General features: G+C 38.5%; 6 protein-coding genes across 8 annotated transcripts; 3 read left to right on the top strand and 3 right to left on the bottom strand.

Moving 5' to 3' along the window:
- Positions 1-907: 907 nt before the first annotated feature.
- On the top strand, positions 908-7,301 carry fbxo9 (F-box protein 9). Of its 2 annotated transcripts, none has more exons than XM_052572607.1 (13): positions 908-1,076; positions 1,596-1,661; positions 2,035-2,157; positions 2,311-2,368; positions 2,448-2,544; positions 4,689-4,819; positions 4,901-5,015; positions 5,124-5,242; positions 5,314-5,404; positions 6,079-6,174; positions 6,259-6,352; positions 6,453-6,607; positions 6,844-7,301. In XM_052572607.1, exons 1-13 carry the CDS (start codon positions 1,074-1,076, stop codon positions 6,950-6,952), a joined length of 1,257 nt encoding a protein of 418 aa, XP_052428567.1. In that variant the 5' UTR covers positions 908-1,073; the 3' UTR covers positions 6,953-7,301. The 2 variants fall into 2 exon arrangements, with proteins under 2 accessions (XP_052428567.1, XP_052428566.1); XM_052572606.1 differs by having other exon boundaries at positions 6,450-6,607.
- Positions 7,302-7,841: 540 nt separating this feature from the next.
- Positions 7,842-16,719, bottom strand: elovl5 (ELOVL fatty acid elongase 5). The gene is made up of 8 exons (XM_052572608.1): positions 16,341-16,719; positions 15,004-15,068; positions 14,351-14,538; positions 12,433-12,510; positions 11,847-12,018; positions 11,371-11,495; positions 9,478-9,612; positions 7,842-9,396 (listed from the first exon to the last, which is right to left on the bottom strand). Exons 2-8 carry the CDS (start codon positions 15,059-15,061, stop codon positions 9,277-9,279), a joined length of 876 nt encoding a protein of 291 aa, XP_052428568.1. The 5' UTR covers positions 15,062-15,068; positions 16,341-16,719; the 3' UTR covers positions 7,842-9,276.
- Positions 16,720-17,887: 1,168 nt separating this feature from the next.
- gclc (glutamate-cysteine ligase, catalytic subunit) lies at positions 17,888-29,674 on the bottom strand. The gene is made up of 16 exons (XM_052572832.1): positions 29,176-29,674; positions 27,909-28,021; positions 26,193-26,375; positions 25,776-25,889; positions 25,369-25,427; positions 24,854-24,990; positions 24,670-24,744; positions 24,138-24,254; positions 21,962-22,100; positions 21,610-21,722; positions 21,402-21,494; positions 20,669-20,773; positions 20,390-20,471; positions 20,108-20,220; positions 19,888-20,008; positions 17,888-18,803 (listed from the first exon to the last, which is right to left on the bottom strand). Exons 1-16 carry the CDS (start codon positions 29,323-29,325, stop codon positions 18,622-18,624), a joined length of 1,896 nt encoding a protein of 631 aa, XP_052428792.1. The 5' UTR covers positions 29,326-29,674; the 3' UTR covers positions 17,888-18,621.
- Positions 29,675-31,125: 1,451 nt separating this feature from the next.
- klhl31 (kelch-like family member 31) lies at positions 31,126-38,302 on the bottom strand. The gene is made up of 3 exons (XM_052571763.1): positions 38,155-38,302; positions 35,526-36,728; positions 31,126-34,177 (listed from the first exon to the last, which is right to left on the bottom strand). Exons 2-3 carry the CDS (start codon positions 36,698-36,700, stop codon positions 33,445-33,447), a joined length of 1,908 nt encoding a protein of 635 aa, XP_052427723.1. The 5' UTR covers positions 36,701-36,728; positions 38,155-38,302; the 3' UTR covers positions 31,126-33,444.
- A 756-nt stretch (positions 38,303-39,058) lies between these two features.
- eloal (elongin A, like) lies at positions 39,059-48,164 on the top strand. Of its 2 annotated transcripts, none has more exons than XM_052572008.1 (11): positions 39,059-39,186; positions 40,554-40,610; positions 40,692-40,804; positions 40,904-41,570; positions 41,952-42,054; positions 42,170-42,331; positions 42,425-42,522; positions 43,259-43,439; positions 46,896-47,019; positions 47,420-47,520; positions 47,851-48,164. In XM_052572008.1, exons 1-11 carry the CDS (start codon positions 39,115-39,117, stop codon positions 47,910-47,912), a joined length of 1,740 nt encoding a protein of 579 aa, XP_052427968.1. In that variant the 5' UTR covers positions 39,059-39,114; the 3' UTR covers positions 47,913-48,164. The 2 variants fall into 2 exon arrangements, with proteins under 2 accessions (XP_052427968.1, XP_052427967.1); XM_052572007.1 differs by having other exon boundaries at positions 47,417-47,520.
- Positions 48,165-50,508: 2,344 nt separating this feature from the next.
- Positions 50,509-90,965, top strand: lrrc1 (leucine rich repeat containing 1). Its single transcript, XM_052573005.1, has 14 exons — positions 50,509-51,039; positions 62,709-62,826; positions 67,680-67,758; positions 69,623-69,712; positions 71,506-71,562; positions 71,859-71,922; positions 73,488-73,562; positions 73,847-73,991; positions 74,306-74,424; positions 75,919-76,002; positions 80,720-80,835; positions 84,934-85,106; positions 88,188-88,330; positions 89,635-90,965. Exons 1-14 carry the CDS (start codon positions 50,881-50,883, stop codon positions 89,791-89,793), a joined length of 1,581 nt encoding a protein of 526 aa, XP_052428965.1. The 5' UTR covers positions 50,509-50,880; the 3' UTR covers positions 89,794-90,965.
- Positions 90,966-102,755: the final 11,790 nt, after the last annotated feature.

Here is a 102,755-nt window from a genome sequence, read left to right as displayed (position 1 = left end):
CAAATTGTTAAATAAATTATATATATATATATATATATATATATATATATATATATATATATATATATATGTGTGTGTGTGTGTGTGTGTGTGTGTATATGTATATATGTGTATATGTATATATGTGTATATGTGTATATGTATATATGTATATGTGTATGTATATATGTATGTATATATGTATGTATATACATGTATGTATATATATATATATATATATATATATATATATATATATATATATATATATATATATATATATATATATATATATATATATATATATACACACACACACGTGTGTGTGTGTGTGTGCGTGCGTGCGTGCAAGCGTGTATTTATGCAGTTATTTATGCATTACAAAAGTACATATTTAATGATTTGTTTATATTTCAACATTTATTTAATGCTTTAATTTTGAGTAATATGTCCGTCTATACGTTCAATTTTTTCATTTTTTCTTTGATCTTATTTAATCTAACCTTTTATTTTCTAATTTAATCAAAAGAGGGAGAGAATGAGAGAGAGAGAGAGAGAGAGAGAGAGAGAGAGAGAGAGAGAGAGAGAGAGAGAGAGAGAGAAAACACGCCAGCAAAGAAACACGCCAGAATATTGTGGTATGAACATGCCGTTTTTCCTGTTCAGACGATTCTTGACGCGTGTAAATTTTTACAGTAAAACAAAAAAGTCGTTTTAATAGTTTCTGTCTTCTTCTACTCACATTAAAATAAATTGATACTGGTGAAATAATGAATATTCGACCTTGACAAAAATAAAGAAAATACAAAGTGACGCATTTGAGACTGATTCTGATAACTAATTTTGATAACTAAGGTAACAGTGAGACAGACGTGAAGACTTTTATTTTGTAATCCCCGGCCCGTCACCGGATGTTGTTTTGTCGCAGCAGCAGCTCAAGAGTCTCGCGAAGCGCTACTGTCATACACACTCATGATGGCTGCCGTGTGGCGAGCGCGCAAATTTGTTCGCTCTGTCGTCCGCTTCTCTGATCGTGATCTGTAAAATACTCGCTGAAAGCACGACATTAAAAGAGTTCGCAAAAATAAGCTGTTATGGTCAGTGAAAGCTGTGTTTCTTAGATTAGCGAAGCTGCTAATTAGGTGCTAGTGTTAGCATGTTAGCAGTCATGACGTATATTAGTCCTGTCACACACACCCGAGTATTCTTTGACTCGATAACAGTTTTAAATAATTCCTTAAACATTTATCGTGCAATAATAACAAATATGCATAATTTCCTCTAGTATCTGTCGTAAACAGTTGTACATGTATGTTGTTTAAAAAGTTTGCAGTTCTGCAAATCACGCAACAACTGGACCTGTTTTCACATACACTAGATCAGAGTTTAACTTAATAGTCAATGGTTTGTTCTGAAAGTTTAGCGCGATGATTTTCTGTCGCTTTGGCCTCTGCTCTCTGCTTGTCTCTGATTGGTCGCTCTTATTTTCCACACCAAACATGGACGTGGTTATAGTTTCAGGGCTTTGTGATATCTTTTTAACTGTCTGTATGTATTTTCACCTACTTAATATACAAATATATCATTTGAAATGACTGGTTATGTGTTGTTTCTAGGCTGAAAGCAACCAAAACACTGTTGAAGAAGAGGAAGATGAAAATACAGAGGATTCTAATCTGCAAGTTTGTAAACCTGGTCTTATTATTTACATTAATGCATAGACTATTTAGAGTGCATTTAGGCTATACATTTTACATGTTCTATGGGAATTAATCCCACAACCTTTTTGCGCTGCTAACACAATGCTTTACCACTGAGCCACATATTTATTTTTCGTAAGACATGAAAGGAAGTTATAACCTATTTTCCTAACTATTTCCTGATAGTGCTTTTCTGGTGCTGTTGTGCATTATTCATTGTTGCACATTATTTGTAAGAAACTTTTTTTTTTGCTCTGCCACTGGAAGGACTTTCCTTGGTCCGAAGGTGTGGGAATACTGAATTTCTTACAGGATCTATCAATAGAGATCTGTAGTTGATTTTTTGATGTTTCAGTTGGAGCTCAGTGCTTTTCGAGCACAGTGGATGTCTGAGCTCCAGCCCAGCTCAGGTGGAAAGAAAAGCGTCTATAAAACTGCTGAACTGAGGAGGAGACAGGAAATCGCTAACGAGGAAAAGGTGTGAGCTCATGAATATTCATTCTGCACACATTAGCTGCTCTATGAGATGAGGAGCACGTTTCATGACCAGAATAACTCCCAGTGCTGATGTGTAATGTTATATCCTACACTTGACCCTGTCTAAGCCCTGATTGTGAATGTGTGCTCATAGGCCCGAGAGCTGTTCCTGAAGGCTGTCGAGGAAGAACAGAACGGAGCAGTTTATGAAGGTCTTTTTTTTATTATTTGACTTATAAAATGGATTCCATGAAGGCTGCAGGTATAAATTTCCCCATTTTGATTTTACAGCCATCAAGTACTATAAGAGTGCAATGCATCTGGTACCGGACATTGAGTTTAAGATCAACTACAGCAGAAGTCCTGATCCGGACCGTGCTGGGAGCTAGTAAGTGCTCGGGTGCAGAATGAACCGTCACAGAAATATTAGCATGGATATTATTTTTGTATAGACTCTTTGTATGCGACTTTGTATAACATTTGTGGTTTATGTATGTATATGTGTGTGTGTGTGTGTGTGTGTGTGTATTTGTAATTTTCATAAATAGAATTAAGGTTTAGTGATTTTTGTGTCCATTTTTTTTAAGCACGTTTTCTCATTACTATATATTATTTTATATATATCTCATTACTGTATATTATTTTATATTTCTCTCATTACTGTATATTATTATATATATATATATATATATCTCATTACTGTATATTATTTTATGTATTAATGTGTTTATATATTAATGTATTTCAAAGAAAAAACATCAAATTCAAACAAAAATTTAAATGTAAATTTTACAGGAAATTACTTGTCTCAGGTTTGTACGGTAGCATTTTCACAGTTTTTTTACCATTAACAGTAATTTTTTTTAAAGTGATATACAGGTGCTGGTCATATATTTAGAATATCAAAAAGTAGATTTATTTTCCTTATTCCATTCACAAAGTGAAACTTGTACATTATATTCGTTCATTACACACAGACTGATATATTTCAAATGTTTATTTTAATTTTGATGATTATAACTGACAACTAAGGAAAATCCCAAATTCAGTATCTCAGAAAATTAGAATATAACCTAAGACCAATATAAAGAAAGCATTTTTAGAAATCTTGGCCAACTGAAAAGTATGGAAATAAAAAGTATGAGCATGTACAGCACTCAATACTTAGTTGGGGCTTATTTTGCCTGAATTACTGCAGCAATGCAGCGTGGCATGGAGTCGATCAGTCTGTGGCACTGCTCAGGTGTTATGAGAGCCCAGATTGCTCTGATAGTGGCCTTTAGCTCTTCTGCATTGTTGAGTCTGGCATATCGCATCTTCCTCTTCACAATACCCCACAGATTTTCTTTGGGGTTAAGGTCAGGTGAGTTTGCTGGCCAATTAAGAACAGGGATACCATGGTCCTTAAACCAGCTACTGGTAGCTTTGGCACTGTGTGCAGGTCCTGTTGGAAAATGAAATCTGCATCTCCATAAAGTTGGTCAGCAGCAGGAAGCATGAGGTGCTCTAAAACTTCCTGGTATACAGCTGTGTTGACCTTGGACCTCAGAAAACACAGTGGACCAACACCAGATGATGACATGGCACCGCAAACCATCACTGACTGTGGAAACTTCACACTGAGATCAGCGTGGATTGTGTGCCTCTCCTCTATTCTGATATCTGAAGGAAATGCAAAATTTACTTTCATCAGGGAATGTAACTTTGGACTACTCAGCAGCAGTCCAGTCCTTTTTGAAGCGAGAAGCTTCTGATGCTGTCTGTTGTTCAAGAGTGGCTTGACTCAAGGAATGCGACAGCTGAAACCCATGTCTTGCATACGTCTGTGTGTAGTGGTTCTTGAAGCACTGACTCCAGCTGCAGTCCACTCTTTCCATCTCCCCCACATTTTTTAATGGGTTTCATATCACAATCCTCTCCAGGGTGCGATTATCCCTATTGCTTGTACACTTTTTCCCACCACATCTTTTCCTTCCCTTCACCTCTCTATTAATTTGCTTGGACACAGAGCTCTGTGAACAGCCAGCCTCTTTTGCAATGACCTTTTGTGTCTTGCCCTCCTTGTGCAAGGTGTCAATGGTCGTCTTTTGGACAACTCAGCTGGGAAGTCTTCCTCATGATTACAGAACTAGACTGAGAGACAATTTAAAGGCCTTTGCAAGTGCTTTGAGTTAATTAGCTGATTTAGGCACCAGGTGTCTTCAATAATTGAACCTTTTCACAATATTCAAATTTTCTGAGATAAATTAAAAGAAATAAACATTTGAAATATATCAGTCTCTGTGTAATGAATGAATATAATATACAAATTTCACTTTTTGAACAGAATTAGTGAAATCAACTTTTTGATATTCTAATTATATGACCAGCACCTAAATGAACGATAGAATCAGTAATAAGCTAAAACATCTTAATGAACCCTGAAAATAAGCTTTATTTTGCATACATGCAAAATACTTAGTTATTTTTTGGTTAGCCATTTGAAGTTTGATTGCATTGAGGATATGAATTTTTGATTGTCCCTCTCGTTAGCTTGGAGGACAATGAGAACGGTCGGGAGATTGACGATCTACTGACGTACTTCCAGCAGCAGCTGACGCTGGGGGACGGCAGCATGAAGCTGTGTGAGCCTGAGACCGACTCGACTCAGGTGCACATCTCAGGTAAATCTCACACTGGAGATAGTCTGTGTGGATTACTAGAGTTTACCCGTTGCCCTGAAAGTCCCCTTTTCACGTCCACAGCTTTGCCCTTCGAGGTGCTCATGTATATCTTCCGTTGGGTGGTGTCATGTGACCTGGACCTTCGAGCCTTAGAGCAGCTTTCCCTGGTTTGCAGGGGTTTCTATATCTGTGCCAGGTGGGCTCACACACTCTCCAAACATCAGAGTAAACCAGCTGCCCCACTAGCATTACAGCACTCAAGACTTTCTCCATTAAAGATGTGTTTGTGGGTGTCTTGTTTCAGGGACCCTGAGATTTGGCGCTCTGCCTGTTTGAGGGTGTGGGGGCGGAACTGCACCAAAATGCTGCCATTTTCATCCTGGAGAGAGATGTTTTTGGAAAGGCCACGTGTACGCTTTGATGGTAAGCACCTGTGTTTGTGTATGTCTTCTTGAACGTGTGCTACATATACTAAAGGTCCGTGGTGTGTGCAGGTGTTTACATCAGTAAAACATCATACATCCGTCAGGGGGAAGAGTCTCTCGATGGCTTCTACAGGGCTTGGCATCAGGTGGAGTACTACAGGTGAGCTTTGGGCTTTAAAAAGTAAATTCGGTCAGCATTTACAAACCTGGATGCATTTCCAGGACTGGAATGTCCTGAGTCACTTTGAAATCAAAATTAAGAGTCCCAGCCCATTTTCAGTGACCAAATTCAATAGAGTAAAAAAGTCTTAAAGTGAACTCAAACATCATTTAGTTTGTTCAATAGTAAAGTATGATAATTAGTATCCATAAGTATTATAAGTACTCTAAAATAAATGCAAATCTATTGGTTTTAATTTCTTCACTTGTAGTTTAACCATCAAGCCTTTATTTGACCAAAAATAATTCTGTGAAAACAGCATCTATTTAGATTGTAGTTTAATTAACAGAAGCAGTGGTGCAAAACAATGTTAAAGACCTTTTATATTATGGGAAGTATAATATTGTTTTCAGTTCATTCTGAAACTGGCTGGACAGAGGTGATTCATGGGAAAAATGCATTTCTCCATCAGACACACAAAAGAAAATTGGATCCCATTGATTTCCATTGTATCGGGGGAAAAACATCGAGACATTTCTCTGAAGTTTTCTAAACAGAGCAGTAAATGAGGACACAATTCTTTTCATTTCTGAGTGGAGTGTCCTTTTAATATCCTTGAAGAAAAGGCGTTTTGCTCCGTGTTTATCAGGCTTTGACGAGACCTGATTTTTTAGGTACTTGCGCTTCTTCCCTGACGGTCAGGTGATGATGTTGACCACACCTGAGGACCCTTTGGTCATCGTCCCAAGGCTGCGCAGCAGGAACTCCAGGTACGTCTCAAGTGAACTCGGCTGAAAGCACATTTCTAGGCCTTGTGCCGTCTTTAAATCATTCACAAGCTTCAATTTCCACAGAGTGGAGTCCATCATGTTTGGCCATTATCGGCTGTCCCAAGATACAGACAATCAAACCAAAGTTTACGTTGTTGTCTCCAAGAGGAAAGAAGAGGTGGGTTTGCCTGTGCAAGTTTATTTCCCTTTCCTCTTACAGTGCTCTTCTATTTCTTTGGTGTTTTACAAGCAATGAAGCAGTTGTCATCTTCCAGCAGAAGGTGTCCGAGTACCAGAGGAGCCGGTTCTGCAGGCGGAGCCCAGCCCCCGAAGCGGAGCGCTCCTTCCATGTAGGACTGCAGCTGTCCTCGGGGGGGCGACAGCGCTTCAACAAGCTGGTGTGGATCCACCATTCCTGCCACATCACCTACAGGTGTCTCACCAATCTGCCTTCTGCTACACATCTGACCAGTGCCACCTCTGTCTGTCCACACAGTCACCGAGAAGGAGACGCTCATGCTAAAAGATTTAGTCTATTCTGAAATTCCCAAAATAACTTACTCACCATCATTCCAGACCTTTAAGATTGACATTTTTCACTGAACTGTGACTAAATCTGGGAGATTTTGTACATTTCCAAACTCTTTTCTTCTCTTCTCTTCCCCACAGATCAACCGGAGAGACCGTTGTCACTGCATTTGATGTAGACAAAATGTACACGCCTCTGTTTTTTGCACGAGTGAAGAGCTACACAGCCTTTTCAGAGCGTCCGCTGTAGGACGACCCAAGCGATGCATGCAGTCACTCGACCCTTGACCCCTCAAGGTTTACACCTCACTGCCAACTCCATCTGCTGTCCCTACTGCTTCCAGCCCCAGGCTCGCTCTTATGAATGTACAAGAACGCCGTGACGTTTTTAGATGACTACAGTCTTAACTGCAGCTCAAAGCATTACGTTTAGTTTTCATGATCGTGTAAGGTCTGTCTCGCTCATATTGTAAAGATATTTAAGATTGTCTGTAAGACGTCTCAAGTCGACTGTGATGAAAGTTCACTTTGTTTTTGTCAATTTCAGTGAGGGAATATGCCTGACAACTGGAACACCCAAATAAATGAGCTATATTGTGTTTTGCTCCTTCTTTTGTGTTGCATAATACTTCAGAGGAAGAAATATTAGTCTTTGCAGTTTCAATGCGGTCAGCCCCTCTCTTCTCCACAGTGTTTCTTGTTAACCGTTTTGTTCTGTTCAGTAATTATAAGGGAAGGAAAGATTTTCCTGTTTTCTCAGCCGGACCCTGAATGTCTTTGAAACAAGCACCTTTCAGAAATCAGGTCTAGAGTTTGATAAAGAGGACAGATATAATCCAAGTATAACTTGCTCAGAGATTTGGGGACTGAAGGGGATTTAGTTCAAGGGGAATTGGATCTGTGACAATATCAAAGAGCATTTAAAGCTATGGTGATATTCTCTTTTAAATCCACTGATAAACCGTTTCTTTATGTTATTATGATTATCTGTCCTAGTTTGACATGGCCATGTTTAGAGAACTTGGAAATTTAATATGCGGAAACTCACTTTATTATAGTAGAGTTCAGTTAAAGCCAAAAAGAAAAACCTTTCGATATATAAAAGCTGAGTATACAATGAGTAAATAAACATGGACACATTTATTTCCAAATAAATTCACTTTATTGTGTCTGATGTTTACAGCCTACTTCTTGTATTAATAATTCCAGTATTAATTCTGGGATACTATTAGCAAATGCTATCTTGTACATGGCATGGGTGGTGGGTCTATATTTCTGCACTGGAAGCATGAATTAACAGCATTATATCATTTACCACGGAGGTGTTACAGTAATGCAGGATATCATCACTTATCCTAAACAGAAAACTAACAGAGAATGGCTCGATTATCATATTGTATTAAGAACTGGAATAGTTTCGTGTCACAGTAGTAATATTCTTTGCTTAATTATTTAACATGTAAATTACACTTTAACGCAGGATAGATTAAGGGAAACGTTTGTTCGAACACAGGCAAAATTAGTGACGCTTGACAAGATCTGGATGCTGGCACAAAGAATGAGTTTGTTAAGCTGTTGAAACACACTGGATACTGGTTTTATGTGTTAAGTGACTCTTTATGGGTCTAAAGAACTGTGCTACACATTTCCAGTGTGTCAGAAAGGAAAGGGAAGGTGTTAGAGGATTATTAAAGTGCTTTGTAGTTACAGTGTAAGCCATTGGTCATGGTTTTGTTAAAGTGAAAGGGATGTGCTGGATTTGTTGTGACATTTTTGACACTAAAAAAAACAAGCTATTCACTTTTTACAAGTTATCAATGCATGCACAGGGCTATTTGAGAAAATACTAAACCCTGGCTCATATCTCGCCACCAAAGCTTTTTTTAACTATTAAAGTTTGTAACATTACCATTAATGAAATCTTAGTACATTTGGGTGGAAAAGTAAAACCTTATTCTCATTGCCGTAATTCAAAAAGCAGTTATATATCACTTAAACTGTAGAGTATCTATGCACCATGATATTTCACTACAACAAATTATTCTAAATCAATGTTAACATGAAATAAACAGTCCGTTTTCTTTTGTAAACATTCATTAATTCACTAAACTCGCTCGATTGGTCCATAAAACTACATAGCTTCCATTTTTTCCGTATTTCTCTTATGACTTTGAAATACTATCTTCTATTGATTGCAAGATTATATGCCTGTGCTATAAATAAACACTGTATAAGCTACTACTGTGTTTAATTCAGCTCGTAAGTGTGACATTCTCCTGTATACTCGTCAGATTCTTCTAATAAATTCTTCTTCATGTCTACAAACAAGCTTAGTGTGCAACAGTGCAAATTAGTACATTATTAACGTTAGCCATCTTTGTATTTCATATGAAAAACAACAAATACTTAAGTACACTAACCGAAGCTCGCTTTTCTTCATTTCCGGATTCAATATGAATAACATGAGGTTGCAGTGCGCAAAAATGTCAGGAGTCTCTTAAAGATGAAATGGCTGTGGCGTGGTAAGTGGATAGACTGATATTAATAACAGGACTGTGAGTGGACCTAGTGTCGTCAATCTGTGCGCGGTTTCCTGTTTTTCACCTTCTCATTGGATGTCACCCCATTAGTGTGACCGTTTATTGATCCGTTCGAGCAATCGGTCTTACGAGATCCCGCATGTCTCTTATAGGTCTGTGGAGCAAAGAACAGCATCATTTTGAGCCATTTCTCAAGCCATACTTCGGTATAACAACATTCTTGATGCTTGTTTACCTTTATGTAGAAGTTTGTGAAGAGTAAGATGAGAGTGATCATGTAAGAGATCTGGAAATACAGCCAGCCCATTGGGAAACCACATGGCCAAACCACAGCACAAGACGTCTGGAACATGGTCAGGACAAACTGGACCTGCAACAGGAAACAGGAAACAGCCATCAGTGATCATTCCTCAACATGTTAGGTTAAAGAAGTTAACACAAGTTTGCTTGTGGTCAATTGACTTCTAAATGGAGTTAAAACGCCTAAATGCTGGCAAATGTTACCATCAGAATGTATATTTTCCAAGCATTTTGTCTTGAAAAAGCATTCTAGAGGAACAGAAAAGCTCCCCCAATTGGGAAATTACCCATGAGCAAAAGACTCTTGGTGAACAAGTATTTTTTTGCCATCCACACCAATCAGTAGAGCTGGGTAAAAATTACTTTTATTTTTGATATGAAACAAAGTCTCAGATTTCAAATTCTTTCCATTGTATTACAGAAATAAATGCTGTTTTGGAGCAGTTTAATTGTGTGCTCAACAGAAATAAACATCTGAAGGTATTACAGAGTACAGTATTCGCTCAATCAGTGTTTTAACAGTGTTTTTCGCTGCTTGGTTGGATCAGCTGTAATGCTATTTTAGTCTCTATCTGCTTCTGTTTCTGTGTTTCTTGCATCCCGAGGCAACTATGAATTACAGAAGCTTCAGTCTGGATCCAAGCCTTATGAAGATCTGAGAAGAGATGATGCTCACCCCCCTGAAGACCTCAGATGACGCTTACCCCAAACAACATATAAAACTACCAAATTTTGCTTAAGCACAACGTTAAACTGCAGTCGCGATGTTTATAATCATTGCAGTTAACGGAGTTCACGTTCTGTTTAATTGTGTAATTTGTAATTTAACTTCATGATTCTTACTGTACATTTCGGTCATTCTCACCACTAATAACCTACTCCTAAATATAACGCAGAAACGTAATATTTTCTGAACAGTTGCTTTGCAGAGATTGGTAATTGTGAAAAGCATTATACGAATAAACTTGAATTGAATAGAATTTTAACCGCGCAAAGAACTCATTGTAACAGCTTGTAAACAATTTCACGTCACATATACCATATACATATACAAACTCATTAGTCCGCTAGAAAAAAAAAAATTATATATATATATATATATATATATATATATATATATATATATATATATATATATATATATATTTATATATATATATATATATATATATTCACCATATAACATACTAATAGTAATTTTAAAAATAGTAATTTGTTTTAATAAATGTGTCAATTACTTTTAATAAAAGTTTTTATGACAGTCACCATTTAAAATTTTATTAAAAAAAACTAAGTGGGGGAGAAATAATATTTTGTAATTGTTATTTTATAATGATTCAAAAAAAAAAACTTCAGTTTAATTTACATTACATTTACATTTATTATTATTATTATTATTATTATTATTATTATTATTATTATTATTATATAATAGATTAAAAAAAGAATAGATATAACAGAAAAATTATAGAGAATCTAGTTTTCTTAAGTTTTAATTTAAGTGTTTGTATTCGAATCAGTTTTTTTTAATCTTCAATGTGCTATTATAGTAATGTCGTACCCACTGACTCATGTTTATTTAACAGCATTGAGAAAATTTGGCATGTACTGTACGTGATATACATCTGATATTGAATTAAATCTAATAGCGAATCAAATCACATTGCAAGATTGTGAATTCGAATCGAAAGGTCAAAGTTGAAACCCAGCCCTACCAAATAGACTTTTTTAAATTGAAAATAGCAATGAACACATATTTGTTCACATAGTACAGCAAAGCACTGTGTAAGTGTCCTTCTAGAAGTCTGGAGTGAAAGGGTGTACTTGCCAGCTGCCCTTGAGTGATGTACTTCTTCCACCACAGATACGGTCTGATGGCGGGGACAGCGGAGAGGCCATAGTACGAGTACATCAGCACATGGATGAAGCTGTTAAACGTGGCGCCGAAGTAGGCTGAAGAAGAGAGCAGTCATATCAGCTTCAGTCAATCAATCACAAATCAAATCACATTAGGTTCCCTATCACAAATTCATTGTGGTTATTTTCATAAGAAGTCAGCAGTATGCACCTCAATCAATGATCGCTAACCACAATCTATTCTAAGAAGTAAATGGATCCGTTCAAGCCAGAGATCGACTGAACAAACTCCTTTAAATATCACGCTGCATTATGCAAACGGTTATTTAAAGACCACCTGGACAAGCATTTTTTCCCTGTTTTGTTTGCTTTGTTTTTCTGCATCTGAATAATTCAGCATAAAAAAAATGCACCATAAGCGACTGTGAAAGTCTGCGAGGAGCTTACAGTGGCCACACGGCACCCAGTTCATGACGAACCACCAGATGTTGAGCATGCTGGCGTGATGGTACACGTGCAGGAAGCTGATCTGGTGGTTGTTCTTCCTCAGAATGAAGAAGAACGTGTCCATAAACTCAATGAGTTTGGAGAAGTAATACCACCAAAGTACGTTCATCATCTGAGGAGAGATTAAACATGCACTTCATTTCACAAATATGCAACATCGGTTAAATAAAAAAAGTCATGAAATCATTAGGGCTGCAATGATTCTCAGTCCACTTACATGGTTTCTGGTGTTAACTATACACTAAACAACAAATATAATACTGTGCTAACATCATGAAATGTCCTTGTGAACTTTAGTGTGTTGAATATTCACTGTGTGCTGCCAAGAGCTTCCCAGCTACAATTAGCTTCTATATAAAGAACTCTTTTAGAATCCTAGAGAACAATACGGAGACAAAGGCAGGAGAACCGATGTCTGAATATACCACCTAATGTGTGAAGCGGAGCACACCCACAGGGAATATGGTGTCTTTATTAAGAGTGTTCCCGAATCTCACAGAATGTAAAACGGAGTCTGTTGTGTTACCCTGTTGTCGGCCTCTCCTCCGCTGTGGGTGTTCTGGCAGAAGAAGTTGTATCCACCTTGATACGCTGACATTACCAGCTGCAGAGACAGAAACACTAGAGAATCAATCCTTCTACACAACACTGTTTTTACCGCTCTTTTCACATTAGGTGAATTAGTACTGATTTGTCTGATGCTTCATATGATATCTACCACAAGTTTTGAAGCTTCAACAAAACGGGTCATTAAATGGATAGAAATTCTCTTGCACACACATCCTTACTGTGAAGACAGCTTCAAGAGAGTGTGAGGAGCACAATATAATGAACAGCTGCAGAGGCTTGCAGGTGTACAGCTGATGCATGGAGGTATTTAACTGTCGACTCAGACACAAAAATTGACAAAAGTGCTTAAATTTCCACATTTTCAATTCTTGCATGATCTCGCTCGCACCTCTCTCTCAACACTGTGCTGAGCTCCTGGAAAATCTCCCATCAGTCTCTACGTTGTCACTGTTCATCGTCTCATTTTGAATAAAGCCCTTGCTCAAGATCTGCCTCTATATAAGATGATATGAAAGCTCATTATTGCCTGACCTTGTGTTAAGGTGACGAAGGTATTCAGAAGGGGACGTCTCCACTGAAATATCTTCTTTGAAAGGACATTCAGGGGACACAAAGTGCTGTTCGACGGTCTCAATATAGCTGTAATAGCTTTGGCCTGATGGAGCTTCTCGGGGTCAGAGGGTTGATTTTGTCCCAGCATTCTCTGTCTGACTCGGCTAATTTCTCTTTACACCAAATAACTCACAGCAAACAGCAGGGCAGGCGCTTTGGAAAATGCATACTTAATGCTTTAAGTGTCATGAACTACATTTTTAAGCATTCGTCAATGTTAATTTATAAACATATTAGTATTTATTGTTAGTGCATATTTGTGTTCATTATTTAACTTACATAATATTCAATTACTTTGATGTATGCTTGAAATATTGATGAATTGAGCCTGATTCTAAAACCAAATCACGAGTGATTGCCTAGGAACATTAATCTCACTATATAACCTGGACAATCATTTTAAAAGCACGGTTCACCCCAAAATTTAAATTCTGTCCATTTTCTGCCAAATGAGTTCCATATTAACGTTTGGGCTTTGAATGGCCATGTGTGTTTATTTGTGAACAATAGCCTCAAATAAATCTATTCATGTAAAGTGACTCTTCAGAGGAGCGTGTCTTCAGCTGCTTGATTGATTCATAAGGATTTCTTTACGATGTCTTTATTCACTTTTGGAGAATATTGTCACAGTTTGGTGTTTACATAGAAATACCTGTGCATTTATTTGATGACTGTGGTTGTACTATCTCTTTAACATTTGTAGCCAAGAGATTTCTTTCTCTAATGAGACTGCCATTGATGAGGCAATTGTGATTAAAGATAACTTGCAGCTAACATATCTGTGAGCTTGTCCTGAATTTAGCGTTCATTTGGAAGGCCAGCCAATTTTGCAATACAGATAGCATGGAGAGCACAAATTAGGCAAGAAAGGACTCTGAACTGTAAGGTGCACATGGACTGTGACTCATCAGTTGGTGTGTCCTGCTCGGTTTCCAAAAAGTCAAACCATCAGTCTCAAAGTGCATGGCATTTCAATACCGGTTTCAAAGGCCCGTCCCATTCAAATATCTAGATCAGAGGTCACCAGCCCCCCGGCTCCTGGAGAGCTGTACTTCCTGCAGTCTCCTGCACGCTTCCTGTCTTTATCAAGTAATCCTGAAGACCCTGATCGCTGGGACAGTCACGTTTTAATGAAGGCCTCTTTTTTGACTGGGTCAGGGAATATGAATTCTGAGTATGTTCACACAGTTGATTTTCTCAGTACATTTTGATTACAATTTGATTCCTACTGATATGAGCTCCTCAAATAAAGACCAGCTCACCTCATAGAACATGTAGAGAGACAGAAGCGTCAGGCCGAGGTTATACGGCACTAGCAGTGCTCTGCAGGAGTAGGGCTGTCTATTCTTCATGTATTTTGGTCCCATCCACACAATCAGGAGATACATGACGGTGAAGGCCACAGTAGGGATGTAGTTGTCCAGTAGAAGCCATCCTCTAACCCGAGGATCTGCAATCGATAGAGCACAACCATCCTCACGCATGCGCTACTGCTGAAGGATGTTTAATAAATAGTCACAGCTGATCCTCTGCATTAAAAATGGTTTTACATGAGATTTGTTCTATAATGCTGCTTTGCCTACTCAAATTGCAATTGCTTCTAATCTGATTACAAATTTGAGTAGTATTATTTTTGAATGAGCCTGGAAACCATGTTTCCAAGACACAGTGTTGATACCATGAACACTTTAAAGATCAAATTATCATTGGATTTGTCAAAGTTTGCATGACACGTGACGTGACCGATTCAAATCATCAGCATGCAGTAATAATATTGCTTTAACTATGGAAATAAAGTCTGAATATGTTCTATTCGCTAAATCGGCAAAGTTTGTTCAAAAGTTAGGAACACAACACAGAGAAAAGTTATGCTAAGGCTGCAAGGAAGACAAAGACAAAAAAAAGTTGGCTTTACCCCTGGGTCCCATCCAAGAGTCAATATAAGTGTTAACTCTGTGATTAAAGTCCTCCATCTCCAAGCTGAGAGAGAAATCATACGAAGGTTACTTCAGCTGGTTACACAAGAGTCAGAGCAAATATACATTCAGCCTGTCTGTGAAAGTCCTAGAAGATAATCAAACTGTTTAAAAAGGACAATAGAAGTTAAACTTATAAATCCTTGTTGGAACACTTATTGATTACAGCAATAAAAATGGCTGCCTACAGCGAAGACTAACATCCATCAGGTTGAATTCTCTTGAGTGCCCGTTCGTAGCTCAGTAAAGGTCAAGACCTAATGCTTATAATCCAGAAACCCACCTTTTTTTCGTTAGCAGTACTAAAGATGAGAATTCATAATGCTAGAGAAAATTTGATTATTATGAGACATTGTTTCCATCAGATATGCAAACGTGTACTTACAAGAAAAAGGTTTTCTATGAATAATACAACAGCTCTTGATAAAAATCAGTGGCTCAAACAAAGTGTATAATGGCTCAGACACACTTACAAATATATATATATATATATATATATATATATATACACACACACACACACACACATATAATATAATATAAATAAATAAATATATATATTTTTTTTACTATATTTACTGGAAAGAAATTATGTGGTGAAAGAGAAGATATACTTCATTGTCAGTAACAATAACAATAATAATAATAATAATAATAGCCAATAAATAGGCTTCATTTTGTTTACTTAGTTTTTGGGGTGAAATGTGCCATGCTCTTGACAAGTTTTCATCTACATATCATAGATTACATATACAGTATGAAAATGCTAGGATACATCTCATGACAACCAATATGGCAAACTAAAATGTATTTATGAACTCATAATTTGTAAATATGCATGATTATGATTGGAGATGTAATGATAGTAACTAACACACAAATAAAAATAAATAAAAAATCTGATAAGTCTTAAGGCATAACAATAAGTAATAAAATTAAATGATTAAATGACAGCTGAATATAAAGTGAAATAAAAATTAGATTGATCACAGCCTACTGCTGTAACTGATTTGCATGTCATGTCAAATAACGTTACTCGACAGGATCGCGCTGTCTTTAAACAACAGATGAAAGCTGCAAGAACACATTTCATGATGATTAGGAAACGTTTTGCGAAGACGACCTCGTCGGGAACAAATAAAGATCGGCTTCGGTTGACATAATCATAAACCTAACGCTTCTAATCTCTCATGAAGTCATATGATGCTAGAAGCGTTCGAGGTCACACACAGCGCAGCTTCCGATGACATTTTCAGGAGCACAAATCATCTCTTACCTTTAGTCTTCAGACAGATGTTTCCTTCAGTGCTCAGTCCTGTGCGGATGCTGTCGTCAGTGGGAAAAGCTCGTGAACTAATGAGTGTCTGTCCACCTTAAGCTGATGCGAATAACGGGCCGTGTTCCAATAACTCTCTTTATACTAACGCTCTAGGGCAAAGTCTGCGAGATGAGCACACTGCGTCCCCCACTGCACTTTTACTGCCACACAGATGTTAAAATCCACATACGTTTACAACAGAGCCGTGGATAGAGGTGTGGCTTTAAAACTAACTTTTTAAAGTGGTGATTTATTCGAATTTTGAGATGTCGTCATGACAGGATTTAGAACGTGAACGTATCTGTTTGACTTCCATTATGACGCGTCCTGGCGTTCTGTTTTAAGCTTTAACAAGGCGTGAACTATTTCGCGAACTTAAGTCAGTAGTCACCCCATTCATCTGGAATTAGAACAGACCAATCACAGCACTGCTATGATGTGGAGCCTAAACAGACCAATCACAGGGCTGCTCTGATGTGGAACCAGACCGGTCCAATCACAGGCCGAGCGCGCATCCAGGGGCCCGTGGTGAAGGGGACAATCACAGGAAAAGTGTCTCAAGAAGTGTCTCAAGTTCCACCAAACGTCCTCACGTAACACTTTCTTTGTGGAAAGCATTGGTTAATAGATAACCTTTTTATATAGATATTGTAGTTTTTAGATTCTAGTTGTTGTACATTGCATGGCATTTTGTAATTTAGCTACACACTAAAGAGAAGCATATTAGAATGACTTCAGTAAGCATAAAAAAGTCATAAAGATGAAAAAATAAAACTGATCTCTGGTTGTTCTGGTCATAGTTCAATGTGCTGATTCTATTTGATGAAGCGTAATACAAAGGCCTATTATTTTGCATTATGTGCCAACCACTGCACAATTAATTTGATCCACACACACACACACACTCCCTGGCATCATTAGATGAAGACGACTGGGAACAGTATTAAAAGCCCCAACAGTACAGGCTTCGTTTTCAGTCCTTCCATAAAAAATACCCTTGGATATGAGAATGAAAAGCAGTAAATTATCACACCAATAACTGCATTATAGATCTATTTTACTGAGGTGTTTGATCTTTCATTGAGGAACAACCTGAATTAGTTGAACTGAAGACTGAAAATAATATTATCTAAATACCTGTTTTATGTTTTATTCATGGCCTATGCATGTCAAAACTTGCATTTCAAGCCAATGTTTACTATACAAGTGCTATCTGCTTAATGCAAATTAGGTTAAATTAGTAAGTGTAATAGATTGGAAAACAAGTATTTTCACCAAGCACACTCAGTCTTCTGACCAGTAAAATAAAGCCTTCATTCTGAAATGCTGGGCTTGTTTAACAGCTTTCATTGCCTGATGCTGATTAAATGATTTAATGAATTGAAATTTAAAGTACAAACAGCATTTAAAGGATTGTTTCCACAAGGCTGCAATGAACACTAAAGAAAATTACAGTGGTCTGTAAAAGACATTGTTTGCCGATGTAGGTGTTTCACTCAATAAGCTGAATGTGTACAGGGATCACTTTATTTGAAGCCATATACAGATGTTGAAGCTAACAAACTATAGCTTAATCTAATTTTTTTAATAATAAAAAAGACAATCTGCACCCTCTAGTGGTGGAGCAGCTGAACAAATCTTAACAAAACAACCAAGAAACCTCAGGTAGTTTAAATTTAGCTGTCCTTCAAACACTAAAATGATATGAAACATAATGTGTTAGTTAAAAACAAAACTCACTGCACACCACCATGGTCTTCAACACCCCCCCCCCCCCCCCCCCCCCCCCCACAGATTTGCATCAAGACCAGTGTCTTTAAACCTTTGTCTTAAGTGGTACAATATTAAATGCCAAAAGAATAAGAATCTGCAAAGTTAACAGTTTCATCAATAAAAAAAAAAAGAGAAAGTACACTTGTTAATTGAAGTACTTGAAGTACAGTATTTACATCTCAACAATGAAAATTACTAATGTACAATCTAGTGTTTGCTTCATTTACATAATCTCTCACAAACTCAGACTGACGTGAAATATGTACACATCAGAGTACAATTACATCATGGATCCGTTTAAGCTATTAAAATAATTTGCGAATAATAAAAATCTGCTATTTACAAATTCGACAAACCTTTGGCTGACATCAGCAGTCAACACATGCCATTTTAAATATTTTCTAAAAGCGTTTGATTTCTAGACTGCTGTGGTCGTCTGTCTTCATGCTTGTGTGTCGAGCAGGCTTTATTTTCCTCTGTTAACCGGTTCTCCGATGAGCTCCGGACACTTCTCCTCTCCCCTTGCGATTCTGTCACACTTGTGCAGCAGGTCGTAGTTGATTTTGTCCGTGATGACGCTGTCCTGCTTGTACTGAGGATGTTTGGAGACAAACTCCCTCATCCACTTCGCCATCGTCATCAGCTCACCTGAGAACAACACAGCAGTCAAAACATTTGCATTTGCATGTGCGTATAATTCTTTGCGTAATTGTCACACTTAAAAGAGTCAGATCAAACAAATTTTAATATTACACAAAGATAATGCAAGTAAATACAAAATGCAGTTTTAAAATAATGATTTAATTTATTAAAGGGAAAAAAGCTGTCCTAACCTACCTGGCCCTACATGAAAGAATAACTGCCCCCGCTTGTTAAATCATGAAATAACAGTGATTAAACATTATTTTAGAAAGCAGAGTTAGATTTCACAAGCCACACCCCAAGCGCAAGGACGACTCATCCAGGAGGTCATAAAAGAATCCAGAACAATATCTAAAGAGCTGCTGCCCTCACTCGCCTCAATTTAGGTCAGTGTTCATGATTTAACAATGAGAAAGAGACTGGGCAAAAACAGCATCCATGGGAGAGTTCAAAGGCAAAAGCCAACTGCTTATCCCCAAGACTTTTGGACAAATATGGTGGCAAAAATATGGTGGACTGATGAGACAAAAGTGGAAAAAGCTCAAACCCTCCAATTCTGAGTGGGCCAAACTTCCTCCACAGCGATGTGAAAGACTCAATGCCAGTTATCACAATTGCTCGATTGCAGTCCTTGCTGCAAAGTGTGGCACAACCAGTAGATTTAAGGGGGAATTACATTTTTAGCTAGTGCCAGGTAAGTTTGGGCAGCTTTTCTTGCCTTAATACATGAAACCATTATTTTAAACCTGCATTCTGTGTTTACTCAGGCTTTCTTTGTGTAATATTAAATTAGTTTGATCTGAATCATTCAAGTGTGACACGCTAAATAAAAATAAAAAATACAGGAAGGGGGCAAAAACTTTCACACCACTGTATACAGTACATCTATTCGGTTTTCTTTTCATTTATTATATAATAACAGCTACATGTGCTGCATTATGCTAACTGAGACGGTTTCACTAGCATATCATTGCTCATTTGTTGATTTTGTTTGCTTCCACTGTCCTCACTTGTAAGTCGCTTGCTTATAGAATATTTAAGAACAAAAACCCAGCACTGCCACCGTAAATAACCTAAACCTCTCACATACCAGAAGCACGCTTCTTAATGAGTTTAAGGTAGTTGAGAATAGTGCACCGCGTGTCCACATCCACCTCCATGTTCTCGAGGTAGCTGTTCAACATCGGTATCAAGCCGTGAAACACCCCTTCCTAAAAAAAAAACCAGACACAAGAAGTATCATTCAACTCACAGAAGCTATTAGTTGAAGTTCTATGGGACAAACAGCTAAAGATCAGAGGAACACACACCTTCCCATTGATGATGGTGTCGATGCTCATCAGTGTGAACTCTTCACCGTCATTGGCTTCACTCTCCACTCCATTCTGAGCTGTGGACGGCGGGTCTAACACTGGGTTGCAGCCTTAAGATAGTAAGAAGAAAATCATTGAATTACAAATTTAACACAAGTTTGGAACCAGCATGCAGTGTTAATGTCCACCATATTTTAGTCGTGCTTTTATACAATTGTGTCACAGCTCACTGTTGATATGAATGACAATGACCTGCATTTAACTTTAATGTCAACTAACCTTTAAACACGTCCTTCCGGAAATAAAACATTCCTTCCTGCACCGCATTTCGCCTCTGGGCTACTTTCATATTTTCATCAACCTAAAACAAAACACACAGAAGTTGCCAAAAGTTGCATGCAGTGCTTTAATGAACAGAAACACATGTATTATGCACACATGTATAATTCTTGGTGGTTGTCTTAGTTTTAAGAAGGTCCAGTTTTCTGCCATTTAAAATCTTCCTGTTTTTACCTGTGTAACGAAGAGTTAAAATGCACACTCGAAGAGTAAACCAACCTTTGACAATGGAATGAGGAAATCCAACTTGTAGGATAAGATCACCCGGGTGAGGAGAACGATAAACACGACATAAGCTGCATTTTCAAAATCTGTCAGCTGAACCTGTTAAGAAGAAAAACAAAAACACAACAGCCATGAGAAACATGAAGCACAAGTCAAACAGCTGCATATGTGTGACCCTAGACCACTAAACCAGGCAAAAGGGTCAGTTTTTGTGATTTTTCTTTTAACATCATCTGAAAGCTACAGGACAATTTTTGGCAGAGATGCAACTTTTGGAATCCAAAAAAAAAAAAAAAGTTAATATTGAGAAAATCACCTTTAAAGTTGTCCAAATTACGTTTTTACCAATGCATATCACTAATCAAAAATGAAGTTTTGATATTTCAGTAGGAAATTTACAAAATATATTCATGGCACATGATTTTTGGCTATTTCTGGCTATTTACAGCCATGCTACTTATGACTGCTTCTGTGCTCCAGGCTCACATATGAAAATCAAATCAAACCTGTCCAGATGTCAACATTTAGTCCACGCTGTACTTTATAATTACGTGAGTTGCATTATATTAGATCAAATTTATAGAATAGTCTGCGTGTACTCTGTGAGTTTTGCGTGTTGTGCTTGAATAAACTGTAGGATGCTTTGCTAAGCACACAGCCAGTCCAGCCGCGTCTGCTTGCATCATTTGGCACACAGACAGAGCGCAGACGGCTGTTTGTTTAATACCTCCATTGGTCTGAACTCCACTCTCCATCCGATGTCAGAGTTTGGAGGGGGGGGCTTGAACCTCATTGTCTGCCAGTTGGTTGACTGAAGGTTCTGCAACACGCATGCAATTTGAACCAAAGTGAGTAAAACCTGGTCTAATGTTGGCATTTCTCTCTCTCTGATCAATTTTCTATTTTCTAGAATAAGAATCAGATGTTAACTCGACCTCAAAGTGGTCCGATTCGTTCTCATCATCTAAATGAATCTTCTCCTGGAAGAGCGACAGCGGGTCGCGGATGAAGAGATGTGCAATGTGCTGTGCCAGCAGTTTGTCAATTCCTGCAACAGAGCAGTACAGCGCTTGAAAACACTGCACACAGAGCTGCCAGGCGGCGTGCTTCAATGATTCGGACCCCACCTCCCCACCCCGTCTAAACCGGATGCTGTGTCGCATCAAAAGCAAACAGAACCCATTGTAAGCAATGATGTGGTCTACAGTGGGGTCACAGCATCTTTTGACAAGAGGACAAAGACAGCCTCAAGCCGCTTTAGACAGGGTGTCAGTGCGGGTTCTTTACCTGCATCTAGGAGCTGCTCGTTGACATCTTCATCTATGGTCAGCTCAATGTCATTGTATTTGTCACCACAGCAGGAGAGGTAGCTGTCAATCGAATCATACCGTGATTTATGGATCCGGTATTTGTTATTTTTCAGAGGCTGCAGAGACAGAAGCAACACAACATCATTCATTTTTAACCATGAGCAATCAGAGCAATCAGAAACACACAAAGACATGGGCGCTTGACATGATGTGACTTCAAAAACATGTTATAGATATGTTGGTCTATTCTGAGAGTACTGGCCTTGACTGATAACTCAAGTCAGATCTACTGACAGCCTTGTTAATTATTATACAAGTAGATTTTAATGTCATTTGACAGTAAACATTTGTTCTTAATTTTATTAATTCACAAATATTGCATGCAAATTGAGTGCAATGAGGTTTTTCTTTTTCCTTTTACATATTTATATAACATCAGACATTATATGCACCCTTTTCTGGCAAAATGAGTCACAATGAGCAAATGTAAAAAAAAAAAAAAAAAGTTTTTTATTTTTTACATTCTCAGTTAAAAAGACCATTAAAACGATATACGAGTCAAAAATGACCGAGCTACACAAGAAAATCACTTAGAAAATCTTAAATTATTATTATTAATAATAATAATAATAATAATAATAAGCCTACGTTTACACAACGATGTAGTCAAAAACGGAAAAGTTTTTCCCTTGCATTTTTAAAAAGTTTCACGTATACACGACAATGTTTTCAAAATATTATGATGCGTCTCCACTGTTGGTTGCAATATCAGTGAATTAAATCCACACTTTGCTGAAAAAGCATTAGCAAACTCTTGAGCTGCAACAACAGTACCATGTACTCCGCCATTGTTGTGTATGTTTGTTCGCGCTTGCCTGTAAAATCAACATGCATTGCACATCTACATAACGAACACGTACAAATAAAATAAAAATAAAAATAACCTAACCTAGCACGTGCATGACGTCACCGTTTTCAAAGATTCCCGTATTGGGTGTTTACACGGAAACGACGACTGTGGCATTTTCAAAAACTTGCACTTTGAAACCACTTTTCAAACATGTGCGTTTTCAGTCGCCAAAACGTCATTGTCATGTAAACGAACAGGCGAAACACATAAAAAATTTCTTGTTTTTGTGCTGAAAATGTGGTCATGCAAACGGCCCCCAAGAATGAAACGTGCATACTGTATTTTTTTCTTCTCATTTTATATCTTAACAAAAGCATTAAGTAAGAAAAAAAATAACCTTAAATCACTTGTGTTTTCGTTACAAATAAATTATTAAAACTACAAAAGAAGTTCAATAGAGAGCAACTGCACGAATCTAATATGTTACACTTCCAATGTTTTTTTTCTGAAAAAGTTTCTCAAATAATCACTTAAGACATAACAGATTGTGTTTGCATGAATACTTAAATACTGTAATTTTGTTTATATTTTTTGGGATCTCGCGCTTTATGCACGAATCAGTGCGAGAAGTGAGCGGAGAAAACATACTCCTCTCAGAAAATGTACACATGATCATTGTAGATGTTTAATTATTATTTGGAGCACTGGGATCACTAGACGAGGGCCTTAATGGAAAAATTTGTAAAAACCTCTTTTTTGCCTGTAGCTCAAAATTTGCCCCATGCACAATCAGAGTTATTTTGCCAGCACAGGTCACATATAGGGTGTGGTGGTATATAAAAAAGCACCAATTCTCAAAAGCACCAATTAGATGGGATTAGTTTTCCTTTCAAATGATTAACAGCGGCTGTCTGCTACTCCATGTATGATTCACAACAAGTCTGGGATGAGCGATGTCGGTAATCATTACTGAATTGGGAGGGTCTACTGTTTGGATGTGGGCGTTCATGCAGACTATAATTATACAATTATTGGAAGGAATTGGGATCAAAAAACACTGCATTATTTTTTTTCCATAATTTGCTCCGTACATTGCGCAGGGAACCCAGCCTAGGTAAATTTTCATTATGTCTGGTCTCCTTAAGGAAATGTAATAGTTAATTTATTTTGTTTGTGTGCAGGTTGTGTGGTAACATTGTGCTCTCCAGCCAGTGGAAACACAGGCCAGATCCGAGCATCAGCTCCAGCACGAGCCAAAGCACCATTTTAGTAGAGAAATGGGATGACAGGATCCCGTAGTCACCTCCAGGCCCCGCTCCTCTCGGGTTCGGTCATCCACAGACGCAGAGATCACACTCCAGCGGCAGTCAATGTCAGACACATAGCCCCGGTAGAACGGGGAGGCGGCGCTCAGAGCCATCTGCACAGACATAAACCGAAATAAAGACAACTTCTGAGTGCACCTACAAGCTCAAGAATGTGAAAAAGATGAGGGTGGGGTATATATTACTTCATACGTGTTAAAGATGGTCAATTGTCAACTAAGGTCAAAGTTAGAAGATGCCCTTCAAAAGCTAGAAAGTTTGGGACCTTAAAATCGTTTTTTTTTTTTCTTGAATGTGGTAAATGTACCACACATCTCCCTCTTACAAGCAATCACATCATGCATAAAACCTTTCCCCACATCTATAAACTATTTATTTAACCGTATAAACATACAGTGATTAATTGTCATTTGTTCTGTGAAGCAAAGTTGACTTTTTGTTTTTTTTGGACCCTTTTCACATGGACAGCATGTTCTGTTGTAAGACTTCCTCTAAGCCGTGTGCTCTTACCACTATGGGACAGAAAGTGGCCAGCTGGTCGTAAAGGTAGCGCGCCTCCTTGATGCTGCAGGCCTGGAAGGTCACCTGCAATGACAACATTCATCTGATGTCAACCAACAGCGTTTGACTTAAATATCCTCAAATCAGTGAGAGGCAACAAGGGTCAGGTTTCTGGGATGAAAAGACATTTCACCTGCAGGCAACAGTTTCCCATGCCAAAGCCCATGGCGTCCATGTAGATGTGATCAGGCAGGGCTCCTCGGGCAGCTTCGCCATCATCCTCCGGGAACGTCTCCACAAAAGGAGACGGGGTGTTTTTATCTTTAAAAACTGTTAAGGACATTTACGTCAAAAGAGAAGCAATTGGAAACATGCATTGATGATAACACCACAAGCTGGCTGTGGTTGCCAGATCCCCAATAACATTTCTGACTAAATATTGATTTCCATTTTTAACTGCACATGATGAATATAAGAGGTTTGCATTTATCCTGTACATGAAGAGTTACTGAACTGTATGTTGAGAAAATCTCCAGTGTATCTGCTGGGTAGTGCTCAGGTTTCTGGGTCATCATCGTATAAACTCATTCACTCACATTAGGAGTAGATCAAATGAAACCATACACTGTGCATTCGATTTCCAGTGAAAGATTGACTTTCAACGACAGAAACAGAAATCAGTCATCTACAAACACACAACACACTTACTTGGTACATTTATCACCACCTTCTCACCCCTCCGGTGACGTATGTTTCTGGTCAGAGTGCTGGAATACATCAACAAACGAGATCTGTTAGTGATGCATTACCTCAATCCAGAATATAGACGGGAGTTTCTGTACAGTTCATGTCTGCAGCACAAACTGTGCAGGTTTGCAGAAATCCTTCACTTCCTGTAAACACGAGTGAGCGTAATGAAACTGCCAGCAGTTTCCTACTGGTATGTGAATGATCACTGTCTGTTGAGCAGGGCTCCCCATGATCCCCTTGTAATGCATCAGAGCTCAAGTTTATGCAACAAAAATTCACATTACACTGTGTCACTTCAGACCCTTTCAGCTGGATTCAGGAACTGAAACGACTCTGGACAGGTCACCGGACACATGAGCTCTCACCTGAATCTAGGGTGACTGTTGATGGCCTCATCGGGGAAGAAGAGCGATTTGGACACCCCTTTTTCAACAGGTGTGGGTTTGTGTTCTGGCTGAGTGAAGCCCGGGCAGCCTAACCTAAAACACACAGAGAGAGAAATATAACTACCACGCACATTTGCATATTACACTGAAACCCTACAAATGATTAAATTGCATTGAAAGACAAGCATGCATCTTTTATAAGTTTCAATCAAGTGTTTGGGGTAAAGGATACTAAAAAGGTCACCCACTAAGACAATATCATCAGGAAAAACATCTCACGTCAAGAAAACTGTTACAATATGTTCTGTGCCCGATGCAAAACCCTGAACCTACATGCAAAGACACCCTTAACAAACATTTGGCAATGCCTGGATCACAGACTGGTGATGTAACTACCTGGGGAATGACGTAACGGTGAGGAGAGTCTCGTTCTTATTAAGCACAGATGCTGCTTCTCTCCTCCTCTTGCCCATGTTGTCTTCCACCGTGTTAAACTCTGACATGGTCCCTCCGTACGGCTGCCCGGGGGTCCCTTCGATCATGTAGCTGCCGTACTCCGGCCTCCACAGAGTGGGGTGGCTGCAATCAGGACGTACAAATGTAAATAAACTAGCATAAGCACAGACAAATGAGCATTTGTATCTTGGACACTGGAAACTAATGGTGAATAGATTGAGTTTTTTTTTTTTTATATATAATCAATAATGATAAACTGCTTAAACCACTTAAAACAAAGAGAAACCTCTGTTTTACAAATGTGTCTTAAGTGTCAATTTTCTAAATTTTGATTTATAAATCATAAAGCTAATAAATAAGCTTTCTATTGATGTACAAAAAAAAAAAGTGGAAAAAAAATTTGAATTCTTAGCAATGCATATTATTCATCAAAAATTAAGTTTTGATATATTTACGGTAGGAAATTTACAAAACATCTTCATGGAACATGATCTTTACTTAATATCCTAATGATTTTTGGCAAAAAATGTTTAACTTAAGAAACAAATTTCTCAATATTTAGATTCTGTGCCCTCAGATTGCATATTTTCAAATAGTAGTGTCTCAGTCTAATCCTATCTTAAACCATACATCAACAGAAAGCTCATCATGCTTATTCAGCCAGCTTTCAAATGATGAACAAGAAAAAGAAGAAGAAAAGACCCGTATGACTGGTTTTATGGTCATAAATTTGGAAATGACACAAGGGAAACAGATTCTGAAATCAAAAAAGCTCCTTTAAAAGAGGAAATATCAGTCTGGTCGATGTTTCGGTCTACTGCTGATGCAATCGTTTTAATAAGTGTCATCTCAGACGGTCCGTGTGGGGTTAAAAGTGCTGTGTTGGGACCGGTGTTACTAATTACTGAATTTAATTACCATTCCTTCAAAAAAAAACAAAGTAAGGGATTGCTGTTATTTTTTTCTGTAATTTAATTAGTAACTTCTTATGTAAATTGAACTTATACTGTGTATAGACTTCAGAACATTTATACAGTATACAATACAACAGTGGATTTAACATTTAAAATTTAAAGTCTAACCTTAAAATGCATGCTTTTTATGTACCCCTCTCACTTTACATACTTTGGTGATTTAATAAGAATATTGGTAACACTTTAGGGTCCAGTTCTCCTTATTAACTAGTTGGTTATTACCATGAATATTACTGGGATATTGGCTGTTATTACTTATGAAGCAAATATTATTGTCTTCTACAATCCCTTATTCTAAAACCACCTCCTTTCCAATTCTAAAACAGCTGTCAACAACTACTTAATGAGACCGTCATTTAAAAAACACAACAAGTACAGACACGAAAGATACGATCGATTAGATGCGTGTATAAAAGAGGGATTGGCTGAGGTTAAAGTGTACATAAGGACAAACCAGCTATGTTCAGGTCACCCAGTTTTCAAATTAATCATCAATGGGTGCAATAAATCCCAGAAGATTCTTTTATTATTACTCTTTTTAAAACACAGTCATTTTCAGTGACCCTGTAGCAAGACTCTGAATAAACTATGCATATTCTTACGCATAAATCTGACCTGGTTTTAAAGCTTTCAACATAATTTTCTGTGACACACAATAAATCCCACTAGAAAGGTTACTCACTTGGGGTCGATCTTTTCACCCTTTTCCTGAAGGGTTTCCAAAACATCCTTCCCGTTCAGAACTAGGCGGACTCTTTCACTTTTGTCATCCATTTCCACCAACATGTACTCCACCTGGAAGATGTTTCAAACACTTTCTACAACACAGTCCATCACGTTACTGACAAAGCCACAAAATATTACCCACAGGTAAAACTAGTTTCTGTGAGCACTGTTGCTTTTGCTGAGGTTTTATGCACATTATGTGTGAGTGGATTTGAATTGCAAATGTAACGATGACAAAGCACAATATTATATTTCTCCAAACATTCATAACGAAAGGACATTTCTAGGCCGATGCCATTCCATTCTCTTGGGCTTTTAAATCCACCAATGTGGAACAAAAGTCTGAACTAAACCAACAACATTCCAGCAGGTTTCAGCAGAAATCCATCGACATCTTCTGGCCGAACAAAAGGAGGTTTAGAAACTGACAGCCTGTTGATCCTATATGAACTGCAAGTTTGTACATGAACACACTTTTAGGTGCCCTTGATTGAAAAGTTTAGTTTAGTACACAGTTAAGAAGAGTTATATGAAAAAAAAGAGAGCAAGAACTCTCAAAATAAATGAAGAACCGTGCACCCGTCCCATCCAATGGTAATGGGATTTTGTAATTTTGAAACTAAAATAAAAATACTTTGGGCATATCTTTACATGACTGGGGTGCATTATATACATACTGTATATCAGAGGAAAGTGTGGACACACCCTTGCATACCTTATTACTGAGATTTTCCACATTTGAGAATAATAACCAACTCAACAATGGTAGAATAAGAGTGAAATCCAATCAAAACATCTTAAGATTGAGCTTCAGCTGTGCAGTGTCTCGAATAACTTCACTATGGGGTCATTGTTAAAAATCACCGAGGGAGGTCATTATGTTTTGCTATAATTCATTATCACTATCAAAAGTTAACAGCCAGATCGAAACGAGATGAAGTTTTGGTTTGGTCAATAAAATCACGCATACGCATGGATTGTATTTGCCTACAACGCTAAATTAGATTGTAAGCATTGACCTTCAGATCGCAAGGATTTTAAGAACCATGCATCCACAAGTAGAAAGCATGCATGACACAAAGCGAGCTGAACGGCGCACCTGCTCACAAGCTGAAGCTACATCTAAATCTGCTTCATTGCGCGCTACATCTAAACACGCGACCACGTGTTCTCCATCGCACACAGTTATACCGTGCACTTATGAAGACGAGAAAGAGCCTCACCTCGTCTCCCCATTTCAGCACATCCTTCTGTCGCTCTTTGACCTTGTTGTAGATGTTGAGGAACTGCAGGATGCCGTGCTTTCTAACGTGGTCCGCATGTTTCTTGGTCTCTTCCCAGTTGAGCGGTGACCCTTGTGACAGTAAGCCCATATCCCAAACCTACGATCCCTCACTCACTGCTCTGGACTCGGACTTCTGCGTGTCCTCCACCGCGCACCGCGATCTCCCTTTACTCGCAATACTCAACGACGATTAACCGCTCGCGAGCGCGCACTCACGCACGCTAGGCCTTATTTTATTTGTTTTAAACGCAGATGTATTCGCTTTTCTCGTGCTAGCGTTTCCGAGTCCAGCAGGGGCCACGGTCTCTCGCCACCTCGACTGTAACTGAATAAAACCGCGTCGAATTGCGAGCAGCTGATATTTGATCGCAGTGCGCGAGTTGTGTGAATCCCGTCCTCGCGCACAGACACTTTAGGTGAACTGCGAGCACGTGACTGTGTGGAGGCGGTGACGTCATGTAATGACTCAGCAGTCTGTCTGTGTTGTGTTGTTCGTTGTGGCGATGGTAAAAGAGCTGCTGTGAAACTGATCGGTGTGAATGCGCTTTTGTAATCATGACGATGCAAGAATGGGTGTTTGATATGAGGGCATTTATTAAGGGGTAGATTTTTATTAAACTTTTTTTTCTCTATTTTTATATGAATGTCACATATATGTTGTCGGTGTTTTTTTTTTTTTAGCGTAGTTTACTACTATTTATTTACGTGTACTTTGGATATGCTATTTAGAAACACATTTCTGTTAGGATTCGAAGCAACAGCACACAGAACGTTCCCTAATGGCTCTCTCTCTCTGTATATATATATATATATATATATATATATATATATATATATATATATATATATATATATATATATATATATATATATATAACCATTAAATAACTTACTCAGGACTTTTCCCTATTTATTTTTTTATAATCATTAAATACATTTTTCTGTTCATATTTATCTAACCTTCCATTTAAAACGCTGCAGACGTGCATCCATAAAATACTACACAGGACGTTCCCTGATAACTATTTTCAGTGTGTGTGTGTGTGTGTGTATATATATATATATATATATATATATATATATATATATATATATATATATATATATATATATAAAAACCCATTAAATACGTTTTTTCTTTCTTTACTATTATCAGTTTTTATAAAACCTTCCATTTAAAATGTTGAGTCACTCATAAACTTTATATCGGAGATGTCAATGAATTGGATATTGCTATTAGGTCAGAAGTCACTTCTTTCATATTTCTCTTGTCATCGTCATAATTATTATGCATTTTGCATTGTCATACTGTCTGTCAGCTTCCACTCCAACGCCCTTTATATTTACTTAGTGAAGTTGAAAGTCTAATGGTAAAGGGATCGTTCACAAAAAAAAAAAAGAAAAAAAAGAAAGACATTTTTCATCATTTACTCACCCTTGAGTTGATACCAACCCTGTATGAACTTCTTTCTTCTGCTGAACACAACAGAAGATATTCTGAATATAATGGGTAACCAAACAGTTGATTGACTTCCACAGTATGGTGAAGAAGAAAAAACCCTATGGAAATCATCTGAGACCATCAACTGTTTGGTTACCTATATTCTTCAAAATAACGTATTTTTTGTTCAGTAGAAAAAAGAAAAAAAAAAAACTTTACTGTAAACCGGTTTTGAACAAGTGGAGGGTGAGTAAATGATGACAGTTTTTTCATTATTAGGTGATCATGCCTGAAGCCTTTCGTGGTGATTTACACAGCTATTTGAAATGCAAAACAATGTCTTTAATTGGTTGACAAAACAGGTATGAATGAAGGAAATCTCTCTCTCTCTATCTCTATCTCTCTCTTTTATTGTTCAAAATAGATTCCAAGAAAAATGCCAACAACAACATTCTTAAGAAGCTTTAATAAGAATGCAGAGCTTTATTTGACAACATGTATTACAGTATGTATATTGTGGATACTATCAATTGATGTACCTTAAATAAGCAATACTTTATTAAAGTAATAAATGTTTCCAGTTGTCAAATCCCCCCCCCCCCCCCCTACATACATTGTTTTTTAACCAGAATATTACAAATCATGAACCATCAAAAAAACAAAGTGGATTTTTTTTACTTATCCTCTTGACGGTTCAGGCCAAAACTTTTTTTCACAATTATTTATTCTCTCAGATAACAAAACATTTCCACCACTGTATATACTTTAAAGTCCTATTCAGTGTTCTTCGTGTCATCACAGTGTCTGTTTCTGTATTTTTCAAACAGGGTCATGACTGAAATGCTACAGGGCTGAACAGGCCAGATTGTAGATTTCCACCCCCCACTAAAAAAATCTGAAAAAGCAGATTTTTCTAAACTTTACTATAATATAACATAACTTAAATAGTGAGTGAATCTGTTCCAATAGCCTGTTGAAGAGACCACGAGCTCCTCCCACAACGATGCCTACAGTGACAAGTACTTCTTACAACAAAGAGAAATAGAAGAAATATGAAATGCCTAAAATAGTCTAAGAGACAACAAAGGCAACCAAAAATAGGCTACATTTTGTATTTTAGTTGTACATGTTAGCCAGCTAGCTACCTTTCATTTCATTTGTGTGCATACATACAGTGGGGAATGACATACTTAAACTTAATTATTTCATATTATGAATGCTAGATATAGTCCTAGCCATGATCTTTTTCAAAAGACATTTAGACACTTTTTGGTGAATTAAAAGCAAGAAGTTATGTAACATTACAGAAGCTTGAATTTATTTCAAAGAAAATAATTAAATAAGAAGTTAACTCAAACAAAAACGTTCCATGGTGTCAGTGTTGCCAGTTTAAACTACATCTCGGGCTAATACACAGATTTGTATGTCTATATTGATATTGTTTCTGCTCCTCTTATTTGCGTTGCTTCCTGCCTTGTGCCCCTGATAATTTTCTTTTTTTCACTCATTTTTTTTTTTAGAAATGATACTTAAAGACCACATTAATGGCAAAACTATTTTAACTGGGTGTGCCATGCATAATTAATATATTATGATGATGTATTATAATTACGTCAGGATGCAGAAAGTGTTTAAATTAGTCCAACATGACATGTTATCAAAACTTATCAATTTTATTTTATTCTAAAATTATCAGTTTGATGATCTGCCCTTACTAAAATTATGTTAATTGTAAGAAATTATTTTGCTTAATCTATGGGTGTAGCGCAAGATGGTCGCAAGAGGGCACACCTCCAACAAAACAAAACAAAACATACTAACAAAAATTTCTAACAAAAAACAAAAGTTTCCTGCGGCGCCCCAGTCATTTTGCGCCCATTTTTGCACCTTTGCCTATGTTACCTATGCAACGGACCGGCCCTGGGCCTGAGGATATGTGTCCTCTCTGTGTCCTAATGAATCCCTCCTGCCAGGAACCCTGCTTATACTTCACCTGCTTGATTTCCCAAGAGCCAGCGGCACTTTGTCTGTGTATTACATGATCAAATAAACTGCCTGGTTGTGTGCACACCTACTCCTCATAGGTTGTAGGTGAAATGTTAAGACATGGCTTTCTCAAGCAATCTATGCAATCCATTGTGTACGATCCTAAATAAATATGTTCTACATGCTCACATGTGTAGAGGGCAAACAGAATGGCATCGCTGGAAAATAATGCAGTAATAAGTATCTGCCAGCATTTTTTAAAGGTTATTTAATTTGTTGATCAAAGGTGTCTAATATATCTGGGCAGTTTGCAGTGTTGCAATTATCTCATTTCGCACATTAAGGGACTAATCAAATCATAAACAGAGAATTGGCCCCACTTGGAAAATAATTTCCCAATAAAAAAATTATAACTTTTGATTTTACAAATATTTTGTTTGTATGCGTTTCCTATTTCCCATAAGTCTTATAAGCAATAAATCTACCTCCAAGACAAATCTCTCTGAATTTTCCTGTTCCCACAAAACCTATGAACCGTCTTCAAAATGCATCCATCTTTAGTTGTTTTCCAGTCGCTTCAATTTTAAACATAGTGATTTACATAAATAATCGCTCATTTGTATGCATATGCTGTGACTTGACATCTAACATTTCCAAGCTTGCCACGAACTGACAATTAACCTTGGCATCTGTGAGTAAAATTGGCTTTGAACAAACAGTAAGATAAAACTTTTATTACATTTAGCAACTCCCCAATACTCCCCACTACTCCCACGCTGCTTATATACTAACTGGTGCTGACGATACAGAGCTGGCCCTCGACTCTCGTGTTTTGCGCGTGGGGATGGTGACAACACAACATGAGATACCAACCGTTGCCTCTGGCAATTCGTCATCCTCAGTCCATTCGTTGATATCGGGGTTATACACCTGAATGCATTTTTTATACTTCTTCTCAATCTCATTCCAGCCACCCAGGAGGTAAATCTTGTTATTTAAGCTGACAGCACCAGCTGTGCTCACTCCTGTGTGCAAGGGGGCGACGTAGCTCCACTGGCCGGAGTGAGGGTTGTAACATTCAACCGGCAAGACGTCGACCCTCTCTCCACGTCCGCCCAGTTGGCTGCCACCAAGAACGTAGGCACGATCTCCAACGCTCACTGAACAGTGCCATCCTCTCGGGGTGCTCAGGCTGTTCTTGTCCTGCCAGCTATCGGTGGATGGGTCGTAAGAACATACAGCACGAGAGTAGGCGTTGTTAATATAACCACCGCTAATCAAGATCTTGCCATCAATAACTGTGCTAGCGTGACAACATCTAGGGACTTCCATTGCCGCTTTCATTTGCCATTGGTTAGAGGATGGGACGTAGCACTCGACAGATGCCTGGCAGCCGTCAGAATTACGCCCCCCTACAGCGAACAGGAGACCATTGAAGGTGTTGAGGCTGAAATGAGTGCGCTTTTGAATCATGTTTGCCAGGTGGATCCACGTGTTGAATCGGGGGTCATATCTGATGAGGGAAACACTCTTGAGTGATGCATCACTTTGAAAAAATACATGCCAATAGACTTAAGACACTTTAAGGGATAGTTCACCCAAAAATGAAAATTCTGTCACTAGTTGCTCACCCTCATGTTGTTCCAAACCTTTCGTTGATCTTCGGAACACAAATTAAGATATTTTTGATAAAATCCGAGAGCTCTTTGACCCTCCATAGACAGCAACACATCTGCAGTGTCCCAAGGTCCAGAAGGTATTAAGGACATCATTTAAATAGTCCATGTGACATCAGGGATTCAGCCGCAATTTTACGAAGGTATGAGAATACTCCTTGTGCACAAAGAAAACAAAAACAACAACTTTATTCAACAATTATTTTCTTACAAATCACATCTTCTGCCATTATTGAGAGTACCTCTGCACGTGAACAATGCACGCGCGCATGTACTGCGCCTTGTTTACGTGCTGAGGAAAGCACGGCATGCATCATGGTACTCAAAATAATGGTGGAAGGTGTGATTTGGAGGAGAAGAATTGTTGAATAAAGTCATTATTTTTGTTTTCTTTGCACACAAAATGTATTCTTGTAACTTTGTAAAATTGCGGCTGAACCACTGATGTCCTTACTACTTTTCTGGGTCTGGGAACATTTCAATTGCTTTGCTGTCTACAGAGGGTCGGAGACCTTTTAGATTTCATCTTAAATATTTTAAAGGGGCCATATAATGCTATTTGAAATTTTCCTTTCTCTTTGGATTGTTACAAGCTGTTCATGCATAATTTGAGATCTGTAACTCTGCAAAGACTAAAGTCTCAAACCTAAAGAGATATTCTTTATAAAAGTCAAGACTCGCCCCCACATGTCTACATCACTTTGTTGGACGATTTGCATAACACTGCTCAAATGTTTATGCAAAGAAAGAAGACGTAACTTGTATTCTTGTTATAGTATTGTTACCGCAGCCAACATGTCATGGAGATACTGTGTGTTTCCAAATATGGCAAGTGGAGTAACATTTTTTGTCACATGCTTGATGTATTTGGCTAATCACAATGCACTGGATAGCTGCCCAATCAGAACGCACCTCACTTTTCAGAACGGTGAGCTTTGTAAAATAATCTACGAGTTTCAAAAAGGCGAGAGGCAGAGAGGAGCAACAATAATGTATGGTATGCGGAAAATAATGTTGTTGTTTGTTTTTCGTTTTTTTTAACCTTAAACCATGTAAACACATTGCATTATACCAAATACACAAATGTATCATCATATGACCCCTTTATTTTTTGTTACAAAAAATGTACAAAGGTCTTACAGGTTTGGAACCACATTAGGGTTAGACATTAATGACAGATCTTACCTGATGAAATTGCTGACGGCATGCTTTGCTTGGTTCCTAGCATCATTCTGGTCTTCACCACCAGCCACGTAAAGGAAGCCGTCCAAAACAGCCACACACTGATTGAAGCTCTTCGCGGGCATCTCAGTCAGCTTGTTCCAGACACTGTCATCATCTCTGTAGAGAATGTCCTTGCTGAGAGATTTTTCGGTGAGGGCAGGTCGGCCTCCCACCGTGAGCAGCACTCGTTGGCCTCCACGGACCTTGGTTCTTCTGGATTGCAGGATGTTCTGCTGGAATGGCAGCAGGTGGTAGTTCATGGCATCGACCAACAGACGGTGGCACTCAGCATCTTGCATCATCCTGGGAACGATCTGCACATGACTAACAAGGTCCTGGGGTGAGATGGTTCCAAAGCGGATGCTGGACAGCAGATCAGGAGCATACTTCAGCCTCTTCTCATCGAAGTCTAACCACTTCATTGCGATCTGGAAAGCTGTGAGCTCAGAGGGCAACCGGAGCGAGTCGTCCATGAGGAATTCGCTGATCTGCTCATAGGTGAGCTTTAGGAACTGTTCCATTTCCGAGAACTCGATGAAGTTCTCCCGCATGAACTTCTGAGCAGCCTCTTTCGTCTCTTTCAGACTGTACGTGTCGGCGATGTTGACAACATACATGCAGTTCTCCACACTGATCTCCCGCATCAAGAACTCACTGCACATCTTCACCAGAGAATGGATCTGCAGTAGCATGGCTGCTGATATCGTGCTACCAATGGTGTACAAAGACAGGGTCAGTTTTCCAGAATAGGCGTAAGTGATGACTGTAGCCAGACCGACTGGGGACAACTCACTGAGCTCAATCTTCTTGAGGGCTGGATCCTTCCTGAGAATGTTTTGGATATACTCACTGCAGGAAACCATCACGACTTTGTGCACGTCAAAGGATTTGGACTTGGTTGCTACAATAAGATCACAGAGGAAGCTTTCTTGCCTCATGCGGCCAAGACCCTCCAAGAGGTTTGGTGCATAGACGGGGTCAGTGACGTCCGTTGAGATACAACTAAAGCCATTTCCACCTTCCAGGAGAGTGTTGAGACCATTGATTTTGTTGGTGGTACTGTCCTCTACCATAATTGTCATCTCATTGATGTCAGCTTTGTTCTTCTTGGCGGCCTTGTTCTTTTTGGGTGCCATGACTGTAGTGATGAGTCACAGCCAAGACCTTGAAAGAATTTCGACAAAATACAGACACACTATGAATCAAAGAACACATTTTAACACACGTTTACAGATAAATCTGAACAAATCTATTACTCTTGACCTGTTAGCATGCAGGAGGTGACCACTTTCTATATTTACAGCATAATATAACCAAATTATTAAAATATGACCAAATATACATCAACTGAAATATCTTAAACTTATACTTCAGCATTTGACTATCTATTATCAAGCATAATCTTGTATGAAAAGGAAGTTAACAAATATTCAAGACTGGTGAAGCCTACCAAAAGTTATAGCTCAAGAATAAATGTTTGAAAAAGCCATATACACTGATTATATGAAAATGTATATTTGGTTGCTCTCGAACAATGTATGGAACATTTTAATTTTGTGCAAGATATTTTTAATTTTACAATGCTCTATGTTTCATTAATTTGGCAATTTTGCACATTACATTATGGTTTCACAGACAGAGCTTAAACTAAACAAGGATCAAGCCATAGATCAATAAGGACACATAAGTAATTTTTATAACCGTGCCTCAGAAAAAACAGTACTGGTGTGCATCTTGACACAAAACAAGGGCACTGACATATTTTAAGATCAATCAGTGCAAGTTTCTTTCAGTTGAAACAACTCAAACTTTAATTTTAGTCTGGGACTAGGTTTAAGCCTGGTCTGTGAAACCAGGGGTATGTGTTTTCATCAAAAATACAACAACACATTCATAGTTACAGACTTTACTCATATTTCAAAACCACGTGCAGTGTTGCTTAACTTTTGGGTTCACTCTAACAAGAAGCAAAAAAACAACAACAGCAACATCTCAAAAACAAAAAGTCATCTCAGAAGTGTAAAGCTTTGTACTAATGCTCTTTAAAATACCTAAATTAACTCTTAAAAGTTGTTATCGCAGCATATCACCTCGGCATTCCTCTCTTTGCATCTGTCACAAGTTATCACAAGTATGGCCGAGAATAGAAAGGCACTGCACCATTGCTCTGAGGTTCTTTTTATAGACTCTAAGTCATTTAAACCCATCTGTCCTTCCATTACTATAACTTATAACTGGATCTGTGAGGAAATGTTAACTTGTTAAATTAAAATAATACTACTCCTGTGGTCTATGAGTATTGTATTTGTACACAATTCACACACGCACATAACATACATCCTGATGAAACAAGAAACTTTTCCCTTTAACAATAACTACATTAATCACATTTATGCTGTAAAACAAGCCCCATTACCCAATACAATGAGCTGAAGAACCTATACCAGGATTGATATAATCAACTCAAGAATTAATCAACATCAAGTGCCAAAATGGCAATTGATAAGAAGATCGTTGTTTGTTATAGTAAGGCGCTGTAATGAACCATTTAAATTATTTTTTTGTATAAAGACAAGTCTAACACACTTACCGATGTCGAGATGAAGCAGGTGGAAGAGAAGGACTGACTGCAGGAGAGAGAAGCGCTCCGTCAGAGCCGCTAAACTCCTCCCCTCTCCTGCTCACCGAGAGCGTTTGGTGCTCCGTTATTTCACCGAGAGGTCATAAAATAAGTATTGACGTCAAATGCTTGTGATGTAGTTTATGTCAGGTGGGTTTTACAAGAATAAAAAAAGTTGTAGGACGGAAACAGATAGAGCGCTACTGAACGGAACTGAACCTGGCTGTCTTCACGCTCTTAAAAATAAATGTTTCGTTTTTTATTAGAATTTATCCTTAAAGTAAAAAAAAGGTAAAAGTTTTCAAACTATCTAATCTTTGTTTTATGCAGCGGAAGAGTTCCATGTACTCCAATTATTAAAGTAAGACCAATTATTAAAGTAGCTGCATGCATATGTAAAGTAGTGCAGATTTATTTTGAAGAACTGGCAGCACTTGTGAAGTTTCCGTTACCTTTTATTTATCTATTCGTATCATTCAAAACTCAGCTAATTTCAAGATTAATATATATATATATATATATATATATATATATATATATATATATATATATATATATATATATATATAAATATATATATTCAACGGGGTAGCCATGAAAACTCACTCTCACTCTGCTCAACTTCCAAGCATATCCGGCGTTTATGTGGGCCACACACACACACACACACACACACATCAGACAATTAAATGAAGTAGGATATGCAGTAATCAGTGTTCAAAGGTGTGACTGCGTGCGTTTGTGGTGTGTTTGGCAGACACACGCCCTGAAGTGCGTCTTTATTTGTCCAATAGCTCGTGTGCAGTGATTCTGAGGGCCCTCTAGCCTTTCCAACAAGGTAAAGTACCTTATGTCGTCTCCGCCCATATAAAGGTGACGAAAAACCATGGCGAGACTTTAATACGCGTGAGGCGCACGTGAGGAGCTGACATGGCCGCAGCTGATGTGAAAAAGGTTTTGCAATTAAAGCATCAGCTGAAAGAATCATGTGAAGGACACACGGTAGGATGCTGGCTGTCTCTGTGCATCAGTCAACGAAAAGGTTTTGTATCGTTTGACAAAAATAATGTAAACAGACTGAACGATAAAGCCGCAGAGGCAAGACAACACCGGGATTAACGCAATAACATTCAACTTTCAGGCACCTTATTAAAATATGCCTTCTATGAATTGGGTCATCAAGACAAAACCTCTAATATCAGCATGATTTATCAATTTGGATAGGAGGCGAATACAATTGGGATAAATTTAAACAATAGTCAACTAAATAAACTGAAAGGTTGAAATGTGTAATCAGATTTATTTTATATAGCTTTTTCCTGTTTGCTGTTTTTTTTTCTTTCTTTTTTTTCTCTCTCTCTGTAATTATGTAGATGTTTAAATTTCACTGAAAACCTATGGTAAATCAATGGGGTGACATTTTATTGTATTTCATAGGTGTAGGCTATATATAATTATGTATATATAAAATATGCATGCATACTCTTTACACAGGAAATAAAGGTGACCTATGAATAGGAAATGTAGATGGCTATGTCAGCAGCTGTTGACATGAATGATTTGGGGGGGGGGGCACTTGAGAGGGGGTCTTTCTAAAAATAACCCTGCAGATGTCTTATGTTGGCTGTGTGAAGGTGCAATGTGGCAGTACTTATTGTGTTTAAATGTAACATTCAACATGTTGGAGACTTGAGCAGTGCCTTGTTAAAGTAGTGTTTTGTTTGATGTGAATGCACAGAAGCCTCTCTACTGCACACGCGCGCAGTATCTTGTGTCTTACAGCCGGTGGGTGGCTGTTATTTCATTGCCCATTTATAGTACCTTAGCTGAGGTTTCCCTATACATGGAGCCGGACCAGAGTGCTCGCTCAGCAAATTCAACTTTTTACACAGCCATGATTTCTAATTCTGTTCTGTATGTGATATCCACAACATATGAGTATTTTCAGTAACATTAGGTTGTATTAATTAGTGTTTGAAATGCAATCTACAGAAATTTCTATTTGATTCATATGTATTCCTTGAACTTATTTTCTGGACCGTGGTGAAATAACACTTAATTTCCCAGAGTGCTCTAATTTTCTGCATTTAAAATCAATGTAAAGCAGGTTTGCAAGAACTTAAAAACAAGAAATGTTCTTTCCTAGTTTGTTGAAACCTCTGCAACCACACTAACACTAATTAATGTTCGGATGATTGCGCTCTGACTACTGAATTCAGTAAAGCTCTCCTTGTATTGTATTGTTAGTTCAGCAGCTTGTCGGAGTTTAAATTCACATTAATTGAAACCGAGGCAGTTTTAAAATTCTCAAAACCTGGTAATAAGCAAATTATTGCTTCGGTTATTTAATTTAACCTGTTCTGTTTCAGCTGCTGAAAATCTTGAAGAAGCTTGAAGTATTGGACATTACAATTGAAATTCTCGCAGTAAGTCCTAATTTTTTTTTTTTTTTTTAAGTATTGAAATATTTTTCTCTCAGGCTTCCAATATTCATATTTTGTTTGTAGGAAACGGGAATTGGAAAAGTCGTCAACTCCTTTCGGAAGCATGATGAGGCAGGAAAGGTGGCAAAACTATTGGTTAATCGATGGAAAGCACTTGTTCCAAAGGGCTCTATAAGGTATCATCTGGTACATGTCTGTAATTGGAAAAAAGAGATTTTATATTTTTCTTGTGACGTAGTGTATCCTGGTCTGCACATTTTTGTTCTTTCTTGCAGTTCAAGCGGGGGAAAGCCTGATGACTGCCTAACCCAAAATGAACAGCTTAATGAAGACATTCCAGAAAGGAGTAAACATGAAAACAACCAGCTTTCAGAGACCGCCAATTATAGGAAGAAGCCAAAAATTGAGAAATCCAGTACTGAAAAGAAAATGTCACAGAATGTCGACATTAAATGCAAAATCATGCCCAGTAAATCCAAAATCTACTTTAATGGTGAAAAAAAGGGTGAGCCAAAAAAAGATTCAAGTGTAAATCAGGGCTCAGGACATGGCAAGGAAAAGACAAGTGTTGAGCACACAAAACACGAGAGCAAAAAGACTGACAAGGCTTCTTGTAAAAATCACGAAAATATGAAACGTGAAAAGTCTTTGAAAAGACCCGAAGCAACACAAAAGCAGAGAGAGAAGAGTGGAGATGCATGCAAGAAAGAGAAGCTGGAGAAGGCCACAGACAAAGCAGTAGCAATGGAGGCTGAGGATGGCTGTCAAACACCTTCCATGTCCTTTGAGGCTTACCTGAGCTATGACCTCGAGCCTCCCAAACGCAAAAAATCCTTCAGTGTCGCTAAGAACCCCAAGAGACTTAAAACTGACCACAAAGAGAAGAAGACGAGCAAAGCAGTAACCGACAGCCCAGTGAGAACGGCACACAAAAAAACCTGCGTATGTTGCTTGTGGTTGTTTTTCTCCGATCTTTAAAAAAATACTAGTTCTGCCACAATGAAAATGACGTGAGTCCAGAAAATCTCACAGCTGTGCTGTAGCTTTCATATCGAGCCACGTTGGATCAGTTTGCCAAACACAGATTAACAAATTATGCTTAATGTTATTGATCTCAAACCTGACGCATGCAGCTATTGTTGTTATTTGTGATTTGAGATTTTGGAGCTCTATACTGCAGTCGCTTTCCATTGATTTTCATCCCAAAAATCCACATGGTGTGTTTTATTGAAGACAAAGTCAAACCGGTTTAAAACGATGTGGAATTGTGTAAATGATAACAGACAGACAGACATGTGTTTTTTTTTTTTTTTTGTACTCCAGGTTCCTGAGCAGTCAGTGATGGACTTGCTAAACATTCCTTTGCCAACCAGTTTTCCTGATTGCGAGGATGTTTCTCAGTATCAGTACTTCAGTGAAAAGAAAGGTGGGTCGAAGCTTTGCATCTGCTGTTTTTTTTCCCCCTCTATGTTCTCAAACAATGCCAAAAGCTTGACACTGCTGCAGAAGAAGTTGTCTCAGCCATTCATTTATTTTCCTAGCGGATCGAAAGCTCAGTGATGTCTGTGAAGAGCCCCCGGTCTTCATTGGACAAAGGCTGAAGAATAAGATGCAAGTGTACTCTGGGAGTAAGATGGCGTACCTGCCCACCATGATGACGCTGTACCAGCAATGCATTCGAGCGCTGCAGAACAACATTGACTGTATGTGACTGGACACTGTGATTCTGCTCTCTATATTAGAATGGCGTGAGGTCAGGGGATCTGGTCTTAAAGAGTTTTTGACCCCTTTCGCAGCTCTCTATGAAATCGGAGGTGTGCCATTTGAGATTTTGGAGCCAGTGCTAGAGCGCTGCACGTCTGAACAGCTGCTCCGGATCGAGGAGTGTAATCCAGTAAGAAGCTAACGGTTGTATTTCATAGCGAGGAGTAGAGCTGGAAACTGTGTGCCATATAGATATAAATTGACTCAACCATGTGGATTATTTTTTTTTATTATTAACATTTTGAATAATAGTCATGAAAAGTATTAAATGGCATTGAAGTCTAGAATTTGCCTCTGACCAAGTCAAAGTTTTAAATTAAAGCAATAAGTCCCAAGAAGCTGGGGTTTACAGTCAATTTATAACTGAATCCCTAAAACCCACTTAGCTGTTATAAATTCACTGTAAACCACGGCTTTCTCAGGGCTTATTGTATACAAACCATTATTCAATGTATGTAGCAAGGTTTAAAAAAATAAAACCGAGCAAATAAGTGTAATGATATTAATAAAAAACATATTCTTCCACCAAACAATGTAGTTCCTCTGAAACCATTGTGGTTGCAACAAAGTGGTTGCCGAGCAACACCCAGAAGTAAACAAAGGTGTATGTTTGTAGTGTATTTTACAACAGCTTTGAAACCAATCCTCTCCAATCAGAATCAATGACCACAACTACCTGCTTTATAAGAACTATTTGATCTTTTGTCTAAATTCCAGTTCTTTACAATGTAATTGTTGTTGTTTTTTTGTTTTTTTCATTTGTCCAAGTCTACAAAACAAGTTGCAAGCTTTCAAACAAGCCTTATGTGTATAAAAAAATAGTCATTAAGTGACTTCCCAATATAGGTTTTGTCTTTCTGACACAGGTGTACATTGGGGTGACGGACCACCTGTGGGAGAGACACTGCCAGAAAGACTTCAGAAACGCCCAGCTGGAGGAGTATGAGTCCTGGAGAGAGATGTACCTCCGCATGTCCAAAGAGAGGGAGAGAAAACTCAAGCAAATCACAAAGAGCATCGTCTCCGCTCACTCCGGGAAGCCCAAAGGTAATTGGATTTGCACCGTGCTCTGCAGTTTCTCATTGCTCCTTGTTTCTTCTTTGCATTGTGTTACGGGAATCATTCACCCAAAAATTAAGAGTTGCTGAAAATGTACTTTAGGAGATTATGAGAAATGCATTGCATCACTTTCTCACAAGTGGAACCTCTGCAGTGAATGGGTGCCATCAGAATGACAGTCCAAACAGCTGATAAAAACATCACAATAATTCACAGCTCTCCAGTCCATCACTTAATGTTTTGTGAAGTGAAAAGAATACAATATTTAAACCATTTCAACTTTTAACCATTGCTTTTGGCCAAATACCAGTCCATAATTTTTAATCCAGTGAAAATGTCCATCCCTTTTTAACCTCTATTATGGATAAGAGGACTCCTGTTTAAGCTGGAAGCAATGGTTTGAAGTTTGAAAACATGCAGCTTTCCACTTCATAAGATGTTAACTGATGGAACAGAGTGGTGTGGATTATGATGATGTTTCTATGAGCTGTTTAGATGCTGAAGTTTCTGACTGCACCCATTCACTGTTGAGGATCCGTTGGTGATGTAATGATAAATCTGTTCTGATGAAGATATAAATACATCTAGATCTTGGATGTCAACCAATTTTCATTTTGGGGCAAACGGTTTCTTTAATGTCCCAAAGCAGCCCTGACCACTGATATTCTAATATGCACGGTATAAAATATATTAAAGTATCTACTCTTGCCCAGTGCTGTGATGTAGTACAGCTGATTTTGGTTGCTTCCTCCTCCTGTAGATTGTCAGCTAAGGTTAATTCTGCTGTCTAAGCTGGTACTTTAGAGACAGACGCTGACTGACTATTGGGAGATGATTTGTAAGTGTAATCTGTACGCCTCATCTTTAAGTGTTTCTCCAGAGCTGGAACAGTTGTTTGTTGGTGAGCTGAGCTTGAAGACTGATAAATGCAGTTGGCTTCTGTGGTAATATGGCTCGAACCATCTGTCTGCTCAGACTATGAATAGATTCAGAGCGCAACTGTGACTCTGGGGTTAATGGCAGTAGATGGAAACGGTTGAATTCTAATGCCTTCAAACTTTAGTTTCATCTTCATTTAGGCTCTTTTGATTTGTCCGTTTAATCTTCTAAATGATTTTGTAGCATAGATGGCATCACAGCAGATGTCTTGCAACTAGTCTTAGAATTTTGAAATATTAAAGGGGTCATATGATGCTTTTTAAAAAAAAAACATTATTTTTCAAATACTGTACATTATTGTCCTCTATGCCCCGTCTCTCTCAATCGCGTCGTTTCTACAAAGTCCCTCCTTCTGTCAAGCGAAGTCTGCTGTGATTGGCCAGCTGAAACAGTGAACTGTGATTGGCTGAACACTGCAAGCACTCGTCGGAAATGTAACGGCCCTTTCCATAATCATGAGCTTCATCTTCAAAACAAATGTAGACAGTAAATAATGTCCTTAGTTTTACCATCAGTTCAAACCCAAAAGAGGAACAGAGTGATGAAGCTCGTATGTGTTTGCAGTACACAAGACATGGACGGTTAACGCAGCTGACTCCACTGTGATGTGAGTGACCTGCTTTTGTTTTCTCAGATACACACAGCCATACATGCCAACCCTCCCGATTTTTTCGGGAGACTCACGAATTTCAAAGCCCCTCCCGAAAATCTCCCGGGCCAACCTTTCTCCCGAATTTCTCCCGATTTCCACCCGGACAACAAAATTTCTACACCATCCGTCACTTGGCGCCGTTTCAGACCGACAAATAGGGACTTAGCAACAGCCTCTGGTGGAACGGCAACGCCATTCTGTCGTTATATTGCACATGCGTGAATTTAACTGCTACTTTGTGACGTTCTACTTTAACGGTCTACTACGGGAGAACAGCTGATTTGCCGGAGTCGCTTCAACGTGAGAGATTAGGTAAATAAATGTTATGGCATATGACACTGTAATTTGCATCGGTTTATGATTGTCTGATCACAAACGATCTCATTGAGAATCCCGAGAACATCTATATAGGTAATAAAAAAATATTTTATTTTACCATGATAGGTAAAAAAAAAAAAGATAGCTTGAATGCACTGTAAGTCGCTTTGGATAAAAGCGTATGCTAAATGCATAAAAAAAAAATCTACCAGAATTGGTAGGTAATTTTCTGAAATTAAATTCATTTAAGCATTCGTCTTCCTCCATGTAATCAAGGTTAAAAGGTAAGTATTGCTTACATGGTAAATCTAGCTTTTTACTTATTTACATCATACAATATTAAAAACTCATTTTCTGACAAAAGATTGTCATTTAATGCCATCATCATAAAGCAATCATTCTCTTGCTTTTTTAAAGTCAAGCGCGGCAAATTCAGAACAGAAAAAGAAGGAGAAGAGGAAGAAAGAAGAGACATGGCGAATAAAATTAAAAAAATATGCCTGCAAATTCCTAACTGAATGGACTGGGTTGGGTGTGCATAAATGGGGTTGGGTTGTGATGGGTTGTTGTTACTGTACATAACATGTATGTATAAACTATGTAAAGATAAATGAATTATATTCTTCACGAATTATATTCCCCCCCGCCTTTTGAATATCTCCTGAATTCTGAGGTCTCAAGGTTGGCAAGTATGCACACAGCATCTCCCTGACATGACTGCTTCAACACTGTGTTACTGAAACCATGCCTTTTGCGTGAACATTTGGGCGGCATTATGCAAATATTTCCACATAGTGATGTAGACATGTGGGACGTGTTTGAACGAGCCGTTTTGTGGGGAGTGGCAGAGTCTTAACTTTGATAAAGAATATCTCTTTGGATTTAAAACTTTTAGTCTTTGCAACTTCAGGGATCTTATCTGTGCACAATCAGCTTGTAATGCTCCAAAGAGAAAGGAAAACTTGAAATCACATCATATAACCACTTTAAAAGATGCATAATGTAATGTTTACCAAATACCGTAAAAATAATGTTTATAAAAATGTGTTCCCTTTAAAGTTTCCTGCACATTTTAATGAAGTGAAAGGAAGTGGAATGTACTGTACTCAAGTTGTTGTTTTTCTCTTAGATATCTAATATGAACTGCTGGCCAAATGAATAGAAAAAGTGCCCAGAAAGTGTCTCTTTGCTCTTACTGTAGCTTCTCATAATGGATGACTTGTATTTCTTATTTAAAATGATGCGAAGAAAAAGATATTTAGAATATAACTATACAGCATCATCTAGAGCACAGTAAAACATATATGACCTACATTTAACAAGTACATATTACCCCGAATGATCTGTATGTAGCTCTGTTCGGACTGTAGTTGTTTCTCATGCAGATAGTTACAAGAGCTAGTCTATGATTTTATTGTCATCCAAATCCAGAATGTCAGTGTTTTTCCCCCACCACCTGCTTTAACTTTGCTTTGAAAGTCTGTTGACGCCTAATGTCACACTTACGGTTTTGTGCTTTTGTTTTTCTCTCTTAGGCAGGCAGGTGAAAATGGCGTTTATTCACTCAGCTGCTAAGCCACCTAGAAATGTGAGGATCCAGCAGGAGATTCACGGCACGGCCGGCCCCGTGACACTACCTCACCCAACAGACCGAGCCAGGTCAGTTCAGACCAGATGAGGCCAGCTGTGTGTACTCGCATCACACTGACAGAATTCATAAAACAACTGTGTAAACATCATCATGCAGTGTGAGGGAGTCCGTAGAAGATTTCTAAAGGTACTGGTCAATTTCTGTTGCTATAGTAGTAGTTAATCCAAAAGAAAAGAGAAAATTAACTGTGCCATTCAAGATGTAGAGGAGTTGGTTTCCTCATCAGAACAGATTTGGAGAGATGTAGCATTCCATCACTATTTTACACCAATGGAGTGAATGGGTGCCGTCTTTTAGAGAGTGGGAATTGACTTGAAAACCAAGGGTTTCTCCTTCTGTTAGTGTCACGCTAGTCACTGTGCAGATGGATATCATTCAGAGAAACTCTTTCACTCCTCTCCCCAGCAGTGTGAAGCCCAATGAGAACCGGGGAAGATCCGGCTTCAGTGAGCCTGCGAAACCCCCCACTAACAGCTCTGGCCAAGCCCAAGACCCCCGAAAGATTAAAAGTGAGTTTCCACATGCTCTCAACTGTGCCACACTTTATTTGGCAGGAGTCGATCTGTATTCCAATAGTTAGAATATGTGGAATTGCACTAAATTGGCATCTGGTAGTTTATCTGGTTTGAGCGCGAGACCTGTCACACATTACCAACACTCAAACCGCCGCAACGGTTAACATGACATCAGCTTTCATTTAAACCTAAAATAGTTTTGATTTTAATTAACATTCTCATTTAATCGAAATCATTTGATTAGATGGTTAATACTCAATGTTAATAAGCAAATGCTCATTGTTTTGCTGGTTTTAATGTGACGTGTGTCTCGTATGTTCACAGGAGTGGCACCCATGATGGCAAAGTCTCTAAAGGCCTTTAAAAAGCAGCTTAGTCGCAGATGAATGAAGCAGATGATACTGAAAGTATATCATTCCTTGCCCCCTCCATTGTCTAAACTGTTTGGAGTCCCTCCCCTCACAATGTTCCAAAAGATGCTTACAGTATTGATGAAATATGATCAACTTCATACTTATTTGTATGGACAAAAATTGCACTTTGAAATCAAGCTGCCTCTTTGTATTATTGTTGTTTTTTTTTTTCCAATCATGACAGACCCGGTTTGAATTCTGGAATTAAAACTATAAATAATCACAGACTCTGCTGTCTGCTGTGGTGCTTGCCTGCGGTGTGCTATCAAACCCAAGCCTGTTTGTCTCCATCTGCTGGATGTGGGGGCCACTTACATTCACTTCTCAGAGAGCTGGTATCCATTATTAAAGGGTGGATCACTGGTTGGAAAGTTGCAGACGACAGGGCGAAAAAACAGTACTAATTGCAAATAATAAAAAGGACTAGCCTAATAGTATATATTTTTTTTGGTCCTAGTTTTGTTAAATCTGGGCCCTGAGGCAAAAGCAGTTGAAGCAACCGTTTTGTTTAGAAAATCCTAAGGTTCAAGAGTCACTCTTAAATATTAACTGGGTAGTTAATTTAACATTGGTTTAAATATTAAAGAAACAATGGCTCCTTTTTATGGGTTTTTAAGCACCTGAGGAAAACAAGGTTTAATTTTAACCAGTTTTTTTTGCAGTGATGCTATTGAAGAACCACTTTGGGTTCCCTAAATAACCTTTCTGTGAACAGTTCTTAAAAGAACCATTTTCTTGTGCAGAATATTTTAATGATCTAAAAAAAGCATTTATAATTTTCCCCCCCTTTGCACAGGGTATAATGGATTTTCTTCATGAAACCATATATGCTAATTAAGAACCTTTTCTTCGGTGCAAACAAAAAATACTTAAAAAAAAACACTACTCCGTGCATATCTTCACCAGCTGAACAGAAATGTGAACATTAAAGAGAATTTTGACAAACACATGAGTGAATTAACTTTTTTTGAGGAAAGTGTTTAATAATGTTCATGTGCAAAAAAAAAAAAAAATGTGTGTATAAGCTGCAGGCAGGACATGTAGGATGTACCTCACAAACTTAATAAATCCAGTGGAAGTGCAAGTTTTTGGCAGGTGGGAAATAATGGCTCAGGGAGATATGCATGATGTTATCAGACCGTCTGTATTTCAAACTTCTAGTTCAAAAATGTATCAACTAACAATATTCTATTAGGATTTTAGAATGGCTGTTGGGTAAAAACAATAGATACAATTATTTGCCAATTTTGCCAATTGTTTTGAGGTTCATAACTGCTTTGCTGTTTAAATTGTGCTGAAAAGCCTGTTGTGCATGTTGTCAGAAAAGGGCTAAGTGTTCAGTTAACCGTATGATTGATTTTTCCTCAGCAGAAAAGCTTTTGTTTTCTTTTTAATAGTCGATGCTTGAAATGTTTATGAAAGTGTCTTTTAAAATAAGCGTTTCTCTAATCTTTCTGCATAAGCATGATGTGTTGATCCAGTCATAGCATGTCACTGAAAGAAAAAACACTGACCTGTGTGCAATATTATCTTTTAAACAACAGAAACACAAAATTAATTTGACTGTGACCTGATTGTGTTGTGAACACAGCAGCAGGTTTTGAGCCGTCAGCTGTCATCTTTTCATTTCTCAGCTCTGTTCTTCAAACTCTCATAGTAAGAAGTGTTTACTAAATGGCAAGCAAATTAGTAACAAACAGTTAGTGCTTCATGACGTTTTACAATAGCTGTTGTTGCTTATTTAGTTATGTTTACTCTCAATCTGTTCATTGAAGAGAATTAAAACAACATTGTGCATTTTCTTCTTCTTTACTATAGCAGTTTATAAGTTATTCTCTAAGGGAACAAAATTAATTTGTGCCATTTTTAATTCTGAGATGAAGATATTTTATGATTTTCTACGCTGTTGTAATTTATGGTATCAATAATGTTATAATTTTCAGGTCTCAATTGAACCTACTTATGTAATAACCTCACATGTGAAGGACAACCTTGTTGAATCATTGTCCAGATAACATAAAAAAGGGAGTGGTATAGTTAACACGTTTTTTTCCTGTAGGAATCCATTTAATTTATCATTTTGTTTTATTATAGGTCATGCATGTTCATGATTACATTACAAACTATTGTTATTTTTACTGTTATTATCAGCTTAATAATAATGACAAACTCTAATAAAATGTTTAAAAACTTGACAACATTTCAAAACGCGAAAAAAGTTCAACAATACAATTGTGAATCTGGCGGTTTTATTTTTTTAATTTAAAAATCAATGCCAGGCTCTCATTTAAACCTGATTTTTTTATTAAGTATTATTTTTTATTTTTAATGTAAAACAAATAAAAGCTATGATGTAATTAAGAAATATATCAAATCGGGTGGATGTTCAATAAACAGATTTGTGACTGGACTTTCTGATGTGATAAATGGACAGATATGAAACCGAATAAACTTGTTGAATGTCACATAACTGTTTAAGGGCGACAGGTGTGTTAGGGGAAGTGTAGTTTATGTCGAGTGCACGCGCAGGGAGGGAGGGAGAGAGAGATAGAAAAGGGAGGAGCCGCTGGGATTCGTGACGTCAGTCTGGAATGAGGGAGTGAATGTTCCGGGTCAGAAACTCCGGGATAAGGAAAACGCCAAATAAACGCCACTAAACAGGCATGAAACCGTTTACAAAGAGCGATATGGTACACTTATCAGCCTCTCAGTAAATATGTCGCGAGAAAGGTGAAAAAGCGGAAGGAAAACACCGGGGATCAAAGCAGAAGTGGAGCGCGACGATTTTATTCCATGTTTCAGTCGCGTCGGAGATCTATGCGACACTAGTTGCGCTCTTTCACCGTTCCTAGTTTCTCCGGCTCGTCTGTTTGAGTTTGGATTGCTGTGGCAACTTTTCCAAGCAGTAGGGATCTATCCAGGCTAGGATCAGCCTCCCGTGATGTTTAACTGTATCCCCCTGTGGCGGTGCAGCCGTCACATCGAGTCGGTCGATAAGCGCCACTGCTCGCTGCTCTTCGTCCCGGAGGAGATCTATCGCTACAGAGCGAGTCTGGAAGAGCTTTTACTGGACGCCAACCAGCTCCGGGATTTGCCCAAGGTAAGAAGACGCCAACCTGTGCTAGGACCATTGTTGCTAGAACACTCTGTTCACTAAGGGATGAATGAGAAGCATTTGTGTGCTGCGTCTCAAACCCTAATCCGCCGTCTGTTTGTTCGAGCATTGCGCGCGCTGAGCGGAGAGACGCGCAACAGCTCGGGACACATGCCCCGTCCACAGCGGCTTTCAGCATCACCGGGGCCTCCTCGCAGGCGCCTCGGAAGTCACTTAACATTTTTAGGTGTCAGACATCTATTCTTAGTCCGCATCAGTTTGGCAAGAGGTGTTGCAAATCAGCTTCAGTTTTGGCCATCGTAACCACCAAGAGTGTCATTATGCATACTTCCAGTCAGCAGCATTTTTGGGTGAAAAAATATAGGTGAAGGTGGGTTCCTCTAGCATGATGGGCATGACAAGAGTTCAGAGCGGTTTTAGGCATCTGGGTGTCAGTCAGCATTGTTGTAGTAAAGTTTAGTGCTGGCAAACTATTTGTTTACATGAAACGTGTGTGTGTGTACTGTGTACATTTATTTATTATGCAAATATAAGTACACACACACACATGCATGTGTATATTTAAGTTATGTTTATAAAATATTTATATGTAATGTAAGTTATGAGTATAATTATATAATCTACATGTAAATGCATGTAAATATTTTCAAAATGTATACTGTGTTTTATAAATATACACAGTACACACACATTATGTAAACAAAAACTTTTATTTTGGATGTTATTAGACGCGATTAATTGTTTGACAGCAATCAAAACATTTTTTTGTCTTTGTAGGCCGAGCTGTACAGAAACGCTCTTATAATGCCAGAATGCCATGCTCACTAGGATTTGAAACACCACCGCTGTCATTGTTGGTGCACACCGCAGAGAACACCAGAACTCAGCAAAATGTGGTTGAGAAAAACACTGTGACCATGAGCTCTCGCTCCATTACACAATGTGGTTCAAACCTAAAAGAAATGATCCATGAACTAAACGCTTAAGTTTAACTTCTAAATATTCCGGACAAATGCGTCCTGCATTAGTATGTAATATGTCATGAATGGGCTGCATCGAGCCGAGAAGCTCCTCTTTCACCTTTCAGAGCTCAGACGCATGTGTGAAGCAGCGGAGAGCATCTGATCGGTGGAGAGGTTCAGGTTCATGCTGATTTAACTGTGATGCTTTGCTGACATCGATTACAGTGCTGTGCAGAAGACCATCGTATCGCACACCTGTTCTATCTCATCTGTGTGGGATTATCCTATTTTAGTGAATTCCAGAGTGTCTTTGAAATCAGAAGAGTCCTTGAGCAGGTTTCATCCTTAATCTTAAAAGCAAGACTAAGTCACGTGTGACCATTATAAAGAAAGTCAATGCAAAATGGAGCAAACAGGACCAAGAAACTTTTCCAGCTCATAGTTTTAATATTTTATCAATTTTGTGAATAGCTACTGTGGAGAGAATGAACAATTATATTCATAATTCAATTTAATAAATCTTTGCTGGGATAATAAAAAAGTTATTAAAGTAAATTGGCCACTTAACAGGCTTTCTCTTTAAGGGCTGAGTGGTTGAACGCAGTGCAATCTGGTTTTTAACCATGTATTGTAAGAAGTTGTTAACTTTCGAATTCAGTTATTTGTGTCTTGATTTTCTTTTAACTTTTAACAGAAACCATTTAGTGCACAATTCATGGAAATCCTGTCTACATTTGCTTTCATGTTGTTCACAAAAGAAGGAACTTTGAATAATGTTCTGGCTGTTCTTTTACATGCATAAAATAAATGTAGCTTTCCCTGAGGCAAGAAGATTTTAGACACCATCAAATATCATAAGACAAAGGCTGGATCCCAATTCTTCTGAAGGAGCTCAATAGTTTTGAATGAGGAACAGTGATGAGTACGGATTGGCGGGGGTGATGGGGGAAAATGTATTGATCACAATCTGATCACATTCCTTTTTTATTTTGGTGTTTTTTTTTTTTTTAGATACTTTTACAAGTCATGAGCAGAAAAGGGAAAAATTATTTCCCCATTTAAAAAAATAAAGAAAAGATTGACATCATTAAGGCCAACATGTTTTAGCAATCTCCAATTGGTTAATGAATCATTCAAGGGTTAGTTCGCCCAAAAATGAAAATTATGTCATTAATAACTCACCCTTATGCTGTTCCAAACATGTAAGACCTCCTTTTATCTTCGGAACACAGTTTAAGATATTTTAGATTTAGTCCGAGAGCTCTCAGTCCCTCCATTGAAACTGTGTGTACGGTATACTGTCCATGTCCAGAAAGGTAAGAAAAACATCATCAAAGTAGTCCATGTGACATCAGAGGGTCCGTTGGAATTTTTTGAAGCATCTAAAAGACATTTTGGTCCAAAAATAGCAAAAACGACGACTTTATTCAGCATGGTCTTCTCTTCTGTGTCTGTTGTGAGCGAGAGTTCAAATCAAAGCAGTCTGGATATCCAGTTCGCGAACGAATCATTCAGTTCACCAAATCGAACTGAATCGTTTTAAACGGTTCGCATCTCTAATACGCATTAATCCACAAATGACTTTTGTTATCTTTTTTTTTAATGTGGCTGACACTCCCTCTGAGTTCAAACAAACCAATATCCCGAGTAATGCATGCACTCAAACAGTACACTGACTGAACTGCTGTGAAGATGAACACCGAGCCGAGCCAGATAACGAATAATAGACTGACTCATTCACGAGTGAAGAACCGTTTGGTTCCGGTTCTTTTGCGCTCGACGTAATGGCGTCATTGGCGATGATTGCCCTTGATTCAAGCCTTCGGTTTACCCGCACCCATAACACTAGCACAGAATCAGTTCAGAATCAATCACCAAAAGAATCAGTTCAGTTCAGACGCTCTGTGTGTCGGTCTGCTTCATGATGAATCACACATGCGCAGTTATCATCAGCTATTCGGTTCTCGAATCGGATGAGTCCGACAGAAACAGCTCTTGACTCGTGAACGAGTCATTATCTGGCTCGGCTCTGATTTCATCTTCAGTTCTCTCATCACAGCAGTTCAGTCAATGTACTGTTTGAGTAAATGCATTACTCCGGGATATTGGTTTGTTTGAACTCAGAGGGAGTGTCAGCCACATTAAAAAAAGTGAACAGCTTAAGTCATTTGTGGATTAATGCGTATTAGAGATGCGAACCGTTTAAAATGATTCAGTTCGATTTGGTGAACTGAATGATTCGTTCGCGAACTGGAAATCCAGACTGCTTTGATTTGAACTCTCTCTCACAACAGACACAGAAGAGAAGACAATGCTGAATAAAGTCTTCGTTTTTGCTATTTTTGGACCAAAATGTATTTTCGATGCTTCAAAAAATTCCAACGGACCCTCTGATGTCACATGGACTACTTTGATGATGTTTTTCTTACCTTTCTGGACATGGACAGTATACCGTACACACAGCTTCAATGGAGGGACTGAGAGCTCTCGGACTAAATCTAAAATATCTTAAACTGTGTTCCGAAGATAAAAGGAGGTCTTACATGTTTGGAACAGCATAAGGGTTAGTTATTAATGACATAATGTTCATTTTTGGGTGAACTAACCCTTTAATTTCAGAGCTGGATCTACTTTGTCTACTTCACAGAAGTTATTCTGGATCCAGTTCACTGTACTGACTCAATGACTTGACCTCACCGAGAGGGAGATGTTCTTTTCAAAATCATGTATCGAAGTCAGTATGTATATATTTTTACCAGAACAAAACACCTGATTGCTCCGAATTGTTGCAATTCCTGTAAAATGTGCAGCTTGACATCTTGGTTTGTGGAATCCAGACTTCTGCTGTTTGTTTGCCAGGGAAGTCCGTGAAGAAGGGCATTTGTTTTGAGAGCAACCAGGATCCTGTAGCATAGCTACAGTGTGTTTTTAAGTATCTGGAGACAAATATAAACCTCCCAGAGGTGTATACTGAGAGAGAATTTAGTCAAAGGTTGTACTTTTCACTCTCCTTTGGAAGTAGTAGTAGTTTTATTTATAAAGCGCCTTTACATAGCTCAAGGTCATTTTACACAGCGCTGAACAAAAAAACACCCACATACACAATACAAACACATAGCCACATTATACAAAATACATATTAAAACGATGGATTGGAGACCTAATGCGACCACGGGGCATAGCCGAGTCAAAAGTGTGCAGTTTAGACTGGGGAAACGCACATCTCAAAGCCTGTTTCTTGCCCGTTTGTATGTGAACGCTCTTATCCTGGAGATTTCCTGGAATCGGAGACTTCTTGTTTGGCCTAAAATGTGAGGAATGCTGTGAGGAGAGCGGATGGTGTGGTGTGTGGGGGAACCAGAGTCAGACTCAGCTTACTGCGTCACTGCTCTCTCAGCAAGCTTTGCTAAGCCTTTTTTAGGTGAAATAATGGCTAGGAGTGCGATGTGTTGTGTTCTAGTAATTGTGTGAGCTGAAGTTATGATGGCACTCACTTATTAAACAAACAAAAGGCATGGTGCTCTCTTTCACTTGGTGATGTAGCCTGATGTAGCAGAATGCCTTGAAAATGAAGAGCCGTTTTTTTCCAGAATATCAGCAAATTTATAAATTTGTTATTATTGTTTAACTGCCGCATTAACATCAGTAAGTTAATATTGTCAGTTAGATTGTAATTTGGGGAAGAAAAGCCTATTGTTTTATGAATAAAATGTATTTAGACATGCTTCTCTTTTCTTGGCAAGTAAATGTGGATTTAGATAAAGATGATTAAGTAAATTATGCTTTGTTTGGAAATAAGTGCTGATAAACCTCTAATTTGGAGAATTGAGATATTTTAATGATCACATTAGAAATCATAATGTGATTTTTACAGGCCATATTTTTTTTTTGACATTATTTAAAAAAATATATATTTTTCTCACCTAAATGTTTGACCATGCACTGTATTTATATTTTTGTTTATGGTGTGATTGTTGCACAGTAGCTTACACACAGCGCAAGCCTGATTGTGTGAGCTGTGAGGTTTACACAGACTCTGTTTGCAGTGTGTATGTAGTCCATTTGTTGTACAGAAGCAGTCCAGGCTGTGTTTTCACACAAGAGTCTAGGGCTGTGCAAAAATCAAATGTGATTTTTATGCGCAACTCGTCATTAAAGACGCTCCTGTGATTAGAAGTATATCTCCAGCACGTGCGTTCAGGTCAGGGTTGCCAGGTTTTCAAAACAAATCCTGCCCAGTTGCTTCTCAACACTAGTCCAAAACTAGCCCAGATTGCGTCCCGGGGTTAAAATAGAAGTTTTTTGGCAGGTTGCCTTGGTAGAATTCGCATATAAGGGGCTAAACATCATGTAATTTGTATTGGGGTCGCTTCGACCCGCAAAAAATCGCAGGCGATTCTTTGTCAATTTTGTGTAGATTGTCGGTGGACTATGGCTCTGTGTAGTAAATGCCACTCCACCTGAACCAGTGTTGCCAAGTTTGTGTTGTTTTTCATGTCTGCGGTTTGAAGCGACCCCAATACAAATAACGTGATGTTTAGCCCCTAAAATGCGAATTTTACCAAGACAGCCCTGCCAAAAAAACTTGTATTTTTACCCCGGGAAGCAATTTATTTATTTATTTTATCGGGGAACCTGCTGGAAATGTGATTGGGCTAGTTTTGGACTAGTTTTGAGAAGCAACTGGGAAGGATTTGTTGTAAAAACCTGGCAACCCTGATCTGAACGCACGTGCTGGAGATATACTTCTAATCACAGGGGCGCCTTTACTGCCGAGATGTGCATGAAAATCACATTAGATTTTTTGCACAGCCCTACAAGAGTCTGCTCCTGATCCATGGCTGCTTACCACAAACACAACATTTATCCATTATTTTCATTTTAAATCCAAACTGCAAATGGAGTAATGTGATCCTGGCATTATTTATGTGTGCTGTAAGTCTCCAGGAGAGCGCGTGAACATTGAATGGTTCAAACACTGGCAAGAGTTAAAAAGAAAAAATGCAGTTTATAAACTTTAGTGATGATGCGACACTGCCTTGATAGTGCAAGTGACAATCCTGTGTCGACAGTGTTCAGACGTGATGTGATTTGAATCCATTTGCATTTTGAGAGAGAAAGAGTGCACACAGTGATTCATTCAAGCTGTTTGTGAAATTGTCTCGCAAAAACTTCTTCAAATGACTTTATCTTTATATTTAATGAAGAAATATGAAATGCGCCTCACCTTCAGCATAATTATTTCACCCGTGCCGGTCCGAGACTGAGACGGTGCTGCTGCATGTCTGCCAAACCTCTCACGGCAGCGTCATCAGTTTGAGATCGGGTTTATGAGATCGCCCTTTTTAGAGACCGCCGATCAACTATCCCAAAGCGGTAATCTGCCGATTGTGATCGGTAGCCGATCAATTGGAGCACCCCAAATTTTGACTTTTGTAGATCTTTTGTGTTTGCTTTGTGTCTCACTGTATTTGAATCCAGTCAGTCTTCAGATATTGCCCGAGGGGTTAAGGTTAATGTAAACTAGTGTTTGCTGGCTGAAGGGTAGAGGTTCTTCATTAACAGGAAGAACAGGTTCAGTGTTCCTCCTCCACGATGTGTCCGGTCGATTACACTCTCACAGGTTGCTGCTTTCATCAGTCACCTTTTATAAACTATAGATGGTAAAGGAAGTATTGAGATGAGTGTGCTGTGAACTTCCGAATCTGAAGAGCTCTATTGTGTGCCAGACCTGTTGCAGTTTGGGAGGTTTCTGTGTCTATTGTCTAGACCGTTTTCTCTTCCTGTGCAGCCCTAACGTTTGATTCCCGAGTGAGAAGAGAGACGGAAAACAAGAAGAGCAGCGTTTCAATACTTCTCTTTTTGATAATGGCCTGTTTGTTATAACTATCATGACATCATGTTTGTTATCATGATATCAACAATATCAACATAATATTATTAAATCACCAAAGCTTACAGAAAAAAGGATTTACCAAAATCAACTTTAGAATAGTGTTATACTATAATATACTATATTAACTATGACGTTTCTCTCAATAAATACTTAATTTGCTGCTTATTAATAGTTAGTGAGGTAGTTGTTAGGTTTAGGGTAAATTAGGGATGTAGAATAAAGCATTAATATGTTCTTAATTAGCGCTTATATTCTAGTAATATGCATGCTAATAAGCAACTAATAGGTGTTACATATTCTAAACTGTTACCATTATTTTTTCAGAAATCCTAATTTATTTATTTTCACTATTGGAGGATGCCTGTGTCCATGTACACAAATGTCAGAGGGCAGTTGCATTATTGTTTTACTGTAAGACATAACTTTCTCCCTTTTTAGTTTTTGAGGGAACAATTTATTTTAAATCCCGTCATTTACTTTTTGCATACTATTGGAAGAATATAAAATTATTTGCATAATTATTATTTTTTTTCACACTGTAACGTCTAAAATTGCTCTTCTTTGTTGTGGCTTCTTCTGTAAGTTACCATGAAGGTCTTCAGATGATTTTGCAAATGGTGTTTAAAAAGCTATGTGAAATGCAATGCATTATTCATTTCTTTGCATGGAACTCAAAGAGCAGCTGCACAGTTTTTGAAGCCCGTTTCACACCATTCTCTGCTGGCTGTCCAACAGAGTTGTAAAGTTTGCCTGGATAAGCATTTCTTTCATAGTTTTTCTCTTCAGTCTCAGCTTAGTTGCTGGTGGGTGGATTTTTCTGTCAGAAGGATTCTATAGATGTCGTATGGACACTAAAGCCCTGTTTGAACGGTAATTGTTTCTCATGGACGTCTGTGAAAATAAATTCACATATTGCCTCAGTGATCAAACTCGTGGATTCAGATGGCCATTTATTCACAGTGAAGAAATTAGTTGTGTGATCCTGCAAACCCGGGAACTCGCTGCTCACTGGTTTTCATTTTATCTTTGTTGTTATAAATAAGAACCAATGCAAAAAATAAAAATAAATTGTGTATATATTTATATATATATATATATATATATATATATAAGAAAGAAACAAGTGTATAATGTATTGCTTTTTTAAATTTTACATGTAAACATAAGCATTCAAGTAAGCTACAAAAGCAGTTCAATCGAGCAGAGAGTGATTTATTTTCTTTGCGCACAAAAAGTATTCTCGTAGCTTCGTAATATTACACTTGAACCCTTGACGTAACGTGGACTATTTTACCGATTTCCTTGCAACGTTTCTAGACCTGGCAACATTGCAGATGTGTTGACGTCTATGGAGGGTCCGAGAGCTCTCGGATTTGATCAAAAATAATGTCTTAAATTTATTTAATGTCTTAAATATCTTAATTTATGTTCCGAAGATGAACGAAGGTCTTACGGGTTTGGAACAACATGAGGGGGAGTAATTTTAAAGGGTTAGTTCACCCCAAAATGAAAATTAGGCTGCGTTTTACTCGACCGTGGTTTTTACGTTTTGAATTTTGAAACGTGTGGAGATAAGGTACTCTTTTCATAAAAAGTACAAATAAAGATAATTTTAAATGTTTAACTGCTATTTGGAGCATTTGGATTGCTAAACAAGGGATTAATAAACTAATATTTGTGAAAACCTCAAATTCAACCAAAATCGTAATTTGTCTTATTTGCCTTTAGCTCAAAATTAGCCCTTGCTTGCTTGAAAGATTGCTTGCTTTTGATTTAGTATTTATAGTGGAGTGGAGGTACAGTCACATTAGCAATATTTCAGCAAAATTCAACAGGCAAAAAAAGGTCCATTGTAGTGTTGGGTGATATGCTCAATTGTCATATGGTCAGCCCGTGAGATCGCCGAGACATGATATTATCATGTTAATTTATTTAATTATTTATTTGCTAAGTTTCATTTCTGGGAAGTGAACCAGCATGAACATAAGGCTAAAAGCAGTCAAATATTTTTAATATGTCTGAATTTGTATTTAAGATGATAACAATGTAATAGAAGCATTGTAAGTTACTAATTAGTTGTGCTTACATTTTCTCAGTTATTTGAGTAGCAGCTATAGAAACGAGCAAAGAACATTTACATTACCAAAGAGCATCGTATGAAACACCGCTCGCACAGAATTCAGCGTCTAACCAAGGAGCTTCCTTCTGGTCAGTGTGGTGAATTTGCTTGGTGATTTGATTTGTAAGTACAACAACTAAACTTTCATCATCCAGAGCATCAGTCAATCAAGCTTTTTTCATTCTAAGATCAATCAAACTCTGATTTGGACCAGGCAAGCGAAACCAAGTGTGAAAGCAACTTAAGACAGTTTTGTCACTTTTTCATGTATTGAAAACCTAAACTGGAAGGTACTGCGCATGCACAGTGATGTAGAAATAGCATAATGACGTATGACGCGCCGAGCGAGGTGTTCCTGGTGAATAAAGTGTCATAAATAAGTGTCCTGTCATTATAAATCTCCCTTTTCACTCAGTGTATGTGAAGTGGAACAGGACCACGTCCCACCAATCCTTGTTTAAGACTCCTCAACAGACGACTAGTTTTGGGTGCGGGAAAGGACACTTTTAAATCTTTTTTTTTTTTTTTTTAAGTAATGTTAAGCAGCACAACAGTTCATGTGCCGGTTGTCGTCTAATTAGGACCAGAAGTAGATAAATATCGTGTGCTTTTTAAAACCGTATGCAACAGCAGCCGTAAACTCTGTATATTCATGCAGTGTGCACATGTCAGAAGAGTAAATCTGATCAGAAGCTTGTGACATATAAACGCGCATATCAACCTGATCACTTTATTTAGCTTGCATGTAAACACTATGATCGGATTCGTAAATCAGAATGAATTAATTCCGATGGAAGCAAAAAGTGTCCACGTAAATGGCCACGTAAGTTCCAACTGGACTGCAAGATATAATGATAATGGTAGACCATTTAACTTTTTTTAGTTTACAGCGAGTGACAATGAAGCTGTACCCACCGTGAGTGCTCAGGGTCATTTATGTTAACCATCGTTGGGGCTATATCCAGAGCCAAGCCTGCTGAGCATGCAGGAAGTACAATATAAGCAGTGCTGAAGAGATGCTGCAGGCAGGTTGTTTGTTTGCTATGGGCTCTGCTCTCCGTCTGACTGCTCTGATTTATGTGCTGCTTCAAATGCACTTTTTTCCTCGTGTCAGACATGGTGACAGTGAGAGGTGGGAGGAACTGAACAAGTAGGTCAAGCAGATAGACATGAATAGCTGATTACATCACAGAGAGCCATACACTGAGCTGCTTTTGCCAGGCCACTGGACATTAGTAATTACTAACCTAATAAACTAGTTGAGTTTTTTTCTGTGTGAATTGATTGTGGAATATCTGGATGTGGTTCTGTTTGTAGTCCATTTGTGTGGAGTGTTTCTTGTATGTCTTGTGCTTCTAGACCAACACATCAATAATGCTCAAATGTGAGTCAGTAGAGCATCAGAATTACCCATAATCCTCTCTAAACTCCCTGTTGATTTGCATAGGCTATGTTTGGAATAGCATGATAATGTACTATTCTTATCTATCTCTGTAGTGTATACTGTACACATTTTTTGTATGCATAGAATAACCCACTGCAGTGGCAAAATATGCATTATACATCAAAGCATACTGTATGGAATCCCACAATGCATAGCGCTGCACTTGAATTCTTCTATGCAAACTTGAGAAAGTGTTATGATCATATGACAACAATGACTACTTGTTACCTTTTATTACTTAAAAATAAAAATAAAAGGTTTGTATACTGCAAAATATTTATGTAATAATCTAGTGTCCCTATATGTAAATATAAAGCACTTTACACTTGTGAACAGTTCAGGAGTTAATTCTCTGAACAATTCAGTGAGGTATACTGATATACAACCAAATCATTTTGATCCGAGACGTTGGCATTTCAAAATGGCTAAAATGGTACTTTAGATGCACAATGAGCTTGATCTGCTTGTTAGGCGAGTTATCAGATCACATAATCTACCAGGGCTGCACGATAAAGGTTATGGTAAATCACAGTTATTATACTCAATAAATGTAAGTGGAGAGAATGTCAGCATGCAGGGATTGCTCCCAGATTTAATCATGTGAAAGAAAAGAGACTGGCTGTTTTACACTTCCTGTAGCAAAACTTCTAAACTTATACTTGCAGGTTTGACAGCATTTTCATCTCATCAGTGCTTTTATGTAATATGAAGATGCACATGGTTGCCAGGTTGGTAAGACTGATTAAACATCTGGCAGCTAATGTATGTTGATTTTGGAGACATGTTCTGACTAGGTGGATTTATTTGTGGAAGCTTGTTAACAATGCAGTGTGTTTTTTGGATAAATAACCAGCAGGTAAATATCACAGATGCAAATTAAGAGAAGCATGAATTGTGATCTCAATTAAACTCTGATTGAGGTTAAATCATAAATGTTTTTTTTTTTATTACACAATCAATAATTTATTCTATAAATGTGTTTTTGTCATAGATTATGAATATGTTTTCCTATCGAATAAAACAAGATCTGCTTAAACTTAGTGCATATTGAAATTTCCATCTTGCATTTTTTTTTTAGATTATTTTATATGGTATGCCTGAATATAAAAATAAATTTTTCTATCATAATTTAATATCTGTGATTTTATGTACAATTTCTAGCACTAGTCCTGATTGTGCATGAATTTATCAAACTGCAGTAGCAATTAATTGGTGTTTCTTGCTCTGTTGCAGCAATTTTTCAATTTGACTAAGCTGAGAAAACTTGGCCTAAGTGACAATGAGATCCAGCGGCTGCCGGGGGATATAGCCAACTTCAACCAGCTCGTAGAGCTAGACATCTCTCGAAACGGTAAGAAGCTCTTTGCTTTATCAGACCACTGTTTAATTACTGTGCGTGTGTGTGAGAAACTTTGGCCTCCCATGTCTCGCATACGCCCTGCATATTTCAGCAGCTGGGTTTCTGTGCTCACCAATTACTCACAACCTTTCAGCATCATCCACAGTAATTCCCAGCCTGGATCACAGCGTCTCCACGCCCAAAATCCAGTTCTCGTTCAGCTATTTTTACCATTTTTGATCAAGCGGCAGTTTTAAAACTAGACTTCATGGTTTGCGGTGTCTTGTGATTTTAAATGACCTTTCTTAAAGACCTGTTTCAAGAAAAAAATATAGTTCTCCCCCATTTACTCTCCTGCATGTCTTTCTAAACCTGTATTACTTTATTTCTTCTGCTGTGCAGCATAGATTATATTTTAAGATTTTTGTCCATACATTTAAAGTCAGTGGGGTTGACTGTGGTTTGGACTCTAGTGTTCCTTTATTTTTATTTAGGGCTGCAGCTATCGATTCTTTTTGTAATCGATTAATCTAGCACTTAATCGATCGAATAATCGAGTAATCGGATAAAACGATTTGTGTGTGTTTTTGAACAACCAAAACAAATAATGCATAACAAAAATGATGTGGCTGTAAAATTAACAAGCATTTGGCTTTTATTTCTCAACAGAGGTATTTATTTCCAAGTCCAAAAGTTTGGCTCCAAAAGTTAAGTGCCAAGTTGGCATTGCCAACAATTATAGAACAATGTACAGTTAAGTGAACTTACTGTAACATGTATAACATGTATTGTAAAACTAATATGAATATAAAATTAGTTTTTTGTCTTCTTAATACACAACATTACAAAAAAAGGATTGCACCTTCTGCAAATTTAGTTTAGTTAACCTGAGAACAAAAAATGAATATAAAATATCAAGCCAAACAGGTACACAATGTATAAAATGTATAAAAAAAATTATGTAAATAAAACAATTATAAACAATTATAAATAATAAGCTGTAATCTCAAAACAAACATCAAAATGTACGTGTGTGTGTGTGTGTGTGAAGGGGTTCTTTTTTTAGGCTATACTCTCTTGCAATTGAACGTGATAGTTACGTTTACTACTTTAAAACGTCATCAAAGTTAAACATCATATCTAGTCAAACCACATCACGACATCGCTACAAATGCAGTATGGGATTAAAATCAGCGAACATCAATAGGCTTAGACTACGTTAACTTACCTTGTTTCAGCGATGCTTGGTGAAACAGCATAGAGTGGATGTCTTCTGTTCAGATGCTGAATCATGGAAGATGTGCTGTTGTGGTATGCCAGCTCTATTTTGCAGTAGAGACACTGCACCTTGTTCTCTTCTTTATTAAGTGTGTAATGATCCCACACTTTAGACAATTTCTGCCGTTTATTTATAGATCTATTCTCCGCCATCGCGCCAACTAAATTCAAAAGGTCCGTGTGAATAAACGGTCCGTGTGACACAATCAAATCCCTGCGCCGCGCGTATAGTGCGCGTCATAGGAATTTAACGAGGCTTCGAGGCAGAGTTTTTGCCTTGAGGAATTTTTGTAATCGAGTAACTCGAGGAATCGTTTCAGCCCTATTTGTATTTTATATTGGGTCAGCAAAGCGACGAGGGTGATTTAAATGTCTTGAATTTTCATTCTTGGGTGCTCTTTTTTTTGTTTTTTATTGCTTCCATTCTCCTCATTTGTAAGTCGCTTTGGATAAAAGCATCTGCTAAATGTAGTTTAATGTATGTAATATAACTGTCCCTTTTTAAGAATGGTTTGTGCTCTTTGTGCGTTTACACACTGTCTTGCTGTGGAAGGTCCTCACTTCTAAATTGACATTGTATTGTAGTTGAACTCTGATCTCTCTTACGCATAGCCCCATTTTTATGGCCGACACATAAATGATTGAAATACTGGCATTGTTCCAAACCCCAGAAGCTACCTTGCTGTGTATCTGAAATGGACCCTTAAAGATTTACGGCTCTGTTCGCAGCCACAAATGCTGCAGTCATGTTCTACAAGTAAACATTTCATTCAGTTTCTCCACAGGGCATCAATTGGTCTCCAACTCAATTCTTGGAGGGCCACAGCTCTGCACAGTTTAGCTCCAACCCTAATCAAGCACACCCGATCCAGCTAATCCAGGTGTGATTTGGAGTTAAAAGCTGTGGCCCTCCAGGAATTGAGTTTGAGACCAATGTCCTATGGAGAAATTGATTTAGAACATTAACTTAACTAAGACCAATCTACTGTGAGCCACGAGGTTATTAATCAGTGGTATATGCTTTTGATAAAACCAACAGCCACCATTAATTTAGCAAATTTTTTAATGAATCCTGTTTAATAGTGGAATTCCTGGTGGAAAAATTACATTAACCAGAAATGTTCAGGAAACAGACACTCGCTATACCTGACCACTCCAGTGAAGCAATGCAAATTCCCTATGCTTTTAGACTGTTAGACAACTTAAAATGACATTGCCTTTTTTGAAAAGTCCCTATGGGAAAAATTACCTGGAACCAAGGCCTCTTCAAAAGTGGGTGAATATACTGTCACGCTCTATAGCTCTCCTCACTGGAAGGACACGCAACTCACAGCTGGGTTCCAGCAGAGTTTTAACATGAAGCTTACAACACCCTGCTCTACTAGTATAAAACTGCATAGCACTGTCAGATAGGAGATGTTATTGTGACCAATCGGTAAGCCCCTTCCCTTGAATGCAGATGAGCCATTAGCAGTTGAGTATCGGTTTGAAATCTTTAGGTTTAGCGCCATAAAGCTTTCATGGGTTTGATGAGGTTTATGCTACAAAAAATTGTAAAACGATGTATCCTGAGAGTATCTTTGGCTAAAACTAGCTAATGTTAAAGTTTGAGAGTCAATGCTAATGTACAAACATAAATGGTGAACTGTTCTCACGTCATGTTCAGTGTAGGTCCTCTCCATATTAAACTGGATGAATGTCGGCCGGCAGCCATATCACCCTGGAGCCCAAGACAGGTTTCCCACTGAAGCTAAGCAGGGCTGAGCCCGGTCAGTACCTGGATGGGAGACCTCCTGGGAAAACTACATTGCTGCTGGAAGAGGTGTTAGAGAGGCCAGCAGGGGGTGCTCACCCTGTGGTCTGTGTGGGTCCTAGCACCCCCAGTGTAGTGATGGGGACACTATACTGTCAACAAGCAACGTCCTTCGGATGAGACATTAAACCGAGGTCCTGACTCTCTGTGGTCATTAAAAATCCCAATTCAAAAAGAGTAGAGGTGTGACCTCGGCATCCTGGCTAAAATTCGCCCATTGGCCTCCGACCATCATGGCCTCCTAACAATCCCCATATCTCGGTCTCCTCTCCACCAGTAAGCTGGTGTGTGCTGGGCGTTCTGGCACACTATGGCTGCCGTCGCATCATCCAGGTGGATGCTGCACACTGGTGGTGGATGAGGATATACCTCCTGACTAGGGCTGCACGATATTGGGAAAAAATTACATTGCGATTATTTTATTTTTCTGCGATATTGCGATATTAAATAAAAAATTTTCTTACAAACAAAAATGGGGTGAGCACACTTACATTCTCATTTTAAATGATTTAAACATCGACACCATCGTGTCAATTGATTAATATGCGCGAGGGAGAGAGAGCAAGACAGCGCTTGTGTTGTTCGAAGATATTGAGTGTGCGGCCTGGGCGCTCTCTCTCTCTCTCTCTCGCGCGCGATCTTTCTCTCAGGCCGGTGACAGGTGCAATATTTGAAAATCGATAATTATTAATTAATTTTTTTAATTACATTTATATCTGGATATATGTCAACCTATAGACTTTCAAACATCTAAGTGTCATGAATTAATATGAATCTGTGTACATAATGACATATAAACATATTTTCCTATTATATTTTGCCTGGAAACGCTTCCAGCACGATTGCGTGTAACGTGAAAAATAGGTGTTGGTTCTATTTTTAACATGCACGTGTTTTCAGAGCGCACCTGAGACGCGCGTCTCACGCAGGCAGTCTGCAAGCTCTAATCTGTTAACATGGGAGCCGAATTAAAAACGGAAGGAGACGCTTGCGCCACGCATCTAGTGTGTTGCCGGCTGCGCTTTCGCGCGCTCTCTGGCCCATACAGTTAATGAATAACGGATCAACTACGACAGCCTACATCGCACATCCTGCGATGTGACTATCGTGGATTCGTACATCGCGATATCGATGCTTAAACGTCACATCGTGCAGCCCTACCCCTGACTATGTAAGCGCTTTGAGTGTCTAGAAAAGCGCTATATAAATGTAAGGAATTATTATTAATTAAATGAATTGAATCGTACCCTGCGGTACATGAACAGTGAAGATCCTGAAGATGTTGTCATCTGTTATCATGACCGTAACACAAGGATTCTCCTGCTTGCATTGTGCATTGCGAAATTAGTCCCACAATTAATTGTCAAGTCTTTCATAGATCCCTCCATGGCATATTTAAGTCCCAGTTGAATGTCCCTCAACAAGAAGTGGTCCTTCTGTGTCCAAAATGAATCAAAAACATCTTGGGACAGCTGTCATTGTAAAACAGTTAGCAACTCTGAGCTAGCGACAGTAACTAAGGGGGTTGGGGCTTACCGAAAGGTAATTAGAAGTAGTGATTGAATGCCATATGGCATGTTTCAGTAAAGGATGCCTGCTTAAAGGAAGGCTTTTTTTTTTCTTCTTCTTTAAAGCATGTTAGAAGTTTACCAGTAATTCCTTAAATGCTGCCGATGGGCAGCTCTCTAGGTTTTGGTAGAAGGCCATTGTTTTGAATATAGCAAGGGTTTTATTGCTGTAAGTGGATTAAATTTGTTTCCTCTTTTTCTCACAGACATAATGGAGCTCCCTGAAAGCATTTCATATTGTAAAACCCTCCAAGTAGCAGATTTTAGTGGAAATCCTTTGACAAGGTAATTGTGCACTTCAGCTTCTGTGTGATATTCTGATCCTGTATGATCGCTGACATCTTTTACGAAGCTCAATGTGTGGTGTCTGTTCATTAATAAAAATGCTGGAAAACTATAGTAAGTAAAATATCTATAAAAATGCTACAAGATTTTGTGTTATGTTAGAGTACAGTTTTGTTTAGTTTTGCTGTTGTAACCCTAACTGAATAAAAATATATATATATATATTTTCAGTAACACTTTAGTATAGAAACCAGTTCTCACTATTAATTAGTTGCTTATTAGCATGCCTATTACTAACATATTGGCTGTATATTAGTGCGCATATTCTGCACGATCATATTCTACATCCCTAATCCGATCTAATGCCTAAATTTAACAACTACCGCACTAACTATTAATAAGCACCACATTAGGAGTTTATTGAGGAAAAAGTCCTAGTTACTGCTTTGTTAATAGAGAGAATTGGACCTTAACATAAAGTGTGACCCTAGTTTCTAGTATAATTCTTATTGAATTAATAAGACACTGCATCTGTGCTTAGCTAAAAATTTTTAGTAGCTTGTAGTGAAGTTTACGACTTTTTTAAAGAAAAGCTTGTGAGTACTGATCTGTTTTTGACTGCAGTTGTAGAGTAGCTCCTCCAACACTTCATCAGGTTGGTAATACAGATCCACAGTCATTTTTCTGTGTGCTTCTTGTGGTGTGTGCATTGGAGTCTTAATTGCATGTCTATTACACCACAAATGCGTTGACGGCATCTGTGCGGTTTATTGACAGTATCCTAATAGCTGTGTTGTGCTCGACAGGTCATGCGTTATGCATTAGCACTGGATCCACTTTGACCCAGTTTGCCAATTTGTTCCCCCAGTTTGCTGGATGTTATAATGCTTGACTGCTTCTGTATTCTCTGGTTATTTTGTAACAAACCACCACATGGTTTGGTTTTAGTTTACTGGCAGAACTTTCTTGTTAGCAACTATATTTGTTTTGTTCATATTTTATACAGTAGTGAGTAGGGGTGTAACGGTACGCAAAAATCATGGTTCGGTACGTACCTCAGTTTTAAAGTCAGGGTTCAGTTCATTTTCGGTACAGTAAGGGAAAGAAATGCAAACATTAAACTGCAGGTTGTTTATTACTATAAACTTTTTTTTTTTAACAATTTGTTTACACTTTTCAATAAAATATATATAAAATAAAAATATAATAAGTAATAACATACTGCTTCAAAGTTCTCCACTAAATAAAATACTCTCAGTCTCAAACCAGTATCACATGATAAAATATAATGAAAAATATAAATAAATAACTGTTTACAGTGCAGCATTACCAATCCCAGCTTGTAGGCCTGCTCAGATTTAAAAAATATATAACTTTTCCAAAGTATAAAGTTGCAGCATCAACACTTTCAGTTTTTAGACCTGCTCAGATTTCATTTATTAGGAATTAAGAGCAAAGGTCTGTTTAAATGCCGACGGGAGCTGCATTTGAATTACAATCGCTTTTTTTCCTAGCTTTAGTGATGATCACACTAGCGAGATAGCTTTTAAAACTTTCGAATCAGCTGCAGGGCGGGATTTGCGCTGAACGCGGAGACTTCCGCCTTTCGTGGAAACACGAAAATGTACCTAAGTTCCACACACACAATATTGCATTCGGCCATTTGGTGCACACGTGTACCGTACCGAAAACCCTGTACCGAAACGGTCCGGTACGAATACACGTACCGTTACACGCCCCTTGTAGTGAGTGATCATGTTTTGCTGGCGTGAGCATGCTCTGTTCTTTCACCTGTCCAGCAGAGGTACTTTATTCTTTCCTGACATTCCCTGTGTGAACTGACTTTTGTTTTGTTTTGTTTCAGATTGCCAGATAGTTTTCCGGATTTACGGAGTTTAACATGCCTTTCCATCAATGACATTTCTTTACAAGCACTTCCAGAAAACATTGGAAAGTAAGTGGTGTGCATCTTTCAGCTGCCGTCCAGTTAGTTTTTTTATGTACTCTCTTTTATTAGACCAGATAATCTGGCTCTTTGTTTGCAATGTTTACAGGGATATTTTTAGGATATTAAGAGGGTTTGATCTATGATGACATTCTCAGATGATCTCGTGCAATTTGTTGTAGACATTCAGTCTTTGAGATGAACTGACTTCGTTTGCTACATCCTTCCTAGATGTGGTGTCTTCCTTCTCTGTATTGTAAGACACGTATCAGCATCTGATAATTATCCCATGACTTACTGACTATTGCTGATATGATAACAGAACTTTTTAAACTTTTAGTCTAATTTCAGAAAATGTATTCCACTTTTTCAAATTGTGTTAAAAGCATTTGTGACCCTGCAGCACAAAAGCAGTCATCAGTAGCACAGGTATATTTGAGCTGAGACCCTGTGATCTTTTAGCTGACTTTTTTTCTCATTGGCTTCCTCTCAGTAAACATATTCTATAGTCAGCTCAGTCATGCACATGCATATTAACAAACAATAACATTAATGTGCAGCACTGACACTGTTTCCCCAGACAGTTATTACTGCAGTATTCAAAGGCTTTAGTTTGTGGGATTGAAATACAGCCTGGAACAATAATCCTCTTTTATTTCTCCCCGTTTTCATTTCAGGAGACAAACCTGATTAATGTCTGTGTGACTTTAGCTGTCTCTGTAGCCTTGAGCTCCAGACGTTGGAAAGCATGTTGAACTCTTGTCCCTTCTCTGGGTTGATTACATTCTCGTGGAGTTATAGTGACAGATAGTCCTTGAAATCAAGCTGGAGGGGTCAGATAGCCACTCGTCGCTTCGCACACATCTTAACCTTGTTTTGAATCCGTCTGCTGAGAAATGAGTCCCTTGATTGCTGAAAGTAGTTTTTTAGTAATGTGAGTGGTTTTGTCTCTGAATTACTGGCTTCTGTTCCTTTTGAATGAGGAACTCTTGTCCTCCTGTTACATAATTTGGTGTATTTATTGTTTTTAAAACCATATCAGGTTTTAAATAGCAGAAAGTCCCTAGAAGCCCTGGAGTAAGTAAACGTGAATGTCAGTGAGGCTCAGAGCAGTGAGCATGCTCTGGAAGATGGGGATCGCTATCTCAGGATCTTCCCCTTCACTGTCAGCACACAGAGGAACCTTATCTCAGTGTCACAGTAAACGAGGAGACATTTCTGTGAGGAGTTTGCTTCTGACTCTTAACTTTTGAACGGTAGCGTATATTGGTTTCCAGAAAAATATTAGTCAGTACAACTGTTTTCAACATTTGATGATACTCAGAAAATCAGCATATTAGAATGATTTCTGAAGAATCATGTGACACATTTTCATGATGCAGAAAATTCAGCTTTCATCAATTACGGTTTACAATATTCAAATAGAAAATAGTTATTTCACATTATAATATTATAATAACAATATTACTGTATTTTTTATTAAATGCAGGCTTTTGTGAGTATAAGAGACATTTCGAAAACCTTTCAAGTCTTAGTCCAATGTGTGTTTATGGTTGAGACGTTATTACTGTGTTTTTATCTTGATATCCTTTAATGGTCTTTATGTGGACTTGGAAGAAGCTTTGTGTTGTACAGGTTACTCTTAAAATATCGATAACATAATGGCAATATGTATAGTGGTCCTATAATGCAAATGAAATTCAGAAAACACATCAGGACAAAATAATCCACTGCTCAAATGTCTAATGATTTACATTTATGCATATACTTAAGATTGTGCATTGTTCCTGTCTTCTATCTAGCCTCTTTAACTTGGTATCACTGGAACTCAGAGAGAACCTGCTGACTTATCTGCCAGAGTAAGTGTACACCTCACAACACTGTGTGTGTTCGTGCGTGTGCGTGTGCGTGCGTGTGCGTGTGTGCGTGTGCGTGTGTGCGTGTGTGCGTGTGTGTGTGTGCGTGTGTGTGTGTGCGTGTGTGTGCGTGTGTGTGTGCGTGTGTGTGCGTGTGTGTGCGTGCGTGTGTGTGCGTGTGTGTGCGTGTGTGTGCGTGTGTGTGCGTGTGTGTGCGTGTGTGTGTGTGTGTGTGTGTGTGTGTGGTGTGCCTAAGGCAAAAGCAAATTGATCTCTAATTATTTTTATTTTTCAATCAGGTCTCTATCTCAACTTCATAAACTTGAAGAACTGGATGTAGGAAGCAATGAACTGTATAATTTGGTAAGTATTGGGATTTTCATGGCACAGTCTAAATGGACTAATATGCTTATTTACTTTCAGAGATAATAATCTGAACTTTTATACAAAGTTGTATACAAGCATTTAACTTGCACACTTATTTTCTAATGATATAGTTGTTTTCTGCTATGATGCATTGTTGAAATATGATCGTTTAAACCATAGCTGTGATAGTTTTCATGACAATTTATTTAAACTTTTTGATAGTCCACTTTAGGCTTTCTACCAACTTTGCAACTACATGTCAACTAATTCTCATTAGTTGACCGTTAGGTTTAGGGTTATAAGTTTAAATATACTTTAGCTTAGAGATTCGTGCTGTCTTCCTCTCGTATAATAATAATGAACTCTCCACATTTGCCATTAAAATAACGCCAAAAAATGTGCTCCGTGCAGCTGTTTAAACAGAAATGTGGTCATAACGAGCTGTCATGACACATTGAAGGGTGTCTAAAAGGGATTTAGGGATTTTGTGATGTATATATTTTTTTATTCACATTTTTTTATTGTGGTTCTTTGTGAAATGGTGTTATCGCAATATCTCTAATTGGTAGTAGATGAAAACTCTCTTCTGGATTCAGTGCTGAGGAGGCATTCGTGCACCAGTCAACAGTTTGATTAACGTACGACGCAGCCTGTCCACTAACACTTTTATTGCTCTCCTCTGAACTATTGGACATCAGTTAACAGTACGCCTATGCACGTATCCGTGTATTTATTAGGCAGGGTCAAATGAAAAAGCGTGACAGATGCTCAGTTTGCGTGAGGCGGGACAGAGGGTAAAATTGCTGAAAAGTACAATGTAAAGCGGGACAGGTGGTCACTCTATTCATCCAGTTATTCATCCAATAAAGTGTAAGCCTGTTTTTCGAAATTGTGTCTAGTACTATATAAATTACAAAGGTTTAATTGGCATGACCCGACCAACCGCAACTCGAATATCATTAAAAATACTTTTGGATGACTCGTGACCGCAGGTGACTGCAGGCACCCGCTCATTTCAGATCAACCCATGCATCACTGTTGCAAACCTCAGATTTGATAATTAAATGCGTGCATGTTGATGATTTTATTAGCAGTTATATTTACCAGCATGTTGTGAGCTCTTTTTACTCCCTTCTCAAGTTTTGCTTTAGTATATTGCTTAACTGCAAAAGACTAATTGCATGTAACAAAAATGATTAACTTAAAGTGATAAGCGTGCAGACAAATACTACTGGGACTCAGAATAATAGTAATCTTTATTCAAAAAGGAAAACAGACTGCTGTTTTCAATCAGATGTATTTATATTTTTTTTTGATAGGTCTCGTGAGATTCACCTATTAATTGACACATTGGGAGGTTTTTCAAGCATTGATTTAGTGTACTGTCATTTGTCCAAGTCTAAAACCCTTGTTTCCATGAATGCGGTCCCTGTTTGACAGAGGCTTAGAGTGCCATTTCACGACAGTTTCGCGCTGGCCTGCATTCTTGTGCACGTCGGTAACAGTCACCTGCTGTGTTCTCGCTGCTCCATCTGAACTCTGTCAAACTTGTTTTCTTGCAGCCCGAGACAATAGGCTGTCTTGTCAGTTTGAAAGACCTGTGGCTGGACGGAAACCAGCTGTCTGAAATACCACCGGTAAAGTATTTCTGACATGTCCTGTTGATGTCTGTCTAGCAGACGGTCGGATCTTCTTTTGCAGATATTTTGTAAACCTGTATTGCTTCAGAAGATGTGTGTACTGCTCCTTAATATTTAACACTTGATTGTAACGTAATGTTTATTAACTAAACACAATTTCCTCTTGAAAGAGACTTCCTCAGTATCCTAGAGACTTTTTTTGTGTGCTTGTGATTGCGTGCCTGTTTTTCCATTTGCATGTTTACATTCGTGTGTATGTGTGTGTGCTTTCTCTGCCTCAGGAGCTGGGGAATATGAGAAGCCTTGCATGTCTGGATGTATCGGAGAACAAGTTAGAGCGCCTCCCAGAGGAGATGGGGAACCTCCTCTCCCTCACTGACCTCCTGGTGTCCCAGAACCTCATAGACGTGTTGCCGGAGGGCTTAGGTCAGTGTTTAGGACCCGACCGCTATCTGATCTGCAGTGCGTGTGTGTGTGCGTGTGTGTGTGTGTGTGTGTGTGTGTGTGTGTGTGTGCTTCTGTGTGGTTGTGCTTCTTAAACTGCAGAAATTAGATGACGGTGATGGAGGAGTGTTTTTTTTTTATTTGGAAAGGGGAGAGACAAAAACTCATTTGCTTTTCTTTTTTTAATGTCAAATATCATTTTCAGCTTATATTAAAGAAACGGTTTGTTGGGCATGTGGTTAACCTCTCTTTTTATTTTATGCAGTAATCATACTGTAATATATGTTTTCCTTTAGGTAAATTAAGACGGCTTTCAATATTGAAAGCAGATCAAAACCGATTAGTCCAGCTCCCGGAGAGCATAGGCAACTGTGAAAGCCTGACCGAACTAGTGCTGACAGAAAACCAGCTGGTGGTAAGTTACAGCACCTGAGACATTGTCTGCATGCTTTCAGTTAGCAAGAGGAAAACATTACATTGTGCTCATTAAAATGAGCTAATTATCTACTTATTGGATTTTAGTTCATTGCATAGTTCTTTTAATTCAAACATAAAATCATCTAAAAAAAAAAAAAGTTAAAGATTTTTAACTTTTTTTTAAAAAAATCATAAAATTTTAATTGCTGATAACAGCATAAAAAGAAGAATGTGAGCTGACTAAAATTGCTCATTTAAATGGTGTTCAGGTCAGTTTCGGCATGGTGTTGGACAGGTGAAATGGTGTTCACCTGTCAGAAATGTTCTGAACCCCAGAAGCGTGGTTATTTATGTGTTTGATTAGGGTTAGATCTAATCTCAGCAGAAAGTAAAGATTAATCTCTGGGAGCGGGGTGTATTCCAGAAAGCAAGGTTAACTTACCATCACATATATCCTGAACTCTTGGTTGATTAATCCAAACCTTCGCATCCTCAAGGCAAATGGAGTAAGTTCATTCAACTCAAGAGTATCTCCACGTTTTACACACAAGACATTCTCAACAGAGCGATGCATTGATGAAGACCCTGTCCCAATGGAGCACTTCATGTGCACTTGCAGTCTTACAGACTTACAATGGCCGCCACATGTGCATGTTCATTAATTCCACGAGACCTTAATGTTTGTCACACTTGTCAATTTAGCATTCAGAAGGGTGCTTGCGAGCGTCTCCTTTGCAGTCGTTATGTGCCCTCGAACCGCACTTCTGCTGAGCCAGCACTGGGGCGAGCTCCGAAGCAGACTTCTGCATTAGAGGAAGACCACGATTATATATATATATATATATATATATATATATATATATTAGTGCTGTCAGACAATTAATCACATTTAAAATACATTTTTGTTCACATAATGTGTGTGAACAAAACATACTGATTGTATATATTTAATAATTTAGTTTATTATATAACTATATTGTAATAATATATAATATTGTGATAGCACTGAAGTGAACTAACCCTGAAACAGAACTTATTCTGGAGCAGATGATGTTCAGAGAAGTTATTTCTTTGGCTATTTACATAGACTGAAAGCTACCGCCATTTTGGAACTGAAGGCTGAGTTTATCCTCTTGCTTACTATTAAACCTGGGTACCCAGGTTTGTCACACAACCTAATTTCTCGAATACCCCCTGACCATAAATCCTCATAAATCCCATTAATGTATGCCCTTAAAAAATGGACAAAACCAACCGTTGGTTTAAAATAACCTTGATTTAAGATTAATCTAGAATTTAGGGTAATTTAAACCAATGGTTTGGTTTGTTCATATTTGACCTAAACATGGCTTGAAACAACCCAGCATTTTTTAGAGTGTAGAGTCGTAATCATATGTGGTCGTCTTTATTTTTTTTATTATTATTTTTTTTTTGTGATTTTAAAATGTGTGCCCCCCCCCCCCCCCCCCCTCTCTCTCTCTCTCTTTCTCAGAATTTGCCAAGAAGTATGGGAAAACTAAAGAAACTATCCAACTTCAACTGTGACAGGAATAGACTGACATCTTTACCAAAAGAGGTATGCCATCCTTGTATGCTGTCATTGGGCCTTGAGGCTGCAGGCCTGGGTGACGTAACTACATTTCCATCATTCTCTGTGGAAGTACCAGGATGTTGAAACCCATGAAACACACACCTAATGTAAATATTTGACCTACTCTTCATTTTGTGTTAAAAGGTTTCAGAGTTCCAAACCTTATCTTTTATTCGACCCAAAGTCCCTTGAATTCACATAAAAAAGAGCTCTCAGGGGACTTGATGGAAGCAGCATGTAGCAAACTGTCTTCTAACAAATCTTGCTTACACTTCACTCCATGGGTGGGACAGTGTGGTTACTGTACATATGCAGTAAATACAGTGGCGCCTACTGCAAATTCTCAGTAACTCTTCTGATATACTTGGAACTAGTTTTTCTTGCTGTTGCTAGTGTACCCGCACACCATGTATTTTTAGACATTACTTTGCATACAAGTTCACAAGGTTGTCAAACTATGTTTAACAGTATTAGGAATGCAAGTTATGTTTCGTTTTGCTAATTACTTGGATTTAACTAACTAACTAAGATTAGGTGAGTGGAGTCGTATTAGCTCAAGGTCATCCAGCTGTTATTTTTCAACTGGATGATGAACTACTCCTTCAGTACGTTCAGTTAAAAAAGTGAAATTGACATGATCTACAGCCTAGTATGGTAACCCATGCTCTGCATTTAATCCAAAAGAAGTCAGGAGTTAGTTAAGAGTCAGTATCCTTCTTTTTAATGACTACTTTCATTGAAGGACTTTGAGTTGTTTATGACTAGAACAAGTCCTTGAAGATTATGTTATGCATTTTCCAGAATAATCTTGATTTTTATTTTATTTAATTTTTTTTATGTTTGAGCAAGACAACTTTGTTATAGTATCTAGTGCCTATTTGAAATATATTCTGATTGCTTGTGATGCTGAACTTATTGGTACCATAGTTTAGTGGTGGTCTAGTATTAAAACTTCTCAGCGTAGAGTACACCCCTCTGAAACTTAACAAATCCAGCTATTATTCTTTACTTAGATGAACCCTAACACATCTTCTGAGATTTAATGCTCATTTAGACATTAAGGTTCTTCTGGGACATAATTTTCCATCAAGTCTGCTCGATCAATTACCAAGGAAGCACGTCAAAATTGTTCAGCAAAATTAGATTTTGTCATAAAAGTGATAAAAATGAGTACACCTTCCTGAAAGTTACCAAATAATACAATTTCAATCAAAAGGTGAGTGCGTTCGACCAAAATGTTAAAAAGGGGAGACAACAATAGAACCACTTGGGAGATGATTGTCAGGAGAATTATTTGCTTATTTCTTACCCCAAAGAGGACAATGGTACGAGGGGAATACCAAATCATTGTTCTAAGTGAAAGAATATCAAAAGGAACACTGACTTTATAAAACAGTGGACTTGTGAGACGGTCCTTGAAATAATCAGGCCTTCACTTTAAGCTTTCCTTTCATGATAAGTGTTTTTTTTCACTAGGAAAGAGCAGGAAAATACCAAGCAAGTGCCCCAGAGCCAGCGAAAGCTATGAAAAGAGTGACTGTCTATCTTACAAAGTAAGACGCAGCCTGCAGAAGTGACATGCGTGGTTGTTGTCCACACTGGAACTGTAGCCAAGGCATAAACTCATTTAACCTTTTCCAAACCTTTTTTTTTTCTTTGTGGATCTTGGGATTTTGTGAAGTAGTGTGGAATTAAAGTTCACCCAAAAATGAAAAAAAATATTGTGATTAATTACACACAAACCCTCATGTCCTTCCAAACTCGTAAGACCTTTGTTTATCTTCGCAACACAAATTAAGAGATTTCTGATGAAATCCGAGATCTTTCTGAACCTGCACAGACAGCAACACAACTTCAGTGTTTCCAGGTCCAGAAACATTAGCCACTTTTCCACGGGCCAGGAGAGGCTAATGGCTTCGCACCTGTAGCACCGAGTCCAAAATAGCACTGCGTTTTTTTTTTTATAAAAGCTATTGAACAAAAAACATTATTATATTTTTATGACATACGAAGCTAAACTTCGTCAGCCAAAAAAACCTAGGCCATTGGCCCAGAGGAAGCACCGGCGAGGCACGATCAAGCCCCTGAAGTGACCGTGGTAAAGCGACTGGCTCTGGCACACACTAGCACGCCCGCTTTTGGCCCGACAATGGAAACACGGCTATTTCAAGAGATCTGTAAAACAGTCCATGTGACATCAGTGGTTCAACCGTAATTTTACGAAGCTACGAACATAACATAATAAGATTAAAATGAGTTCAAAATTCTGTTAACACTTTAGTAAAGGGATTAATTCTTACTCTTAACGAATTGCTTATTAGCATGCCTATTATTAACATATTGGCTGTTTATTAGTACTTAAAAGCAAATATTGTGCATGACCATATTCTACATCCCTAATCCTACCCAATACCCTAAACTTAACAAATACCCTACTATTAATAAGCAGCAAATTAGGAGTTTATTAAAGCAGAAGACCTAGTTAATGGTTTGTTAATAGTGAAAATTGTATCTTAAAATAAAGAGTGACTTAAATTCTTATTCTTGCATGTATGATGTACTTATAATAACTAGGTATTAACCTAACCCCAAACCAAACCATACCCCCGATTATGTCCAATTAGTTACATTGTTTAACTCAGAGACTCACTAGTTGGGTGTCATTGTGTATATAATTTTACCCTTTTTTTTCACATTGGTGCTACTTTAATTTCTCTTTAATTGGATATTGACTACACTGTCTAATCAAACAGATCAACACTCCAGAATCCAGAATGTAATCCTTACATATCAAATATTTGATATTGGGAATAAATGCAGTTTGAACAGCCTTAATCATGCAGCCTTTAGCATTTACAGTTTAGTGTCTTTAATATTAAATATCTTTGTCCTCACAGCAATTCTAAGGTACAGTATTTTGCTAAATAAAGATGTTCAGACTCCATTGTTAAAACTCTCAAAATGCTTGGCACAGTAGCTCACTCTTGCGTTGGCTCGAGTAAGTCTCCCTCCTGTGTGAGCGTGGCTGTCATGAGTGCTGTGGTTTACACACTGACTCATCCCATAGTGGCCCTGCTGCTGCTGTAATTGGTCTAGTGAAATCCTTACACTTCCTAACCAGCAAATCCAGTTCCAGGCCTGATTGAGTTCAGTGAAAGCGCACCTTGGGTCAGTCAGTGTTATTAGCGTGCTGGCCTGGGGCAGCCTGCCATCACAAGTCTCATGACTTTGGCTACCATATACAAACTGTAGTGCTGTGTGTTTTTGTGGCATGACTGCAGTGCTCGTGATGGGGTCGCCTATGGCACACACATTCAGACAAACACACAGTTCGTTGTGCTACTGCTCTGTGTCTTGTGTCATCTTCAACAGCCCTCAAGTGTCTTATGTTCTCGAGAAACCGCCATCTCCTATTCTTAAAGGGTTTCTCTTCCATACTTTCCTGTGTGTGGTTTGAGGACGGGCGCTGGTGACAGCTGAACGAGATTTGAGGAATGCTATTGTCTTGTTTAAACAATGGCTCTGTTTGATTGAGGCAGCTTGTTCTCTGAGACTTCTCTGACCTCACTCAGTGGACAACGCGAAAGCCAGCAAAATATCATGTTCTTGCATTATTTCATCGTCAGGCAATATCAGAGTGTAGGGCTGCACGAGATGACAAACTAAGCAATATTATCATGATCATCAGTTATAAATCGATTATTGATGATTTCTTTTAGTCAAAATTAATTCATGTAACCACATCAGTTATCTAGTTTTAGGATTTATTATTTTTATCATATATTTATAGTTTTTAATTAACACACTTTCTACAGGTGGAAACTGGTAAAACCCTAAGAAATGCTTTCCTGATCCCGTTCTCCTTTCTCTGTCCAGTTCTGCTCTTGTACTAGATGTTAAAACAGTGAAGTTTTCTAATATTAAATCCAGTAATTCCACATGATGGTAATGTTTTTCTGTTGAAACGGTAAAAAAAACTTTGTAGCAAAGCGTTTGCGTCGATACATTTATTTTACAATCACAAACAAAATAGCTTTATGTTTGGATTTATTACAGTATGTCATCTGAGAAGTTTTCCTTTGCAGATCTAGTTACAAAAAATAGCACAGTGGCTTTGTGATTGTGATGGAGAACAAACTGTATTACACATTCATTTGAGCAGAATATCATAATTGATTATGGTTTTGCTGGTCTTCAATGCATCAGCGTTTAATAAAAAAGAATAATTATCTGGGGTCAGTTTCATACTGTTGTAACATCTCTGAACTTCCAGCTTGAAGTCAGCTCATCTTAATGATGAAAAATAACTATACTTGGCCGTTGTGCTCAAATGTTAGCAGTAACTCACAGATGAGAAAACCTGACTTTATCAGCAGTCTGGTGTGAATCGCTCCATAGGAATCCATTGTATTTGAGAGCTTTCATTGCCTTTTAGCTGCCCGTTACCTCTAGTTCAGCCCACCTCTAATTGCTTCTAATTTTAGCTCTGCTGGCTTTCTGTCACTGAAACCGCTTGTTTAGGAAGGGTTTGCTTGCGGTTTATTTCAGCTGTGTTCAATTCATTTTGTTCATCACTCTCGGTCTTCTCAGTCATTTTCCTGCTAGTATTCATATGCTGGCAGAGCTGATATTGTACTGATTTCCGAGCGTTTGGCAGTGGTCACAGGGGAGTTTGCTCATGTTGTTTTGTGATTGTTTTCAGATCGGTGGCTGCTGCAGTCTGAATGTTCTGTGTGTGAGAGAGAACCGTCTGGTGCGCATCCCTCCCGAACTCTCGCAGGCTACAGAGCTGCATGTGCTCGACGTTTCTGGAAACAGGTTTGTCACAACAGCGTTTTCTCACCGGGGGGTTTGTGATGTAGACACACAGAAGTCAAGCACATCAGTGACTGTCTTTGATTGTATCATTTGTATCAATGCATCTCTGTTCCAAATCCATAAAACCTTAATTTATCTTAAAAAATACCCTTATTTGTGCTTTAATGAAATATGAAATATTTATGTAAGCGATTATAATTTTTAATCTTATTAATTAGGGCTGGACGATATGGCCCAAAGTTATATCACAATATATTTCTTAATTTCGGTCGATATGATATTGATATGAACACTATTTACAAAAGCCTCATAAAAACGGCCAAGAATGCAAACAACAGATGTCTGTGCATACAGACTTATGAAAAATTAAATTGCCAAGTCTGACACCTATAATAGCGAGTATAAAACCATATAATATTTTAGAAAATCAATATCTTTAACTTCAAACTATATGCTAACATACAGTACTAGTCAAAAGTTTCTGGACAGTAAGATTTTTAATGTTTTTAAAGATTTCTCTTCTGTTCACCAAGCCTGCATTTATTTGAACCAAAAATACAGCAAAAACCGTAAAATTTTTACTAAAAATACTAAAATAACTTTTTACTATTTGAAAATATCTTAAAATACAATGTATTCCTGTGATTTCAAAGCTATATTTTTAGCATCATTACTCCAGTCACATGATCCTTCAGAAATCATTCTAATATTCTGTTTTGCTGCTCAAAAAACATTTATTATCATGTTGAAAACAGCAGAGTAGGATTTTTTTCAGGTTTCTTTGATGAAGAACAGCATTTATCTGAAATGTAAATCTTTTGTAACATTATGAAAATTACTTCTCATCACTTTTGATAATTTTAAGGCATCCTTGCTAAAGAGCATTCATTTTTTAAAATCTCTTTCAAAAAAAAAAAATTCATACTGACTCCAAGCTTTTGACTGGTAAAGTGTGTATAATGTTACAAAGCTTTTTATTTCAGTGAAATGCTGATCTTTGGATCTTTCCTGAATTTTGTTTTACTAAACTGCTTTAAATATTGATAATCACAAATTGTGACACTGAAGACTGGAGTAATGATTCTGAAAATTCAGCTTTGATCACCGGAATAAATTACAGTGAAGCTACTTCACTTTGAAAATTGTCTTTTGCAAAAAAAAAAACCCATAAGGCATTAGTCACGTGCGCTATAACCGGTAATGCTCCATGACGCTTTGTTGTTCTCTGTAATGCTGGTTGCAGTTCCTGTGCTAACTGTAATATGTTGCGTGACAGTCTGTAATTACTTAAGTACTTTTTCATCAAACTGTAGCACATCTTCAGGGTCCTCCAAGTGTCTTTCTACCATTAAAGGGGTCATATGATGCAATTTCAAATCTTCCTTTCTCTTTAGAGTGTTACAAGCTCTTGGTATCACTTCGGCACCCTCTCCCATCTCATAGTCCATCACAATGTTTCACTGTAGACAGCGTCCAATGCCAGTTTGGGATTGGTAGACATCGCCCAACCATAGTGTGCAGCACATTCTACGGAGGGCGAAGACCTGTTTCCTGAACCAGTAGCCTACAATGCTTCTGTGCACAAAGGCTGTTTCTATAAAGTGGGGCAATTCCAACTTTTCAAGGACATTCTGGCGCTTCTGACTCACAGCCTGTAAGTACATTTACATATTTAAGGAATTTGCCACTGATGTTTCAAATGCAAGTTTTGAGCAGTGTAGAGTACCATTGTTTCTCCGATCACAAATGCAGAGATGGTTTTATGTTTACGCAGTGTAGGGGTGTGTATTTTTTTTTTTACCTTAAAGGGGTCATATGGCGTTGCTAAAAGAACATTATTTTGTGTATTTGGTGTAATGCAATGTGTTTATGCAGTTTAAGGTTTAAAAAAAAACACAATTTTCCACATAATGTACATTATTGTTGCTCCTCTATGCCCCACCCCCCCCCTTTCTGAAACGTGCCAATTTTTACGAAGATCATCGTTCTGAAAAGAGAGGTGGACACTGATTGGCCAGCTATCCAGTGCATTGTGATTGGTCGAATTCCTCAAGTGCGTGATGGAAATGTTATGCCCTTTAACATACTGTGTTTCCGTCTCCCAGCACGATGAGACAAAACCAATTAAATCCATTACAAATGAGGCATTTGTTGCATCCAGTGGGAAGATAATTACGGATTATAATAGTTGTTGCATATCGTGCTGCGTAAACATAAAACCATGTCTGCATTTGTGATCGGAGAAACGACAAATAACAAGTCTACTATACACTGCTCAAAACTCGCGTTTGAATCATCAGTGGCAAATTATATCAATATAAAAAACATACTTGCGTGAGTCAGAAGTGCCAGACTGTCCTTGCAAAGGTGGAACTGGCCCCAGACTTTGTACCACAGACTGATTTTATGCTACTGGTTCAGGAAACAGTTCTCATCCTCCATAAAATGTGCTGCACACATCTGAATATTTTGATTGAACTGTTCTGGATCAGTGTTGTAAATGCAACTTAAACACTTATTTGTAGTTTTCCTCTCTTGGAAGGCCAAACAAAGTAGTTTGCTTTCACAATGAAACGTATCCCCAACATGTCGGCGAGTATAAAAGTTACACTGCCTTTCTTTTGAATTTTGGGCGGTGTTATGCAAATCTTATCACATCGTGACATAGACGTGGGGACATGTTAGAAAGAGCCGTTTTAGGTAGGAGTGGTTGAATCTGAACTTTTATATAGAATATCTCTTTGGATTTGAGACTTCAGTCTTTGCAACTTTTGGGGAAGTCGTGGCCTAACGGTTAGAGTTTGACTCCTAACCCTAGGGTTATGGGTTTGAGTCTTGGGACAGAAATACCACGACTGAGGTGCCCTTGAGCAAGGCATTGAACCCCCAACTGCTCCCTGGGCACCGCAGAATAAATGGCAGCCCACTGCTCCGGGTGTGTGTGCACAGTGTGTGTGTTCACTGCTCTGTGTGTGTGCACTTCGGATGGGTTAAATGCAGAGCACAAATTCTGAGTATGGGTCACCATACTTGGCTGAATGTCACCTTTACTTCATTTTCACTTTCACTTTCACTTTTTCTTTATGCACCAAGAGCTTCTAACAATCCAAAGAGAAATGAAAAATTGAATCAAATGACCCCTTTAAAATGCATAAACGCATTGCATTACACCAAATACACACAATAATGTTATTATTTTTAATGTAATGTTGATATTTAAATTTTTTGCAACATCATATGACCCCTTTAAACATCTCTACTACTCCCCCTGTTGTATAAGATCAGTATCTCTTTTGCACTTGTGTGATAATGCTTAACTATATGATGTAAATATGAGACAAAAACTCTAACGGGGCATTTTTGCACGATATCTTGATTTTTTTTTAGAGATATTCTAACTACGTTCTCTAGGCTCTAGTTGTTGCCCTGCATAATGTTTGTCATCAATCAGCTGTATGAAATGTCAAGAGAAAAGTGAAGAGCTCTTTATGTCCCTCTTGCCAGAGTCTTTTATCGCTGAAGCATATTTTGATGGAGTGTGGTGTTTTGAACTACATTAGGACTCTTACTTTTATGTTGATTCTTATGAAAAGATTTTTAATGAAGTGACACCACTTTTAATTTAAGAATTTTGATCAGAGACAAATTTTAAAAGCCTCTTATGAAAGCCTGCCATATTAGTTATTTTTTCCTTTTTTTACCGTGTTATCTAGCATGGCGTTAAACTACAAACAAACAAATCCACAGCCAGTAATGCATACAGAAATGAATCCACATGGACACTGAACTTTACAGATGAATGGAAGTATTCATATAAAAATGATAAGAAAAATACAAGCTGCACATTTCTGCCTTTAAATCATCTAGAGCACATGCTCCATAGAATTGCTGAATATGCTTTTTCAATTAGAAATTTGGCAGATTAGTTTAAAAAGGCATTTCATTTATTAAACTATACGCAGTAATAAAGCCTGTCAATAACACATGCATGCCTGAGACATTAGGACTATCAGGAGAACATATAAACGTCCCACTTTGGGAGTTTGCAGGAACAGCATTAAGACAGATGAATGATATTCTGTCCGTGTCTCTGTGAAGACTGCTGTACCTGCCCTTGACCCTGACCTCTCTACGACTCAAAGCTCTGTGGCTGTCAGAGAACCAGTCTCAACCCCTGCTCACCTTCCAGACGGACGTGGACCCGGAGTCTGGAGAGAAGGTCCTGACCTGTGTACTGTTGCCTCAGCAGCCCTGTGAATCAGAAAACAAAGGTAAAGCTCTGATGTGTGCCTGACACTTACAAGATCCTGCAAGCTGGTTTTCATCAGATATTGTGCCTGAAATGTCTCTTCTACCGGACATATGTGAAAACACACAGTCTCTGTGGCATGTTTTCAGGACATCAGAGGATGTGGAGCTCTCTTTCTGTCAGACGTTCTGGGCTTTCGGTTTTCTGTGTTTTTGTGTTTTTAGGCGAGCGGGGGTTTGTAGAAAGGGTCAAATGTGGCAGAAGTTGGCGAAACGGCTTACAGATATATTTGGGATAAGCTTTGGAATTGTAAAAACTAATTTCCTTGTTTTCTGTATAAAAGAATTGCAAATGCTGTGTACTAGTGTGGTTACAATATCAGTAGTAGTCAGTAGTCTGTACCAATACCAGTAAAATTCCACTGATCTCTGTACAAATTTTGGTACCATAGCAAAATTATTTAACTCTGTGAAAATAAAAATAAAATGTGTTATTACTGCTATTTATTATTAAGTAAATATGTTCAAATGGTAGCATGTTGCCATCAAAAATGGGCAATTATGTAAACATTGCAATTGAAAAGAAGCAATTGATACAAATTACAGGTAACAGAACAAGTGTAGTGCCCTTATACAGCAAGCTTTAATGTTATCACAATGTCAGACATCGATGTTTCAGATTCAGTCCTACATTTTAATATGGCCATCAGTGCTGAAACTTTCCAGTGTGTACTTGGCAGCATGAAAAATATAAAGTTTTTTTTATTTTTTATGAATGTGTTATATAAAGAAAGTGAGCAAAGAGTGCTCACTGTATATTTAATGAAGCTGATATCATTTCATCCACAAAGGGATAGTTTATCCAAAAATGAAAATTCTGTCATTAATTAATCAGCCTCGTTCCAAGTCGTTCCAAAGCTCTAAGACCTTCATTCATCTTCAGAGCACAAAATTTTTTTGATGCATTCCGAGAGCTCTCTGACCCTCCCATAGACAGCAGTGTAATTCCCATGATCAAGGTCCAGAAACATTGCAAGGACATCGTAAAGCAGGCAATGTGACATCAGTGGTTCAACCGTAATTTTGCGACGCTACGAGAATACTTTTTGTGTGCAAAGAAAATAAAAATGACTTTATTCAACAATGTGTGTCCTCCGTAAAAGACATATGCTGTTCTGTGTCAGCTGCGCCACACGGAGACGTTGTTTTAGTTCAGATCAAAGCGTAAATAATTTAGACAACGGTTATGTATGTGATGCTGTCCAAACTAGTGCTATGGTGAAGTGGAGGAGACAATTTGTTGAGTAAAATCATTGTTTTTATTTTCTTTGTGCACAAAGTATTTTGTAGCTTCATTATTGTACGGTTGAACCACTGATGACTATTTTACTGATCTCCTTGTGTTGATCGTGGTTATTACATTTCTGTTTATGGGAGGGTCAGAGAGTTCTCTTAATGCATCAGAAATATTTTAATGTGTGTTCCAAAGATGGACGGAGGTCTTATGGGTTTGGAACGACATGAGGCTGAGTGATTAATGATGTAATTTTCATTTTTGGGTGAACTATCCCTTTAAGTGAAAACTGCTGTTTTAAATTCTAACTGTATTGCACAGTGAGTCTCTTTTTTTTAAGGTTGTGTTTACAGTACTTGTCAAAATTTGGAAACATGATTTTGAAATGTTTTTAATTGAGGTTTCATGATTTACATAATTTATTTGATGCAAAGCTGAATTTTCAGCGCTCATTACGCCAGTGTTTAGGGTCACAGATGCTTGAGGAATCATATCCGCTATAATAAATTATAGTGTGAACTTGGTGTGTATGCATGTGTTAAATAGCAACTGCATCATAACGAGATCAAGATAATAAAAAAGAAAAAGACTAAGATTAGTGGGCTTCAGGGAGGGGGATGTTAGATGTAGAATATGCCCTTTAAATGTTTCCATCCTAACCAGCAGTACACCACTTTCGAGGCATCACGGTTCTGCCAAGTTTATCTGTAAGGAGATTCTGCCCATAATCAGATTTTTGGTGTAATATTTTGATAACATCCTGTGTCTTCTGTGCTTTAGTCTCAATGTGGTCCTGTGGGATTTATGGGTGGCTCAACACACCCGTATGATTCAATGTGTGTGTTGATTTGAGGGGAGGTAAAGGTGCAGCAGAGCATGTACAGATCAGGTCTTGATATTCCTGAGCTTTCTCTGGCCTTCCTCCACGCTCATGTGCTGCTTTCTACATGGCGCCAGCGGATTGGACGGCTAAAGAGGCTTATCTCCTCTGAGCTCAGCTCAGCCTCAGATGTTGCCACAGCCGTGAATTAACCTAAACCCATTGAAACTTCTCTTTCATTGATGAAACTAGGGGTCAGTGGTGAAAAATACAGTAGTGTGGGAAGTTGACATGTCACAGTCACATGATCCTTCAGAGACCATTCTGACATGCTGATTTGCTGCTCAAGAAACATTAAAATTTCTACCAAGAATTACATCAAGACGCATTATTTCAGCATTTTTTTTATCACTGTTTGTGCTGGAAATTGTGATACACTATCAGATTCATAACAAAGGAATGAATTATTGAATATATAATTGAATAAAATGTATTAATCAAGGCCCTATTAAATTGATAAAGTGTCAGAGAAGACATTGATGTCCTTTTTTTTTTTAAAGAAAAGATTATTGTTTCAAATCAAAGATAATGTTTCCACAAAACTATTATGATTATTGTTTCAAATCAAAGATAATGTTTCCACAAAACTATTATGCAGTAAAAAACTGTTTCAACACTAATAATAGCCATTGTTAATAAGTGAGCATCAATAAGAAATAATTGCGCACTAAATCAGCATAATGCTTATTTTGGGTTTTGCTGACACATTGAATGACTCTTGAGGTTTTTTTTAGTCATCACTTCCTCTGATATGTTTGGATGTGTTGGAGGTCAGGTCACGCTGAGTTTTACTTCATATATAAGCTCCTCTGTGTGATTTTATGAAAACTAGAGTAAATGCAATAAAAAGTTTTTCCCCCAACCCAGTAAAAGATAAAGGAATATGTTTAACCCATATGTGTAAAAACAGTCTGTGCATATGTTCTTTAGGTTCTGATAACCTCGCCCGCTGTGGTGCTCTGGAGAGTCTGGTGGAGAGCGGCGTGCTGGATGACACCTGGGACGACAAAGCCACCAACAGAATGAGCACCATCCGTTTCATGGAGGAGGATGATGATGAGGATGACGAAGAGGTGAGGAACGAGGCTCTGCTAAATGTATTATATTGATTTAGCATGATTATGAGCTTTGTAAAACTGATGTATAAGGTGCCTTTTTAGTGGTCTTTTGGTTTAAAGATGACCTCAAACTAAACCTGTGGTTTTTTGTTTTGTTTTGTTTTGTTTTTAAAGGCCATATTTGCAGTTTTTACATATGTCTACTTGCATGCTGTATTTAATATAATTTGGCCCAAATATTCAAGTGGGTATGAAGACCACAAGGTTTGGATTACCCAATGCTTACAACATAAGCCCTATTTAGTCTGTAATTGTTCCTCATGGGGACGTAAGCTATTTCCAGCATTTATTACCTCTGAATCCAGAATGCCGGGGTTTTTCTCCCAGCACTGGCATAAAAATCCTGACCAAATCACCTACTGTTTTTTAACACACACCAAGGTCGTGTGATAATTTAATTGTCTGAATGCACATCTCTGAGTTTACTAGAAGAATTTGATTCAAAATTCCAATCTTTTGAACTGTTGCCATTCACTGTAATTTGCATGCGTATTTAATAGTGAAATTTTGGAAAGTATTTGCAAGAAAGATATTTCATAACTGCTCTACCACAGTGAGTAGGAGCTATTAAGAACAAAAAGAAAAAATCAAAGAAAAGTACGTAAGCATTTGAATACAGTTGGGGTGCTTCAAATTAAGCGATTTAAAGAACAGAGATTTTTTAGTTTTAGAGTTTAGAGTTTTATTTTGGTTAAATAAAGGTCATAAATAAATAAATTTAAATTTGTGGCAAACATCTACGATGTGCAACACTGTTTTAATACCAAAAATTATATGTAATATATAATTCATTTAACTTATTTCGGGAATATGAGTTCCTGAACATGATGGAAGCAGTATTAGAGAGAATGTGGATATAGTGTGCATTAAGGGCACCGCTTGAACATTTACTTCCTGTCACATGCACTGGCTCTCAAGTGGCCGAGACCACAAGTTTGGGTATTGGGACAGGCTCCGTATGTTATGCATATTTCAAAAGCAGTATGCTTTATTGTGTGACGTGACCTCCTCATGCTTTCCATCATCTTGAAAATGTTGATACAATTATGTCACACTGGAAAAGACAAATCAAGTGCATTGCACTGTGGGACATGTAGTAGGTAAACTGCATGCCAAAAGGAAATGCTGTGACATAAAACACACTTCAGTGTGTCCCACCTCAACCTTCTTTTTTCAATCAGACATACTTTTTTTAATGGGGTCTTAAAATCCTTAAAATCTGTGAATTAAAATGGGTTGTTCTTCTTGCTGTTTCTCAGAGGACACTGTTGCGGCGGGCCACCCCACACCCCGGCGAGCTGAAGAACATGAAGAAGGTGGCTGAGAGCATCCGAAAGGACATGAACGCTGCCAAAGGCCTGGATTCCAACAAAAACGAGGTCAATAACGCTGTGGACCGAGTGACCACGTCTGTGTGAACGCTTTAACTCCGAGATGTCTCTTACCCAGTGTGTCTGTCCCTGAAGCCCCCGCAGAGCCATTCCTCACTGTGTTCTCCCAGGGGCTGACCACCAGAGCCCCTTTTCCAGCCCTGCTACCTTCATCCGCTCCTGCCCTGTGTCAGGGACGAGTCCTCACTGCACGGTGCCTTCTTTTCTAAAGACCTCCAGAGCATTAACCGGCAAAGGAATGCATGTTTTTACTCTACCCTTCGGATCCAGTGCTTTTCTTTGACACACAAAATAGGTAGTTGCACTACAAGTCTTAACATAAATCTGTCAGAACCTTTAATATAGAAATATGAATTTGTTATATATGCTCTATTTTTTTATTTTCAAACACTGGGTGCATTTCTTTCTTTTGGTGATAACACAGAGCCCAGGTGTTTTTGGACCTACTGATTTTAAAAATTCTTTTATAGTTGCTTGTGAATATTGACACTTTTGTACGTGTGGCAGCTCAGGTGGTGTAAATTTTAGAAACAAACCGACAAAACAAAAAAAAAGCGTATCCAGTTACCTAATCAATGAATTTCCCATCGCTTGGACTCAATTTTAGAATTAAAAGCATTCGAACAAAGTGACAGATTTTTAATGTCATACACAGTTGATTCTTATCTGAACATGAGGGGGCAGCAGGTTTTTCTTCATAACCCATGCAGTTTTCATTGTGTGTAAAGAACAAGTTTCGGACTAGAAGTGAATTAAAAGGGCTAATGTGTTAGTTCTGGACATGTGGACCGAAGAGAGTGAAGGCTGTCCGACTGACCAGCACTGTGCTTAAGCAGTTTTTATAAAGGAGGTACAATTAAATAAAACTCTTTTGTAATTAAGGTAAGGGTAGGTAGTTATTATCTTCTGCTTTGGTTTAGGTGAGCAGTTTTTCCCTCCAAGTGCCAGAACGCACTTTTACAAGCAATGCTATCAATTTATTTTTTATTATATATGTGGTACACTACGGACTTCATTTTACATTGTATGTTTTCATTTTTATTCCAAGAAAGACATGGTTTTTAATGTTGATTTTGATCTTTTAATTCTTTCTTGTAAATGAAGCTGCACATAAAACAATCGTAAACGGGCGCCGTTTCTTGGCCAGAACGTTTATGACTTTAACCACTGAAATAATAAAATTATTTCTTGAAATCAAAGGTTGAGATTCATTATTTATACAGAGATTTTAATATTTATTACACAAAAATGTTACGGATGCCTTGCCACTTCTTTTTTTGTTTTGTTTGTTTTTTCGGATTGATGTTAAATGTTAAAAGAAACAGTTCAGCCAAAAATATAATTTGTCATTATTTAATGCTGTTGCTATTCCAAACCTTTACGCTGTTATAAATGTATTAATTTTTTACAGTCATTTTTTATGATGTATTTTTATGTAATATTTATTATCTGAGCTTTAGCCCATTGTTCGTCCATCCTTGCTTGTTTTCTCCCACTCAGTTACCTCGCTGTTTCCTTTGCTCACGTGTGGCTTTTTCTGCATTATTTCACTTAAACATTTTGTGTACTGAACATTTTATTTTTATAAATAGATACAATTTCCATAATAATTATGTACTATTCAATCAAGCATTTAATACTGTTACAGAAGCTTTGGAATGCACATTGTATACTTTATATAAATAGACATGAACAAGATTTAGAAGTTGCTCTTTAATTTTACCCATGGATCATGACATTGGTTCCTGGTGGTCATTTTGCTGATTCTATATTCCACGTGTCCGTGTTTATGGGAACTTCTGTTCAGAAGGATGCATCACATTTATATTTGAAGGCCACTGATAACAAATTACTTTCTCTTATATATTCATAACTCACAAACACAATGACAGCTGTGCAGAAGTTGCAATTAAAATAATAATAATAATAATAAAAATCCTATTCAGGGAAGTTTCATCACATCCTTTGTGTGACTTCTTCCAAAGGAATGATTGCAAGACATTTCTCACAGCTGAAGATTCATTTATCCACATAATGCTATATTGTTTATTGTGTGATAAGAGTACTTTTGTTGTCATATTTTGGCAGTGTCAGCTGTGGCTCATTCTTTGAAACTCTGTCTGAAAGCCAGTAGCTTGTCCTTGAACGGTATTCTCACTGTTGCAGATGATACTGGTGTTTGGCATTTACTGTTCATTGAAGCTTTTAGCTGAGCTCCAGTGAGTCTCTGGTTCTCCAACTAGTGACTGTGATAACAGATTTGCTTTCTTTTCTTCCCAAAACAGAACTGCATAGAATCATTTGTTCTCTCTCTCTTTCTCCCAAAAAAACAAAAACAAACTCAAATAGTCGCACAATAATATAGGGGAAGATGCTCTCTTTAATCATTCACCTGCTGAACACAGTTCTAACCAGAATAAGAAAGTAACAGAAACTATGTGAATATATATGTTTATCATTATAATGATGCCATTTTTATTTCCTTTTCAATTGTAAAATACTAAATCAAATAATAGATGTGTGTATTCAGACAATTTAGTTAATAACTAATTACTGCTATATCAGATAAACATTTATAAAATGATGTCATATGATTATATGATTCCAACTGACACTGATGAAGAATTAATATATTTGAAACATGTTGTGTAATTCTTAAATAATGGATCTCTGAATTATAATAGTTATTAAATTAGTTCAGAGATTTATGTTTAAGATCATCAGTTTATAAATAAGATTAAGATGAGATTTAGTGACATCATCAAGAAGAGAAGTAAATAAGGTTTTTAAAAATGGGTAAAAGAATTAAGACTACATATCTGCCTGGAAGTGGTTTTATTTAGCATGAAGTAGTTTGGGTAAAGACTAAAAAATACACATGATGATGAACTCGATGGAGAAGAGTGTTATAATGGGGCTTTTCATAGTTTATTACTATTATTATTGTTGTCGTTATTTTAATGATCCAGCTGTCTATATCTCAGTGGTGAAGTTATGATATAATTTTAGCATAACATACCAGATGATTGTGGTGTGTGTGCACATCAGCCATGTATATCTTTTCAAATCAGTTATTACTGTTGCAATTGGATGGCCATGAAATATTAGATTTGAACAAATTAATAATTTATGAATTTATTTTTATAAGGCCATTCAGAAATGAATGAACATGCTAAATGGTGGGAGTACGAACATAAGATTCAACTGTACCATATAACAAACATGTATCCTAGCTACATGTCTTAACAAGTGAGTGCTCAGATGATTGTCATTTTTCTTCGTCTATTTAATTAGTGAAGCAGCTGCAGTCTCAGTAGAGCATAATTGGCAAGTAATGATGGAGATCGAGTGCTTTCTGGTCGCTAAGGTAACCTGATGATTTGGACAGTAGACAAAAACAAGTGATGTTTCTTAGAAAGGAAATGTAAAAAATCCAAAGACCCATCAAAGCAGGACGTTATGGTGATTTATCAGAGGAAGGGGTGTTATAAGACAAAATCAATATAATAAAAGACACCAAATTAGATACAGTTGCAATCAAAATGATTCAACCCCTTTAACCTGCAAAGACATTTTGCTGCGGAGAACAACATTTTATGAAATCAATTCAAAAACAGGCATCAGTAAAGTATTAGAGAAAGTTGGTTAATACACTTTTGAGTGATTCTAATAATGGAACACTGATGAATCATGATCAAATTCAAAGTGGCTCTAAACATTCATGTTTAATATTATTCAACCCCTGTTGTGCAGAATCTTTTATTCTTTAAAATCACCAATAAACTCTGTCTGTAGGTGTTTAGAAGCTTACTCTTAGTCACCTCTCTACTACTACCTTGGCCCATTCCTCGACCCAAAAAGCTTCCAGATCACTGATAATCTTTGGTTTTCACATTGCCATTGCTTTCTTCAAATTCAACCAGTGTGGCGGTGGAGGCGTGGTTCAGCGAGGTCTGCGACGGGAGAGAGAGCCAAGAGACGAGCGGTGGTAAGTGGTTCAAGTGAGAAACAAGTAACACCTGGCTCTCGTTATAGTGATTGGCGTCGGGAAACGCTATTTAAGCCACCCGAGGATCGGCAGAGAGAGAGAGACCTGAGGACCTGGGGAAGGACGCAGCAGCAGCAGGAGCATTGCAGCACGAGAGTGAATCCTTAGTGGCGAGTTAATGTTTATGCGCATGCGGCGCGACTTTGTTTTATGGTTTTGTTTTGTGTTAAAGAAATAAAATCTTCCTCGAGCCTCAGTACGCTGACCCTGGTCTCCTTCCTTCACACTCAAAGAGAATGTGAACTGTTTTACACTGGTGCCGAAACCCGGGAAGGAAGGAAAAACACACCGCCATGCAGACCCCGTCAGGCCCATCGGGTTCGCCATTTGAGGATATCATCACGTCGCTCGTGGGCCTGCATCAGGAGCAACATCCAGGACCTGGTTCGCAGGGCCGCCGAGGGCCGCACCGCGCTGGATGACGGAGCTGGAGCCGGGGCCCGGGTCACTGGGAGGGGAGCGAGGAACCTCCTGTTGCTTCCCCACGACAATCACTGGACCCACTTCCGGCCACTAGGGCGGCAGGGAGGCCTGGGCCGGCCTGCTGGCGTTGCGTGGATCCAGGCCATTTCGTGGATAGGTGCCCGGTGATGGAGGTGGGGACGTTCGGGTTGTACCAAATGCCAGTGAGTATAAAGGGATCGGGCGTTGGTGGATTCAGGTTGTAACCAGACCTCCATTTATCAAAGCCTGATACAATCGGGGGCATTGGATATAGGCCGCATGGTTAAAGTGAGGTGTTTGCATGGGGATATTGTGGAATAACCCGTAAAGGCCATAGCTATCAAATCTAGGGGTCAAAAGCATTATGTAGAGGTGGCCGTTAGTCCGTGCATCCGGCACCTGATAATTTTGTACGAAATTGTACGAATTGTTGGGCATTAAAGTGGTACATACCAGCGTCTATCACCCACAAACGGACGGACTGGTCGAACGCTTTAATCGCACCTTGAAAACGATGATTCGTAAATTCGTACAAGAGGACGCGTAAAATTGTGACAGATGGCTGGAACCCCTCTTATTCGCTGTGTGCGAGGTCCTCCAAGCCTCCACGGGGTTTTCCCTCTTTCGAGCTTCTTTACGGATGCCAGCCCCGGGGGGTGTTGGACATCCTGAAAGAAACTTGGGAGGATGGACGCTCGAAGAGTAAAAACGAAATTCAATATGTCATGGACCTGAGTGCAAAACTCCATACACTGGGGTGGCCTCACAGCACCCTCACAGCTCACTGACATCAGATGGTTGCAGTCCGAATTTGCCGACGTGTTTTTGCCTCTACCGGGTCATACTAATCTGATTCAGGACCATATTGAGACAGAGCCAAGTGTGGTGGTTCGCAGCTGGCCGTTTAGGTTATAGAAAACAAAAAAATTGATAGTTCAGGCTGAATTAGAAGCTATGATAGGGAAGGGAGTAATCGAGGAGTCCCACAGTGATTGGACGAGCCCGATAGTTTTGGTGCCTAAAACGGACGGCCCGGTGTGCTTTTGTGTGGACTACCGCAGGGTGAACGCAGTGTCAAAGTTTGATGCTTATTCAATGCCGCGGATTGACGAGTTGCTCGATCGGTTAGGCACGGCTAACTTTTACTCGACATTGGACTTGACAAAGGGATATTGGCAGATCCCCTTATCTCCAATGTCCAAAGAAAAACAGCCTTCACCATGCCGTTTGGATTGCACCAATTCGTGAAGCTTCCGTTCAGTTTGTTCGGAGCCCCGGCTACGTTCCAGCGTCTCATGGATAGGGTGCTAAGACCCCATGCTGCATATGCTGCGGCCTATCTGGATGATATCATCATCTATAGTGGAGACTGGCAGCGGCACATGGAGCATGTGAGGGCCGTCCTTGGCCATCCCTGACTATTCGGACCTCACCAGCCCGCTGACTGACCTCACTAAAAAGGGGGTACCAGATATGGTCCAGTGGACGGAGCAGTGCCAACAGGCCTTCACCCGGTTTAAGGCTGCCCTGTGTGGTGGGCCGCTCCTGCACTCTCCTAACTTTTCTCTCCCTTTTTTGTTGCAGACTGACGCATCGGACAGGGTGCTGGGCGTGGTCCTGTCCCAGAAGGTGGAGGGGTGGACCGTCTGGTGCTGTACATTAGTCGGAAGCTCTCGAAGAGAGAGAATAAGTACAGCACCATAGAGAAGGAGTGTTTGGCCATCTGGTGGGCAGTTCTCACCCTTCGCTATTACCTCCTGGGGCGGGAGTTCACCCTCTGCTTGGACCACACGCCCCTCCAGTGGCTCCACTGCATGAAGGATACCAACGCGCGAATCACTCGTTGGTATCTGGCTCTGCAGCTGTTTAAATTCAAGATGATTCATAGGCTGGGTGCACAGATGGCTGTGGCCGACTTCCTCTCCATGATTTGGGGGTGGGGGGGTGGTTGTTGCTGCAGGCCGGATGGCTCCCCGGCCTGAGTCGGGCGGTGGGGGTATGTGGCTGCGGAGGCGTGGTTCAGCGAGGTCTATGACGGGAGAGAGAGCGAAGAGACGAGCGGTGGTAAGTGGTTCAAGTGAGAAACAAGTAACACCTGGTTCTCGTAATAGTGATTGGCATGGGGAAACGCTATTTAAGCCGCCCGAGGGTCGGCAGAGAGAGAGAGACCTGAGGACTCGGGGAAGGACGCAGCATCAGCAGGAGCATTGCAGCACGAGAGTGAATCCTTAGTGGCGAGTTAATGTTTATGCGCATGTGGCGCGACTTTGTTTTATGGTTTTGTTTTGTGTTAAAGAAATAAAATCTTCCTCGAGCCTCAGTACGCCAACCCTGGTCTCCTTCCTTCACACTCAAAGAGAACGTGAACTGTTTTACAACCAGATATTTGCAAAGAGAATTAAGCCTGAAGACTGAACAGGTCACTCAAGAACATTCTATGACTGATCCCTGAACCAAGCAGAAGTAGATTTGGATGTGTACTTTGGGATGACTGTCCTGCAGGAAAGTCCATTGATCATCAGCTTCAGGCTTTGCACCAAAGGCTTCACAATTCTCGTCAAAATGGCTTGATACTTCAAAGAATTCATGATGTCCTTCATACAGTCATGATTTCCACTTCCTTCTACAGTAAAGAAACCCCATAACAGGACGTATCCACCTCCAAGTTTGGTGATGGAGATGGTGTTCTTCTGCTTATGAGCTTTGCTTTTTACAGCAGACATACGGCTGATCCCTGGGTCCAAAAAGTTCCAGTTTGGTCGCATCACTCCATAAAACATTCCTCCAGAGCTCCACAGATCTACACAAATGAATTTTATCAAGTTCTTCTTAATCAAGAGTGGTATTCTGCAAGATGCCTCAACATGAAGGCCATACTTGTCTAGTTTTCTTCTTACACACTGCATGGAAATGGTTTTCCTCCTTTCATTGGGTCATCTTGCAAGTCTTTGGCTGTACATTGCAGGTTTTTCTCAGTTGCACTGATTACATTTTTATGATATTGTGCTTTTTCTTCAACACCCTCAAAGGTTTTCTGGTAAAACACACTTTAAGCTAAGGAATAAGGCTGAGAGCTGTGTCTCTAGGAAATTTCATTGTATTGGAAATCTTCATATAGCCTTAGCCTTTCTAAAGTAATACAATATTTATTCTCTTTAGCTTTTGTGAGATCTCTGTTGACATTTTTGCTACTCAACTTCAGCACATGCATGGGGTAACTGTATGTGTAACAGCTCAAGCTAATTCTGTTTTTATAGAGTTTCTAAAGGCTTAATTGTGTTTTGAGATTGTGTTTTATTCGCATTTATTTAGATCCAAGAACCAAGAGAAAACATTACCGTTTAGCCGCGAGAGGGCGCTCTATTATAAAAAAATATTTTTACTCAAAAGTATTACATTATATATTGATAATATAGATGCAATTTTCATTTTATCCTGGATCTTCAGAAAAAAAAAATTATTTGTAAAGTATTGCAGTCTCTTGAGGGGTTGAATAATTTTGATTGCAACTGTAAGTATTTATGAATGATAATTATCTTATTTTGAATATTTTAAGAGCCAAAGGTATTCTTCTTTGGCTCTCAAAGGAGGCGGACGCATTTCTCTCCCTCTCCTTCCCTGCTTGCTCTCTCGTCTCGTCTATTCTGAGAGACTCTCTCTGCACTGCTCTCCAAAACTGGAAAACATGGATTTGATTTGACCAACTGGTCTCTCAAAGCAATTGACACCATTTTCTCGATGAGAAGCTTGAGTTCGGGGAAACCTGACTGTCCTGCCGTAATCATACACGATGGACGCGTGGGAAAGATGGCGGGTCGTGTGTCTGGCGGATCTTTCAGTGGAGGACATTGAAGACATCTACCTATTCGGAACTATGATAACAGGTCTTCTGCTGAATGGACTAGGCTTTGGCCTGGGTTATCGAAAAATTCAGAAAACAGGAACAGCTGTTCAAAGCCTCACAAGGCTGCCCGTCATGATTTGAAGACCAGAATGGACAAGAACGTGACCGTGAAATTGGACTGCGGCTACTCACCCCACGGCCAAATAATTGGAATCGTTTCTTCTTTTGGCTCCCTCTACCAGCATGCCAAGGACAATGTTGGAATAACAACTCTCCCGGGGAGCACTGCAGTGAGACGCTCTTGTGTTCCTCCCCCGACTTCCACAGACACCTGTTGATTGTTGACTCGGTCTAGAACCTTCGCCGCTTTGTTCGCCAATCTGACAAGCAGGTCTGTGACCAGCGCCATAGGGCTGATGGACCAAGCGGGCTGCTTGCCTGTGCTGGATTACCTCGACCCCCCCAATTTCCGACTCCAGTTACAAAGTCATGTGTTTTTATTGATTATGTGCTTTGTTGCTGAGGTGTTTTTCCTGTTCTCACACTGTACTCCCAATAGGAGCATAGTCTGGGTGTTGTTGTTTTTTCTCCTCACTTTCCTAATGTTATACTGTATTTCTTCATCAATTCCCTGTCTTCCTGTCCTGTCTACCCCCTTGTCATATTGTATGTATGTATATATGGACAGGTTGATGGCTAATTTCACTGGTACTTGTGACTTGTGACAATAAAGGGCTACTACTACTTAAATATATTTGCAAGCAGAGGGTCTCAGGTGATACACTCGTAACTGAATTTCTATTACTAAAACATTTAACTGTTCAATGTCAATTAGTTTCTATCTACTGGTGTATCTCTATAAATTAGAATGTCATGGAAAAGTTAATTTATTTCAGTAATTCAACTCAAATTGTGAAACTCATGTATTAAATAAATCCAATGCACACAGAGTGAAGTAGTTTAAGTCTTTGGTTCTTTTTATTGTGATGATTTTGGCTCACATTTAAAAAAAACCCACCAATTCACTATCTCAACAAATTAGAATAAGGTGACATGCAAATCAGCTAATCAACTCAAAACATCTGCAAAGGTTTCCTGAGCCTTCAAAATGGTTTCTTGGTTTGGTTCACAATCATGGGGAAGACTGCTGATCTGACAGTTGTCCAGTAGACAATCACTGACACCCTTCACAAGGATGGTAAGCCACAAACATTCATGGCCAAAGAATCTGGCTGTTCACAGAGTGCTTTATCCAAGCATGTTGACAGAAAGTTGAGTGAAAGGAAATAGTGTGGAAGAAAAAGATGCACAACCAACCAAGTTTGCTGAATTTGCTGAACCACAGACAATGTCAGAGGCATTTTACCTGGGCTAAGGAGACAAAAAACTGGGCTGTTGCCCAGTGGTCCAAAGTCCTCTTTTCAGATGAGAGCAAGTTTTATATTTCATTTGGCTTCCAAGGTCCTAGAGTCTAGAGGAATGGTGGAGAAGATCATAGCCCAAATTGCTTGAAGAATGACGGTCCACAGATCCATCTTCCCTCTTAAAGAAACCTACCAAGAGTGCTGCCCATCCCCCTGATATTTCTGCGGGGGCTACATGTAACAACATTCTTTTTCTGAGCCTGGTGATATGAGGAGCTAGAGGATGGCTTGGGCTGCTTCCATTCAGTAGTCTTGGGGACCTGAGAATCCCAAGGGTGGTAGTGCTAAAACACTGCCGCCTGCTTCCTCACCTCCTAAATCCTCTCAACAACAGTGTGTACTGCATTAGCAAAGAGGCCAGAAGGCTAGAACAGAAAGTCAAGCAGGAATAATCTGTCCTTGTCATGCAACTCAGACATATTTAACCACAGATGTCTCTCCGTAGCTACCAGTGCTGCCACTGAAAGGCCAATTGGCTCTGGCCAATTTTGTTGGTAGCATGAGGAGAGATCCATTGCCCAACACCCAACAGATCACTCTCTCCCTGCTAAAGTTGTCTGCCTCCTCACTCTCACCCAGGCCCTTAAGCAGGTTGGCCTGGTATGCCTGTTACACCACCATGGTGTGCAGCCATGCACTGGCCTGACATGCCGCAGCATAAGCTTTACCCACCAAGGCCAATGTTCCTCTAAGTGGCTTTGTGGGAAGATGATGCCAAGATGGGGGAAAGATAACTTGCAAATGTCTGCTCCACCCTTATCATAGTCCTTTATACTTGCTAATTCAGCCCCTCAATGTTGTAATAATTAGAAAATGTGGCATGACCTTGACACCCCAGAGGCTGGAAGTTGTAATCTAACATGTGCTCATTTAATTTGCTGTTCTGATTAACTTTTCTGAAAAGCAAGCGTTAGGGTTGAAAGTTAGGGTCACGTGGCAAGAGTGATGTTAGAAGACTGACACTATGATGACGGATCCAAAAGCATCTTTTGTTAATAGAACTTTCATTTCTTCGTTTAATATAAGTGAGTGTCTTTTTTTTTGCTGGATTTTCAAAAAAAAAAAAAAAAAAAAAAAAACAGTGAACCACAAACTAAGCATTGCATTTAAATAAGGTAAAATACTTTATTTGGGTTACAACACAGCGTATATCCATCTTATTCATTTTATTAACAAAAGTTAGATGTTTATTTAATATATGTGAATTTGCCATTGTACTATTTTATGGCTGATGTGTTTTAATTAATAAGATAATATTTATTTAATAAACCACAAACTACGATCATTTTAAAGTAGCCTAAGGATAAATCCATAGGCTATTTATTTGTGTTAATCACAGGTAAAAAATATCCTTATTCATTGTGTTAATAAAAGATAAAATATATTTTTTTAAATGCGGGTATAATATAGGTGAGTCAACAACTTTGTCATTGTAGCATTTCTGATGTTGATTGTGTTATTTATTTATTTATTTTTATTAAGAGTAATAATGAATCAACCTTAAGCATTAATTTTGTTTTTATATTTTTTTGTGGGCTACACACCAGGGTACCCTTACCCTAATGTGTACTGCTGTTTGTTTTAAAAAATACCTTCAGTTTTAGCTTTTTAATGAGATATGTACACTTCAGTTTCAATCTTACAGTTTGTGTAAAGGTGACATTTTTAACAAGCAAACAGCTGAAAGTATTTCATCACTTCTGTCCCTGTCTCATCTATAGGGGTGCAGAGCTGCTAAAACCTCTGTGAATAACAGGAGCCACGGCTGGCCCTTTCCCGGTCTGTGCTGGGTCACAGGGAAGGAGCGTCTGTCAGGATTCAACTTGTTTCCTCTCACTGGTGGACATGGCCGCAGCTCCAGCCCAGAGAAAGACGCAGAGGAGATGGAAGAGCCGTCTGATGATGTAAGACCAGCATGTTTACAGTATGTCTTTTTCAGAGGTACGCTTTACCATCTTTGGCTTGAGCAAATGAAAATGTATCATTATTTACTCATCCTCATGTCATTATGGGGTTATTTTCTTTGTGGTACATCTACTCCTTGACACCCCCCCCCCCCAAAAAAATGATGGGTACAATAGACAGTGGGTTGCTCTCACAAACAAACACTGTGGCGGTTGTCTTATATTAAAGCCATGATACTTTGAAATACAGTATATTATGATACTAAGTGAATACCATATTCATTTATAATGGTATTTACATCAAATAAAAATGTAGGAATACCATGTCAACTGAAAACACTGTTTCTCCATCAGTACAGCTTCTCAGAACTGGAGGGATCAGGACGCAGACCTAAACCTCAGTGGGGAGAAAACGGCCATGACAGGAAGCTTCAGAAATACAAAACTCAGCGCCTGGTGACCCATTTCCTCAGAGACAAGGCCCGTGACCCAGACTGTCACACCGACTCGGAGAGGCTCAGCCATCCCACTGTGTCAGAGTGGCCCTGTTCCCAAAAATCAGTCGTTTCACATGTGCCATTAAGAGTAAGAGTACAGACAGCTAATCAGCCACAAATTCGTCAAGCACCTACAGATTTCAAGGGGGCTTCATTGACAGTTCTGATTCTCTAGTGGTGTCTTTTTGTATGCACAGGGGCCAGGTTCAAATCCTGATGTAATGAGAATGTTTATAATTAACAAAGCAAAACTGCAGCTGAACTCAACCGCAGCCTGCAATCACCCTGCATTTTCATTTATAGAAAACAGTGGAATTGTCTTTTTGATAACAGTGGCAAAAACTCACCCCCAAATAAAAAGAAATATGAATGCTTGAATGAACCTTTCACTGACATCACAGCAATGTCTGTGATCCAGACTCCATTGTGCACCATTTTTTATAACAATTTAAATGGATATATAATATATATCTAAAATTCTTCAGTTCTTCTATTTAAAACCAAATAGTATTGATTCCATGTCACCTACAGATGCAAAAAAAAGTTTGTTTTTTGACAGCCAGTCTCTTACCTTCCCAAGCTCCTCACCTAATTTCTTCTGTATTCTATTGAACACACATACTTTTGATCTGTTCTGCACACACAGAAGTATAATTTACAAGAAAACTTTGTGGTGTGTATGTGAGCAATAAATGAATATTAACTTCAGATGGATTAAATATGTATGTTGTTAAATGTACTGATTTTTACAGTGATTTAATTCGACATTCCAAGTATTTCCATTTGATCTGCATTATTAACAAAGATGGGGTCAGGATCCCAAGGCTC

This window comes from Carassius gibelio, chromosome B13 (assembly GCF_023724105.1).
Source record: "Carassius gibelio isolate Cgi1373 ecotype wild population from Czech Republic chromosome B13, carGib1.2-hapl.c, whole genome shotgun sequence".
Lineage (NCBI taxonomy): Eukaryota > Metazoa > Chordata > Actinopteri > Cypriniformes > Cyprinidae > Carassius > Carassius gibelio.
Note: the sequence above shows the minus strand (reverse complement) of the source record. Positions and strands in the feature narration are given on the sequence as shown.

Bases quoted from the DNA above. Each gene is read 5' to 3' on its own strand.
- fbxo9 (XM_052572606.1), top strand. The intron at 5,243-5,313 runs GTAAGCACCTGT...TGGTGTGTGCAG, and splicing joins GCCACGTGTACGCTTTGATG to GTGTTTACATCAGTAAAACA. The intron at 6,175-6,258 runs GTACGTCTCAAG...CAATTTCCACAG, and splicing joins CTGCGCAGCAGGAACTCCAG to AGTGGAGTCCATCATGTTTG.
- elovl5 (XM_052572608.1), bottom strand. From the start codon at position 15,061: ATGGAGGACTTTAATCACAGAGTTAACACTTATATTGACTCTTGGATG. The intron at 12,511-14,350 runs GTGAGCTGGTCT...CTGTCTCTGCAG, and splicing joins CTCTCTACATGTTCTATGAG to CTGGTAATGTCAGCGTATCA. The intron at 12,019-12,432 runs GTAACACAACAG...ATCTCTCCTCAG, and splicing joins GAGGAGAGGCCGACAACAGG to ATGATGAACGTACTTTGGTG.
- gclc (XM_052572832.1), bottom strand. From the start codon at position 29,325: ATGGGCTTACTGTCACAAGGGTCACCGCTCAACTGGGAAGAGACCAAG. The intron at 28,022-29,175 runs GTGAGGCTCTTT...AACATCTTCCAG, and splicing joins TGCTGAAATGGGGAGACGAG to GTGGAGTACATGTTGGTGGA. The intron at 21,723-21,961 runs GTAAAGAACCCG...GCTCTGTTGCAG, and splicing joins CGAGCAGCTCCTAGATGCAG to GAATTGACAAACTGCTGGCA.
- klhl31 (XM_052571763.1), bottom strand. From the start codon at position 36,700: ATGGCACCCAAAAAGAACAAGGCCGCCAAGAAGAACAAAGCTGACATC. The intron at 34,178-35,525 runs GTAAGATCTGTC...TTCCCTCATCAG, and splicing joins GCCGTCAGCAATTTCATCAG to ATATGACCCCCGATTCAACA.
- eloal (XM_052572007.1), top strand. From the start codon at position 39,115: ATGGCCGCAGCTGATGTGAAAAAGGTTTTGCAATTAAAGCATCAGCTG. The intron at 43,440-46,895 runs GTAATTGGATTT...TTTCTCTCTTAG, and splicing joins TCACTCCGGGAAGCCCAAAG to GCAGGCAGGTGAAAATGGCG. The intron at 47,020-47,416 runs GTCAGTTCAGAC...TCCTCTCCCCAG, and splicing joins CACCCAACAGACCGAGCCAG to CAGTGTGAAGCCCAATGAGA.
- lrrc1 (XM_052573005.1), top strand. From the start codon at position 50,881: ATGTTTAACTGTATCCCCCTGTGGCGGTGCAGCCGTCACATCGAGTCG. The intron at 67,759-69,622 runs GTAATTGTGCAC...GTTTTGTTTCAG, and splicing joins AGTGGAAATCCTTTGACAAG to ATTGCCAGATAGTTTTCCGG. The intron at 76,003-80,719 runs GTATGCCATCCT...GATTGTTTTCAG, and splicing joins TGACATCTTTACCAAAAGAG to ATCGGTGGCTGCTGCAGTCT.